At 37.8% G+C, this 144,179-nt stretch overlaps 3 protein-coding genes across 3 annotated transcripts; all 3 read left to right on the forward strand.

Moving 5' to 3' along the window:
* Positions 1 to 5,603: 5,603 nt before the first annotated feature.
* lman1 (lectin, mannose-binding, 1) lies at positions 5,604 to 49,590 on the forward strand. The gene is made up of 13 exons (XM_028802494.2): positions 5,604 to 5,839; positions 9,013 to 9,167; positions 9,258 to 9,365; positions 10,842 to 10,903; positions 11,302 to 11,401; positions 11,628 to 11,751; positions 15,810 to 15,868; positions 20,656 to 20,788; positions 26,695 to 26,885; positions 28,390 to 28,460; positions 41,591 to 41,744; positions 48,121 to 48,242; positions 48,384 to 49,590. The coding sequence occupies exons 1-13, from the start codon at positions 5,647 to 5,649 to the stop codon at positions 48,418 to 48,420; spliced, it is 1,509 nt and encodes a 502-aa protein (XP_028658327.1). The 5' UTR covers positions 5,604 to 5,646; the 3' UTR covers positions 48,421 to 49,590.
* A 9,046-nt stretch (positions 49,591 to 58,636) lies between these two features.
* cplx4a (complexin 4a) lies at positions 58,637 to 113,266 on the forward strand. Its single transcript, XM_028802495.2, has 3 exons — positions 58,637 to 59,042; positions 93,657 to 93,744; positions 111,904 to 113,266. Exons 1-3 carry the CDS (start codon positions 58,876 to 58,878, stop codon positions 112,129 to 112,131), a joined length of 483 nt encoding a protein of 160 aa, XP_028658328.1. The 5' UTR covers positions 58,637 to 58,875; the 3' UTR covers positions 112,132 to 113,266.
* Positions 113,267 to 138,726: 25,460 nt separating this feature from the next.
* Positions 138,727 to 143,224, forward strand: rx3 (retinal homeobox gene 3). Its single transcript, XM_051927378.1, has 3 exons — positions 138,727 to 139,117; positions 139,880 to 140,115; positions 141,878 to 143,224. The coding sequence occupies exons 1-3, from the start codon at positions 138,877 to 138,879 to the stop codon at positions 142,322 to 142,324; spliced, it is 924 nt and encodes a 307-aa protein (XP_051783338.1). The 5' UTR covers positions 138,727 to 138,876; the 3' UTR covers positions 142,325 to 143,224.
* Positions 143,225 to 144,179: the final 955 nt, after the last annotated feature.

A 144,179-nucleotide genomic window follows, 5' to 3' on the forward strand; every position in this document is an offset into this window, starting at 1 on the left:
CAAGAGTGACCTCATGAGACATATTATATAAGCTCAGTAATGCCCTCTGCTATGCCAAGTTGTGTTTCCATGTGTTTTTTGTCCCGAGTTGATTATACAGTAGCCCTAACACTGTCATCAAGATTGAAAACATATTTGCTCATGCAGTTAATCACTCCCTTGAGTCTTTTTACTTTAGGCACTCTTTTTTTGCTAGAAGTTCCTTTATTCATTTTATCTTCTATGGAATGGTACAGTATGTCTATTTAAACTCTCATTTTTTTCTGTTCAGTTTCAGATAGGCTTGCTCCATCTTCTAGAGGACACTTTGTAGCCATTCGTCATCTCTATTATGTGTGTGCCAAAGTTTACCATCTTCCATAGCATTTGTCTCAGAAAATGATGATGGATATAAGATGAACTCCTCATAAAACTTTAGGTGGGCAATCCTTCTCGTAAGGAGGAAAAAGTAAATTAACTGCAGAAAAATCAACATTCAGCTTTTCCACCATTAAATACATTTACATTAAAATTGAATTATTATTTATAGTATATAGTGGTGTGGTGATTAACTGTTTAATCACAGCTTTAGGTTGCACTAGAGAGAATTTTGCATTTTATGCACATGCTGCATTTGGAGTGCTGCATAGTACTGAAGAGACTTGTAAAAAATAGTGTGTTCTGGCATTTATTCTTTCTAGAAAGTTCTGAATGATATGCAATAATTGATTTGATTGATTTAAATGGCAAATAATTTTGACTCCTGCATCACTGTACCACATGCACTGTACCAGTGCATGCTCCTCAACCTGACCTGACCTGATCACTGTGCCACAGTGCAGTAAAAGAATGAGAGTGTGACAGAGAGAGAGGAGGGGGATAGACATACATGGATCACTGAATACGCCTGTTTGGCCTAGGCCCAGGTATTCAAAAGACAGGGTGGCTCTCATGAAAACTAAATAATTTTTGTAATTAATTAAATAATTTTCTGAATAAATTAAATCATTCTTGGAAATAATTTTTGGACTCTGAACCCAGGTGCCGTGGTAAGAATTTTGGGCCCCTAAAAATATAGATAGATAGATAGATAGATAGATAGATAGATAGATAGATAGATAGATAGATAGATAGATAGATAGATAGATAGATAGATAGATAGATAGATAGATAGATACTTTATTAATCCCAATAGGAAATTCACATACTCCAGCAGCAGCATACTGATACAAAAAACAATATTACATTAAAGGAGTAATAAAAATGCAGTTAAAAACAGACAATAACTTTGAATAATGTTTAACGTTTACACACCCTGGGTGGAATTGAAGAGTCATATAGTTTGGGGGAGGAACGATCTCCTCAGTCTGTCAGTGGAGCAGGACATTGACAGCAGTCTGTCACTTAAGTTGCTCCTCTGTCTGGAGATGACACTGTTTAGTGGAAGCAGTGGATTCTCCATGATTGACAGGAGCCTGCTCAGCGCCCGTCGCTCTGCCACAGATATCAAACTGTCCAGCTCCATGCCTACAATAGAGCCTGCTTTCCTCACAAGTTTGTCCAGGCGTGAGGCATCCTTCTTCTTAATGCTGCCTCTCCAGCACACAACCGCGTAGAAGAGGGTGCTCGCCACAACCGTTTGACAGAACATCTGCAGCATCTTATTGCAGATGTTGAAGGACACCAGTCTTCTAAGGAAGTATAGACGGCTCTGTCCTCTTTTGCACAGAGAATCAGTTTTGGCAGTCCAGTCCAATTTATTATCCAGCTGCACTCCCAGTTATTTATAGGTCTGCACCCTCTGCACACAGTCACCTCTGATGATTACGGGGTCCATGAGGGGCCTGGGCGTCCTAAAATCCACCACCAGCTCCTTGGTTTTGCTGGTGTTCAGGTGTAGGTGGTTTGAGTCACACCATTTAACAAAGTCCTTGATGAGGTTCCTATACTCCTCCTCCTGCCCACTCCTGATGCAGCCCACAATAGCAGTGTCGTCAGCGAACTTTTGCACGTGGCAGGACTCCGAGTTGTATTGGAAGTCCGATGTATATAGGCTGAACAGGACCGGAGAAAGTACAGTCCCCTGCAGCGCTCCTGTGTTGCTGAGCGCAATGTCAGACCTGCAGTTCCCAAGACGCACATACTGAGGTCTGTTTGTAAGATAGTCCACGATCCATGCCACTAGGTATGAATCTCCTCCCATCTCTGTCAGCTTGTCCCTAAAGAGCAGAGGATGGATGGTGTTGAAGGCACTAGAGAAGTCTAGAAACATAATTCTTACAGCACCACTGCCTCTGTCCAAGTGGGAGAGTGATCGGTGTAGCATATAGATGATGGCATCCTCCGCTCCCACCTTCTTCTGGTATGCGAGGGTTGAGGGCATGTTGTACCTGTGGCCTCAGGTGGTGAAGCAGCAGCCTCTCCATGGTCTTCATCACATGTGATGTCAGAGCGACAGGCCGGAAGTCATTCAGCTCACTAGGACATGATGCCTTTGGGACTGGGGTGATGCAAGGTGTTTTCCAAAGCCTCGGGACTCTCCCCTGTTCCAGGCTCAGGTTGAAGATGCGCTGTAGAGGACTCCCCAGCTCCGACACACAGACCTTCAGCAGTCGTGGTGATACTCCATCTGGTCCCGCTGCTTTGCTGGCACGAAGTCTCCTCAGCTCTCTGCTCACCTGCACTGCTGTAATTGTGGGTGGGGATGTCTCTCCTATGCTGGTATCAGCAGAAGGATGGGTGGAGGGTGCAGTACTCCGAGGTGAGAGTGGGTTAGGGTGGTCAAACCTGTTAAAGAAGTTGTTCATTTGGTTTGCACTCTCCACATCTCTCTCGATGGTGGCACCCCGCTTCGAGCTGCAGCCAGTGATGATCTTCATCCCATCCCACACTTCCTTCATGCTGTTATTCTGCAACTTCTGCTCCAGCTTTCTCCTGTACTGCTCCTTCGCCGCCCTGAGCTGGACTCTGAGTTCCTTCTGCACGTGCTTGAGCTCATGCTGCTCACCGCCTTTAAAAGCCCTTTTCTTCTAGTTCAAAAGGCCCTTGATGTCACTTGTAATCCATGGCTTGTTGTTAGCATAGCAGCACAAAATAACTTTTGTGGTAATATTGCTATTTCAGGGATGTTTCAGGGCCTTTGTACATTGTGGGCACTGAACTGTACAGGGTGTTTCCTTCTTCATAATGGTACTGGCTGAACAAAAAAGGTCTCTAGACTCACCACTCCTCACCTCCCAGTTTCCTTCCATTTGAATTTGCTGGTCATGGCATTTAAGTGAAGAACACAAAATTAGTAAAACTCATGAGGCATTATAAAAAATATATGTAAATGTATAAAATTATGAGAAGGCTATTGTTTTTTATTTATGATATATTGCTAAACAGCTGATAGACATAAAAGTACAAAGGAATGGCCATCCATCCATCCATCTATTTTCAAACCCACTTATCCTGACCTATGTCACAGGGAAGCTGGAGTCTACCCTAGCAACCATCTGACACAAGCAAGGAAATATCCCTGGATGAGGCACCAGTTCATCGCAAAGTAAACACACACACACACACACACACACACACCAACACACACAGAGGGACCAATTTAGTAATGCCAGTTCACAAAACCTTTGTCTCGTGGCTTTGAACTGTGGGAGAAGACCAGAGAACCCAGGGAAACTCACATGGACCCACAGGGAGAACATGCAAACTCCACACAGGGAGCACCCAGGTCTCCTTGTTGCAAGGACGCTGTGCCACCACTGTGCTACTTTACCACCTAAGGAATGGCCAATGAAAATGATTTGTGATTTTGTGTTAGTAACATTCAGTCCCTCCTTAAACATCCCAATGTGTCCCACATGTCCAGCATTGCTGTATTCTATGAGCCTCTGGGATTAAAGCTGTAAAAACATCAAGCTAAAAAAGAAAAATAACGAAAAATTATGGAAAAGGTGCGGACAGCATGTTCAAGTGGGCTTGACCTTGGGGGGGTTTTGGCATTGTCTTGTCAGGCCCCAGTGTTTGTAAACTTTAAATTGTTTATAGATCAATATTGCATTTATTTGTATCTTTAAATTAGCCCAAGCGTGAGGAAATGTGTCTAATAATATGCTAGCCTGGCTTTACTGCCACATCCATTACTGATAATTGGGGGCTCTACAGTTTAATTGAACAATATGATAAGCATTGCTTATTCACATTTATTTTTACTCAGCAGACCAGTTTTTAGTGCTGCAGCCACAAAACTTCAGGTAACGGATCTCAAATGTGGTTTCTATCAAAATATCCTATCTTTCATACTGCACTGCTAATGATTACTGTGCATGTTTAGAAATAAACCTATAAAAGTGAGCTGCTGGAGTTTATAACAGAGTGTTTGACCATTTGCTTGGAGTATTTGCTTTATATGGAGCCTTTTTATCTTATTTTTATGCTACCCTTTGATTTATATCCTAGAGCATCTCAGAATTGGCCATAGGTGCTGCCATATATGGCAGCTTGGCAACATGTCTGTATAAGGCATTTTACACTATCGAGCTGAGCTGCCCTTTTACTTATATCCTACAGTGTGTCAGAATTGGCCTTAGGTGCAAGTTCAACCATATATTTGTGCCAAACTGGAAGCATGTTTCAATAAGACATTTTACACTATCAAGATAAGCTACCCATTGTATTATGCTCATTTATGTCTGTATTAGCCTTAAATGCTGTGGCATGATTCTGGCACACAGGTAGCCCATCTCCATAGAACATTTTACACTTTTGTACTGAGCTATCCTTTGATTTATATCCAGCAGTGTTTCAGGTTTGGCCTTAGGTGGAACCACATATTTTCACCGGCCTGGCAGCATGCCTCAATAAAACATTTTACATTATTGAGATAAGCTTCCCTTTGATTATATCCTACAGTGTATCAGATTTTCATTAAATTCTGCTAACATGTTTCTGGCAGCCTGGCATCTTATCTTAATAAGGCATTTTACACTGTTGAGCTATAGGCTTACTACCTATCACTCTGTTTATGGATCACTTGTGAGCAAGACGTTTATTAAAATTTACTTGAACGCATTTCCTGATAACGGAAACAATTCTGTTAATGTCTGCTAGTTTAAAGTTTATAGATTTGTTAGATGAATTCATGATAATAGAAATTATTTATTTGTAAGTATTTCAGGTAAAATAAAAAAGATCCTCTATCTCTTTTACCTATCAATGTTGCCGAAAGTGCTTCAGGTAGTATTGCTTGATAAGATACAAACAGACATAACTATGGATTTGTAAAATTGGATAATGCGGCACGAATCGGACAATCTGTATCCAGCCGCGAATGCTCATTTCAATCTCATCATCTAGTGTGTTGTCCGCACGTTCTACCTGTGTGCATACGCTTGTTTTTCTGGCTGTGTCCCAAAGACTTTAAAATAAAATACTCCCATGAACGAGTATGCATTGCGACAGACTGATAGCCCGTTCCAAGTCAGACTGATTATTGTAGCTATTAAAGGCAACGGAATGCACGATTAACGGTGCCTCTCCACTCCAAACCCCGCCTCCGCCGATGCCGCTACTACTTGATAGCGGAGGTCCAATCAGAAAGCGCCCTGTTGGCTGTCCTGGAACTCCCGTCATTCCCTCAGCTCAGGGCTACGTCAGCAGTGGAACAGAAAGATGGCGGCATTCATAGACAAGTTCGTGGCTACCGGCTTATTAATAATTCTATCAGTATGTAGTCAAATTTGTGCAGACGCTGTATCATCCTCGAGTGACACTCCACACCGCCGCTTTGAGTACAAATACAGCTTCAAAGGACCCCACCTTTCGCAAAGCGATGGTTCAATACCCTTTTGGATTCACACTGGAAGTAAGTTTGAAGTCAACATTGGCATTGCCTTACCTGCAGTATCACTAAGTCGAGGACAGACATTCACCTGGAATCGCAGTCGCGACAACGCCTGTCTTTCGTGTTTGACCTGCGTAGTAACATATCTTTCATGTCAAAAGTTGTAGCTGCAGGCTACTTATTTCTCTCATACAAAGTAACGGATTACGACTAGATTAGAAGCCACCTCATTATTTCACTCAAACACATTCATAAGACTTGAAGCATGCACAGAATTAACTTTATTAAAAGCTTTCACGTTTATTTTGATGGTACCTTGTTTTAATCCAGTTTAACCGAAAGTTTAAAGACTTTCCAAGCTCTCATTAACATGTCATTTTAAATGTGAGTTCATCTAGAAACTTTATAGAAACTTCACTTGGCAGTCGTTGATGTTTTCGGATTTCCATGTCTTGTAGTGTACTTTCGCTTACAACCGTATGCAGTGCAGATAAGGAACCAATACGTTTTGCTTTAGGTTTGTATCTATTGTAAAACATGGAATAGTCCTTGATGATAAACGTGGTGTCCGCCTGGGATCAGTGTTTGGCCAGCTGCTTTTTTTTTTTTTAATATACATAAACGATCTACACAAGAATATAATCAATGAGCCGGTTACATTTGCACATGATCCCACGCAAAGTTGAAGGGCAGATAATGTAGAATTTGCTAAATTGTCACAGAGTGACTTGGATAGAAACAGGCATGGGTAGATTTGTAGCAGAGGTAATTAAAGTATTATATATAGGAAGTAAAAACGGCAGATTTGAATACAAAATAGAATGTCTGAAACTTGGAAAAATACTTAATGAGAAGAACTTGGGAGTCATAGTGGACTCCTCATTGTCCAGATAAGGTACAGAAGCAATCAAGAAAGCTAATAAGATATTCATAAGCACTAGTGGGAACCTTCCTGGAGTTTCTATGTGCAATTTGTTTGTCTTTGTATTACAACAAAGACATAGCAACACTAGAGGAGGTTCAGCGAAAAGTGACTTGGCTGATTCCTGGACAAAGAAGTATGAGCTGTGAGATATGAGGATTGACTATAGGATTTGAACTTTTCAGTTTATGAAGGTGGAAACTAAGGGGGTATGAATGAGGTGTTAAAAATTATGAAAGGAATCGGTATGGTGCATCCCTGTTGTTACTTAAAATGAACTGCATCAAGAACATAAGGTCACAGATGGTAATTGTTAAGAGCAGATTTTGCATAAATGCAAAGAACCACAGAGACCTGGAATAAATTACCAAGTAGTGTGACTTTAGGGACCTTCAGATCTCAACTTGATGCTCTTTTAGTCAATCTATGTGAATAGGATAAACAAGCTTTTTGGACTGATTGCCCCATTCTCATCATAATTTTTGTAACATTTGTGCAATTTCAGTCATATTAAAGTGCAGTGCAGTGGTTACTGTTGCCACTTCTTAGATCCTGCAGTTGAGGTTTCAAGCCTGTTTCTGGTTGCTCTGGTTGTTATCTGTGTGCAGTTTGTGTGTTCTCACCAGCAGATTTACAGGTAAGGTTAAATAGTGATTGTAAAAAGGCCCTGTCCTGTCATGAGTGTAAATGCAGATAGGACCATGGACAATCAGCTCAGGATCTATCTAGGGTTATACAGTATCTTTCCTTTTGTCCAGTGGTGCTGGAATATGTTCTGGGCCCCCTTTGCCCTGTGTAGGGTTGAGCAAATCTAAGAATCTTGTCAAGTTGTATTCAACTTAACCTTACTCTCATAACCTCATGTTTCTTTTTTTTTTTTTTTTTTTTCTTTTTCTTTTGCCAGTAGACTCTATAAGGGTCAATGATTTGGTACAGACCAGGCCACAGGAACAGAACTTCCTATGAATATATTTTTACCCACCTATCAGAGTGTGTAATGATTAAATTCATTTGTAGACAGTTTAGTAAATATTGTACACATTTCCAGGAACTTATTTTTAAAGTTTATTCTGTAACAATGGCATGGATGACAAACTCACTTGACCTTTCACATTATGTAGTTCATGTGGACTGAGGCCTAAAGAATTGGACCATCTGCTTTATGACTGAGACTTTCAATTCTGTCGCTACTTCCTTATCTCACAGAGCAAATTGTTTAGTTTTTGTGTGCTGAAACTAGAACAAAAATTTTGAACTTCAATAAGTATTTTAGATGTATTATATATTTTATGGTAAACAAGTATTTACTAACAAGCCACTGATGGCCCGCTTAGTCATTTTTTTGCTGTTGCAGTTAGTCAGGTACAATAAAACATCTGAACCAGCATAAATTCTTTGGTTGCTTTTTTAATCTGTCTTTTATTGCTTTGATTTATTTTCTTTGTGAAGAGATTTGTTATGATGCACTTTTCGAAGGATTTTAGATGAAAATAAAGTTTTATTGATATTAAGAATTAGCTTTTAAGGAGGACAGTATAAACATTAGTGATTGCATTTCAGGAACATGTGGAATAACAGATTGGGACAATACTGGAATAACACAGTGGTGTCTTAAGATGCTTTGCGCTTTTGTCTCTTCATGCATCTCCAAATTCCAACATTTTATTACGAAGCCTACTTGATAATAAGAGATCAAATATATACATACAGCACATCTCTATCTATAAAGCATGGTTTTTGTTTCTGTTCTGGTTTCGTATTTTTTTGAATAACTTAGTTTTTTAAGCCACAGAATTAAAATATGGCACACAAGTACTTAAACCACAAGTCAGGTTTTTGACATGTAGGTTTAGCCTTGCCGAAATTCTATAATGTGATCTTGTCAAGGGAATAACAATACCATGGTTTTAATGTGGCCTATAATTACACATCTTAATTGTTTCTGTAAAGTTGGAAATTGATGGTATTTCATACTGAATGGGATTTTTAAATTTTATTTTTTTTTTATGTTGTCATATTATAAAACTTATTCTGTGATGCATAGATTTGGAACAAATAAAAGTAAGTAAAAAAATACTGAAGTGTAGCTCACCTCCCTCTCGAGCTGGATTCCATTCCCACCCATGACAAACTTTTCTTTAATTAAGTACTGTTGCGAGTCACTTTGGGTTATGGGACAATATTGTCTCCTGAGTTAGTTATTGCAAGTTGTGATCAGAAGTATAATATCTGACCATTACAATCATATTAATGAATATTTTGTCTATTTTAGATGCTATTCCAAGTGCTGATCAGATTCGAATCACTCCATCTTTAAGAAGTCAAAAAGGATCAGTGTGGACAAAAAATAAAGCCAAGTTTGAAAACTGGGAAATGGAAGTTACCTTTCGTATCACTGGAAGAGGTCGAGTCGGAGCTGATGGACTTGTAAATACTAGTTACATTAATAAAAGATTTAATGAGCTAAAAGTTTTTTTTTTTATCAATTATTTTACTAGCTTTTTTGATTTAATCCAGGCAGTATGGTACACATCTGACCAGGGCCTGGATGGTCCAGTGTTTGGAGCAGTGGACTCCTGGAATGGTCTTGGAGTTTTCTTTGACTCATTTGACAATGATGGAAAGGTTAGTTGACTAAGGTTTAAATTAAATGTTAAATGTTTAGAACATCCTTAATCCAAATGACCATGTATATGCACATACAAATGTATATGCAGAAAATTATAACACTTTTGATACCCTAATTTTTTCCATTTTTTTGTATTTATTTTTTTGACTACACCTTGCCTGAAGAAAAGGCCTTAGCATCCTCAAAAGCATGTATGTTGTAATCTATTCAGTTAGCCAATAAAAGGTGTAATTTTGCTTCATTTCTCATTGCATTCAGTTTTTATTGAAATTTAATCAGTTCAAGTAATTCAGAGTTATACAAAAAACCTTCTTTTAAGGAACAAGTAATAGGTTTCTTCAGCAATTGCAGCTAGTTAAGCCTTGAAAGTGCACACAACTCCTTCAGATAACCTAACTTTAGTTGGTTATTTACAAACCATCTGGCTGTACAAAAGCAGTGTTGGTAATAATTGTGTTGCTAAGCCCTCTAAAGTGTTATTTGGTAAATATTGATATCATAATGATGATAAAAGTGCCATTAATAAAGGAAGATAGGCAGGCTTTAATACCGTTAAAAGTGTAGGTTTTTCCTTTTTAGAAATTGCAAAGAAGGATGAGGAGTCTGTTAATACAGATTCCTACACCATCATAAACAGACTTGGAAACTTTGACAGGTACCGATGTGGCAGACCCAAAGCCACAATAGCATCAGAAAGCAAGTTTCTGAGTCAGCGGCTTGTGCGATAGGCACCTCAAAGGACAGATGCTTCAAGCATGGCTTATCAGTGGTTGAAGTAAGCAAGTCTCACTTTCAGCTGTGAAGAGAAGCATTCCAGCAGCTGGTTTGACAAGTCAAGTGGTATTAAGGAACCTTTTGCTAGGAAGCGTCCCCACTGCCCACTGCTATCAGGCAATTCAATTCTTCCACCCGATGTACTGTACAAGTTTATTTTTACTTATTTATACATTTGAATTTCCCCATGGGGTTAATAAAGTTGTATTTCATCTAATCTAAAATGGTCAAAAGTTTTAGAAAACATTTTTCAGATATTTTTAAGAATTATATAATTTGATGTGTCAAAGCACTGAAAGTTTCTTTATTTTATCTGTACTTTGTCTCTATTAGTGTTAAATTGTGCTGGAAGTAATAAATTGAGTTGAATGATGCAAATTATTAAAATGCCTAGTTTGGTTAAGGCAACATTTTTATGGCTTGCTAATTGGTTAAATTGCTATTTCACAAGCATCCATCATTGTGTGCTGAATTTTAAAAGATCGCTTTTATTGACTTTTTGTTTAATTCATATATTATTTAATTCACATGCAGATACTTCTTAGTACTTCTCAGTAGACTTTAAAAATGTAAATTTTTGAAATAAATCATTAGAACTATTTGTATTAAACAAAATGATAATTTAAGAAGAATACAGTTGTATTTCCTTATTTTTCCTAATGATTTTGTTTGTAAAATACATATATTTGGTTTTTCAGAAAAACAACCCAGCAATTGTAGTTGTTGGAAATAATGGAAAACTTGTATATGATCATGAAAAGTAAGTTCATTTTATGTTTGAAATGTCAAGCAGTATCTTCATTTTTTTAAATCTTATTTTTACAATAAAAAATGGTCATTTTCAGTAATAAGGGGAAAAAGTATTTTTCCTAAAGGGGCTTTTGGCTTTACTGGTATCTTTGAAAGAAAACCATAAGGTGTTACTGTAGTTTCAGGAGGAGTATAAGCAGTAGAATTTCAAAATTATGTTATACATTACTAAACATTTGCATCATTAAACTGTTTTGTTTAAAAACACTATCCATGCTCCATAGTATTTCCACAAATTTTTAAAAATGCCTTTTTATAGGCGATTTTGTGTGGAACATATGCATACTAACAATTAATCTGACCATTAACCTTAGATTTTCTGATATGTTTTGCATGATTTAATTACAGTGATGGTTCAACTCAAGCACTTGGTTCATGCCTGAGGGATTTCAGAAATAAACCTTATCCTGTCAGAGCGAAAATTACATATTATCAAAAGACTTTAACGGTATGTTTTATGAAGTTCTATTAGTACCTTTAAGTCTGAGAAATCTTGTATGTAGTGTTTTTGCTGCCTCTATAATTAGTTCTTTGTTGTTACATTTCATAAGATATTTTAAGTTTTTTTTTTTCCATGTATGGGTAATAATTATTTTTAAAATAGAATTTTCATTAGCATATAATGTGAAAGTGATATATCTTTAAATAGTATTATTATATTGAATGTTGTATAGGTTTTAATAAACAATGGCTTTACACCAGACAAAGAGGATTATGAATTTTGTGTTAAAGTGGACAATATGATTCTTCCACTAGAAGGCTTTTTTGGCATTTCTGCAGCTACAGGTGGGCTTGCAGGTAAGTTAATCAAGTTTTAAACTAATACAGTACCCATGATTTTCTGTCATGTTAAATGTATGTACAAATCCACTTCCATCACTGTTTTGTAATTGAACAAATTGAATACACTATACAAAACTTAAAAGAACACCCCGTTGAATGCAAAACATGGCTGGCTGTCTGTCTGTGTGTGTGTGTGTGTTGTATAATTATAAATATTTTATATATAATAGGCCTGGGACAGTTAATGCATTAATATTTGTGATTAATATGGCCTGTTAAAAAATAAGTGCTTTGGTCAGGGTGGCATTTTCATGTAATTTTTTTACACCTTACAAAACTATAATACAAAAAAAGTTAAGTGTGAATCTAAAGAATCACAAACATTCAGAACATCCTATATTGCACACTTGGGTAGCTCTCATTACGCACCAATTAAAAAAAATGTGTTTAGAATATAATTGTAAAGTCATTGATAGTGATGAACAATTGAGCATGGCATTTGGAGTTTTAACACAAGTTTTGATGTATGCCCATTTAGAGATGCATATTTCAATTAACACTAGAATTACCAGAGCCTACGAAAAAACCCGTAGATCCGGCCCACCTTAAATTGCTTCTTAAAACCGTTCTCACCTCTCCGCCAGCGTCTTTTGTCATCTAAATGTACTGATAAACACAAGCTGCAAACAGCCGGCTATTCCATCCCCCCAACGACTTAGAATGTAAACGAGCTTTTCCCAGCTCATGCCTTGATTGATTATCTGGGAGTGAAGTGGAGTTTTAGAGTAGAAATAATAGATTGTTATTTGGAACACACACATTTCATATGTGTTGCATTTCTACAGCAATCTGTGTAAACGCATTGTTAAAACAGAAACGTTTTATATATTCTAGTAGCAAATGACAAAATGTAGGCATAAACTATATAATGTATGAAGCCTGAAGTCCAAATATCAAAGAAACACTTTCACAAACGGTACAAAAAAAAAGCCACCGCCAAAAAAAGCCGCCTTAGTGTGTGACATTGACACGCATTAGCTATCACTGCTTCCGTGGCGCAACAGTATCAGTCGCTGACTGGGAATCAGAAGGTCATGAGTTTGAACCTGCACAACTCCCTTTTGAGAAGTGTTCTTATTTTCACTATTTTAGAATAAAAAGATACATTTGATTTCAGTCTGTAACAGCTGGTGTAATTTATGATATTTGTAAAGGTTAGCTTTATTTTTTTTTTTTAAATTCACTTTTCGTTGTCTCAGTCGCGTTCAGGATCCTTTCCTACCCCATCTGACACTGCTGTTTTCACATAAAGACTCGCTATAGTTCTGCAGTGTATCACGATACATACGACAGTGTGTTTTTTCCCCCAATATTGCCAGTCCCCATGTGTTGCTGTATGCTGTTTCTTTTGTACTCCAGGACATGCAGAGGAAAGCATAGTAAAGAGCAGTAACTTCAGCGCTATATGCAATCATCAGACACTCCCCATCTGATACTGCTGTTTTCACATAAAGACGCACTAAAGCTCTGCAGTGTACTTCTGGCTGCATTGTCGTACCAATGCTTGCGAACTGAAGTGTCTGCAAGCACTTTTCGTGGCATTACACGTGTATTTTTTTTGAGTATGCCCATGTAGCTCAAACACAGGAACATATGTCGATGTAAAAGTATAACAAAACAAGTGCACATTTATTCAAGACTATAACCGAAGAAAACAGAAAGCAAGTTACAGTAGGCGGTTGATATGACAGCTTGCGTGGTGGAATGCTAAGAACTGCTGATTTCCATTCCGTGCTATATAACTGTTAACATTTGAATCTGATGATTGCATATAGTGCTGTCTTATTCAGTGTGCGCAAGAACATGCAGGTGGCCAGTTGCTGAGTGCTACAACGCACATTTTAAAAAAAGAAAGACAAATATATGTGATGTTTTGAAGAAATCATTTTATGACGCGAATAGTACCAATCAGAAAATATCGTCGAAGTAATGCAATATTATTTGAAAACGAACAGCGTCAGATCGGGTGTGAAGTTATACTGGCGCTGTTTGAGTCAGATCAGAAGCTGAATAAGCTGAAAAAGCTCCTGTTCTGACTCTAAGTAAAAAAGCATGAATTAATCAACAGTGCATTCAAAGTCTGCAGTTGTTTCGATCATATAATTTTACTTTGACATGTTTGCAGACACGGGGAGAACATGCACACTCCACGCAGGGAGGACCAGGGAGGCAAATGCAGGTCTACTAACTGCGAGGCAGCAGCGCTACCCACTGCACCACCATGCCGCTGTTTGGTTAATCGGATATACGATTTTAAAAGCTTTTTTTTCTTTGGAATTGTTTCAGTTTCATTAGGTGCACTTTTTACTTTAAAGGATTATTAAAAACAATATATGGAATTACCTTTTCTTCAAGATCGCATTGAATTGTAAATCTGTTTTTGGAAATACATTGTGACAACGCAACGTATAATCACCCGTGAGTGAATATTGTTTCTGTTTCTCTCATAAATAATCCGACGTTTTCTAATGGTTGTCCCTTTGATTTGTTAATTGTCATAGCAAAAGCTATTCTCACTGTAAACATTTTAATACGAATGGCATATCACGATCTCCTTTGGTGTCTAATGTTATTCACGGAATATATACATCACCTTACTTGTCGCCTGTTAAAGTTTGCATCGCTTCTCCGTCATCATAAATATACACCTGATCGAATTGTGTATTCTTTGAAATGAAACTTGTCGTTGCTTTAACTGTTGTGGGACGACCTTGCTTTGTCCTGCTATTTTTTCAATTACACCTGGCTCTGATGATTAATCACCTTTTGTTTGCGCTAATGAGATCTTTACTATCTTTTTTTTTTTTTTTTTTTTTTTTTTTGATACTGTAGCGACTGACGTAATAAAGTGTCACATATGTTTTACTTGAACAATCGCCGACTTCGTAACCCCAAACACAACTGTCTAGCACCCTCTCTCACCCCTCCTCCCCCGGGTCTCGCCTCCCCCTTACCGCATCAATCAGTACCCCGCTATCCGTCTTCCATGCTGTACTCCGCCCCCCTCAATCGGACCTATCAGTCACTTAAAACAAAAAAGGCTTCAACCTACTGGCGAGCTGCCTGTTCTGCTTGTTGCATGTCGTTGTTTTAAGAGCCGGGAGCACATTGTGCGTATCTGCCAAAAGCAATCCAACAACTGCTTAGTTAGAGGTCTGTGGATTTTTCTCGTGTGAGATAAAAAAAAAATTATAAAAACAATAATTGTCCTTTATTTCTGGCCCGGGCGTGGTTAAATTGCTTTCTTGCAGGACGTATAACGCTGCTCCCATTTATGAAGTTCTAATCTTTTAATTCTGAGCCCTATTGGACGTGCTTTGTTTTCAATTTTACTTGTTCTGGGCTGATTATCACTTTCCTTATTTTCTAAATTTGCACCTAGATTATTGTTTTTCTTTTTAGCATTTTTTTCTCTCCACCGCATTTGGGTCTCTTTTCTCTGCGCTTTTCTTTCGTTTTTGTTTAGTTGTCGACGTTTCATTTCTACCTTGTTCATTTCATTTCTACCGTATTGACCTTATACACTTTATATGCACTGAGAGCCATGGAGCTGTGTGTGCTGCATGACTGCCTTTATACTACTGATTTTGTTTTTCTGCCCGTGGTCTTATCTTGTAAGTAGGGCGTGTCTTGCAACGTGACAAGTGGTTTTGGTCTCGCGGGTCTTTAAAATTGTCTTCCAAGAGGATCACTTATCGTAGCCTTGCATTTGCTTTCCATTCCAGGATTTTCTTTTATATATAGAGATATTTATGTCTACTGCTGGCTGGAGCATGTTTGTGCTCTCACGTGCTATTTGTTGAACAATGCATTGAATGTCATACTTTGCCTAATCATTATACATGTACATGATTTAAATTGTCTAAAAACCTCCATTGTCTAACCTAATTAGACATTATTATTTTGTATTTTATTTTCTAAGTAATGTTAATTTGGAAAATTCTACAAAAAAAATGATTTTGTAGATCTATTACTTAGTCTTTCTTTAACTCTGCTTAATGCTTTGTTTACAGATGACCACGATGTCTTATCGTTTTTGACATTTAGGCTGACAGAGCCAGGCCATCAAGAGGTGTGTGTGTTTTTTCTTCACTTTTTATATAGTTATTTTTTAGTCCAATTTGATTGTAATGTTATGTAAAAACTCAGTGCGCATATATAAAATATTTTGCAAAATGTAAAAATATTAAACTAGTCAAATACATACTGTAACTTTATCAGATTAGTGTGACTATAGTGATGTGAAAAAGAAAATACACCTCATTGAAATTGTTGATCTTTTTTTCAACATATTCAAACAAGTAAACAGTAGTAGTAGAGAGGTTGGGATCATGCGCTGATGGTGCGTTGCCACACCCGTCACACGACAAACCACCTGTAGTAGTAGATCTTCATGCAAACAGTTCCTCCAGATAAAGTTGATATACCTTTTCAATCATTTATTAACCAATATATCAATAGACTTAATGGTCTACTGAGAAAAATTTAAGCCCACTGTTGGCCACAGAAAGCTGATATTGTTCACTTTACCAGAAATTACTACTTGTAATTTTCTTGCATGCTACCTGTTTCAAACCTGTCCCCCACACAAAATCATTTCAATGGGATTCAAAGCAGGTCTTTCACTATGCCAGTTCATAACTCTCCTTATATATTTTTTTTTTTTAGCCAGGCCTTGGTGAATTTTGTTAGCATGATTTGGATCATTATCACATTGAAAGGCCCATTTCTGGCTTAGCTTCTACTTTCAGATAGATGGCTTCAAAATTCTCCTCAAGCACACTTTGACATGATGTCCAGGCCCTGGGACAGCAAAGCATCCCCAAACCATAACATACAAGGTTCTTCTCCTGAAATGCTATGTTTGATTTGCACCTTGTTTACTGTTACTGTGCCCAATGAACTCTGTTTTTGATTAAATTGTGCAGAGTACATAGTTCTTGAAGGCTTGGTCTTTGCCAATATATTCAATGGCAAACTATGGTCAGTTCAATTAATTTTAGTTCAGTTCAGTTTTATTTTCCCAAGAGGGAAATTTGATATGTCAGCAGATTTTACAAAGCTACCACGAGGTAAGCATATTTAGTCTAATGTTCAATTTGGGCAACAAAGGCTTTTTCCTGGCATGCAGGTCAAATTTGTGCAGTCTCTTTCTGATAGTAGATACATGCACTTTGACACCAACTTTTGCAAGAGTTACCTGCAGATATCACAATTTAATGATTGGGGTTCTTTGAGACTTATTTTAATGTAAAATGGTTGGCTACTGAGGTGAATATGCTGAGCCGGCCAGTCCTGGAGAAATCAGCAGTCACTTCAGTGGAATGATTGATTTCAGATAATATAGTGATTTTTTTTAAATCCCTGGCCAGACTCATAGGCTTCCATAGCTTTCTTCTTTTTGAGGGCCTTAGAGTGCTCTTTTGATATTGCCAAGATAACACCACCTGCATCAATAGCAAATGGAACACTAGACCCTAGATATCTACATTTTTAAATGATTTTATTTCATTTGACTACTCTGTCTGTTTGTTTGTCTGGATCATATCTTGCAACTAATTTTAAACCCACTTTTGGTGAAGCAAATTTCTTCAATTTTCCAAATGTGTTCAGTATCGATGACAGTATAATAATCGGTCAAAACCGATGCAATTAAATAACAAATTTCGCCGTAATTAATGGTTATGCGATTCCAATTAACACACACACAACAATGACGGAGAGAGAATAAAGTGAGAGACACATCGGATTGCCCCCACTTGCCTCTTCCAGTGAGTGGAGTGGGTAAATATGCGTGCCCACTTTATTTATTAACTCTTGCGAAGGAATAGCCTTGTTGATCACGGTGAGGAAGTATTGCCGTAAGCTTGCCGTTCTGTTTTTGATTTTTTTTTTTTTATAGCAGTGACCGAGTGCTAATCCCATAAGAGCCTGAACAGAAAAGTAGAGACCAAAATATAATTCTTCTTTTGTATTCAAATAATTCTGCAAATAACATATATATTACGTAATACTTTTAAAGAAGCTTCCCATTCATGAAAAATCATTTGCAAAATACTCAAAGTAAAAAAAAAAAAATTTTTTTTTTCTTTTTAAGTAAAACGGTTTCATTCACTTTAGTTATAAATGTACTAAAATGCAAAAAATAATTTTTTTTTAAACCACAGTTTTCGTGGTTATGTGTGACTAAATAAAATCTTGGGCGCACGTAAATTAATGAATTCAGTCAATTAATAGAATAGCTACTTTCATCATAAAATATTAAAAAAACTCAACATTGTAATTCCCCACCATGCTAAATGTGTTTCAAAAATTGATTGAATCAATTAAGTTATGTGATTTTATTTAGTTGCATATACAGTAACCACGAAAATTGTGGCTAAAGCTAAATAAATTTTTTGCTTTGTAGTGCATTTATAACTAAAGTAAATAAAATTGTTTTACTTAATTTTTTTTTTTAATATTATTAATAAGATATGTTCCACATGCATTCATCCCTAAAGAAGTTTTAATCCTTTGCAAATAATCTGGAACACCTGATTCAATTTTATGTATTTGAAGTAGTGATAAATGTAGGGATGTAGTTAATTTTTTCGTGTCCCAGATCTGCATTTTTATTAATCTAGATTATGAGAATGAATACACCATAACAATTTTATTGGTCATTTGTTCAAGTATATTACCTTTGTCTGTAGGTACTGTATTCATGAAGATATATTTTTCTGTTCAAATATGTTGAAAAAGTCAACCATTTCCATGGGGTGTACTTACTTACTTAAATTTCACATGACTGTACATCAGATGGTGTTTTATACTGTATGTTCTGAGCTGCACTAATTCATTTTTACATTACTGTTCTATTTTTAATAGAAAACATTTTTAAAAGGTAAGCTGTATACTTTTCAAGTTTTTTTCACAGTCATGGTATAAATTTACCTTAGGAAATGGTATTCTTAAGTGAAGAGTTTATTTATTTAATTTTAATCATGTGGTTTAAAATGGGTTATATGGGGTATAAATGCAAAGAAAAAAAGCGGATGCTTTAAGAAAGGGGTTACTAACATTGGTCCTAGAGTGTCCCAGTGGCAGCAAGTTTTTGTTCCAACCCACCTGCTTAATTAGAAAACAATCCTTACCAATAAGAGGTCTTATTTAATATCAGTACTTGTTAGTGTTTAAACTCTTCAATGTCAGGTCATTCTTAAATTGTAGATTTTTTTTTTCCTTTCTAATGATATAATCCAAATGATTGAAGCCTGTGAGTAATTTTCAGTTCTTCAGTTTCTCTTCAGTTTCCTTCTGAGTACTGTATTAAACCAAATAATGCATGATGAATGCACACAGGTGTAAATGGAAACAGACTATATTTAGAACTGCTGGTTCCTTTGTCATTTGCATCTTACTGCTAATAAAGAGCAATTAAAAAAGGTGAATGTAGCTGTTTTAAGACTAAAATAAGCAATAAAGAGTTCATCTAAGACAAAGCAGAAAAATGTCACTTGAGCTTCATCAGCAATACTGTAAATAGCTTCTTATGAGGCAGTTGGGTTGGAACAAGAACCTGCAGCCACTGTGGCCCTACAGGACCGACATTGCTCACCCCCACTGTAAAACATACCAAACATGCCCATTTTCAAACCAGGAATGTTCTCAAGTAGTAATCCCTATCTTGAAATTACACACACATTGTAAAAGAGTGAATCCATCTGTTTCCTCTAGTCTGTTAAGTTTGTACTCTCAGGCTTCTTTATTGTGAATCAATGCCCCTTTAACTTTTTGTGGAGCCAACTCTACTATCAAGACAGCATGATTGCCATAATGGCATCAATGTAAACTGGAAATACTTGTTTTCATTTCCTGGAAATGTGCATTTGGAAGTATTTTAGTAGAATGGGATTGTGGCGGCAAACAGTTATGGACGTGTACAGTTTTACGCTGTTTTACTTCCTTATTTACGTGAAAATTCCACCCACAGTTGTCACTGGTACCTATCTTTTGCAAATTAATGTATGTTACGGTTGTGGAAAAATTAGTTTGACTTGAAAAATACTGAACTTCTCCACTAAGGGTGAAATGGCAGCACTTTGGTTAACATTGCTGCCTCTCAGTTCAAGGAAACTCGGTTTGAGAACCTTCCTGTCCTGTTCTTTAGGGAGTTTCTTTATACTCCTGATTTCTGTATGGATCACCCCCCACTAGATCCAAATATCTTTAGATTAACTGTAAGTGGGCCAGAATGAGTAACTGTGGGTAAGTATAAATGTATGACTGTGTGTGTCCTTTGATGGACTTTCACCCCATCCAGGGGTGGTATCTGGCCTGAACCAAATGTTGTCAAAACAACAGGTTCTGGCCCTTTGTAATCCAAAAATTGTATTTAATGGGTTTAATTGATGGGTGGATGTGAATGTGTAATTACTTTGAATGTGCCACTGAAATCTTTAGTGGCCCCATTCACAAATAGTGTATCTTAGTAAATATAACACACTGAGTTTTTATTCTGTAGATTGCACCACCAAGCTATTGCTTTTAATTTTCATTCATTAGCTTGTCCTGCTAGATTCATTATGTTCATCAACCTAATACATGAAAAAAGTTTTTGACAATAATTCCCATTAAAGCAATCAGTGGTCTTGCAGAAATTACTTTTAAAGCAAGTTCTAGGCTCTCCCTATAAGGTGTGTAGGTTCATAGTACATTTAAAAGAAATGACAATACATCCATCCAATTTCTGAGGCCACTTTCTTCATTACATGGTCATGAATACCATGGTATATTATTAAAAAAAATATTTGTGAATAGTTCTTTGACGACTTTGATTGAGATACTTCAGATTTAATTAATTTTGTATGTATGCAGGCAGTTCCTGAAACAGAAATACCACAAGAAGAAAAGGAAAAATACCAGGAGGAATTTGAACATTTTCAACAGGAACTTGATAAAAGGAAAGAAGAATATCAAAAGGATCATCCCAGTGTTCATGGAGAACCAAGTTAGTAAACTATGCAATCTGCTAAACATGTTTTTTTGTACTTTAAAGTTCATTATTAGTCACTTACTGACTGTCTTGTCATTTTTTCCTTTTTTTTTCTTCAAAAAGATTACATTTTATTGTTCAGTGTAGAAAGAAAGTATTCTGTCTTTCATGATGCTGAAAAATAATAGAATACTAACAAAAATTTCAGAATAGTTGTTTTTATTTTTTATTAGGTAGTGTCACAAACTATCGGACAAACCCTGATAATTTTAATAAATTGTTAGGTTAGATTTCCAAAACTGTTGAATATACTGTATTTTGAACATAACTTGATTTATAATGTGCTAGATAAATTTTATCTTAGATAAATATTGTCTTTAATACAGTGTGCAGTTGTCACTTTTTTAAACGAACAAAAAACACAACAGAACTAGAAGCTCTTCAGAGTGTTATTAATTAAGTGCATTGCTTTACTGAAATGAATGACCATGTTTCACGGACATAAGGTGGAGCTTTATTTCTTGGACAAAAGTATACAGAGATCTGTTCTAATTCTACATAAACTCTAAGAGAATTCATTGATGAAGCTAATCCAACAGATTTATTTTATTTAAATAGTGAATTAGGTAGTTAAGGATACTGGTTAAAATCAAGTAACTAAATTCCATAAATTAGCATTAGTAAACTTACTGATTTACAGCAGTGAAGATATCTAAAAAATATTTTCATGAGTTACTTGGACATCTTAGCTATTAATTACCCAAACATTCACAGAATTTTTTATAAGAATTTATGACTGGGATATTGTCATGTTTGGAGTAGCTTGGAAATTCCTTAGAAAGCTGGTGTCCTTCAACATCTGCAATAAGATGCTGCAGATGTTCTATCAGACGGTTGTGGTGATTGCCCTCTTCTACGTGGAGGTGTGCTGGGGAGGCAGCATAAAAAAGAGGGACACCTCACACCTGGACAAACTGGCTCTATTGTAGGCACAGAGCTGGATAGTTTGACATCTGTGGCAGAGCAACGGGCACTGAGCAGGCTCCTGTCAATCATGGAGAATCCACTGAACAGTGTCATCTCCAGACAGAGGAGCAGCTTCAGCGACAGACTGCTGTCACCATCCTGCTCCACTGACAGACTGAGGAGATTGTTTCTCCCCCACACTATGCGACGCTTCAATTCCACCCGGGGGGGGGGGTAAACGTTAACACTACACAAGATTATTGTCTATTATACCTGACTTAAACTGTCCACTTTGCATTTTTTTAAACTTGCACTGTATTTTTATCACTCTTTAATTAATATTGTTTTTCAGTATGCTGCTGCTAGAGTATGTGAATTTCCCCTTGGGGATTAATAAAGTCTCTCTCTCTGCTGTCTTATTTTTTTATTTGATTGAAATATTAAAATAGATATGCTATAGATTTAATAAGTGTTTAAAAACCGTTCAGACATATTTTTGTGAACTTGTGGCAGGAACTAACCACCTAGTATTTGTGCGGTTTTGTTTTTTTTTTCTCCAGCTTAAAGATATGATAGAATTACATGGTTAAATTGAAGTTGATGTCTTGCCTGTACTTGGTCAGCTTTTCTTTAGAGAGTACTGAAGATTCTGCGGTTTTTGCTAAGCATTATCAGATAAGGCTGTTTTTTTTTTTTTTTTGGCAAACAAGCATTTATTAATTACTAATTTTAATACCAACAGACAAAGAAGCATAAACATACATGCTGTTGTCCCAAAGCACCTGGGACCAAAGTTGATTTTTGGATCTCCTCTTTAGCTTTTACATGTGCCTTTTGATATATTTTCTCACATTGTTTAACATTTAGTAAAGGGTCTAGAACTAACTACTTATTTTTGTTTTTATTATGTCTGCGCATTTGTCAGTGTCAGGAGAAATGCAGGTGTCCTGATTTTTCCTCTGCTTGCATTAACTGGATATAGAGTCCTGGGGCCAACTTTTTTTCCCCACAGAGAATTTATTTAGTGACTGGAACTGCACTTTATTTTACCAGGGCAGCAGGCAGCATGAGGTATCCCTGCTTTTGTGTAGTATAAAATTAGTTTTTCTTTTGTAATTTTCCTTTGTATGGCAGCACTACAAAAATAGACTATGTATTCTTATTTCTCAGACCTTAGATAAAGATGATGATGGTTGTGATACCAGGCTGTCTCAAATGAGCAACATTTCTGTTTCTGTGATTATGTTCAGGTTAATTTTGTATTGTGCCTCCTCTGAGTACAGGCTCAGAGCAGTTGCACATATATACAGTATAATGTGATTAGTGGCAAATTACAAACCATGCAACATTTACAAACATAAATACATTAATTACAGTACATTAAACACTTAAGTAAAACTGAAGCAATAGTTAACAAAAACAGATCATGACAACAATGTAATGTCTATTAACTAGGAATCTGTTTGTGGTGAAAACAAATCGTGGATGTCCACAATTGGTTATTGCAGACTAAGTCTATCATAAGTACAAGCTAATCTAATAGTCTAATATGAAGCACATTGAATGCATTTATCATTAAGTTATGAAGCTTTCAATATCTCTAATGCATTTTCTATGGGCTAGAGTATTATACTATTAATGGTGTAGTGGCACCAAATGCCACAGTAGGATACTGAGAAGATAACATAATAGAGAAAGAATAGATGTAGTTCATGAGGATCGCCAAAGTTTTATTTTTGAGCATATGATAAATAAAGAGTTGACAAATGAGAGATTGCAAGTGTCTCTGTATCTTTTAAAACACAATTTCTGTTTACATTTCAAGCCACAAACTTGAAATTTGACCTTCTGGGTACTTTTCACCATAAACACAATTTCAGCCTTACACAGGTGGGTGATGGAGGCGACTGGAATCAGGGGTGAGTGGCATCAACTCTGTAGTTTGATCTGTTGAGTAAGAAACTGCACAATTGCCTTTAAAGCATGAAAATTGGATTTCAGTCATGTACCTTACATTAAACATTGTTTTTTTAATGTAGTACTTCCTTCAGTATGGCCCCATGCCTCCTGGGGTGTGGTCCTATTTTCTACAGAGATACTTACAGCAACTTGAGATCTTGAGGATAGTCACTTATCATTGCACCACCATTGCAACTTGCTTGTCACTGTTTTTCTGTTGTATTTAAGACTGCATTATTCTAGTCACTAATCACGATGTCATAACTGAATCAAATGTTACAAAGTATTGGGACCACACATTGTATTTAGCTGAAATGCAGTTTTTCCCCCACTTACATTTAGAGCATTTTTAAATTACCGTATTTTTCGCTCCATAAGATGCACTTTTTTTCCCCCAAAAGAAGGATGGAAATGTCTGTGCGGCTTATGGAGCAAATATTGCATCACAGACCATGACGTGTATTACCTGACAAAAGTTGACATCCAGGGGTAGAGGGCGACAATCAGCAGTTAATGGCGACAAAACTCACTGTTACGTTCCTCTCTGCTTGAAGGAATTTTAGACTCATTGAGTTGGTATCTAATCCTTGCATGTGCGTGAGTTACGAAATGTAAACAAAGGCAAGATGGCATCGACATCTCACGAGGGAGCAAAGTGAGTGCAGAAAACAAAATACTCCGCAGACGATGTTTTGCGCATTATTATCGGTGAGTCGGACTCTGATTTTTCAGAATCTGATTTTGTTGAGAGTGATCAGGAGATCGAGCAAGAGAGAGGGGAACTGGCATCAGCTGATCGGACACCATCCGATGCCGCCCCAGCTGAGCGCATTCGCGCAGCCGATGCACCTACGGCAAGGTTCATGTGAGAGGAATACCCAGACATTGATCCTTGGGAGCCAAACTGGCTACCGGATTTCACAAGACAGCATGGCTTGCTGTTGGACTCGACAGATTACCAGCCACTGGACTACTTCAGGCTGTTCTTTCCTGGGGCTGCCTTTCAGCTACTGTCAGATGAGACAAACGGGTGTGCAGAGCATTGTTTTGAATTGCGGGGTGCGCTTGCACCGCGTTCTCGTTTTTCAAAGTGGAAACCCATAACAAAAGACAAGATGAAGGGCTTTGTGGCATTATAAATAGAGATGGGACTAGACTGGTGATATACCTTCAGGGAGCATTGGTCCATATGTGCTTTGTCCCCTGGTGGCTTTGGACGGGTTATGCTGCCTTATTGTTATGTGCTCCTGCAAAGTGATTGTGAGCAACTGAGCTTCATAAATTCTGACACTAATGATGAGGAGTTCTTGGGGTTTCCAGAAAACTAGAAGAGTGCTTGAACCTTAGTCTCTCCTCATTTGTTAATGACAGTGATGATTGTTCTTAATATCGCTGTTGACTTTACATGGTTGAAATATTCTGCTATATTTTATTAAATATATTAGTACACCATTTGATTCAGAATATTTTTTTTTTCTTGTTTTCTTCCTCTAAACCTAGGTGCGTCTAATGGTCATGAGCGAAAAATACAGTATTTAAGAAAATAACATTGCGTGCAATCAAGTCAAACTTGTACAACAAATAACTTCTTAGTCAAACTAGAAAAAGAAGAAAGAATTAAAAAAAACAAGCAGAAACTGAAAAGACAAAACAGAATTCAACCTCCACTGGTGAGAAGAACCAAAAAAAACAAAGGGAAAATGTCCTTTTCTCCAATCTAAATACTTATTCTAAAATTTTATTAATTAAATCCTGCCATATTTTAAAAATCTGTTTTGAACAGATTTTCTAAGTGAGAATTTGATTTTTTTTTCAAATTTCAAATACTATAAAACATCAGTTACTCACTGACTTATAAAAAGGTGGGTTTTACAGCAAACTTTTGAAGAAATACTTTTTTGCGAAACACAGCTATATTTACATAATAAGGCAGACTTTGTATCTGTATGTATGTATGTTTTGTTTCCACATCACTCAAAAAATCACTTTACAGATTTTTTTTTTAATAATATAGTCCAACTCACAATATTCGCTATTTGGCACCTTGATGCATTGTCAGGTTTATGCTGTTGATCAGTAATCTTCCTCATTTTCAATGTCAGAGGCTGTCCTTAAAGCGATAAGGGCCACTCGGGGCAGAACAATTGGCTAAGATCTTAATAAGATATGATGAAGAGAACCTGCATTTATACCACAGATTCCACTAATTTTGTCAGATTACCCATTATTGTCAAGCAATTGTAATTCCATGTGTCTCCAGCCAACTGTTTTTCTCAGGGGTTTTTCCATATCAGTTGCAAAAATTTACAGTAACATTTTGAAATAATGCCTAGGAAATATCAGCAGTCACACAGCTAGTTTTATATACTAATTAGTGACTGTCATCTGTCTGATGCAACTAGTAGTAGTCATCTATTATAAATGAGGCTGCAGACCATAAAATGTACCTATAACTGTCAACCAGGTATGGAGGAGCAGGGACTAACAGCTAACCCATTGCTGCTAGAGTTTGTCTTGCTGTATTCTATATGTTATGCTCAATTATGTGGCAGTGCTGAAGTAGATAAAGGTCTACTGCATTTCTGAAGAAAAATAAACTGCTTGCAAAACATTTTACAAAAAGAAAAATTTGAATTGCTTGAAAGATTGCATGTACAGATAGATCAGTGAAAACCAATAACATAAGCCCATTTTTCAAGGAAATACTGTATATTATAAACAGTGGGAGCTGTTTTTTTCAAGTACCTTTAATTTCACATGCTGGTTTGTCACATTTAAATGAACCAAATTATTTGTTATAAGTACTTTATGTGTAGTGCTTTTGTATCATTTGAATAATTTCCTGCAATGTGTGACCCATCTAAATTTTCCTTTTGTGTTCTGTTATCCGGTTAAAAAGGACTTTTTTGAGACCAACATGAATAGATTTGATTGCTGTAAAAGGTTATAAATATAACACTCAAAAATTAATGATTATGCTTTACTTTGTTCCCCAGCGGAAGATGTTTATGAATCGGTTAATGACAGAGAAATTCGGCAGGTTTTTGAAGGACAAAATAGAATTCACTTGGAGATAAAACAGTTAAACAGACAACTGGACATGATCTTAGATGAACAAAGGCGCTATGTATCTGTAGTAACAGATGAAATTGCCAAGAGATCTGCACCTCAAGGTCAACCAGTACAGGTAGAGTATTTTCTAAAGCTTTTATAAGTGAAATTAAAGTTATAGTTTTCTTTTCTCCTTGTGATTTTTGTAAATTGAAATAAATTTATTACCACATTAGTTTCAGTTCAACATTTTCTTCTGTTATTAACACTTGGAAGTATATGATATTCTCATGAATTGTATGGATATATAGGTAGTTTTGAAATACCTAATTCTGCTCTTACAACCTTTAAAAAGCAATGACTGTATTTGCTAATGGTTTGTATGATAACATTAACACTAGGAAAGAAAACGCACAAATTACCTGGAAGCACATATATTTAAAATCTTCATGATACTAAAACATTTCAGTCAGCATGGGCCAGCATATGGGAGAGTTGAATGATTAGGTTAGTCAAGGATTGTTTAAACTAGTAGTGGGTGAGCAAGGATTTTAGGACAGGCCAGTTTATTAGAACTTCACATAAAGGATCAGACAGTTGCATTAATACAGATACAAAAGTTAATTTTGAAAATTCTGTCCCACAGTTAGTAAGCTAAGATTGAAATGTGTATTGGGTTAAAATTTGTTTCTCTTAATACTAGGAGTATCAAGAATAAAGTTTTGGGACTGCTTAATGCTCTTTTTGTGGGCAGGTGGATGTGTTACATCACCTAATGGACAGAGATTTTGAGCCTGTATAGATAGATCCAGACATTAATACATTTTTGTTGTACTTTGCTTATTTATTACATTGATTTCTTCTGTTTGTGGTTTTTTTTTTTTTTTTTTTAACTTTAGTACATTTTTCCTCTTGTGTTATATATTGCCTTCTCTGGTATAATGCCACTGTTCTTGGTTATAGCTGGTAAATATTTTGTTTGTTTTTTAATTGTAACAAAAACAGTTTTGTCTTGCGTGTGTTGATGTGTTTTTTTGGCAGGAATACTTGTTCTATAAATGGACAAAAAAGTCTTTGTGATTTACATTGTAAATATTTGAAAATTAATTGCTAGTTTTGAAAGTCACCAGTCTGTGTTGCTAGATGGTATGTAACATTGGCAGAGTCCTCTCATATTCTCTCTTCAATTTAAAGAAGAGCTTATTTACTGTATATCTTTGGTCGCATATTTGTTGTCATCAGTGAAATCAACAGCTGTTAATTGAATTATTAAACAACCTCAGTTTCAACTGTATCTGTGTCTGCTTCCAGTATCTAAAAGCTTGGTTATAGGCATGCATGAACACTGACTCCCAATGTGCTCAAGCTGGCTTGCACTAGTTTTATCCTTACAAAATAACGTAAAACCAGTATTAATAGGAATTCAGTTTCTTGTTTAAATAAAATTAAGTGTTTTTTTTATGTACTTATTAATAATAAGCACAAAACTTTCATTGCTAGTGTTGTATACTTTAGAAAGGATTTTCAATGTAGCCCTCAAAATTATATATCTCATTGTTCATTTTTTGGTGTTACTTGCAAATGCCAGTATCTCAGTATATTCATATCAACATAGATAATAAAAAATGCTTCCTTTTCAGGTGCCTATCCAAGAGCTTGATAATATTGTAAGAATCCAACAGGAAGTTCTTAAAAGTATCAATGATGTGAGGTAAAAATTTCCTTTACTCTCCTTCCAACAGTAAAATGTTGTGTGTGTGTTTTTTTTTTTTTTTTTTTTTTTTTTTTTTATTTTATTAGGAAGGGTTACTGATTATTTTGTTATGTTTCTAAGTGTATGCTTTGAAATGTTTTATTTCATAAGTAGGTAATTGCTCTTCTTCATGTGCTTCTTGACATATTTAAAATACACTGTTGACAGATGTTTCAAATGTTCCTAATTTTTTTTTTCATGCATCAGTTTTTTTCCATAGTTTCTTTTCCTTCCAAGAATATAACATAAAGTACTTATGAAGTGCTTGCTTCATAAATTGTTTTTCTTTAGCTTACGATATAATTCTTTATGTGGTGGGAAAAATTCTTTTACAATTCTAGTTTTCTAAAAAAAAAAAAAAGTATCCACCTGAACATTTTAGCCAGTTACACTGGTTTCAATGCATTTGTAAATGTCTCACTTTTACTCTGTGTCATATTCAGGGTCATTATTTAGTTAGTTATTTTGGACTATTGTCTCCTTTTCCATAATAGAACTTTATTCCAGGTGCTGAAATCTGGTAACACAAGCTCAGAGTGGGAGAAAAAAAAACATACACACAGAGTATGTTTTTGTTATTTTCTAGTTGGAATGTTGTAAGTGAGGCAGTTGTAATGCTGCAGCAGTAAGCGGATACAGTTCCTTTTATAGCTATGTTGTGAAGATAAGACCGCTCAATTGAGTATATTTTTATTTTTATTTTTCCAACAGCAAAGCTAAATAAAAACAAACCGGGTCTCTGACTTTCTTCCTTGAGGATAAAAATAAATGAACTTAGAATGGCTTATTGTGGCCCTATATGTTAAAAACATTTTGTGAAAAAATATGTGTTGTTGTCATTTCTCCATTCCCTTACACTAGTAAGGAGAAAATTGGGACCTGATTTACTTATTTAGGTTCAGTTTAGGCCGTACATTTTTACAGTTGACATTGTAGTCAGGTTTTTAATAGACCCCGCTGGTTGTGGTTTTTAAACTGTAGGTCATGGAACAGAGTTTTAAAAACTGTTGGATTCTTGTTTCAAAATGTTAGTTTAAGAAGTTTAATCCAATTGTAACATCTTTTATCTGGAATGCAAAATAGCCAAACATTAAAAAGGTGACTCTAAATAGAACTTACAGTTAGTGCTATGCTTCCTTCAGCTTTAGATATATTACTCAGTTGTAAAGATTTGTACATAAAATATTAGAAATTGGTAGAAGTCCACAAAACTAAACCTGCTTGGTTGGAAATTATTTATTGCTCCAAATTGTATTTGTATGCTTTGCTACAGCTGATTTGCCAGAAACCCAGAAATGTGTTTTTGTTTTTAACTTTGGGTAGCAAAAAAAAATGGTACAATAGGTAGCTTTTCCACCTCATATATCCAGTGTCTTGTGTTTTAATCCCATGCCGAGTCTTTGTCGAATTTGCACTTTCTCTTTGTGTCTTTCTGTGTTTTCCTTTAGTTACTTCAAAAATCCCCAAAGATATAAAGGTTGATTAGCAATTACAGTTTTTCTTATTGAATATGTTTGTGTGTAAGTGAGTGGGCCTTTGTTGCACTGGCAACATTTTTAGAAATATCTCCTGCCTTTCCCCAGTTGCTCCTAGGGTAGGCTTCAGTCCAATTCCACTGATCCTAAATTTGATTTAAATGGGTTTAAGAGTGTGATATAATTAATAAGGTTGTATTTTACCAGATACTCTTCATACAACTTAAAATCTTTGCTATGCTCTTGTCTTACTATAAGTGGTTTTGTACTATCTTTGTTTAGTTTGTTATGAAGCTAATAATTAATGATAAAAGAGACTAAGATCTGATTGCTTCAGTGCATTATATCTGACATGAAGACAGGAATTAGTCTGCCTAATATTTCTTCTCCAAGCTCTGGTGGAATTTTGGGAATTCACATTAATTACACAAAGCGTGCTTTATTTGGATGTTCCAGCACCTGTTTGTGTCAAGTGGTTTAGATTTTTTTTTTTTCTTCAAAAAAAACCAAAAGTAAGTCAAGAGGGTTTATCACCTGCTGCTGTGGACTCATTTATAGCCTTCAGGTCTACATTTCATTGCAAATATTTTGCTTGCTTTCATTTTGCAATATTTTGTGTATGCATAATTCAGTAATAAACAAAACCTCACTTGCCTTGCTTTTGTCCTTTTCTAAATGCAGAACTTTTCTAATTTGCAGTTGTTTCCTTTGTGGTACAGTATTTGATTCCTCAAAGGTAAAATTGTCTCTTCCTTAGTGGATAACAAATGCATCACTGTGAGAAGCCATTAGTACATGGATGATATGAATACATTGGTGACTTGCCTTTTGTATCTCTTTTTAATGGACTTTTCATATTTACCATGTAATATAACATTTAACCTTTCTGTTCGTGTCCTTATTTACACATGAAATTTTTTATTTTTTTTTTAAGTTGAATGGGAAATGGAGTGTTTGTGTTGCTTTATTACAGAGCTTGCAAATTGCAGAGAAAAAAGCTCAGATATTGAATGATCTCTTATTTATTTCAGTAACGGCTTTAAAAATGTTCTTGTTTAAAGGAAATACTTGATATGCATGTTATTAAAAATAGTAACAAAGTAGAGTTTCATATACTGTAGTTTGCCAACTTGTGTCAATATTACCTTTGGATTCCATGCCATTAGTATGTATATAGAATATAAAGAAACTGAGGTACCCAAGTAAACCATGAAGAGAGAACATGGAGTCTCCGCGCATAATGACAACTATCAGTGCTAAGCAATCTTTTACCATGCCACATGATCTGAAACTAATATTTCCATTTCAATTTCTTGGCAGCTAGAATATTCCCTGATTCAAAGTATGTTGAACTATGTTGAGCTCGGACCCAGCTGGGTACTCTAAACGGCAAGAGCACTTGTACAGATAATAGAAGAGCAACTGGCAAGATGTGTTGAAGCATAAAGCAGGTTGTATTACATCAGGAAGTTTCAGGACAAGGTGACCCCACAGATGTTAAGGACACCTTATGCTTGCCATAGTGAGAGAGGCAGTGGGGTTTTTAATTAGATTGTTTAATGCAATCTTGGAAAGTGAGAGGATGCCTAAGGAGTGGAGAAAAAGTGTACTGCTACTGATTTTTAAGAATAAGGGGGATGTGCTGAACTGTAGTAACTACAGAGGAATAGAATAAAATTAATGAACCACAGCATAAAGTTATGGGAAAGAGTAGTGAAAGCTAGGTTAAGAAGAGAGGTTATGATTAGTGAGCAGCAGTATAGTTTCATACTGGGAAAGACCACTACAGATGTGATGTTTGCATTGAGGTTGTTGATGAAGTATAGAGAAGTCCAGAAGGAATTGTATTTTGTCTTTGTGGACTTTGAGAAGGTATATGACAGAGTGCCTAGAGAGGAGTTGTGGTATTCTATGAGGAATTTGGGAGTGGCAGAGAAATATGTAAGAGTGGTACAGGATATGTACGAGGGAAGTGTGACAGTGGTGAGGTCTTCGTAGGAGTGATGGATGCTTTCCAGGTAGAGGTGGTATTACATCAGGGTTCAGCTCTGAGCCCTTTCATATTTGCAGTGGTGATAGACAGGTTGACAGACGAGATTAGACAGGAGTCCTCGTGGACTATGATATTTGCGGATGACATTGTCATCTGTAGCAATAGCAGGGAGCAGTTCGAGAAGACCCTGGAGAGGTGGAGATATGCTCTAGAGAGGAGAGGAATGAAGGTCAGTAGGAACAAGACAGAGTACATGTGTGTGAATGAGAGTGGGATCAGAGGAATGGTGAGGATGCAGGGAGTAGAGTTGGTGAATGTGGATGAGTTTAAATAGTTGGGATCAACAGTACAAAGTTAAGGAGAGTGTGGAACAGAGGTGAAGAAGAAAGTGCAGGCAGGGTGGAGTGGATGGAGAAGAATGTCAGGAGTGATTTGTGACAGATGGGTACCAGCAAGAGTGAAAGGGAAGGTCTACAATACGGTAGTGAGACCAGCCATGTTATATGGGTTGGAGACGGTGGCACTGACCAAAAAACTGGAGACAGAGCTGGAGGTAGCAGAGTTAAAGATGTTAAAATTTGCATTGGTTGTGACAAGGATGGACAGAAGTAGAAGTGAGTGCATTAGAGGTTTAGCTCCAGTTGGAAGGTTTGAAGACAAAATCAGAGAGGTGAGATTGTGTTGGTTTGGACATGTGCAGAGGAGAGGTGCTGGGTGTATTGGGAGAAGGATGTTAAGGATGGAGCTGCCAGGTAAGAGAAAAAGAGGCCTATAAGAAGGTTTATGGATGTGGTGAGAGAGAACATGAAGGTGATGGGTGTAATGGAGCAAGATGCAGACAACTTAGAAGATATGGAAAAAGATGATCTGCTGTAGCTAACCCTAACGGGAGCAGCTGAAAGCAGAAGACTGTATATATGTATACTGTATGTATGTATACACTTATTAATGTAGTTATAATTTTACTCTTGTAGAAATCTGTTTTCAGTTTGTACACTTTGAACAGTTCAAAACAGACTAATATTTCAGTGATTTTTTTATCAGAAAACAACTGAATACTTAATAGTAAGTAAAGTAAATTTAGTTGTTTACTTGAAATTTTAGCTGCAGTATATTTCTGTGTGTGTATGGTATGTATGTACTGTGTGTGCATGTGTATGCATCTCACATGCACAGTACATGTGTATAGTAGAACACTGACTGATTAATCAAATTCTACTTGACTCTGCCCAGCAATGCCCAAACATTTGTAGAAACTCTAACTGAACATGATACCAGCTTCTAGTGTAGAATATTTACTCTATATTGCAATAGCAAGAACATTATCGGACTCTTCTGTGTAGTTGTAAATGCATTCACAATGAAATAAACATCATATTGAAGTTTAGAGTTTACCTGTCTTTCAAAGTTCATTGCAATAAACATGTGCACTCACCTTAATTTTGCTCACTTTCGGTTTAAACAATTTGATTGGGTATCTTTCCAATTACAAATCATAGTAGGTAAAGCCTATGATAAAATCAAACTATTCTTTAATGAATAGTGGGCATTATTCTCTTACCTTTTTACATATGCAGTTTTTTGATTGAGCAAGAGTAAATAAAATTTTCTTTTACTTTTTTCATAAAACATTTATCCCATAAAGATTAAATGTTTAAGAACATAAACATCACAGCTCTCATGATGAAAATTAACTAATTAGTAATAATTTAATTATGAACTTGGATCACTGGCATTGCTTAATATGCAGTATGTTAAACAACTGCAAAGTTTGTCTTCAGCAGCACATTCTAAATGTTTGAAAAAGTGACCTGATTGTTAAGGGTATGGACTACCTGTTACTTATTTATTCCAAATAAAGGCTCACTATTGAAATATTTTATGAGAAAATAAATGCTGTGTATTTGTGAACAGATAAATAAAAATGTTCAGCAGTTTGGCCTTAGTATTATTTCTGACTAGTGTTATTTTTAATTGGAGCCTGAAGATTCTGACTGTATCAAGTTTTGTTGTTTCTTTTTCTAATTACCTAATGTTCCATTCAGGTGAATTTCTGTCTTGCAACTATTGCTGCTATGATGCCTTGATTTATAAATGAAAGAGAAAATCTAAATGCTTAACACCAAAACATGAAGTGTGCAAATCATAGTAGTTTCTGTGTAAGGAGTATAACATTGTAATTTTAAACTATGATGTCAACATTTTGATTATTTAGTATTTAAGTTTATATTTAAATTTTTCATGCACTTATTTATCTCTAAGGATTAAACTGCAAATGCTATTTTCCTATTTGTTTGAATTGATTTTAGTTTTAGTAATCACTATTCGGTCTGTCCTTTCATATTTCAAGAAAACAAATTAGGTTTTGGTCTTATATACATAATGCAGCAGTGTGCCTTTTTTTGTTTTGTTTTTTTTTTTTAAAGTAAGGGAATCTGCTTCATGAGAAAGGTCACATCTTACTCTGTCTTTAAGGGATTAAAGATTTGCGTTCTGTTATAAAAAAAGAAAAATAAGTTGAACGAGGCATGATTACTTTATTTCATCCATCCCCAAAGGAGGTGCTTTTATTTTCTTCAATCAATTTCCATTGTTAGACTTCTTATAATTTTAATCATCTTACTCATGAAAAAGACTGTTTCTGACAGCAATAATTTAGTATAAGAAATTGTAATTTTATCAGAAACATGATCTTAATTTTAAGATGTTCTCTTTATTAAGAAGCTTACATTTTCTCATTTCAATACTATGCTTCAACTAAATCTGCTTTTTGATTTGTAGTTTCATGGTTTGATTGTTTAAAGAAACTGTAATATTTTCATTATTTATTGTTTTGAAGTTGTTATGATTGTATGACAATTGGTCACCAAGTAAGTGGGTTTAAAGCCACGGTCAACATAAAATGAAAAAAGCAATAAACAGACAGACTTTTCAAAATACTTTTTATGCATCCTTCAAATAAAAAGCATGGTTGGCAGTTGGAGCATTTTTATAAATTACGGTATATACAACATTCTTAAATGTTAAGTTTAATTTAGTATCCTCATTTATTTTACAGTGTCATCTTGTTATTTTTATTTATATAAATTAATGTTATAGCAATAATCTGTTATTTGAAAGCAGTTAAAAAAGCAACATGTTTAGTGTTTATTTCAAGATTAAGTGCAAAACAAATTTGGATAGGTGGTGGATTTAATTTTAGCCATGTAAAACAATTTATTTATTAGCAGTTGGTGTAATTCTTACTTAAAGGAAAAGGTACAGAGGTGTGCGTTCTAAGATAATCAAAAAAAAAAGTCAAATTGAAGAAAAGCTTCAAGCAGTAGTTCAAAGCAGCAGAAAAACCTTGTTTCACAAAATGAATATAGGAAAAGTATAAGCAGTTTCATGTTCCTTTATACAAGGTAAGGGAATTCTAGCATGACAACAATTTAGGTAATCATAACTTTACTTTTATTGTCATTACCATGTGTTGACTTTACTTTTTGTTGTTTTTTTTTTTTTAAATCACAATACAATAATTGAGATACAAATCAATCAGGGATACAATGAATACTAATCTTGCACAATAATGTGTGTTTGTTTATTTATTTGCACTTACATCTGTGGTATTAAAGTACATAAACCCTCAACCCAGTGATAAAATTATATTAGACCATGTCATGCCCTTCCACTGTCTTAGGTCTTACAAACTGTCACTATTTCAGTCTTGAAACCTGAAATTCCACAGGACTGCCCATTATCAAAAATTAAACTCCTAGCTGTTTGTCTCTTTAAATGGCCACAGATTTGGGGATAGTTTTTAAGAGAATGACTGGAGAAAAAAGTTTCTATGTACAATAGCAATGTGATGTACATTACTGATAAATTATTCATCAGTGCTACACACAATAAATATACTAGAGGAGTTCTGTAACATTGCTGCTTTCAGGGTTAATTTGAATAAAAGCATATTGTTCTTGATGTATAGTTTTGTATATGAGATTAAACTTTGGTCAGTAAATTGCAGCCTGATTGAAAGTTTCAGGTTAATAGGTTGGACAAATGAATACTGTTAAAATTAATAATAATCTTTTTTTTTTTGTCTTTTTTGTGAGAAATTCTTGATTAAAAACACTCTGACTACAAAACATGCCCTCAAAGCAAGTTTTTGGCTTTCCCTTTTGGCTGTGTTCTTGCGTACAATTAATTTATGGTTCTCTACATTTGCTTGCAAATAATCACAATTCAGCTGCATGAGGTGAGATAAAAGAGTGAGATCGTAAGAAATCATAGAGTAGGTATAAGCTAGCAAGTTTAATAATATGCTTTCTGTTTAAAATGGTTTTCCCACAGCAGCCAATTAGGACCAAGTCTCATATGAGGTAAATGATAACTTCATTAATTTTGCTTCTAGGAAAGATAAAATGTTATTTTAAAAGACCAGCAAAGTGATTATCATAAATTGAGTTCTTAGGCATAATGATTATCAAAAGGGATACTAATTCTCTTTGTTAGTCTTACCAAAATATTAGAATTACTGAAACATACTCATTCTTGTTAGGACTAATGTGTGCTGTGAAGCTGTCACTCAAAGATAAGTATTTTGCTGTAGTCAAGTGAAAGATATGAAGTTCTTTCCTGCAGAAAAATCACATAAATTGGAGTCAGTCAAGCTGACTCAAGATTTTATTCAGAATTTTAAGTGGGAAAGTCTTCACGCAAATATGTCTGTAGGTATGTGATTCTTTGTATGAGAGAATTAGGTGTTTTCAAGGCCACAGCAGAACACCACCACAAAGAGCTTTAGATGATGACTGCAAGCAATATCCTTACATTTTTTACATGTTAATTATTTCCATTTGTTGATCTGCAGGTGCTTTATTGACATTGCCATTGACACTGAATGGACCCCATACACCTATGGGCCTGTCAAACTACTGTCGGTGATTCAGTCATTCTCAAATATTAACCCATTCAACTGGCAATATTTGCACATGCTAAATTTCCTTTACTACTTTCAGTAAAGGTTTAAAATTTATAGGCATTTCATTCAATCTAATGTTTCTTGAATGCATATATGCAGTTTTCAAAGACTAAAACTAATGTTCACATGAGTTTGGGACAACTGTATTTTTTGCCTTGTAAATTGGGTTATTACAAGGGAGAAAAATTCAAATAACTGGCTGGCTGTCCAGGATGGAAAATGGACTAGACAGGGTATGGGACAGCTCCATGAGCACAAGGAAAAATCACAGATTTACAGGGAAATCTTGCCAAATTCCATGATTTAGCCATCCAAGAGAGACTACAGAACTTTCCCCATTGTGACAGGCTAGAAAGGAAGGAGCGCCTGCTGTCATTTAAATGTTTGAATGTTTTCCAGACAACACCTACTTGTGCTCTGGTGAGATGAGACAAAGGTTAAGTTGTTTAGCCACATTACCAGTCCTCATGTTTGATAAAAACCAAAAGAACCTATTACCAACTTTAAAGTATTCAAGTGACAACATTATGATTTAAGGCTACTTTTCTGATTCAGGACCTTGCCAGTTTTGCTTCATAGAGTCAACCATGTCAAAAGCTGAAGCTAAACCAAATAACGTTTGTTACAAGGCAACGTCCAATAACACTGAAGAAATTCTGCATAAGATAAAGGAGAAACAGAGGTCAAACTAATGGCCAAGTGAAAACCCAAATCTTAACCTCACAGAAATGTTGCAGTATGAGATGGCTTGAAGCACACATTAAATGCATAAAGTCTGAAAGATCACACAGTCAAATAATTTAGGCATGAAGAAATGGGAAAAAATCTCCAAGTTAGGAGATGTAAGACAGTTAACACTAGAATCCCTGAAGCCTTTGAAAAAAGTTGTAGTGCCGGGCTGCCTTAAATTCCTTCGTACCTCTTCATCAGCATCTTTGTTTTGCAAATGTGTCAATCAGTGCAAGCAGCCTGCTATCCTGTCCCCCACCGTCGCAGCTGAAGTTCCCCCAGCTCAAGTCTGTTTATCCGGGTGTGAGATGCCCGGAGTTGTAGAGGGTAAATAATACAGTATATTGTTATCTGGAATACATGCATTTCATGTGTGTTCCGTGTCTGCAACAATCTGGGTAAATGTAGGATGACAGGAAATGCGAGGCAAGAAATGTTGAACACATAGCTGAAACAAATTTTTTTTCATGTTGTAATAACAAAATGCAGATGTGAAGTGTATAACGTGTGAAGACTGCAGTCCAAAAATCAAATAAAAACTTTCCAAAAATGTATGACAAAACAAGTGCGCCTTTATTTAAGAATATAACCAATGAAAAAGAAATTATTCCGTTTACATGTTGCTGCCAATATGTAAAAACCAAAGCTTAAATACCAGTTGGACTGCCTGTGCTGATTGACACATTTGCAAAACAGACGCTGGAAGAGCAGTGATTTTGTGGCAAATATGTCCTTCAGGGAGTCATGGTTTTGAGGTCAGTGTGTTTATACCTTTAACTTGAGATAGTACCACAACAAGAAATTGCCCTGAGCGAGATCAGGCGAACGTGTAGGCCACCCAACATTGCCGCTCAGGGAGGTCACCTTTCCCGGAAACATCTCCCACAAAACTTGCATGGATCTCTGCACTGTATGAGCTGTTGCTCCATCCTTTGAAAGCAGGCATCCACTACGTCTGTTTCTTCTAGTTGGGGCCACAAAAAGTTCTCTAGCATTTTAATGTAACGCTCTGAAGTGACTCTGACCATTGCTCCCCCTTCTTTAAAAAAGTAAGGGCCTACAATGCCAAATTCTGCAGTGGCACTCCAAACTGTAACATGCTCACTGTGCAGGGATGGTTTCAGTCTAGTATCAAAAGTTTTACTTATTTACACAACCATTCAAATGGAAATGTGCTTCATCGCTGTACATGATGATGACGTCTCAATGAGTAGTTTGCAGAATGTTAACGCACAACTCTACGGCTCACCCAGTCTCTTTCAGCAAGTTCCTAAATTACCATCATTTTGTATGACTGCAAACTATCGCCTATCAAAAGACCCTCACCCCAACCCACTTGGCTGCCTCTACCACATGCAATGACCTTGACAAATGTGATACTTCATTGTGGCTCACGCTGTACTATAGAAATTATTTAAGTACTTTGTTTACCTGGAGATTTGATCATTTTTGTTTATTCAAATATTTGATATATTAGTTGTAATTTGTGTTTGTTTTTTTTTTTCCTCACCAGTTGCTACTGTTGACTCACATTAACAATTTTAAGTATCAGTTTGTTAATCAATGACAACAGGTCCTTTTTCACATTGCTCCATAGATAGATAAATTAATTAATTAATTTAATTGTTAAAGATACAATTAACATTATGCAATTCGTTCATGAGCGTGGATTTTAGTCCCCACCATTTTCACTCCTCCTTTAATGACATCTCTGCAGATACTAGAGTTTCAAGGAGTTACATTTTAAATGTGTAGTACTAGGGTGCATCAGTGTACAATTTCAAACGGAACAACAAAAAAGGTTAAAGATCATTTTTCCACACTGAAAATTTTTGAAAAGAAGATTAGAAATGCAACATTCTGTTTGTATAGCCTTCTTTTTGTTCTGCATCATCTCTCTATTTTCATGTATAGCCATGTTGACTCATGCCTACATGCTAATGTTTTATTGCTTAAAAATTAACCTATAAAGTGAGAAAGTTTAATGCTTCCTATTGTATAAATCATTAATTTACTTTTTTAGTTCTTGACTTAAAATGTTTAGAGTTTATTTCTGAAAAGAAACATCCTTTATTTTTGGCGTCACATTTTCTTTGGCTGTTTTTCCTTCTTTGCTAGATTTAATGGCAAAATTAACTGGTAAATAAATTAGTATACTTTCAACAATGTTTAATCCATTCTATACTCGCAATAATGAGCTCTTGTTGTTTTCTGTACATCTCAAGGATATTTTTTTTCAGATGTAGATCCAGATAAATGTTTACTTAAGAATACAAAATAAAAGACAGCAAGATGTTGGCTCAGGAGTTTAGACAGTGTAAACTAAACTCAAATTTTGTACAGATTAAAAAAGACAGTAGTTCACTGATCAAAATCATGATTGTGCCTTTACATTATTAGTGGGGCCAGGATTAAAAGCCACATGAGAAATGTCTCTCTGTAATCCTCTTTAAAACTGGAAAGAGACATCACACAGTAAAGACTTATTAAAAATATTTACAGAAAGAGCATGTGTCCTGAGAAAAGATTAATTTAATAGCCATGCCCATTTTACCACAGAGTAAGCTAACATTTTTATTCTCTGTGATGTGTAAAGAATGCTTGATCCGTAGTCAAGTCATTCTGCTCAGAGAGTACAATGATCAAAAGGAGATTAAAGAACTGTAATTTGAAATTCTGAAAGGTGGCAAATTGATGCCAAAATGGAACTAAATTCTTATTTTATGAAGACATTGAAATCCTTTATTAGCATCAAATGAAGGTGTTCTAACACTGAATTTCACAATTCAACCTATATTGCTTTATTTTTGGTAAATGATAAACTAGTTATAACACTGAAGATGAATACAACATTGTTAAATACTTTGTAGTGAAAATGGACAGTATTTGGGTGGTTTTGTGCAGTTGTCATTAAAGTTTTCTTATGTTTGAACAGTATATATTTGACAATAAAAAATGTCATGTAATTAACCATGAGGTTTGCAAGCACATTTTAACAGAGCTATACTGTCTTTTCTGTTACAATACCAAGTTTAGCATTAGTCTACGTTTGATTTAAATCTCCATTTCAATTATTACCACTCTTTGTGGTTAACATTACACTCGTACAGTTTGGATTTGGTCTACTCTGTAACCTGAACTGGAAAAACAATTTAAATTCGATCCGGGTTATAACTGTTACATTTATGTTTTGTGTGATTAATGGTGGTTCTTGTCCCAACATGTACAGTATTATAATTTGTACTTATATTGACTTTGTTAAAATCAGAGTATAAAATTACATCTATAGTAATGCTGAGAGCAGTCTTCTCTAATGATAAATATAACACAAATGTTTGAAACAAAAGTTTTTGGATAGAAGCCATAGCTCCAGTATCAACACACTTAATGTTCAAAACCTATTTTTCAAAAGTGAGTATTTTAAGCAATTGTGTAAGTCAAATAGTTACTAAAACAAAAGTTAACCAAACATGAAATAAGACTGGATAAACCCAAAAACGGACTGGTTCCTCACTTCTGACAAGTTCGTCTGGAGCCTGGCATTGTATCAAGGAGTGCTATGTGGGGTGGGAGGAAATTAGCTGTTTCTGGCACATTCACTTTATATGAGTTGCATTTCCTATTAACACAAAAACATTAAAAATATTAAAAAATGTTTTAAGTATATTACTACATTTGTAAAATATTGTTGCCCAATGAACTCTGTTAAATGTCCCTTTAAAAATTGATAAAGCAAGTTTTATTCCACACAACACATTATAATAAATGGTGTTTTTTTGTTTATTTTCAGAAATACTTTTGTGCATTTTTAATTTACTTTTTGGATAAATTCTAGTGGGATTTTATTGCAAATAAAATCATTAAAAAAAATCAGTTCATTGTAGATCATATATACATATTTATTGTACATATAAATTTATTTTAGGAACAGTTTGTCAGAGTCCCTAAGGCAAGTAGGTGCAATTCATAACCAAGCTAATCCTGCTGGGACGTATGAAACCATGCAGCACTTCAGTGACCTAAAAGAACATCTTCATATGGTGAAGAGGAGTGTGGACCATTTAGTACAGCAAAGTGTGGTAAGCGATTTTAGTTTTTAGCATGTTTTATAGCTCAAAGCAGCTTTAATACAGATGCTGTTTTATGTATTATTGTATATGTATGTATATGTATGTGTGTGTATATATATATATATATATATATATATATATATATATATATATATATATATATATATAGTGTCAAGGAGTCCATATACTCCTGTATTTGAATGTAGGCCTATTTAAAAATGAGAATTGTAATTATGGGTATGTGTTGGAGATAAAACTACAGGTAAAGTGGGTCAAGTCAATTCCAGGAACAGTCAAAAAATGTGTTGTAGATCAGCACTTCAAACAAGCCTTCTTTTTTAGGTTAAGCTGCCATTTGATTATAGACTTGGCCCATCTTCACATCCTTCCTCTATAACACTATTAATTTTTGTCCACAATTTGGAATTAAAAACATGAATTTGCACAAATACTGCTTCGTTCTTCCCAGCATGTGTTGTCTTAACTCTTATTCTGTTTAAGTTCTTGATGTATCCTTTTAATCACATAACTAATCACAATTCCTAAACATCTGTTTGATTACAACAGTGAAACAGAAGAAGTATTCAATCCCAGTTTTACTCTCAAGCATCTTTTGCAGTATGTTCCAATTCTTCCTTAACTAAATCTTGATGATTCTTTTTAGAATACTACTTTGTCTGTCATTCTTCTGTTGGCTTCCCAGTTTCAGATATACCGGATTTATTTTAAATATTTTCAGTTATCTTCTTAATTATTCAGAATTAACAGTCTAATTAAGGATTTTATTAGTTTTTAATATCTGCCATGATTGCACTTACTGTGTATCACATTTCACTTTTGTATTGCTGTCATTAATGGGCTTGAATTATCTCCAGTATATTATATACTGAACAGTTTTACTGCAGTACTGCCCAAATTTCAAAATTTACACAGAACCGGTTCTTATGTTGTGCTGCTCAGTGCATTTTTGGTTAAGCTGCAACTGCAGCTTTATTTATAAATATGCTGGGTTTACAGCTGTGTATAAATAAAACATTTGCATTCACATAATACTCAGACTTAAGGTGTTTTTTTTATTTTTATTTTCTTTAAAAAGGTGACGCAGGATCTTTTTGGGTATGCATCAAGTGCCACATAGCTAGAGCAGCGTTCTGTCTTTCTTAATCATGGATACTTTTACTTTTATCTGTCTGATTCCAGTGTTCAGCTGTAAAGAAATATGTATAGACCCAATTTGAACCAGCATACTAAATTGTTACTTTTGTATTAGAAACCTTCGTATATACGGTATATCTATATATAAAAATACACACACAGAGTATAAAAGCATAAAGAACCACATGTCTCTTACACTTTAAATATTAATGACTCGTCCGTTAAGTTTTACTCTTTGGTAATTAGCTGGGTAAAAATATCACTAATCTTAAAAGAGCAAATGTTACAAACCTAACAGATGGGTTGTTTCAAAAACAGATTTAAAGAGTGTTGTTTAAATGGAACTATGCTGAATTATCTTGTCATTCACTAATTTAGCAATACTTGTATAATAATGTTTGAATTTTTATGTTTAGTAATTGTTTTCAGCAGTATTTTTCAGTTACTGCAGAGAAGATGTCAGAGAATACATTTAGAATGTGAACCTATTAATATAAATCAAGTAGTTCATTATGAATCATTCTTTATAATTCCTATGCTGAAATCTCCTAAGATTATTATCCCCCATTTTTGTTAGACTGGAGCGGATCATTGTATTACAAAAAAAGCAAAATATTGTTCACTTCAGTAATGGAGGTGCTTTAATAAAAAACCATTGAATGGAATTTCTGTTTTCCCTGTGGTATCAAAAGGTTGTTAACAAAAGCAAAAATTTTACATTTATGTCCAATTTTAACATCATTTTTAAAACTTTCCAAAGTAATATATTCAACAATGTAAAAACCTCCAACAGGGACATTTTTTAGTTAAAAACCAACTACTATATTGCACCTTTATTGAACATTTGGGTGGTCAAAAGTATTAGCCCCATTTGAATTTGCCATGAAGCTTTTGTAGTCAAATTAAATGTTTTGGTGTCAAAACACACCTGAACGCCATATGACTTGATTGGCTCAATCAACTAGCACCACACTGTAATAAATGGACTGAAATGAGCAGGGCTAGTGATACTTAAAGACAAGACTGAGAGGTATCACGCTTAACATTCTTTATATAAAGTAATTTCATCATGACCAGAAAACAACAAAATAACTATGGACCTCGGAGAAAAAGCAGTGAATTGCTCATCTTTAAGCGGGATGGCTATATGGCCGTTTCCAAGCTTTTTCTGTGTGTATAACAGCTGTACATTACATTGTTGCAAAATACAAAGTGTCCCATTCTGTCAAAAACAAACTTGGGCGTGGTCGCAAGCAGAAGATTTCAAAGACTTTGGACAGGAAAATATTCAGAGATGCCTACAAGAACCCCTGGATCACTACAAAGGCCATTGTCTCTGAATTGGCCTCTTCTGGACTTGAAAACGCTATGCCATTTAAACTTGAGTTGTCATTTGAACATGGGTTTTTTTTTTTCTCTCCAATCTTTCCTGTACTCCATGGTATAGCAGTTTTCTAATAGTGATGTTTTCATGTATGAATGTGTGCATGCATGCACGAGATAGGCAGAGACAGATTTGATCTCTTTCAAGTGGTTACTGGAATATAAAATAAACACTTTCGCAAAGGTATAAAGAAACAAGTGTGCTTTTATTCAAGAATAAAACTAAATAACAAAAAATTTAAGTAAAAACAAGATAGCAAGATGATAAGACTTGATTCACCAGTGTTTGTCTGTCTGCTTATACCCCTTCAGCGATGTCTTTTACAGGTAGCAAAACTTTTCACCGGCTGTTACAGACTGAAATCAAAGGCTTCTTCTTTTTGTGCGAGTACATCATCAGCATGACACTGCCATAGCATGGTGAATTGCTCGCACACTGAAGTGACTTTAGCTGCAGGTAGAAGTCCCATTTTACTTCTGGTGCCAAGCAGAGTTGCGTTGCGGTGCAGCAGTCTATTAGCCAGCGAAAGTGCTGTGAAAAAGCTGTCTGTTGTTACAGTCCTGCCTTTGTCCAGTCTGATAGTAGTCACGGGACATCATATCTTTGATTGCTGGTACAACAAATAGTTCTGAGCAGGTATCAGCCACAGCACCCACTGTGGTCATCGCTGCTCTTGTGAAAAGAATGGAGATGAATGCCATCAGCTCAGGAAGGGAGAGGCAAGTTCGTTGTACCACGTGAACATCACTGAGAGAATAAAACTGAAGGGGAAAAAAAAGTGCTTTTTACAAGTAGCCAAAATTTACACCGGGTGTTAGACTCAAGTCAAACGTATGTTTTTATTATATTATAGTAATAATACTGTAATAATAATAGCAGCAGCTCACTGCTCAAAACACGGAGTTCCCGGTCTCGAACCCAGGACCTTTGGTTTATAAGGCAGCGGTTCTTACCTCTGCACCATTCAAGAATGCATATAAACTCCCGTCGATTGACATTTGAGCTTGGGTTTTTAACTCATTGACAGCAACATGTAAATCAAATGCTTTTTTTCCTTTGGTTATTTTCTTGAATAAAAGTGCATGTGTGTTTTTGATATTCGGACTAAAGTCTTCACACATCATACACTTCACATCATTAGTATAACATGGAAAAAGTTTCTGCTTTAGGTATGTGTTCAGCATTTCTTGCCTCACATTTCCTTTCATCCCACAATTACCCAGATCAGTGTAGACACGGAACACACATGAAATGCATGTATTCCAAATAACGATATACTGTATTATTTACCCTATACAACTCCAGGAACCTCACACGCAGAGAAGGAGCCTTGGCTTGAGCTGAGAGAACTTTTTGCTCGAGTTGAGCTCCATCAAGGCAGGGGATGGGACAGCAGGCTGCTTGCTACTTGTGCTGATTGACACATTTACAGAACAAAATACGTTAATGGAGAGGTTCGAAGGGATTTAAAGTGGGCCTGGATTATGAGTTTTTTCGTAGGCTTTAGGGATTCTAGTATTAACAAAAGGTCTTATATGAGGGGAAATTGTTAGGAGAATGTCGATATTTTGTCAATTCTCAAAACTCCAAATATCTTTACCTATAATCCCATATGTTAAATATTGAGTACTTTAGGAATGATGGAAGTAAATATAGTATTTTAAGAATGCAATTTTAATAACGACTCAGCATTCAAATGTTGTGTTAGTGAGTGTTCCATAACCAGACTTCAGCTTCATTGGTGATAATAATGCTAATTGGTGTGAAAAGCAAGGACATTTAGGGAGCAATTAATGCTAAATTTTCAGTCCAAGGCTAAATAAGCATGTGCACGTTAATTTCTGTTCTTTTGCTTCGACAGTTCTAGAGTACGTAAATTTGTAATCCCAAAGTAGAACTAAAATTTGTGTTGTGCCATACTACTCTTTTCTCTCTCTTTTTTTTTTTAATTTTTTTTTTTGCCACGGCCTCTCTTTATTCTTTATTCATGAGCATTACAGAACTTTGTAAAGGGTTTATTCATATATATTGGAATGTACCAAGAAGAAACAATTTTGAGAAGATATTTGTTTTAATAGTAATAGTTCTCCAAGCAAATATGAGATGAAGACATGGCTCTTCGAGAAGGTAGTTTAACATAGCTAAGGGTAAATTTATTGTTGTGTAACTGACCAAAATGCCTGGCATTGCCTGGTTATAAATAAATGGAGGGAAAAACTGCCTTTTTGAAATTCGACATGGTAAATGACATACTGTAATCCTGTGAGAGAATGAAATTGTTATCTGTATTGATTGAGAAGAAAATGCTGTGCATAACTGTGCTCTTAGATTTGATTCCTCTTTGGATGATTCAGAAATTTGTGCGAACTGATAATACCTTGCCTCATCCCCTACTCCTGCTGCCTGACGGTAATTGTATCCCCCGCAATGGTGATGTGTTTTGAGATGTCCACACCTCCTGTTATAACCCTTTTTCCCAATATGACATGTAGTCTGTATTTTAAGTTGGACCAATTGCAAAATTTTGGTTTTTTTTTTTTAAGATAAAAAAGGATAAAATTTAAGATGTTCAAAGTTGTTCAGAAAAATAGCATGATCCCATCTAAATTAATCAAGAAAGTACTTACTTTACAGATCTCTGGATCTATTATTGTAGTTTGTGTATTTCGTTACAAGTGGTGAAATATTTTTAAAAGAATAACCTTTTTTTTTTTTTTTTAATTGAGGGAATCTGAATTTATACGCCTACATAGTTAGGCCTGTTGGCTAGAATAAATATATTGGGTCCAAACATAACTGTATAATGCAGTGGATAAGAAAACCTATTTGACTGGAATCCAAATAAGAATTAAGGATGCTCTTTTGTCTCTTTTGCTGATGGAAGGGGGTATTTTATCTTGCATCTGTATCCAAGATTTGATAGTAATTGTAAATCTTTAACACACCCAGTTTTATCTTGTAAAATAAATCAAAGAATCACTTTGTCCGTCATATACACAAGAATACTGGACAGAATCTTAATTGTGTTTACTAGGGAAATGGATTTTTGCAACCATTTGGAGACCTAAGACAAGGCAGAGTGACGCATTGTTATTGTTGAAGAGTGTGGTGACTAAACACAGCTGTTCACTATGCTTAGCTAGAGCCAGTTAATCCATGTAGCTCAGGTCTCTAGCTACTGTGGCATTGGACTTGTCAAGGTATGCATCTGGTCCTTTGAGGTCTGCCTCTGTTCTCATGCCTTTGAATCTGGATCTAGTTGATTGGTATTTGTTTGAGAGGTCATAAGTGCTCTGCACCAAAGAAGAATTTTCTGCAAATATTTAAATAATAAAAATGTTTCAAGAGAAGTTGCCTCAATATCAACCATCTTTGTCAAAATATTAGCAGCATCATTTACATCCATACATTAGAAATGTGCATATAATCACATATCTGAGACAGTTCTACTTCACACACTGAAGCAGTTTAGACTTAAACAAAGGTTTATACCATACACTATACAGACCTTTTTTAAATAAATAATTACAGGAACATATATGCATTCTTGGATTCATGTATGTCAATAGTTCCGGATTTCCAAAGGATTTCGAAAACTTAATAGACATGAAATAGTACTCGCATTTCTCCTTTTGTCATGTTACTATTGCGAGTCTTAAAATACATATTTTTGCACTTAAATTGAATTTAAATTAAGATTGCTGTATTTGTTTATTTACATTTTGATATTTGTTTAGGTCTACACTAATTTTAGCATGTTTTTGTAGTAAGAAGGAAAATCCCTATGCAACTCAAATAAATGTTTTTCTCCTTGGCAGTTTTAAATATGTTGCATTCTCTTCTTAGGGGCCAAGTGAAAAGGCCAGATGTCCTGAACTGCCTCCTTTTCCATCATGTTTGTCGACAACGCATTTCTTTATTTTTGTAGCTGTTCAGACTGTATTATTTATCGGATATATGATGTACAGGTAAGCAGTTATGTTTTTATGAGTAAATACCTAAAGTCAAGGCTACACTTATAAAAGTCAGAAACAATTTTTTACATTTATCATTTGGTGCTAGCTACCAGAAACTGTGTTTCATAGAACTTTGTGTTTATGTATCCACAGGAGTCAACAAGAAGCAGCTGCTAAAAAGTTCTTTTGATGAAAACCATCTTGTTTATGACCAATGACAATTGCAAAGAAAAACTATGTAAATGAGGGAATTTTTAAGTGTTAATTTTTTTTGAAACCTAAATTATTACAAATGAGTCTGCAGTATTTTGTTAAGTATCCATCAGAGTTTACTTTTTTCATTGGATGACTGATAAAAGTTCGATTATTATAGAGTACCTTGCTTATATCTTGTGTTATCAGTGTAATTGGGCTCTCCAACAGTCCAAAGTGAACAGTTAATGAAAGTACTTACTCAGCCTAATTCAGCTCCATTCTTGTTACTTCAAAAATTGCAATGTATTTTGTCAAATTATTCAGAAACTCATATTTTTAATCTGTTTGTGTGAGGGAAAAAGAATCGCATGTATGACACAGTAGTCTGTATTGCATTACATCCCTTAATTTTGATTTTTTTTTAAAACAGATTTATGATTTTCATTTGCAAAACAGGTGACTGTAAACCCACATAGCCAACCTTTATATTTAAACCACAATGGTAATTTAAAACATAATGTTAATTGTTTGACCCTAAAGCTATAAATATTTATGTAAAAAAATATAAGTTGCATTTTGGCAAAAACGTTTATTTTCTGTTTTGTATAAGGAATTGAAATGCCAAAATATCTTTGTTTATGGTCACGCCTGTTGTTTGATTTTAATTATTTTTTTTGTAATGATCCAAAATGATTGGAATATTAATAGAATGTTAAATTAATTTCTGTTCAGATGTGTGATCTCAAATATGAAAATACTTCATAGTTTTTAATTATTTTGTCTTTTGTTATTTACAAGAAGCAATATTTTGAGACATGTGCTTTGTTTTTTTTAATTTGGACTCTTTCCAGACTATGCTTTATTTCTTTTTTTTTTTTTTTTCTTGCTGACGGTTCAGTCCTGTGAATTTTTTTTTTTTTTTTTTTTATCCTATTATTTCTCTTATAGCATAGTTTGAATCTGTAATAAACATTTTCCCTTCCTTAGTTTGTTAGTTGAACTCATAGCTGCCATAAACTCAATTTTTTAAGGACTGGAATGGACTGAAGTTCAAAATCTCCATGGTACTGAACAACTGACAAAAATGTAACAAGACATTTCTTTGTCGATATTTCAATTTCACCAATGGAATAAAATAATTTTATACTGTAAAGAACTACATAAATTTACTTGTGTTTTATTTGCATGAAAAAATAACTTTTGTGGTAAAGAATCAGCTGGGAAAGAGACAATATCAAAATATGACATCCTCTCCCTACACATTGCAAGCCATCTTGCTACACGGTGACATTGTTTCACCTGAAGCACCGCATCGAATTACACACCCAAGGCAGGTATGGAATTATTTGTATTACAAATCCTTGTCTGAGCACTCAAGCAAAACTTGAGTGCTGCTTTTTCATACGTACCGGACACATGCGTGTATAGTTTTAACATTGAAACTAATGGCAGTAAATGTTAAGGAAATGTTTATCCGTTATGTGCAGCTTAAGATATATGCCACTATCCAATGTCTCAATGAGTGTTATTTTTATGCTTTGGAAACTACATTACTAATTATGTACATCTTTGTTTTCCCATAATGCAGCCCTATTATAATGTTTACATTGCATCTGATGGATGATTAAAGCCAGAAAGTAATTTTTACTCAGCCTTGTTTCTGGGCCGTCAGTTCAACACTTATGGCCAGTGTACAAGTTTAAAAGTACATGACTTTAGGTTTGAGACAGATGGCAGAGGTTCAGTTAATGAAGGCAGATGCAGTTAGAAGCTTCTTAGAAGAATTGGAAATTAGTGTGACAGAACTATAGGCATATACATTTTGACCACATTTCATTATCAATAGTGGCTTCCCCTTTGATTAATCACTGTCATTAAAAAGAGATGCTGCTTAATATGTCAGAAAATAATGCAGGGAAAAAGTCCTGTTAAAGGTTTTATTTGTGTTTTGCATGTAAGTGTTTGTAATTTTGAGTAAAAATGTGTCTCAAACTTTCATTACGTTATGAGTGTTATATTGTGCTGGGAGTTAGTTGTGTGGCAGCCTGTTAACTGTGAAGCTAGCAGCTAGGAACAGCCTCTCCGGTAGCATTGGTGTAATGGTGATGATTGGGTAACCTCAGTAACCAGGCGGTGTGTGATAGGTGGACACTGCTGTATAGAAAGGGCCATCACAGCCAGGTCAGCTGCTGGCTAACTGGACTTTCTGTGCAAGTATTTAACTCAGTGGTAGAAGTGGTGGCTGTGAGTCCAGTGAATCTCGGCTTTGCCTGAGTGATTCCTTAACAGACTGCATCTCTCCACGTTTAGGATCAAGTTAAATTTGTCATTGACTGGAAGTTGTAGTGTATAAGCAAAACATGCTTTTGTATCCCCGATCATGGTTTTTGATGAATTAGTGGTCAGTATTCTAAGCATTATCGTGAACTCATGTAACCACTTTGCCTGCAACTTCCCATTAGTTTCCTGCTGAGCAATGCTGTAGGCTGTATGTCTGACTGAAGCATCGTTCCTCAGGAGTGTCACAGATTTCCAGAAAAGAACCCTTCAGCCACTGTGGTCGTCCAGCACTGCACATCAACTCCTGCATTAAACATTACATGACCGTGCCTTTCTTTGCGCGGCCCTGTCTAGGAGTGTTCACTTTCCTTATTTCAATAATCATCTGCATGTGTGATAGGGTAGTAATTTACCAGAATCGTTTTATCTTTGGTCTTCAAACAACTATTGGAAGCTTATTTGTGTTGTATGTTCACTGCATCAATATGGACAAGTTGCTCATCTGTTTACCTAAACGTTTTTATTGTGTTTTTAACCCAGAGTGCCTGTCCATGTAAAATACTTCACTGGAATGCAGCAAATGATAAAAGTAATAATGACAGGTGATCACAAGAGACAAAGACGTGGCAATATGAAAACCTTTAAAGAGAAGTAGTGGAGGATTTGGAACATTAGAGATACAAAGAGGCATGAAGCGCATGTCCTACAGTGGTAAGTTATAGAAAACCTCACTCATGGGCATACCTGTAACTGGATAAAACAGTAAATTTTCAATTAAATTTTTACAGAAGCCCAAGAAACCGTATAATAAACCACAGCAGCTCTCCTCAAATGCACATAAACAAAAAAAGAAGTCAGAAGAAAATTCTGTCTTCGCTAACAATGTTTATTTCTGTATATACTGCATAAAGCAGCCCCAGTAGCATTTCTTGACACACTGTTGAATCATTCGTTGACTGAAAGTCCTCAGTGTTAGTGTGTCAGAGAAGAGGATGTGCATCTTTGTTCATAAAGGCACTCAATTTTGTCTGCATTCTCTCCTTCGGTACTACCTACAACAGATTGAGAGTGAATCCCATAACTGAGCCTTCCTTGTTAATCATCTTGTTTATTTGGTGGGCCTCTCATAAAGTGATGTTACTGGCCCAGCGCACCATAGTGTGGAAAATCGCACTGACCCATCAGAGTTGTAGAATACAGTGGATTCAAGAAGTGTTCAGTCCCGTTGAGTTTTTCACATTTTGTTATGCTGCTGCCTTATGCTTAAAACATTTAAATGAATTTTTCCCTACATCAAACAATACTCCAGAATAACACAGAAATTTTGAAACTTAAAGTATCATGTTGAAGCATGCTTGGAAGCGATTTCAGCCTTTAGTCTTCTTGAGTATGATGTGACAAGTTTTCCACACGGTGGCGCAGTGGGTAGCGCTGCTGCCTCGCAGTTGGGAGATCTGGGGACTTGGGTTCGATTCCTGGGTCCTCCCTGTGTGGAGTTTGCATGTTCTCCCTGTGTCTGTGTGGGTTTCCTCCGGGCGCTCCGGTTTCCTCCCACAGTCCAAAGACATGCAGGTTAGGTGGATTGGCGATTCTAAATTGGCCCTAGTGTGTGCTTGATGTGTGGGTGTGTTTGTGTGTGTCCTGCGGTGGGTTGGCACCCTGCCCAGGATTGTTTCCTGCCTTGTGCCCTGTGTTGGCTGGGATTGGCTCCAGCAGACCCCCGTGACCCTGTGTTCAGATTCAGCGGGTTGGAAAATGGATGGAAGTTTTCCACATCTGGATTTGTAGATTTTATGCCATTCTGTGCAGAACCTCTCAAGCTCTGTCAGGTTGGATGAAGACCATCAGCGGATGACTATTTAAAGGTCTCTCCTTAGATGTTCAATTGGGTTCAAGTCTGGGCTCTGGCTGAGCTAACGAAGAGCATTTTCAGACTTGACCTTTGGCCACACCTGTGTTGTCTTTGTGCTTGAGGTCATTGTTCTGTTGGAAGGCTCTGTTGAGCTTTCCCTCAATCTTGTCAAGTCTCCCAGTTCCTGCCACTAAAAAAACATTAAACAAAGCATGATGCTGCCACCACCATGCTTCACTGTTAAAATAGTATTGCACAAGTGATGAGCAGTGCTTGGTTTCCTTCAGACATACATGGTCTCGTCAGACCATGACAATCTTATTTCTCACTATCTGAGGGGCCTTTAGGTACCATTTATCAAACTCCAAACAGGTTTTCATGTGTTTTTTTTTATTTTATTTTTTTTTATATATATATACACAGAGGAGAGGCTGTCTGGCTGCTGTCATAAAGCCCAGATTGAGGGAGTGTTGCAGTCATTGTTGTCCTCCAGGAGGTTTCCCCAATTATCTACACCGGTTCTCTAGAGCTCAGCCAGAATGACCATTGTTTTCTTGGTTACAACTCTTACCATTGCCCTTGTCCTATGATTGCTCAGTTTAGCTGGGTGACTAGCGTTAGAAAGATTTGTGGTTGTTCCAAACTTACTCCATTTAAGAATTCTGAAAATTATGAATGCTTTGCTGTTGGGAAACTTCAAAGCTGTAGGACTTTTTGCTCTGATGCATTTTGTTAGCTGTGGGACCTTCTATAGACAGTTGTGTGCCTTCCCTGGTCATGTGCAATCAAATGAATTGACCCCATGTGGAATACCAAATAAGGTGTAGAAACATCTCACCGATCAACAGAATGGGATATATGAGCAAAATTTCAAGTGTCATAGCAAAGGGTCTGAATATATGTGTTGGCATGATATTTCAGTTTTTTATTTTTGACTATTTTATTCTGGAGTAGTTGAATATTGCTTGATGTGGAAAGAAAATAAATTTAGTCTATTTTACCACAAGGCTGTAACATAATAACTTGGGGGGGAAAAAGTGAAGGGATCTGAATGCTTTCTGAATCCACTTTATGTAAAGGATGTCACTACCCACTGTAAAGTAACGTGGTCTCCTAAGAAAGAAGCGTCTGCTCTGCCCTTTGTTCTATTGTTTCTCTGTGTTAAGAGATCAGGCCAGCCTGTCATTGATGTGGACCTCCAAATACAATTAGCAATGGACCACCTCCACATCACTCTCTAAATAGTGGCCAGTTGTAGAGGCTCTTTGGTGTGGTGACAGTCAGTAACTAGTTCCTTGATTTTGCTGATGTTAAGTTGCAGAGAATTTCTTCTGCAACAAGAAACAAAGTTCTCCACTTGAATCAAAAAGTCTGCCTCATCCTCCTTTCAAGAACAACAGTAAAGCTATACACTTAGTTCATAGATTATAAAAATTGAAATGGTTCTTTTGTTACATGTAAATTTAGGAATAAAAGAAAACAAAAGGTTTTTCATCTAATCATATGTCTCTTACCGTAAAGCACAGCTAACAGTATTGTTTCTCATTTTTCCCATTAATAAAATGAAAGCCAGTTGACTCTTGGACAATTAATCCTGGATTGATAGACCTCTTTGCATTTATTATGGAAAGAGGATTAAACCGAAAAAGCAACAGAGATGCACAGGCATCTGTCGTCCAGACCTCTACTCCTCTAATGTGCTTAAAGAGTGAATTTGGAGCCCAGTAGTGCACAAAAAAAAAGTAAGCCATTTTTATTTCCACTTAGCAGCCATAACAGTTGTACCATTATCTAATCTTTTGGAAGTCATAATTTATAGTTTTTACAGCTTTTTCAAAATGCATTATGCAGTTATTATCCAGTGGATTTTTTTATTTTTTTTTTGCATTGTACTTTTGTGTATTGCTTCCTTTAACATGAAGCACCCCATTTTCCATGCTGATTTGTTGACCTCCATTGCTAGAAGATTTCCTTTAAAGTCTGTAACCTAAAATGCCCCTGTGTGACAAAGCCATGCAAGTGTTTCCATCTCCCAGATATTTCGAGCTTATTTTTTGCTTTTGCTAAAGCTTATTAGATTTAATACTGACATACTACTATAGGAATTATTTTCTGAGGTGATTCTTTCAGATTTTTAAGATGAAAAGACTTGATGCCTCCATTTTGCTGTAATATGTTGAAGTTTTATTATTTTAGCAGCTGATTTGTGTATTTAGGTGGAAGGTGTGACCTGTAACCTGCACTTGAACGCTGTCTTTGTATAGTAGGAGCCTATGCACTTCCTCTCTTTATTCCACAGTAATTCTTGCATCCTAACGATTACGGATTATTTCACAAACCTAATCTTGCCTTAACACTTTGGTTGCCATTCCACCTGCTACAAGACCATTATAATCTTTTCTGTGTGCCTTAAGCTTGTCTAATCAGCCCAGTGGTTGGCTCGGTCTCCCCAATAATTGTGAAATCTTCCTTTGTGGTGTGAGTTAACCCCAGGTGAGTGAAAGGATAAGGATTCTCCTCGAAACATCCTTAATATTTAGAACATGCTGTTAGGTTGACATTTAGTTTGATCATTAGAACAACTACAACAAGAGTAGGTAGTTTACATCAATGGATAGAATACTCAGACTATAAAATGCACTTGTGAAAAAAGTATTGTGTTTAGTTCTGGTCACCATGCTGCAAAAAGACATAGCAACACTTGAAGCTGTGCAGGGGAGCTTCAGGAATTCCGGGACGTGTCATACTCTGACAGATGTTAGTCCTATTTGAACGGGATTGGTTGTACACCAGAAGGTGAGGTAAACTCAGTGCTTTAAGTGGGCTAGTATACGCCGGTATCCTGTGCCCATAGATAATATACTGTATGTGTACCATTGCCTTCAATCAGTTTGGACCACATTAGCAACCCATATTTATATAACAGTATGTCAGTTTACACTTTCAAGGGTGACACTACCTCTGCCACCCACATTTCAATATAAATTTTATACATTTGCAGGCCTCACAAGGGGCGTATCACAGAGAGTTTTCTTTTTGTACTTCAGACACTGCTACTGACATGAGCGATTTGGATGGGACTAAAATTACAGATCTAGCTGAATTCTTTCAGCTTAATGGTGAATCATGTACTCGAGAACCCCAATGGAAATTAATGCAAAGTGAATTTAGGACTGAAGCCACGGAGCACTTCTTTATGCAAAGAGGAATCTGGAACAAATTCCTGAGACATGAAGTTGAAGCAGGAACCTTGACAACCTATAAGAAGAATCTGGACAAGATATTTGGACAGCTTAGCTATTAGCTTAACAAATGGGCTTGATGGTCTAAATCGTCTTGTCTTTTTGTCATAATTCCTGTGTTCTTATGTTTAACCTAGCAAGCATGTCAGTGTCTATTCAAAACAACTCTTGCAAAATGTTGGCCATCGATGGTCCCCACAGTACTACTTGCCTACCATGCTTCCTGATAAATTTATCTTCAAGTATTTTATTTGAAAGTCTCTGAAGTTTCCAACCCTGACTTCCTTTCCAACTAGTCAGGCCTGTAGCACATATAAAGATGCTGATTCTAGAGTCGCATATTGCAGAGGTGTCAGTTAATTCTAAAGAATTACCCCGGGCAGGGGCTGCAGACATGAAGTAGTGGAGGTGTTATTTTTGGAAAAACTCTTCTTTTCCATAATTTATTGTTGTGGTGCGATTACTACTGACTACTGATTGTCTGTTGCAAGCTTTGCTTATTGACAACAGGAGCCAAGTTAACTTAAGGCAAATTAATTTTTCTGTTTTGATGTTCACTTCAGTGCACATGCATATATGATATAATACATTTGCCCATGCAGTGATCACTCTACACCAGTGTTTCTTAAACACGTCGTGACCCATTTTGGGCCATGTGATGTCTGAAATTTGGTTGCATCGCGTCGTGAATTACAACTGTGCTGAATGAGAAAGGGTTGAACGGTCTGTAGAAAACCTTGCGATGGGTTGCTTCTTGCAAGGGGGTAATAAACTCCCTGATGACAGTTGGCGGTGACGGTCTAAGTTGGACACCAGAATGGAGATTGGCAGTAATTCTTCCAGGGGGACACATCAACCACCACCCCTCAGGACAAGGGGAAGAAAAAGTTTAAGAACCACTGCTGTAAACAGATACATATGTTGAAGTTTGATGCAAGATGCAGAGTGAATAATGCACTCCAAGCAGTAGTAATCTAACACGTAGAATGTACCGTATATACTTGCATTTAAGTTCTCCCGCAGGTAAGTTGGGGCTTGATTTTACCGTACAATTTCTGGCATTTTATAATGCCGATCATATAAGTCGAATGCGGAAAACTCACGCTATTGGTCCAAGAGATTATGACATGTTAGCGCCCACCTGAGAGAGTAACCATGGAGCACACTGCCTTTATTTCTATGTATTGTACCTACGTGACCACACGGTAATACGCAAACTATTCTGAAGTGACGTTTGCACTGTTTAGTGTTTTTTGTATCTCACCCCCTCATACACGTTTATCGTAAGAGCATCCCTTATTTACAAAGGAGCTTTCGATCAGAAGAAAATATGAAGGTGGTTTTAAATTAAAAGTCATTGAAGTGGCGAAAGAAATTGGTAACTGCACTGCTGCAACAAAATTCGATGTGTCTAAGAAACTGGAGCGAGATTGGAGGAGGCAAGAAGATGTACAAAAAAAAAATATTAAGTGTCACATTTTTGAACGGGTTTATAAGTCAGGGTCTGATTTTATGATCGATTTTTCGGGTTTTAAGTCCCGACTTATATGTGTGTTTATATGGTATGTAGTATCTGATTGGTACAGAGGTACCAGATATTCTTACTTGATGACCCGGTAAAACTCTTGCATGAAGGATTACATTTTTCTTTTTGCTTATTTTTACCTTACAGGCAACAATGTTTGACTCGGTAGCACCCACTACAAACCACAACTAATATGTTGCATCTGACTGTGCTGGAGGTGACAGACATACATACTTACCCACCCAGTAAAATTATTGCATAAAGAGACAGATGAATCGTAAATTTTTGCACATACCTTGACTGCATTTTTCTAGTTTTATGTTTAAGTTTAATGGAAAGTTAGGGACACACTCATTCAGTGCCCTGTTGTTGTGTGAAGTTTGTATGCTCTTCCTGTTTCTGTGTTTATTACAATACCCAAGGATATGCAGGTTGGACAGGTTTGAATGTGCCTAGCGTAAGGGGTGGGGGTGTGTGTGTGAATGGTCCTGCGATAAATTGGCACCATTCAGAGCTGTTCTTGCCATGTCCCTGATGAGCCCGGTGTGGATTACGTGAGTTCAAGAATGTTTGTTTATTTCTGTATTGTGTTATTAACACAGTGTTCATTTGCCATCGTTTTATTGCTGCTCCCACCACACACCGAACCACCTGGATTGGGACTCGAGTGCAGCGGGTGACACCTCAGCACCACACTGGTCCAGTGTGAGTTTTTTTTTTTTTTTTTTTTTTTTTTTTTTTTATGGTGCCACCAACTCGCAAGTTTTCCCTGTAAATTGGAAGACCTGCTTGTAGGGCTGGAAGCAGGTTAACGTCATACCCAGGACGAAGCAATAGCAGTTTAAGGGCCTTTCTCAATATTTTATCTGAAGTAAAATATACATTTTATTACAATAAACTGTGTTCATGTATCAAATTACCAATAGTGTTTTTTTGTTTTGTTTTTTTTTGTAAAGAACGACTGAAAGAGTGTCTGGCTCTGCAGGGATCAACTTCCATAGATAATCCTCTGCTTCACTTTATGGAGCAGCCCTATAAATATAAATCTCTTCAGACTTTTCTTGAAGGCACATGGCTGGCCGTTCTTAAGTACCTGATTAAACTTAATTTAGCACAGACAATTGTGTAACTCAAAACATGTGAAGATTGTTTTTTTTTTCTTCTTCAACGATTTACAAGCCCATCAAAATTGATGACCAGAGGCATTAACAATTAGCTTAGAGCATTAATATGAAAAGTAGGCAGTTGCAAATAATGATTTTTGTTTTCAGGGTAATCTAAACCATCTGCCTCTCGAAGCAGGCAGAAGAGTTCCACGTTTAATCCAGATTACCAGCAACAAAACAAGGCTTTTTTTGGCGTCTATGCACCACTGCCACTGTTGCCCTTGACAAGACAGCTAGGCTTTGGGCTCTGTGCAAGGATTCCTGCTGGATTCCTGGATTAACCTTTAATAGACAGCGCCAACAGAAAAGAGATTCGACAGAGCACCTTTGGAATATTTAATTTGCTTTTTCTTCAATTAATAGTTAAAAGTCTCCATAAAGCAACATGTCTTTCCTTTTGAAAAGCATGGTGAGCAGTCAGGTGAAAAATCTGGGACTTGGAGGGGGTGAAGAAGTGAAAAAAGAAGATGGGGCTGCCACAGATCCTGCTGCAGCTGCTGGCATGACCAGAGAGGAGTATGAGGAATATCAGAGGCAGGTGGTGGAAGAAAAGTAAGTCCAAATCATGCTGTTTTAACAATAATAAAAAGGCATTGTAGAATTAAAGCATTGGGTACTAAGGGATATTGCCTGAGAATGACTTTTAATATTTTTTACCTAGAAATCGTGCATGTTACTACATATATTAAGGCACATCTTCTTTGGAGTAAACTGTTGAGGACCACAACAATGACAGCAAATGAATCCTTAAATGCTGAGCAACTCATTTTAATATTTTGATGTGTCATTCTTTAGTTTGAGAAACACTGATTACTGTTGAAATGCTCCAGGTTTTGTTTGTCTAGCATTTTGTGCCTGGTGTTTTGTAAAAGAGACCAGATAAGCTGTCCATCCTATTTGAGTGATGCCACTGGGCATGCACTGCTCAGCTTCCCATAGACACTTGTCTCTTTGAGGTGTTCCAACAAAGGTATGTTATTTTGTAAAAATAAATAAGTAAAAGAGATCTTTGCCAATTTAGATTGATAGTTTTTGAAAGCACCTACTGCAATAGCCACATATGTCTTGTCTGTCTATCTGTCTATCCACGTGGAATAACCTGGCTCCCAGTGTACCAATTTTGTTGAAACTTGACACACTTATTCTTCAAGGAAATTTGTCAGGATAGGTCCATTTTTTTTTTTTTTTTTTTTTTAAGATATCTTGAACACAGCACACGGTGCATATTTTCGAAATTTTAAAGTTTCCCATTAAGAAACATTGGCAGATTTGCAAACTTGTGTGTTGTGGAACAGCAAATATTCTGTGCGACTTTAATTACGAATTAGTCTACTATTTCAGTTTAACTTTGAGAGCAATTATTTGAAATTGTGTGTGTGTGTGTGTATACATATATATATATATAATATATTGTGGCGAGCGGCTGCAGGTGGCACCTCCTCCACACCACAAGGGGGCGACCGCCCTGGTGACTATGGGGACCACGGGAAAGGAGCTTGGAAGCTCAACCCTATAGGGGCCCGTGGTCCCCGCCAGGGGGTGCCCAAATGCCAGAGGAGCCCTGGCCCTCAGCACTTCAGCCACACCCGGAAGTGCTGGGGGAAAGAAGACCAGGGACACCCAGAGTGTTTCCGGGTGCACAGCCGGCACTTCCGCCTCACCAGAGAGTGCCGGCAGGCGCTCATTGGGAGGCACCTGGATGACATCCGGGTGGGTATAAAAGGGGCCACCTCCCTCCATTCGATGGCTGGAGTCGGGAGGAAGAAGGCAAGAGCTCGGGAGGAGAGGAGTGGAGGCGGACCTAGAGAGAAAGGCATTATTGAGAGACCTGGACTTTGGGGGAGTATTGGGTTGTGTGTGCACTTTATTGTAAATAGTATTGTGTAAATAAGCATGTGTGGTGCTTTTAACGATGTCTACCTGTCTGTGTCCGGGTCATACTCCACTATATATATATATATATATATATATATATATATATATATATAATATAACATTTTTACATTTTAATCATTCTTTAGTTTTCCTGATGGTAAAACAGCCACAGTTGTGCACGCCAAAGCAAATACCCCACGGAATGTGGCAGGGTCCGATGCAGGTAGGTTTGAATAACTGAGTATTGCCATGTAAGGAAGGAATGACGTTTGATGTGTATTTAGTTAATTTGGTAATAATAATATATATTATTTATTTATTAAGTACGGTAGACAGTTACTGAACCAGAATGCAGGGGAAGGTCTTGTTATATCCTTGACAATCTGATCTCTGCCTCCACCCCATCACATTTTTGTCTCTACGGCTAGCAGGTAAGTGACATGAAGTTCATGTCTGTAAAATCATAAAGAGAAGGAGCTTAACTACTGCAGATATATAAAAAAAATATGGTTCACTGACACTTTGCTACTGTGACTAAAAGTGAACTCAGTATTTCCGTTACATCAAACACAAACTCATAACTGCATTATCTAAAGATTTAATGATTCAATATTTCCTCGACACTGTAATTTATTGGCAAAGCACCACTGTGACCTGCTATCTATCATGTCAGGATGCAGCTTTATCATGAGATTTCAACAGAGATTTTAAATCTTTGTTCGGTGTTTCATTGAAAAGTGTTGAACTAAACTTAGCCAGAGGCCCTCCTCATTAAACAGCTGCTAACAACGGCACATGAATGTTTTCATCATTTGAGCTGGAATCTACTGTGTATGAAAGAAAATTCAGCCACATGATATTCTAAAATGGTGTGAAAAACATTTTATAAACACTACTAGTACAGTGGAACCTCTAGATACGAGTTTAATTCGTTCCAGAACTGAGCTTGTATAGCGAATTTCTCGTATCTAGAACAAACTTCCCCATTGAAAATAATGGAAATCCAGTTAATCCGTTCTGCACCCCAAATATATTAACATAAAAATCAATTTTCCTAATAAATAACACTGATAAATTATATATACTGTAGTCTACCTTTAATAAATAACACTGGTAAATAATATAACTGATTATTAAAAGAATCAAAACAGGTGTCCAAAGTGCAGTAGAGCATTCAATAAATCTTTAAATAAATAATCCTTAAAACAGTTGTGAAGTGGAGGTTTAAAATACACAAGAATAACAATCCTTTAACACGAGGTTAAAACGTCAACAAGAAGCAGTCTTTAAAAAACAGATGACAATCCCCGGTGCTTCTTCTCTGTTAGCGTCTCACCTATTTCTCCCATGCGGGCTCTAAAACAGGCGAGACACTCTTAATGCAGCTGACCTTCTCTACACCGTCCTGCTTCAGCTGTTTGGCTCGCCTGTTCAGCTACACGCGAGCCTGCACTTGCCTGCCTGCCCTCTCTCTCTCTCTCTCTCTCTCTCTCTCTCTCTCTCTCTCTCTCTCTCTCTCTCTCTCTCTCTCTCTCTTTTACTTTTTCTCCCCCTTAACCTGCTCGCGCTTCTCTATATATGCGGGGAGGACATGGCAGCTGCAGCCCATCAGCCACAGGAACAATCATGGATGTGGGCAGTTTCCCACCTGTGCACTTAAGTGAGAAACGCAGACACCGCAGATCGCGGCTCGCAACTGCTACCACGCCCCCCTTGCTAAGCCGCGAGCTATACCCACAGCCTGGCTCGTTACGCGAACCAATGCTCGTATTTAGAGCTGAATTTTTCGCTCATACTTTCCTCGTATTTTGAATTTCTCGTATACAGAGGTGCTCGTATCTCGAGGTTCCACTGTACATATAATTACATACTTTTATAATTTTTTAATATGACTCAGTGTTACACATATGTAATAAACAAAATTGTGATAACAATCTTTGATGAAGTGACTAGAAAGTGTAGAAATGCTCCAATTTTAAAACTAACAGCTAACCAACTCTATAAATGTACCTGAATATTACACCAATTTCCTACTTCATATTTATTTTATTTCTTGTCACTAAAAAAATGACTTTTCAAGTACATTTTCTATTATAATAAACCGCATATGCAGCAGTAAGTCATTTTAGCAAACAAACAGGTAAAATTACTAATTTCGATTAGGTAGTTTACTGTATATAGTGCGCCATTCCAAAACATTTTGTAGTGTACTGTAACAACAAAATTGATTTACATACTCTACATACATATACTGTATATACTCATGGATAAGACGGGACTTGATTTTACCGTATTTTATAATGTCGGTCGTATAAGTTGAATCCAAGATTGGATCAATTGGTCCAAGAGATTATGCTATGCTAGCGCCCACCTGAGAGTGTAACCATGGAGCACACTGCCTTTTTTTTCTATGTATTGTGCCTACATCACCACATGGTAATACCCGAACTGTTCCGAAGCAATGTTTGCCCTGATTTGTGTTTTTTGTATCACACCCCCTCCTACACCTTTATCGTAAGATCATCCCTTATCTACAATGAGCGTTCGATCAGAAGAAAATATGAACCTGGTTTTAAATGAAACATCATTGAAGTACGAAAGAAATTGATAACTGCACTGCTGCAACAAAATTCGATGTGCCTGAGAAACTGATGCGAGATTTGAGGAGGCAAGAAGATGTAAAAAAAAACAAAAAACTTAAGTGTTGCATTTTTGAATGGGTGTATAAGTCGGGGTCTGATTTTATGATCGATTTTTCGGGTTTCAAGACACAACTTACACATGAGTATATACGGCATATACCATATACCTGTACTTTAGAAAAAGTATCTTGCCAGAATAAGGGGCCTAAGTTGCCTCAAAAACTCGCATATTGTTATCTTTTTAGTTAGCCAATAAAAGGGGTCATTTTGCTTGACTTCTCACTACATTCATAATGACTAATACGGTACAACACCCTAGTACTAAAGAAAAAAATTACAAAGCTAAACAATTAAAAGCAAAAAATAAATATAAATAAAAAATTAGTGTTACAAATGCCATATTAATATATTTTAGATCATAAACAGGTAAACTGACTTTTTAATTAAGTTGCCTATAGTTTATATAGGTAGCCCTGGTGGAGTCCCACACCCAAGTGTTTCCTCTGCTTAACAAGAACCGAATAGCCTGCAACAGCTGGCCCAGTACCCCATACTCATAAAGCACCCCCATGCAGGCAGAGCAGTTTAAGTTGTCTCAGGATCTTGTTCACGAGTAAAGGACAAAGGGAGTGGGGGGATCTACAGGTGGATTGGAGGGGCTGCAAACGTTGCACCGGTCAGTCATGGTGAAGAGAAAACCGAGATGCAAGGCGACGCTCTCGATTTAGCAGTTGATTTACATTCCTGCGCTCACCTGTGGTTACAAGCTTTGGGTAAATCGTGGATACAAGCAGCGGAAATGAGTTTCCTTCACAGGTTGGCTGAGCTCAGCCTTAGAGTGAGGGTGAGAAGTGCAGACATTCGGGAGGAGCTTGAAATAAAGCTGGTGCTTCTCCTCATTGAAAGGAGCCAGTTGAAGTGCTTTGGACATCTGATTAGGATGTCTCCTGGACATCTCCCTTGGGCAGTGTTTCAGGCATATCCAACTGGAAGGAGACCTTGGGGGAGACCCAGGACACACTAGACAGATTATATCTCTCGACTGGCCTGGGAACACCTGGCTATGCCTCTGGAGCAGTTGGAGGAGGTGGTGGAGAAAAGGGATCTGGGCGTCATTGCTTAGGCTACTAACCCCCCCCCCCACCTGGACCCAGATAAGTGGCCGAAAACAGATAGCTGAATGGATAGTTTATATGGCACTTTTCATGCTGAGCACTATCCCAAAACATTTTATAATATAATTTTATTTAAATGAAAGTAATAAAAGACATTTTATCAGTTGAATTAATTGATATTTCATCCAGTCCGTTGGCCCCCCAGTTCAGTCCTGTGGCCTGTGTCTGCAGATTTTGATTTCTCAATCTGTTTACAGTGATTTGTATTCATGCTTTGAATATCATATTAAGACATGTATCTTTGTATTTATAAAGCAAACTTTCACATGTCGGAAGAAAAGCTTTCCTTGTAATCTTCCATGTACCAGAGAATAGCTAAGGTTTTGTACTAAGAGAATACCAGATCAGAACCAGTATGCACAAAGATCTAGGGACAACTACATCCATCCATCCATTGTCCAACCCGCTGAATCCGAACACAGGGTCACGGGGGTCTGCTGGAGCCAATCCCAGCCAACACAGGGCACAGAGCAGGGAACCAATCCTGGACAGGGTGCCAACCCACCGCAGGACACACACAAACTCACCCACACACCAAGCACACACTAGGGCCAATTTAGAAGGTCAACTACATGAAAGAACAAAAAACAAGTTTGACATAGCTCAGGGGCTACAGTGGTAAGCGGAGTCAGTAGAAGTTTCAAAGACATACGGCGTGCCAGAACAAGTTTGGTATATGAGGTCTGAACACGACAGGGGAGTTGGCACTACACTTGGACATCCAATTCATCCAAGAGTTGCATTAGGGAAACATAAGACCGGCTTAAATTCAGAGGGCTTAGAGAAGGCCAAGGGTCTCTGTCTCCTGCCCCATTATTCCATCCAGAGACAGTGCTGGTTCAGGAGACCAATCGGCTTACTATGAAGAACCTCCTGACACTCTAAGTACATTGGATGCCTAGATTTCTACCATCCAGGTTGAATTTGGTATCATTTGTTGCATTCATTTTACTTTGCTTCTGTTTTTGGCATGTTAGGAACCTTAAGTTAATCAATAAGTAATGAATAAAAGTGTGAAGTGTAGTTTGGTGCTCTGTTCTACTGGCTGTCATCTGAAGGTGACCATAGGTGGAGCTACAGATTATAGCTGCACCTTTGTGATAGGCTGGTAAGAGCAAACATACGAAGGTTATGGTGATTCAGGCGATTTTGTTCAGGTCTGAAAGTGAGAATAGGGTCACCATAGAACCCTTCCACTATAAAGCAGTAACTGCTGCCAGGGACTTTCTCTTTATTAAATAATCAGTCCAAGGTCTCGATGTTTTGAAGGTTACTTTATTTATATGGTTGCCTAACACAGTTACCTCAAGCAGGTTTGGAAATGCATGAGTATTTATGTTTCTTGGATATCTTATGGCACTCAGGTTAATCAGTGTATAACTTACAACAAAGAAGCACTCTTAACTATCAGTCTGTCCTGAGCAAATAATTCTCTTAATCTTGCTGAATTCCAGAGTGTGACCTTTGTACTGGAGAGTCTAAACTTTAGCTTAAAGATAAGTAGAACATTGCTAAAAAAAATTCTCCTTCAAGTCCCCCCTATTGTACTCTGAGCAATCACTTTCTAAATTATATCAGTATTCATGTTAGGCAATTACAAACATTTCTCCTTCACTGTTCCCCTTTAACATTCAGTGTTGTTTGTTGTTGTGTCTGCATTGCTCACTTGTGATTATCAGCATTTGGATACGATGAAGGGAGCAAACTCTACAGAAAAGGGTAAGTTGAAATGAAAATGGCAAAAGAAACATAAACATGTAAAGCTGTACAACAAATATAAAAATACAAGCTAAAAGTAAGAATGACATAATAATTGTGAAATTACTGGGAATATAAAATGCAGCCATGAAGGCCCCTGGAAACCACTGATGATGTAGGTTAATGTTATTTTTTCAGGTGAGCACCATCCAAAAGTGCTTTGTTTTTATTGTATAATAAAATAAATACAATTTTAACGAAATCTGGCAGCCAGGCACATAACTAGGTTGAACTACACAATCAGTATTTTATAGTGTTTTTTCAGGTGAGCGCCAGCCATTTCTTTTTATAGTCTAATATTTAACATTTACTTTTTAATGACACTTGGCAATCAGATAAAGTGACTATATTAGATTTAATTAATGAATATTATATTTATCAAATTATGGTCTGATCCTAAGTGCTGTACAGTGTGACTTTATTTATATATCTTTAATATGTAAAAGGGTGTGATTAAGGTGCTTTACTGGCGCCGACCCGACACAGACTGACACCAGAGGCACGAGTAAAACAAACAAAAAGTCTTTATTTTCTTCTTCAGCCGTGGGACACGTCTCCCCAGTGGACCTAACACAGTCCCAGAATAATTAAAAGTAAATCACACTCTTCTCTTCTTCCACTCCTCCCAGGGCAGCTTCCTCCTCCTCCCGACTCTGGTGCCTCTAATGGTGGCTGCTGGCCCATTTTATAGTTCACCCAGAAGTGTTCCAGGTGCTTGATTGCCAAGTTCCGGCTGCACTTCCGGGTGTGGTGAAAACACTGCCCACAAGGGCTCAGGAGTTCCAGCTGCAGTCCCCCTTGGCAGTGCCTGTAGGACCCAACAGGGCTGCCCCCAACTCCAATTCCCATGGAGCCCTGCGGGAAACTGAGGCACCGCTCCAACCCAGGGGGGCAGCCATCTAGCGTCCAGGGGGTGGTATTGCACTGTCCATGGCTGCTCACCGAGTATAACGAAGGGGCATCCAGGCCAGTCATGGAAAAAAGAAAATGGCAAAAGAAACATAAGCATGTAAACTGGCAGGCAGTGTGGTGTAGTGGTTAAGGCTTTGGACTTCAAGCCATGAGGATGTGGGATCAAATCTTGCTACTGCCACCATGTGACCTTTAGCATGTCACTTGACCCGCCTGTGCTCCAGCTGTGTCATAAATGTTGTAAGTTGCCTTGGATAAACGCGTCAGCCAAATAACATAAGTGTAACATTAGGGCGGAGTGGTGGCTCTGAGGCTGAGGATCTGTGCTGGTATCCAGAAGGTTGCCGGTTCGAATCCCCGTCACTGCCAAAAGAGATCCTACTCTGCTGGGCCCTTGAGCAAGGCCCTTAACCTTCAATTGCTCCAGGGGTGCTGTACAATGGCTGACCCTGCGCTCTGACCCCAAGGGGTATGCGAAAACATAAATTCCTAATACAAGAAATTGTATAAGGCGAAATAAAGAACAACAAAAAAAAATAAATCTCCACCTTGGCCCTATGTGACAAGTTGAATGAGAAGGTATAGAAAACAGATGCACAGATTTTGCATAGTTTTAATATATTTAGGTAAACAGGCAGATAACGTGAATAATTAAAGACAGAACGAATAATTAATTTCTTTGAAGCCCGGTTCCTATTGAGTGTTATCCCAAATAAATTATAAACTACTGAAAAAAATTAAAGGAACACTTTAAATACACATCAGATCTCAATGGGAAAAAAAATCCTGCTGGCTATCTCTACTGATATGGACTGGGTAATGTGTTAGGAATGAAAGGATGCCACATCATTTGATGGAAATGAAAATTATCAACCTACAGAGGGCTGAATTCAAAGACACCACGAAAATCAAAGTGAAAAAATGATGCGGCAGGCTAGTCCATTTTGCCGAAATTTCATTGCAGTAACTCCATATCGTACTCAGTAGTTTGTATGGCCCCCACGTGCATGTGTGCATGCCTGAAAATGTCAGTGGGGGGCATGCTCCTAATGAGACAACTGATGGTGTCCTGGGGGATCTCCTCCCAGATCTGGACCAGGGCATCACTGAGCTCCTGGACAGTCTGAGGTGCAACCTGACGGTGTCAGATGGACCGAAACATAATGTCCCCAAGGTGTTCCATTGAATTTAGGTCAGGCGAGTGAGCATGGGGGCCAGTCAATGGTATCAATTCCTTCATCCTCCAGGAGCTGCCTGCATACTCTCACCACATGAGGCTGGGCATTGTCGTGCACCAGGAATAACCCAGGATCCACTGCACCAACACAAGGTCTGACAATGGGTCCAAGGATTTCATTCCGATACCTAATGGCAGCCAAGGCGCTATTCTCTAGCCTGTAGGGGTCTGTGCGTTCCTCCATGGATATGCCATCACTGACCCACCACCAAACCGGTCATGCTGAACGATGTTACAGGCAGCATAACGTTCTCCATGGCTTCTCCAGACTCTTTCACGTCTGTCACATGTGCTCAGGGTGAACCTGCTTTCATCTTTGAAAAGCACTTGCTGTGGTGGACCTGCCAATTCTGGTATTCTATGGCAAATATCAATCGAGCTCCATGGTGCTACGTGGGCAGTGAGCACAGGGCCCACTAGAGGACGTCGGGCCCTTAGGCCACCCTCATGAAGTCTGTTTTTGATTGTTTGGTCAGAGACATTTACACCAGTGGCCTGCTGGCGGTCATTTTGCTCCCAAAGGAGCAGATAAAGGTCAGACCTGCTGATGGGTTAAAGACCTTCTACAGCCCTGTCCAGCTCTCCTAGAGTAACTGCCTGTCTCCTGGAATCTTCTCCATGCTCTTGAGACTGTGCTGGGAGACACAGCAAACCTTCTGTCAATGGCACGAAGTTGGACTACCTGTGCAACCTCTGTAGGGTCCAGGTATCACCTCATGCTACCAGTAGTGACACTGACCATAGCTAAATGCAAAATGAGTGAAAAACAGTCAGAGAGGATGAGGAGGGAAAAATGTCAGAGGCCTCCCTCCACCTGTTAATCCATTCCTGTTTTGGGGGTCGTCTCATTGTCGCCCCTCTAGTGCACCTGCTGTTAATGTCATTAACACCAAAGCAGCTGAAACTGATTAACAACCCAACTGACCAGATCAATAGCCCAGAGGTTTCATTGACTTGATGCTATACTCTGATTAAAAAGTGTTCCTTTACTTTTTTTCTGCAGTATATAATATTCTGAAATCTGATTAAACCAAACCAAGTGCACAGGAGGCAGGAGCCAATGCTGACAGTAACAGTTTGCATGGCAGGAGGACAAAGGGCCCAAATTCAGGTGCAGGATCTACTTACACTTACATACACACACATTCACGCTGGGCCAGCATAACATATTCTGTACATCTTTGAGAATTTTGGGAGAAAATGCCACACAGACCCTTGGAGAATGTGCAAACTGGACATGGACGATGACAGGAGAATGGGTTTGAAGCCAGGATGATGAATCTGTAAGGGAGCAGTGCAAAACTCTGTGCCATCCCCAAGTAAATATAGTCGTTTAATATTGTCCTTCATTTTACATTAGACTACACAGAGCAGTGAACAGTGTCTGCCAGATCAGAGTTCCTTGAATACAAATACATTTAGCAAATATTAGTTTGAATTTTTACTGGTTACTATAGAAGTGTGTCAGACTAAAATTCCTTCACCCTTTACAATTTCCAGTTATTCTTGTGGAATTTCTAGGTCATTTGCGTAATTAACCATTAGTTTTTTGGGGGTCTGCCCTGAGTTTCTTCAGACTAAAAATGTTTTCACACTTAAAGTCCATTTTCTTTGTGCCAAACCAGAAAATGATTAATTACTTTGCTTCAGCCTCCAGTTAGTTCAGTTGTGTTTCAAGCAGCAGACTTTCAGCCAAGCCAGAATATAACAACCCTGCCAAGAAATGGACAGGTGATTTATTTATTAAGAGAAATGCAAAAAATGAAACTCAAACAAATAAAAAATAAAACAACTACCAACTCCTAACAAGTGAGAAGAATCAAAGTTGAAAAAACAGACAAAGAGGACAAACCAAACGAAACTTGCGAGAAGCACAATAACGAAAAATGTCTTTTAAGCATTTTTTTTTTTTATTTGGAGATTTGCATCTGCAGGTTGGATAACAAAAGGAACCCCCAACTGACCTGTTAACCCATCGCTGCAATTACCCGAGGGTCATGACCCTAGAAGCCACACCCCACCACAGCAGCACCAAAGTCGCCTCTTGAAACGGCAGTGACAGAAGGGACCTAAAACTAGCATTCAAGATGTTGGGAAATAACAAATGACCTAATGTGACAGCTAATCATGACAGTGACAATAAACACCTTCAGTCGTCACAAGTTGTGAATTTCTTTCATTGGGCAGAAATTATTTTTTTTCCTGTGAAAAATCATTATGAATGGTTGACAATAGCTAGGTTTATGCACTGGTACATGATAATCATCATTTACCAAACCCAGCTCTATGGGCAGAATGCCCATTATTTGATAACTAGAAGACTGCATGAAAATAACGTGCTACTTTACATGCTACAGAAAGAACGTGTTTCATCAGTGTGACTCTACAGAAGATGGCAAGCTCTGCTGTGGGCATCCCATGATGTGCTTCAATTTCATTTAGACAGTAGAAGTTAGATGAGCGATCGCATTCAACGGACAGCCCACTCGTGTACATTACTTGTGCAGTGTAAGATTCTGAGCGTCAGTCACACAGTGCATTACTATTCGTTTCTCACCACCTCTGAGTGAAAAACAAGTGAATTTACACCTTTTTAAATAATCTGAACACAAGAAAGGTAGAGAAACTCTACGCCTGAATCAAGTGCTAAGCTTGCTCTGGTCGAATGGTGCTCGTTCAAGCTATTCTACATGAATTGTGTTACATTGGTTTACATATATGTATTTATTTTTATCCTAATATTGCCTAATTACTGACAGTAATGGTGTAGCACACATATTACCCATGATGCACAGCATTTCCTATAGTTTTGATCTATTAGATCACATTCATACATCATGTATACTGCTCCATACTTCACTTGGAGGTCTTGATCCTGTTGTTTTAGCCCACAGAGTCTAATTGATGTATTTGATGAACAGGACTAGTGGGGGAAATCGCTTATAAATTCGAAACAACTACTCCAAACCAACTACTGTAGGTGTGAAAAACCCTTAACTGGTACAACTTCTGATAGAATGCTCCCCAGAGCCATTCTCACAAATCACTTAAGAGGTCATCTCTCAGTCTGGAGTAGCTGCTCCAATCTAACCTCCTACTGGATCTCCTGGTCTCTCAGGTTGTCTTGAACGGTGAGCCCTTCAACTCTGCGTGTGGACATCTATTGGTTGCTTGTTCACTCCATCTCATTCTTTCAATCAGTGCCTAAAGCTTGTGACTGTAAGTGAGGTCGTGATTTAAATTGAGCTTTTTCCCCATTGTCCCACATAATGCCTACAGCACTGTCTTTGCTATACCCATCTGGTGTTCAGTCCCAAGAACCTCCTCATCTACTACCCAGTTTCTCAAGGAAGGGCTCCCACTAATTTGTGGCAAACATGCCTGAAGACATTCAATGATCTGTGTTCACAACAATACACTTGAGTATTTAAACTCCATTACCTGGAGTCCCATCTTCTCCTTTTCCTTCAGAGAGCCATATCTGCATGTTTCTGTCAAACGATATCTGAAAATAAAGAAAAGTGAAGGTCTCAGGAATGCTGATCTGCTCAGGTCCACAACACATTTTTCCAATGCTCTTAAAAAAGAGAAAATCGCAATTTCAGAAATGTCTGCTATCGCACAATGAGAGCAGCAACAAGCCATGGAATTAAAGAACGGGTTTAATTAACAACAAGTATTGGTACCTCATTAAGCAACTGGTTGGAGTGAAATTGAGGCCCTGACTTAGTTGGTCTTCTGTTGGCTCACTCACTTCACATTTCATTTCTATTTGGGTGCCATTTAAGGAAAGAAATGAAGCAATTCAGAGGAACAAATCTTAAAAAAACAAGCAGCAAAAACAGGTCACTAATTAAGAAAAGGGTTACAATGAAAACCTTGTAGCCATTGTTGTCCTCCAGGACCGGAGTTGGGGTCCCCTGTTCTATACAACTACAGTGCATCCAGAAAGTATTCACAGTGCATCACTTTTTCCACATTTTGTTATGTTACAGCCTTATTCCAAAATGGATTAAATTAATTTTTTTCCTCAGAATTCTACACACAACACCCCATAATGACAACATGAAAAAAGTTTACTTGAGGCTTTTGCAAATTTATTAAAAATAAAGAAATTGAGAAAGCACATGTACATAAGTATTCACAGCCTTTGCCATGAAGCTCAAAATTGAGCTCAGGTGCATCCTGTTTCCCCTGATCATCTTTGAGATGTTTCTGCAGCTTAATTGGAGTCCACCTGTGGTAAATTCAGTTGATTTGGAAAGGCACACACCTGTCTATATAAGGTCCAACAGTTGGCAGTTCATGTCAGAGCACAAACCAAGCATGAAGTCAAAGGAATTGTCTGTAGACCTCTGAGACAGGATTGTCTCAAGGCACATATCTGGGGAAGGTTACAGAAAAATTTCTGCTGCTTTGAAGGCCCCAATGACCACAGTGGTCTCCATCATCCGTAAGTGGAAGAAGTTCGAAACCACCAGGACTGTTCCTAGAGCTGGCCGGCCATCTAAACCGAGCGATCGGGGGAGAAGGGCCTTAGACAGGGAGGTGACCAAGAACCCGATGGTCACTCTGTCAGAGCTCCAGAGGTCCGCTGTGGAGAGAGGAGAACCTTCCAGAAGGACAACCATCTCTGCAGCAATCCACCAATCAGGCCTGTATGGTAGAGAGGCCAGACGGAAGCCACTCCTTAGTAAAAGGCACATGGCAGCCCGCCTGGAGTTTGCCAGAAGGCACCTGTAGGACTCCTAGACCATGAGAAAGAAAATTCTCTGGTCTGATGAGACAAAGATTGAACTCTTTGGTGTGAATGCCAGGCGTCACGTTTGGAGGAAACCTGGCACCATCCCTACAGTGAAGCATGGTGGTGTCAGCATCATGCTGTGGGGATGTTTTTCAGCGGCAGGAACTGGGAGACTAGTCAGGATAAAGGGAAAGATGACTGCAGCAATGTACAGAGACATCCTGGATGAAAACCTGCTCCAGAGCGCTCTTGACCTCAGACTGGGGTGACGGTTCATCTTTCAGCAGGACAACGACCCTAAGCACACAACAAAGATATCAAAGGAGTGGCTTCAGGACAACTCTGTGAATGTCCTTGAGTGGCCCAGACTTGAATCCGATTGAACATCTCTGGAGAGATCTTAAAATGGCTGTGCACCGACGCTTCCCATCCAACCTAATGGAGCTTGAGAGGTGCTGCAAAGAGGAATCGGTGAAACTGGCCAAGGATAGGTGTGCCAAGCTTGTGGCATCATATTCAAAAAGACTTGAGGCTGTAATTGCTGCCAAAGGTGCATCGACAAAGTATTGAGCAAAGGCTGTGAATACTTATGTACATGGGATTTCTCAGTTTTTTTATTTTTAATAAATTTGCAAAAACCTCAAGTAAACGTTTTTCACATTGTCATTATGGGGTGTTGTGTGTAGAATTCTGAGGAAAAAAATGAATTTAATCCATTTTGGAATAAGGCTGTAACATAACAAAATGTGGTAAAAGTGATGAGCTGTGAATACTTTCTGGATGCACTGCATGTCCTAAATATGACTGCTATAATATAACTGACATTGCTGTGTACCAAAAATTAAGGTGCCCTGAAATGGGGGGACCATGTAGAAAAAGTGCTGCCATTTCTGAAATGTATGCAAATACCGTTAGATGAAAGTCTGCAATGTGCACTTTAATCATGTGTGAATTATTTGATTTGTAAGTTTAAACTGTAGAGCAGAGGGGTGCATCACGGAAGAATGTGTCTTTGTCGCAAACATTATGGAGAGCACTGTAAGCATGCTGTTTCTTCTCCTACAGTTTTAAAGTAGTAACCTGCCTTTCATAAATGGGTAACTCTGCTGGTTTATAATAAATGTATGTGTTTGTGTGTAGTGGAGAGTCCTGTTCATCAATGTTTTTAAATTAACTTATGTATGGGAAGAAAAATGAACAGAATGCTTTGAAAAGAATATAAACCTTCACTTTGGTGCCTTTAGACATCAGCTCTGCCCAATTCCAACCAGAGGTACTTACATTCTAACAGGACCATGACCGTTTATTTCATGTGCTCAGGATTTGGAGTTTTGTGGCAGCTTTGAAAATGACCTTAGAAAAATTAAATCCTATTATATTTTGCATGCAAAAGTCCTGTTACACGTCATGGATTTTTGCAGGATATGGGCAGCTGCTTAATAAGCAGAGAATAAAGTAAGAGCTCTGCACGTCAATGTGACCCATTGAGAGGGATTTAACCGAGACAAAAAGGCAAGCTGAGCGGAAGGGCTGCATTCCAGAGAACAGCTGACACTATAACATCAAAAAATGTTACTTTTTTCATTTTTTATTAATCTAAAATCCTATTAAAATACTGTGGTCATTTACGTTCAAGCTGAAATGCAAGTGTGATTCTCTCTGGTGAAGAATTTTACCGTGAAGTTGTCACTTGTGCTAATCACTGGATTGTTTCAGAAGTGGTCTTCATCTCTGTGGCCGCCCTCCCTCATTAACTGTTTTGCATTTTAAGAATCTTTACTGCAACAACAAAGCGGCACAATCATTAATTCTACTGTGTTATAGCTGAAGGGGATGGGGTTTAAATAATTCCACTATCTTTGTGGGATTTGCATATGCTTCTAGTGTCAATATGGATTTTTCTCTCGGTTTCTTCCCACACATTTGTAGGTTAGGTTGACTGGAAGGTCTAAATTTCCCCCAGTGTAGGTGAGCGTCCTATGTGCCACTGGAGTGGATCTTCTACCCAAAACTGTAGGGATGCCCTATAATTGGATTGAGCAGGTTTGAAATGAGTGGATGAATAATCATCACTGAACACACAACACAATCACTAAAGCTGATGTCACATTACACGACTTGTAGTCGTTGGGAATGTCAGACTTGCAGACAGCAGTTGCTGCTCTCGTTCATGGATCGTGTTAATATAAATGACAGAAAGTCACTGGGCCACGTTAGCGATGGTGTGATGACCTTCCAGCACAGGCAAGTTTGCATCTTTTTTTCTGACACCTGTACAAGATGTTAAGTTAAGTCCGCTGCAAACTGCCATTTTTTATTATTTCCATTCTGTTGTGGTACATGAAACATGAGACATCAGACAGATGGGTGTTTCTTGTTTGTGAGGTCCAAAACACCCACGTTCCTCGTTGCTGCATTCTATTCATTGCATTTCTGGATGAGCATTCGTTTGTTGTCAGCCTTCATGTGTACAGTGCCCACCCTGCAATTAAAGGCGGTGTTAAGTCGTGGACTGTTTGGAGTGAGTTGCTGGGCATGTCAGACTAGATGACTGACCTTCATGGGAACACACTGTCACACTCCTCCATCTCACAATGATTATGTAAATCAGGGGTGTCCAACTCCGGTCCTGGTGGGCTGCAGTGGCTGCAGGTTTTCATTCTAACCATCTTCTTATTGAGCCGTTTTTGCTGCTGATTAACTTGTTTTGCCTTAGTTTTAACTGACGTGACTCAGACCCCTTAGTTGTTTCTTTTCCCTTAATGAGCAGCCAAACAATAATGAGACACAAAACAAGCAACCACATGACCAGCTAACCTGAAAATAAAGAAGAGTGAAGGTCTCAGTCATGTTGGTCTGCTCAAGTCACCAAAACATCTTGATGGTGGTCTTAGAAAAAACAGAAAACAGTCTGCTGTGGCAGAATGAGAGCAGCAACAAATCATGATATTCAATAACGGCTTTAATTAACAGTGAGAGTTGGCTTCTCATTAAGAAACTGGTTGGAGTGAAATTCTCTGGAGTTTGACTTCCAGTTTAGCTGGTCATCTGTTGGCTCATTTCACATCTTTTTCTGTTTGGCTGCCATTTTATGAAGAAACTAATCAATTCAGAGGACTGAATCCGTAAAAACAGGGCTATTAAAATGAAGGGAAAAGGATTTAATTAGCAGTGAAAACTGTTCACTGATTAGAAAAAGGGTTAGAATGAAAACCTGCAGGCACTTCAGACCACCAGGACCGGAGTTGAACACCCCTGATGTAAATGAAGGCTATGACTGAAAATCATTGGAAAAGTCACCTAATATGACATGGCCTTGTATAGGCTGGAAAGCATTGGGCCACCTGACATCGGTAGTTATTAATCTTAAACAAAGAAACCTTAAGAAAATAAGAAACAGGAATAGCAAATTTTAATTTACTTTCCCCATTACGTTCATGAAGCACATGTTACCAAGATGAAATGGAACAGAGAGCCGACTCTGGACTTTCTATCACATCAGAACAACTAACATTTGACAAACTACAGTAGAGGAAGTGTGTGGATTGCATACAATTCTTCCACTTGACAAAACAGCAACAATAGGATCATCAAGGTCCTTTAAAAGGACGCATCCTAATCATTCTCTTGGCACAGGACAGGCACTTGTGTGTGCCAGAGATCTTCAGAACCAACTAGTGAAGGACCTTCTGGAAAAAATTTGGACGTGAGTGTTGGCTTTGCACCCAGGGAACAAACTTACCCAAACTATTCTATAACATTTCAGTAATTATTTACCACTCTGATGCTGATTTTTCTGATTATAAAATAGGTCAGTACGAAAGCAATTGACGAGGAGAATTTATAATTAATTGCAGAATTAGAGTATTTGAGGGTTCCTCTAGAGTGCCTCTTTCTCATGCACGATTTAGCTCAAAAACTAATCAGCACATCATCATCTCATAACAGGCGTAAGTTTCGAGTTTGGTATTTTTCCATCCAGCCATTTTAGCTCTAGACCAGTGGTTCCCAAACTCGGTCCTGGAGACCCCCTGTGGCTGCAGATTTTTGTTCCAACCAACTTCTGTTTTTCATTGGACTCGTAGTCTAATTAAGTGAGTCATTATTTCCCAGTTTCTGTGTTTTGGAGTCAATGTAGAAATTACAAACTAAGTTTGGTAGATTTTTATTAAAATGTAATAAGCAGTTATATGGAGAATAGGAAGTGTGTTTTTTTTATTTAAGTCGTTAACAGTATTTTCAACCTAATTTTCATTCTGCTTTTCCAGATGTTCTGGTTATTGAACTGATTATTTACTAATTAGCGGGTCTGACACTGAAGACGTTGCTGCCTTCATCATCCTGGGGGTCTGCCATGCTGGCTGTTAATGGTCACTATTGGAGATAAATGAAGGGGAGCAAACCACACGGGAAAAAGGGAAAATAGGAAAACAACAAAATAGAGTTAAGCATTTATAGCTTTAGAAAAATATTTCTAGATGTTTTAAATGTAAAAAAATACTGTTTTTTCTATATGCAGAATAAGAAAAGAGTAAAAAGACCATCTAATTAAATGAGATCAGTTGTTATAGATTATTATCACTGATTGTGAATCTGGTTGAAACAAAAGCCTGCAGCCACAGTGGGTCCCCTGGACCAACATAGGAAACACTGCTCTAGACCGTCATCAAGAAACTGTGACAGACAGACACACATCCATCATCAAGACATCGATGTTTTCGGTACTGGGGACCCTAAAACGTTGAAAACCAGAGATCGAAATTTTTGATGAATCTTAAGCTTTTGCTTCTCCCCGACAGATGATAAGTTATGGTTGTGGAGTGCGCAAACCAATAAAAAGCCAAATACAATGTTCAGTTATATACAGTAGTAGAATATTGTTGAGTATAAATGAAGGAAAGTTACACTCAGACCGTATAATGTGCTAGTCAGACTGCATCTGTGGAGTGTTGTGTGCAGTTCTGGGTACCATGTTACAAAAAAGAGACATACAGGTAGAAGTACTCAAAGCTGTGCCGATGAGAGCAAAGAGTGTGTCCTAGACATAGGGGCCCACAATGTTTCTGATGTCTATGTATGTTTCTGTTTTGCTATCAAAACAGGGGCCCCAGTGCACTATTTTGCCCAGGGACCTATGATGCTGTTAAGACAGCCCTGCAAAGAACCTGATACAGTATGTGGGCTTCTTGCAGGATCATTACTGACCTATTTGGTGCCCCAGGCAAGAAAATCTGTGCCCCCCCCTGTACACCACCATACACAGACACACATATACAGTACACAATATGCTACTAACACAGGTTAATCACCTATTTAATTAAAAATAAATACATGTAAATAGAATAATCTATATATATAAAATTCTTTTCACGTTTGAAACGGAAATTACGTATGACCACGCGATATGGAAATTACGTATGAAACGGAAATTAACGACTGCTGCGGAAACTGCCATATTGTAACTTTTTTTTAGTTGGCAGTACAGTGATCCCTCGCTATATCGCGCTTCGCCTTTCGCGGGTTCACTCCATCGCGGATTTTATATGTAAGCATATTTAAATAGATATCGCGGATTTTTCGCTACTTCGCGGGTTTCTGCGGACAATGGGTCTTTTAATTTCTGGTACATGCTTCCTCAGTTGGTTTGCCCAGTTGATTTCATACAAGGGACGCTATTGGCAGATGGCTGAGAAGCTACCCAACTTACTTTTCTTTCTCTCTCTCTTGCGCTGACTATCTGTGATCCTGATGTAGGGGGTGTGAGCAGGGGGGCTGTTCGCACACCTAGACGATACGGACGCTCGTCTAAAAATGCTGAAAGATTATCTTCACGTTGCTACCTTCTGTGTGCAGCTTTTAAGTATGCTGCACGGTGCTTCGCATACTTAAAAGCTCAAAGGGCACGTATTGATTTTTGACTTTGTTTCTCTCTCTCTCTCTCTCTCTCTCTCTCTCTCTCTCTCTCTGCTCCTGACGAAGGGGGTGTGAGCTGCCGCCTTCAACAGCTTTGTACCGGCGGTGCTTCGCATACTTAAGAGCCAAACAGCCCTATTGATTTGTTTGCTTTACTCTCTGTTTCCTTTGAAGAGGAAGATATGTTTGTATTCTTTTAATTGTGAGACAGAACTGTCATCTCTGTCTTGTCATGGAGCACAGTTTAAACTTTTGAAAAAGAGACAAATGTTTGTTTGCAGTGTTTGAATAACGTTCCTGTCTCTCTACAACCTCCTGTGTTTCTGCGCAAATCTGTGACCCAAGCATGACAATATAAAAATAACCATATAAACATATGGTTTCTACTTCGCGGATTTTCTTATTTCGCGGGTGGCTCTGGAACGCAACCCCCGCGATGGAGGAGGGATTACTGTACTTGATAGTAGAAGTAATGAGGAAAACGGCTTTGTATCTTTCTACTTTTTAACTGCGCAGAGCTATAAACAATGTGAAGACGAGACCGCCTTCAGCAGCGAGGGGTCGTGAGAACAAAGTGGACACTGGGAGGTGCGGAATGTCAGGCTGCTCTGCCGGGTCGAGAGCTTCGCAGTTTCGGGCAGCGTCCTCTCTTCTCGCACTGTTTGTGACACTTCAAGTCCCCTGTCGGCTCCTGGGAGAGTGGAAATCTTTGTGAATAAGTGTAATCGGCGCCATCGAAGCAGGACTCTGTTTGTAAATTGCCCTGCACGACTACTTACTGCCCCTTAAGGTGAGTTCGGGTCACTAAAACCCCGCAACATTCAAGGTTGCTTTTGTAATCAATTATTTTAAGAAGATGGAGAGTTTACATCTAAGAAGATGTACAGACCTCTTCATGTAAAGTGTTGGACTTGGGAATTGTTTGGACCTTCTGCCCGTTAAGCACGGAAGGGCAGCGGCCACATTTATCAGAATTATTTTTCTCTTAAATCACAGGCACATAGTGCAAGGTTGTCAGGCAGAAATTTGGACGATCACATAGAAAATGTAATTTCTATACCACAGCAGTCGTGTAGCGCCTTTCAAAAGGGATCTACTACCGAGAGATGATCCAAATACATTTTAGCTGCTGTTAGTACTACTTACCTGTTGTGTTATACCGCCTTTAAAATGTAGTTTACCCGAAACCACTCCAGTAGTGCTCAATGAATCTTTACTTCTTAAATGTTAATATTTTACTGTTTAATAACTTATAGACTACATTTTATTTTTTTCCCTTCCACTCAGTGAGTGAAGCCACTGGGTATTCAGCTAGTAAAATAATAATATAATCATAGAACTCTTTTGTATGTAAATTGTCAGTCAGTCAGTCATTATCCAACCCACCATATCCTAACTACAGGGTCACGGGGGTCTGTTGGAGCCAATCCCAGCCAGCACAGGGCGCAAGGTAGGAACAAACCCCGAGCAGGGCGCCGGCCCACCACAGGGCACACACAGACACACACCAAGCACTCACTAGGGACAATTTAGAATCACCAATGCACCAAACCTGCATGTCTTTGGACTGTGGGAGGAAACCCATGCAGACACGGGGAGAACATGCAAACCCAAGTCTCCTTACTGTGAGGCAGCAGCACTAGCACTGTGCCACCATGCTGCCTGTAAATTGTGTATGTACCAAAATATACAAAAATATATAAAAAAAAACTTATATAGAACAATAAAATAACAAAATAGAACCATTTTACATGTAAGTAACTCATTTAACAGAGTCTACAAACTTTACACAGGAAAAGGAACAAATAAATATTATTAGAAACATGTCACTGGTAAATGGAGGGACTTAACATTGCAAATAAAAGTCTTTTTAAAATCAGACACACTCACACTTTATTGCAGCAAAATGATTTATAACATCATTACATCTTGCCTGAAGAAGGGGCCTGAGTTGCCTTGAAAGCTTGCATATTATAATCTTTCTAGTTAGCCAATAAAAGGGGTCATTTTACTTAACTTCTCACAACATCATCACATAATAGATCCCTAGTACCTCCCGACCTGAGAAATAAGCCACATGGGGTGGCAGCGATGACAGGAGGAGCTGCCTTGGCTCAGTCACTCGCTGGAGTCTGGGCTGCACCCAGGTCGGCCATCACTCGCCCTGCGGTACCACGCTTGAAGAGGAGGAGGGGACTGGGACCCAGCTGTGTGTCCATCTGGCAGGCTGCGTGTCACGTGGGAAGAGCCCAGGGGGTGAGTCCTGACTCCTGGTCCTGGCGCCAGCTAACTGCTGAAGTCGAAGCTGCTCTGCCTCACTGTCACATGTACAGGGCACACAGGTAGCAAGGAGGCCGTGCATTGCAGAGGTGCCTGGCATGCTGCCTGCACTAGTTTATGAAACAGCACATAGATTGTGCCGTGCATAGTGCAGAAAGTGCAGGCACTGTTGAGGTACACAGCATAAACGCGTCTTTCTGTTCCAGTCCAGTCCAGACAAATTTTTCTAAACAAAATATAGATAACAAACTACTGTAACAAACTACCAAGACACATAGTTGAATTGAGTGTGAGAAATGCCCAAATGTAAACGGTCCAGTGTGGGCTGCAAACTGAAATCTTGCCCTGGTACTATGGCATATATAATAAATTATCAAAGGAGTATGCAATCCCTATGAATATGACTGTGTTTTGTAGACAAATCACATTGTACATGGTTATGTAATCCACAAACAAAAGCCATGCCACCTTGTTCTTCTGGCAAGTAGAATGGCTACTTTTGTGATATAAGCATACTTAGATGTAGTATGTGGAAAAACTGCTGCAGCAGCCCCATATGAATGAACTTGTTTGAGTGCTACCTTCGTTTTCCAGAGATTATTTATTTAATAACTAGCCATCCCCTGCGGCTTCGCCCACATTGAAGTGAAACAGGAGAGGACCGCGAGGAGGGCCCTGCCCGGCTCCCTACTCCTGACGTCACGCTTCCCCCTCCCCTCAACCCACAGCCTCTGTCTCGGATTGGTGCAACTATATCACTCCAGCAAGCGAACTATGATTCTTAGTGCGATGAGGGAAGTCGCAAAATCAACGGGAATGTTTAAGCAAATTACAGAAAAAAAAAGATCTAAATCCGTTAAGTAGTTCTCTCGTTCGCTAGCTAAGCGGATGTAAGATATGCCCTGAGGCTGGCGCATGAGTGAGGAGGGCCCAACAACCCACCCCCACCCCCCAACCTGCTGCGTGTCTCTTGGATTTACGCAAATAAATTGGTACTGTAAGCAAACTATGATACTTAGCGCGATGAGAGAAGTTGCAAAATCAACCAATCAATCAAGCAAATTATAGAAAAAAACCCAATCTAAATCCGTTAAGTAGTTCTCTTGTGAAAGCGGACAGACACACAGACAGACAGACATTGGATGTTATATATATATAGAGATATTTTAAAAATAAAAATTGCATGCATTTTGCAGGCTGTGAGCATACGACTTGACAAGTGGATTATGTGACGTAAGATTTTTTTCATGGATATTTTTGACATTGTTTGCTGTTGTCCGGCTCCCATTCCATCAGAAACTTTGTTATCTCCATTCTCCATGAAAATATAAGATTAAAATTTTTTCTCCGCCATCCCTACAAACCACATTGGGGTTAGTAACATATAAAAAGCATTTTTGGATGGAGTATTTCTTTAAGTCTGTTTTTCTAAAGGTAGTTATGCTTTCTGAAAGATATACAGTACATACACCATACTGTTTTCTTATTGCAATATAAACATTTGGAGAACCAGTTTAAGTATAGCTCTTATTTAAATGTCATTTATTTTGGACATTGTGCATTTTATTCATATCATGGGCTCTTTACCTAAGGAGGTAGCTGAAGTTTATTGAGGGAGTTGATTAGCACTCGCCCCACCATCAATTCCATCGGCGCACAGGGTTGAGCACTAATCAGCTCCCTCAAAAACTGCCTCTACAACTAAATCATCTTCTAAGTTTTCAAAGCACTTTGAGCATTGAGGAGGAAGGTGGTGAGAAGCAGGACGGTGCAACAGGGATGGAAGCTTTAATGCAGGGATGGGCAATGTCATTGCTGGAGGGCCGCAGGGGCTGCAGGCTTTCGTTCCAAACCCATTACTTTATTAGAAACCAATCCTTTCCAATCTCAGACCTTATTTAATTGTATGGCTTGTTAGTCTGCAATGTCATTAGATATATAAATGTCTACACGTGGAAGTGTGTGTTTGTCTGTCTGGAAATGCGAGGCTACAGCGTGACGCTCAAAGAAAGCGACTCTGACACCAAAGTGAAACTTGCTTAGCCGCTAATACACAAGCGAGGTGAGCACATCGGCAAAACGAAACCTCCAAGGAGAGAGAAACTCGCTTAGCCGCTGATAGACAAAGGAGACGAGCACGTCGGCAAAACGAAACCGCTGAGGAAAGAGAACCTCACTTAGCCGCTAATGCACAACCGATACGATTGATTGATTGAAGTGCCAGAATCCATGGTTTTTAGGAGCCTGGGCTTTTTACAGCACGGGCTTACACAGCTAGTGTTCTTATATCGTAGATTTTTTCCTTTCCAAGGATATCATCCAAATGATTTGAAACCTAAAACTCTTAAATGTTTTATTAAACCAAATAGTGTATATGATGAATCCACATAGGTATAAATGGAAACAAGTTAGATGGAGAACTTCTGGCTCCTTTTGTCATTTGCATTTTATTGCTAATAAGGAGCCACTAAAACACTGTCGAACTCCGGGTCTGGAGGGCCGCAGTGGCTGCAAGTTTTCATTCTAACCCTTTGCCTAATCAGTGCCCAGTTTTCACTGCTAATTAACTCCTTTTCCATTCATTAAATGGCAGCCAAACAGAAATGAGACATGAAACGAGCCAACAGATGACCAGCTAAACTGGGATTTCAAACTCCAACCAATTTCACTCCAAACAGTCTCTTAATGAGAAGCTGATTCTTGCCGTTAATTAAACTCGTTATTTAATTCAATGGCTTGTTGCTGCTCTCATTCTGCCACAGCAGACATTTCCAAATCTGTTGATTTTTCTGTTTTTTCTAAGAACATCGTCATAATGTTTTGGTGACCTGAGAGATCAACCTTACTGAGACCTTCACCTTTATTTATTTTCAGGTATTGTGTGATGGGCACAGGTGAGCTGGTCATATGGTGGCTTGTTTGATGTCTCATTATTGTTTGGCTACTAATTAAGGAAAAAGAGACAACTAAGGGGCCAGAGTCAAGTTAACTAAAACTAAGGCAAAAGAAGTTAATTAGCAGTAAAAACGGCTCACTAATGAAGAAGATGGTTAGAATGAAAACATGCAGCCACTGCGGCCCTCGAGGACCAGAGTTCGACACCTGTGGCGTAGAGCATCAGGTTTTGGTGGGGGGCTAGTGAAGAGTCCTGATGCTGGGGGGAGCCAATGTTCAGATCTGCTGACCTATTTATATGCAGTAGAAAAGGCAGGGTAATTAACCAGAATGGTTGGTCCTGGTGAAAAAACAGAAGGGCTAGAGCTGTGTGTTGGCTGGTGGTTATGTGATATGTGGGCTTAAGATGGCGATTACTGTGGATCAAGTAGTTGAGTCTTTCCTGAAAGGATGAGAAGGCCATCAGAATCGTAATTGTTGCTGTGTGCATTGCTCTGCCGGGGTGTGTGCCTGTGACACATGGAATTACACTGAACTTTAGTTAGGATCTTCTGTGTTGTGTCTGTCTTGAGTACTGCTTGTGTGTGTGTGTATTAATCTACAAACAATATGTATAATCTCATCCAGAGGTATTTATTTACTGACGTTTTGCACCTTGTACTCTTCTCTTCAATAAAAATATACCAGCAACTGTCTAAATCTCTTCACTTGCTACTGGTTCATCCTTAGTCAACAAACTACAAGATGCCCCAGCAAGAGACAATGCCTTGGGCTACTGGCACGGGGTCATCACATCACCTGACTAACGTTAACTTATACCGCGACAAGTGAAACCACAAATGATTAGTCTAAGTGCTCCTCTGGGTGCACTGCAATTACCCAGTTCCAGGTCTGCTTCTAGACTTAAGAGGTTTACTCTACAAAGGTTAAGCATGTCACATTATTAGTACTTAAATCTCCATGACCCTTCCATCCAATCATTTCCACTTATTCAAATACAAAGTGGTAAATAAACACATCTTATACAGCAAACACTTAACAGTTAATGTGCCAAACAGAGGATAATTGTTTCACGTGGTGATCAGCTCTTATTTGCTCTGTTGCTAGAATTGTAATACGTATTTGGTGTTTCAACATCAATAAAAATATCACAATGAATAACGCATTGCAAAAAAATATAAATGGGGATTCTAAGCATATAACAATAGGAAAGAGAAACCAATGCAGCTTACAGTACATCAAAGTGCAACCCCAGTGAGAAAAAGTGTGAAATTTGGCAGAAGTGTTTTAAGTGGTGTTCCCGTTATTCATGTGTAAAGCCCAGTTTTGAACTTTCTGAAGTTCACATTGAAGCTTTTTGAAGTATCATGTACATTTACATTTATTTGCTTGGCAGGTGCTTTAATCCAAAGTGACTTATTACAACAGAGGTAAACATAATGGAGTAACATTAGGTTGGGGCCTGTTTGTTCAGCAAGCGTAGTAGGACAGGTAACAAAAGTTCATTGCTACAAGTGAAAAGCTGTAATAACTAATAAATTTACAATCATCGATTAACAATTGATAAAGCAATTAAACTTAATATAGCAGCAAATCAACCAACAATATGAAAGATTTTTTTTCCAGTCTTCAATGGGTCTTCAATTGCTTCTTAAATACATTAAGGGAGTCAGCAGTACAGATGAAGGTGGGCAGGTTGTTCCACCAGCTAGGAGCTGCACAGGACAAGAGTCTGGATTGAGACTTGATACCACACAGAGGTGGCATCACCAACACTGTTCCCTGGCAGATCTGAGTGGGCAAGAAGGAGCATAGCACTTCACTAGTGTCACCATATACTCAGGTGCTGGCCCACTGAGTAGTCTGTAGGTCAGCATCAGTAATATGAACTTAATGCGTTATGCTACAGGGAGCCAATGTAGTGACCTGATGACAGGAGTGACATTTCCCCATCTCGGCTGGTTAAATACAAGACAGGGCACTGCGTTCTTCACCTTCTGTAGCAACTTGATAGCACATGCGGGTACTGCTGCCAGAAGCGAGTTGCATTAGTCCAGGTGCAACAAGACCAAAGTCTGGAACAGAAGTTGTGCAGCATACTCTGTCAGATAAGATCTGATCTTGCAGATGTTGTACAGAGTGAACCTGCATCAACGTGAAACAGTAGATATTTGGTTGGAAAAAGATAGCCGCTCGTCAATCACCACCCCAAAGTTGATTTCTGACCTGGCAGGTGTTAGCAACACTGCGCCAAGCTGTACAGAGATGGGGAGTTGAGCAGACTGGCTGACCGGAATCACAAGAAGTTCGTTTTTTGCCAGGGTGAGCTGTTGATATGGTGGTCCTTTATCTAGGTTGAGATATCAGTAAGACGTGCAAACACTCTAGCTGATACTGTGTTATCTTCAAGAGGGAATGACAGCTACAGCTGTGTATCATTGGCATAGCACTGATAAGAGAACCCATGGGATTGGATGATGGAGCCCAGCAAGGTGGTGTTGAGAGAAAAAAAGTAGAGGACCCAGCACCAATCCTTGTGGCACCCCTGTGCATGTCTGGTGTGCCTTTGACAACTCTCCTCACCGGGACACACTGTAGGATCTGCCCAGGACGTAGGGACTCAAACCATCATTTCCAGTGATGCCAGCGCCAGAGGGGCTGGTAAGAAGGATGTCGTGGTTGACCGTGCCAATAACAGAAGAGAGATCTTGAAGGATCAGGACCAATGACAAGTTGGTATTCAATCTTCAACCTTAATTTCAACAACACCAGCTCAATTCTATTTCTCTTTAGGAGGCTACATTTAAAGGTGTTAAAAAGGACAAATTTGGACAAGTGAAATACTTATTTCTTTTAGTTTTATCATGATAACTCTGATCTTCAAAAAATAAAAACGTTCTTTACAGATTTGAATGAGTATGTTCAGCATTAATCAGACTTAATCTAAGATACTTCTGAATTTAACTTTCAGATAAGGTATAACACATTTGAAAACAGCAAACAGAATACTGGAGACTATATGCACAACTATGGTCTGAAAAGTTTACTTAGTTCAAAAATGTAATTGAGGGTGTAGCAGTTCCTTCCAAACATGGAAGTTTCTGTTAATTTTTTTTGCTTGACAATGACGAATATATGGTGAACTTCTCCATTAAGTGTCTCCTTTGTAATGTCAGAGACTAACTTTAAAACTGATTGATTGCTGTTAATGACTCCCAGTGACTCGCTCCAACTTGTCTGTGACTTGATCCGATAAAATTAACCAGGTATGATTTTGTCTTTAGTCGTAGGGACGGCCTTTTCTATGTTTCTTTGTTTATGTTTAATACCTACCGCAGTCAGATGGCCCATTGCTTTTAAGCCTGTACAAGGCCTTGTCACATTAGATGATTTTTTTAACAATTTTCAGTCATAACTTTCATTTACATAATCATCGTGAGATGGAGGAAGCTGGTAGCATGTTGGCCTCCCATGAGGCCAGCCATCTAGTCTAACATAAACAGACTCAGTCCAAACAGTCTACAACTTACACCGACAAGATCAAGTAGGTTTGTCTTTAGTCTTATGGGTGGGCTTTGTGTGCACAAGAGCAGGCAAGCAATGAATGCTCATCTGGATGTACCAAGTATATAATGCAGCAACGAGGAATAAGAAATGCGGATATTCAGGACCTCATAAACTGAAGAGAAGTATATCTGTCTGATGTCTTGTATTTAGTTTACCACAACAGAATGGAGAAAAGAAAAAGGGCAAAGATTGTGGAGGAACTCTACGTACCTGTTAAACAATCACATACAGTACCGGCTCCGTCAGCTAGTGCGTTATTGGCTGTCAGAAAAAGGGGCGTGCACAACTGTGCTGGAAAGTCATCACATAGCCGCTAAATATGACATGCCCAGTGATTTTTTAGTTAGGTAAATTGCCATGGTCTGGTGATGAGATCAGAAATGGCAGTCTACAAGTCTGGCCTACTCCCTGACTAGAAGTCACCTATTGTGACATTCAGTAACTGCACTTGAAAAGTCTGACATACCCTATGGGTACAAGTCGCTTAATGTGACATCGGCTTACATGAGTTGGTAACCAGTAGATTTCACCAAAGACTTTTCTTTCAATAATTGCTTTACGTAGCAACTTTGTCATTGGTAACACTGTGCCAGTGCACTGTATATGTGGAGCATGCATGTTCTCCACAGGTCTGCATGGATTTTCACTGGGTTGTACAGTTCTGCCTCTCACATACTAAATATGTGCATGTTAGATACCTGGCATAAGTGAGTGCGTTATGTGGTAGACTGTTATTCTGTCTGGGGCTCATCTCTACGTTCTTTCTCATACAGGCAAGGTAAGCTCCAGCCTTTCATTCCTTGAATTTTATGAAGCTGTTTCAGAACATTGATGGATGGATGACTTGCTTTAGAAGATATTCACTGCCCTGGCATAATATAGCAGAGCATATTGCAAGAGGTGTATGAGGAAATCTAGTTCAAAGCAGCAAAATACCTTGGAACTGAAGGTGACTGTGACAGTAGGTGGCATTATGCCAGCGCTTATCCCGACACAAACAGACTCAGGAGGCACACTAATAAAACACAAATGTTTTCTTTTCTTTTCTTCACCTGTGGGCAACGCCTTCCCCGTTTCCTACAGACACAACACAGACCCAATAAACAGAACATTGCACAATACTTTCCTTCTCTATTTTCTTTCTCTTTTGTCTTTCTCCTCCACTCCTCCTCGGCCAGCTTTGTCTCCCTCCTCCAGACTCTGGCTCTCCGAGTAGTGGCTGCAGGCTCCTTTTATAAGGCACCCAGAATTAGGTCAACACGCATCTGGAGCACATCCAGGTGTGGCTGAAGAACTGCTCTCCAAGGCTCAGCAGCAGCTGTAGCACCCCCGGGTGGCACCCGCAGATCCCAACAGGGCTGTATCCAACTCCATCCCTCATGAAGCCCTGCGGGAGTCCAAGGCACTGCTGCCACCCAGGGGGGCTGCCGTCTAGTGTTCCAGGGAAGGAATTGTTCTGCCCATGCTTGCTCCGCCAGTCCTCTCAGTGAAGAGGCGTCCCAGTTGGACAAGAACCCCGGCCATCTGTGACAGTGACATACAGCAGTCATAAATATTTTGTTAAAAACACATGAGGTGGCCTTGAAGAGTCTTTTTGACCAAATCATATTTTAATATTTTCAGTTACTGATACTGCTAATGAACAAAACACTCATACCATCATAAGACTCCAGACCATGGTATAAATAGGCCATTAACCTGAAAAATTGTACAATGGATGACTCTGTGCTCTGACCCCCAAAGGTCATGTGAAAAGACAGTTCCCCTTCTGGGATTAATAAAGTATATCAAATAAAAATCTATCTATCTATTGTCACACATGTGCGCATGGGAGGCAGCTAAAGGGCTTGAATGAGGGCAATTCTGAATCAGACCAGGATGTGGCAGAGTGCACCGATTCTTTTTCTCACTTCCTTGCAGACCATTCATGGGAAATGCCGCCTGGTCATGGTGACGTCACTTCCGGGTGTGAACCTATAGATGAAGACCTTTGAGGTTCCCGGCCCCCTTAATGGCATGTCCAGGCCCGAGCCTATGGTTGAAGACCCTTCGGATCTTGGCCCCTTTGACGTCACTTCCTATCCTGACCTTTAAAAGCCTCCACCTTTTCCCTACTCAAATTGTTTGCAATTTTGCATCCAGGAAAATAATATACGGGTAGCTGCCCCAAGCCTTGCTATGGCTCGTGATCAAGTTTGTGACAATGACTATCTATCTATCTATCTATCTATCTATCTATCTATCTATCTATCTATCTATCTATCTATCTATCTATCTATCTATCTATCTATCTATCTATCTATCTATCTATCTATTATATGGTGCCTTTTAATCTATCTATCTATCTATCTATCTATCTATCTATCTATCTATCTATCTATCTATCTATCTACCTAAAATACATAAGGGTATGTGGTACATTATTGGCTAGAATTAACATAAACAATAATGACTGTTTTTTAATTTAAGTGAACAAAACACACACGATAACACACAGTTTAGTCAAAGATGCACTGCACTTGTTTAATCAATACAAGAATAGTCACTGTGTTCCAAAATAAAAAAATAAAAAAAACTATTAAGCTAAAAAAACACACAAAAAGCTTCCTCCCGCAGACCACATCAGAGAGCCACATTTCAAAATAAAGCCAAATGCGGTTCCTCATACAGCAGCAAAGGTCAAGCAGAGACCACATAACCTGTTTTGCAATAATGTTAATCATTCCTCTGAGACAGAATTCCTCTTTTTTCCTATTAAAACTAATACAATACATTACTTTCCCCACTGTGTTATAAGAGATGAACAAGGATTCATACAAAATCAATCAAAATACAGTAAGTGTTTGTACAAGTAATGCATTTTAGTATGCTGCAATAAATTTTTTCCTTACATACCATTGTCCCTTCTGGTGTCACTCCACTGTGATGGGGTTGGGAGTGATTTTAGAGTGCAGGCTGTCTAAGAGGTATGCAAAAATATTAAAATGAAAATGGTCTAAGTGTAGATCAATCCCAGAAAATTTGACCTAGTGAGGCAGGCAGTGTGGTGTAGTAGTTAAGACTTTGGACAGCAAACCCTGAGGTTGTGCGTTCAAATCCCACTGCTGACACAAATGTGTTCAAACTAGAAAAACAAAAGAAATGTAACCACCTTTGTAAGTTGCCTTGGATAAAGGTGTCAGACAAGTAAAAATAAGCAGCATCTGTTCATATAAGAACACAGAACGTAAAATGTTTGACAAACAAGGGGAGATCATTTAGCCCATCAAGCCCGTTTATTTAGCTAATAACTAAGTTGTCCCAACATCTCATGAAGATTCATCTTAAAGGTCGTCCAGGTTTCTGTTTCAACTACATGTCTCAGAAAGTTTGGATCTTGTCTAGAATACACTTTAGGTAGTTTATGTGACATACAATGGGGTGGCATGGAGGCGCTGCTGCCTCGTAGTAAGTAAGGTTCACTTCCCGGGTCCTCCCTGTGTGGAGTTTGCATGTTCTCCCCGTAGCTGCGTGGATTTCCTTCGGGTGCTCCAGTTTCCTCCCACAGTCCAAAGACATGCAGGTTAGGTGTATTGGCGATTCTAAATTGTCCCTAGTGTGTGCTTGGTGTGTGGGTGTGTGTGTGTCCTGCGGTGGGTTGGCGCCCTGTCCAGGATTGGTTCCCTTCCTTGCAGCTTGTGTTGGATGGGATTGGCTCCAGCAGACCCCCGTGACCCTGTGTTCAGATTCAGCGGGTTGGAAAATGGATGGATGTATATAATGTAAATTTGCAATGTACATTTTTAGCTGGATTATACTGTGCATCAGTGTTGTGCATGAACTAGTTCAAAAGCGTGCGTTCATTGAACAAGCTAATTTTTCTAAGAACGGTGAACTTAACGTAACATCTTAATGCAAGTGAAGAACTTGAATGTGAGCTAGTTCAGTTTTATGTGATATTCTGGATCTGGTTTAGGAACAGATTAAACATTTTGCCTTACCCTGTAATGAAGGGGTGGAGCTGAATCCAAATACGGTATTCGGGTAAGCGCAAATAGTGGATTTTTACAAAATTTTATTTTGTATGATTTTTTTATTTGTATTCAGAAAAAATAACATAAACTCAAATAGGCAGTGTCTGTGTCTGCCTGCTTGTGCTTAAGCTGCACCTCCGCTGACACAAACACTCGGTGAAGCTCCACTTTACTTTAAGGAAGATGTTTTACTTTCCGAGGCCACTTTAGATTCTTCCCCGTTGGACATGCAATATGTGATGAGAATTTTGACCGGCAGCATAATAGGTTAGTTCAGTTACATGCTGGTTCCACAGTCACCATTTGTGTCATACAGTTGGAAATAGAGCAGTAATTTATATCTACACTTGCATCTATTTAATTTCTTTTTTGACTGGAAGGATATTAGCATATGTGGTTATACAGTATGTGTTTGTTGCTGGGTATAACTCAATAAAGTGTATTTAAATAAAAGAGTCTTCATAATTATTCCATTTTATTCAAGAACACTGTAATAGCCTAACATAAGGCATGCAAAATAGAAAAACGCATGTCTCATTTATTGTCACTCCTTAAAAAATGCAAAAATGAACTGAGCATGAGCTAGTTCAAAATTGAAATGGTGAACTATGAACGAGAATTTATTCCTTTTATTCTGTGTGAACTGAACTTTGAGTGAGTTCTTGTGAGATGTGAACTTGCACAGCACTGCTGTGCATTGCACAATCTGTAGAGGAATGCAGAAGAATGTATTTTAAGAGAAGCTGAAATTCTGAAATTGTAAATGAAAAAAAAAATTCCCATCATTCTCATCATTTCTTGAAATCTACTATATAATTAAACACTAAGGTCTGTGTGTCCAGTCCCTCTGAGCAGTCTGATTGGTTAGTTTGACATTTTTATCGTGATTGGTCATTTTGGCTTTAGCGGTAAGGATTTTGATATGCAGCGCGAATTGTGCTATACACAGGTGTGTGAATTTCAAAATGATGTCCCATCAGTTAAGTTTGAACTCCAGTCAGGTTCTTGATACATCTCAAGGATAATTAAAGCAAACAGGATGCACCTGAGCATAGTTTGGAATGTCACAACAAAGGGTCTGAATACTTATACTTATAAGTGGGGGATTTCAGTTTTTGATTTTTTAATAAATCTTCAAACCTTTCTGAAAACATATTTTCACTTTGTCATTATGGGTTATTGAGTGTACGTTGAAGGGTAAAAATGGCAAACGTAGCCATTTAAAATCATGTCTACAATACAATGAAGATTTGCAGAAAGTGAAGGGGTGTGAATACATTATGAATCCACTGTACATGGAAAAAAAGATACCTGGAGAAAAAACCTCTGCAGATATGAAACAAGCACTCAGGTTCCATACAGACACTGACCACTCAGTAAGTGTACCCCTGGAGCGGGACAGTGGACAGTACTGCTAGCCACTGCATCACCATTTCACTCAGTTTTAAAAATACTGTTTTGTACACACAAATTGTTAGTTTCCTTGTGAGATTTACCTTCTTTGCCTCTCCACTATTGAATTGCAATACAATAATGACAAAACGGTCTTACTTATTGTTAATTTGGGAATTCAATAACGCATATAGGGATGGATTTCTCTAAATTACATTGAGAGATTGGCTATTTTTTCAATTCCTTGCTTGTGAATATCATAGGCATCCATCCTTAAATATGTTTGTGTCTTCGGCTTTTGTTGTGCCTAAGGTCCTTGAAAATAATTAATTTCTGATGAAGTACTGGTCAAAGCTGAAAAGAGTCACTTAAGTAGTTAGACAATTATGACCTTGACTTTTCAATTCTTCATCAGATAGTCGCATTGATTAAGGTATGTTATCAAATTCTAAAGGCCTCCTATTGCCAAGCTTTCTGCTCTGTAATTAAACATAAAACGCATATTGGGGACATGAGTCATTGTACTAACTCTGGGAATAACTGCTAAATAATTTTTCTGCATTCTACTTTGCGTCCCGTTAATGCAGTACAACTATAGCAATGTTTTTGTATTTAAGTGAGCTATTGAAATTCATGAGCACATTGTTGTACACCATAATGGGGTGTTAACAAACTATTAACAGTTTGTGGACTCAGCAAGGTCAGAGTTGTAGAAAAAAGAACCATTAAAGACTCTTTTGTTCTGTTTTTTCACTTGCTGCAGAATGGAAAGAGATGCAACGTTTGCCCACAAGAAAGCAGAACGAGCAAGTCTTAGGGTGCACTTACGACAAAAGTACAGACTGCCAAAGGTAAATCACTTCATTCTATTTTGGAAACCTTTTAAAATTTTTCTTCAATTACTCTCGTTCGGCAAAGACAGGCACTTGGGTGATCTTGTTAAGAACATGGGTCAAAATGTGAATGTCAAGCATTCCATCAGGTGTACATCTGCTAATTTTATCATGTTTCTTTTTACACAGTTTAAAAGACCAACAAAAATTCCAACAAATAACATTTAATGACTAAGTTGAAGTCCCAGCATTTGTTAATCTAGTGGAAACTAACATCTGTACAGTATACAATTTCATATCAGTATGCCGATTATTTTTCCTTCAGTCTGTATTTCTTTGATGAATGTTTAATTTCATGTTTAAGGTTTAATTTGCACCATAATAACATTTATTCAAAATACCAGAGGGAGAATAGAGAGGCCTTACATGCTGTGGATGAGAAAAGAGAGTTTGTGACAGAATTAAACCCTAAAATTGTAACTGATGAGTGTTTCAGGGCAAGATTTTAAATTGATTATATCACACATTTTAATTAAAATGTTATACAGTAATCCAACACATTGTATGTTATTGGAAAGTTTACATTTAAAGAAGGAAACTTTACGTGGGTATGATTATTTTACAATGAAGGGGTGATGCTGCCAGGAGAGTGATGAGTAGTATTGATCGGTGAAGTTCATCAAAGTGTTTTTTACATGGAATATGCTGTGTTTGTCTGTGACCTTATTTGCCAATTATTTTCTGGATATTCACTGTGTGGCTGGCATAGACAAACTTTTATTTTCCATGAAACTTTGCAAGGCCAGTGTGACATCAGAGCTGTAGCAGTCAATGTTGGTTGGATGGGACAACCTCCCAAGTGTCTAACACTGATTCTAACAGTGGGTTAAAAATTAAGGAAAAACTTATGAATACATTTAAACAGAAAATGTACCCGCAGAAGGAAATTGGAAATGTGTCGGTGCATTTGTGTATTAAAGTAAATATTGTTTTGTTAGTACTGTATGTAACCTTTGTGTAGGAATTGAGCCTAACACTTTAATAGTATTACCCAGAGTGCTGTGCATTTGATGCAAGCAGGATGGAGTGAAGAATCCATGTGCTTTAGTGTTGCTCATATTTAATAGCGGTGGCAGTGAATGAGCAGAAGTGTCAGGGAAAAAAATGTACTTTTTCAGTTCAAAAGAGGTGAGTACCTGTAATTGAATCTGTAGGGGGCAAACTTTAGTGAATTCGGGATTCCTGCCTGCAAGCAATTGATATGGTTCTGATATTTAATTCCATTAGATAGATAGATAGATAGATAGATAGATAGATAGATAGATAGATAGATAGATAGATAGATAGATAGATAGATAGATAGATAGATACCATTAATTTTATCTCACACAATGGCACAGGGATTAGCCATAATGTTGGCCACAATAATCAGCATAGTTAGCAGCCATTTTCTTAGCCATTGTGCTATTATAATCCACTCAACAGTAGTTCACTTTCTTCCTTACCAATTGACTTCAGTGCAGTCCACTGAGTTTGGGGAAGTTCCTGATCATTTTCTGCAATATTGTCAAACACAAAGAGTTGAAAATTCAACAGGGTTCGCTGAACATTAGTGATAAGCAGCTTTTGCTTTTTCTCCAACACTTTCTCATTTTTATTCAGTGTTTTGAAAAAAATCCCTAAATGTACAAGTAAAAGACAAAATTTGGTACTCAGCATAGCAATAATCTTTCCATGCTATATATGAATAGCTTATATTCAACCATTTTCCATCACACAATGATTAAAGGAATGGACCTGTATCTATTTGTTTTCTAAAATTATTTTTTCCAGTACTGGAAGCAAAAGCCTATCACAAATTGGTTATGTTCAAGACATGAATTAACTCTGGATTAGCCAGCACCATCCTAAGGAAGAGAAGGGAAGAGAAGACAAGGACTGTGTCATAGTATAGTGGTGAGAGCTTCTGTCTTACAGCTCCAGAGGCATTTTTTGAGATCCTAGAACAGAAACTATCTGTATAGATTTTGTATTTCTCTCTCCTGGATTATCTTGATTTTCTTCACAGTCCAAAATGATTGAATTCGTTCAATCAGTTACTTATAATTTGACCACATACTCTTACATAAAATTTTTGCATTTTCATATTTTTTTAACTTTGCTGTTTATTAAATTGTAATTTTCTTTGCTTTCTTTCCTATCAAAGTTGCCAACTATATATAAAGCTGCATGTCCGTGGCTTACTCATTGACTGGCAGAGAAGAAATTCTTGGCTATTTGCAGACAACCTAAGCAAACATGGTTTTCATGAGTGGATTCACCTCAAGACCCTAAGCCTCCAAAAAATGCAACATCACCAAAAAATTAATTTAATCAGGGTAAAAGTGCCATGGTGTTTTGTATTTAATTGTTGGAAACCACCCTTTTAGTTTCTTTTTTTAATTAAAATTTTATTTGCCCCAAATCTGTGCATTATGGAAAAAGTTATATATTGTTTTATTAAACACTAGCCGTGCCCCACGGTTCCACCTGCGTATTTGTTATAAAGGACAGTGAGGAGAGCCCTGCCAGGCTCCCCACTCCTGATGTCATGCTTCCCCCTCCCCTCGGCCCAAAGCCTCTGCCTCGGATTAGTGCAAATGTATCGCTCCTGAAAGCGAACTATGATTCTTAGCGTGATGAGAGAAGTTGCAAAATCGGAATGTTCAAGCAAATTATAGAAAAAAACCTGATCAAAATCTGTTAAAGCGGACAGACATAGAGACAGATGTTGGATTTTATATATATAGAGATATGTTTCAATAAAACAAACCTAGAAAATTTAAATAAGTCATGCAATTTATTCAATCACAGAAAAAGTATCTTACTTGCACCTCATGCACACCTCACATGGAACAGACAGCTAATTAGTAGTAAAAATAACACCCACTGTGTTATACAACCTCTTACAAATTTAAAACAAGCCTAGCATAGTTTCACGCAAGGAAAATGTGATTATTTCTAGTTTCAGATAATATATAATCTGCCATTGTGTTCTTCTAATTAACCAGAATTAGTCATAATGCTAACAAGGTAGTGAAAGAAATAATGGACAATTTATCACCATATTGTCTAAACTCATCTGTAATAACTTCAACGACTGCTGTAAGAGGGATTGCTATGATAGTACATTCTATATTACCTGATAGATAGAGAAAAAAATCTTTTTCTAAAAGGGCTTTAGTTTAGAATAGTGCCAAAACTTATGCCCGAGGTATGTTTGATCTACCTGGCAATTTTCACAATTAGGGTCCAATCCCTAATATATTTTATATAATTTTAATTTGAAGAGGTGTGTCTTCAGCTCAATTACAGTGTGTTTTTAAAATGGAGAATGAATGAATGTTGTGATATCAGCTGCCACTCCTTAAGTGAGACATTGTTGAAGCTATCTCTTTCCCAGCATTGATATCTGATAAAGTCTGGAAATGCTTCCAATATTCATCTCTTCATTAGGTTCAAATATATTTAAGTATGAAAATTGAAAGTGGATTAGGGATTTTAAGTAAATTCTTTTTTACAAAGTCCCTAATTTGTAGTAGAAAAATAAGCATGTTAAATGAATTCCATATTTACAACAGAGCTGATAAAAAGGTGAAAACACATTATAAATATACGGATCTTTCAAGTCAGAGATGTTGAACTTTTTTCAAAGGATTTATTGTTAATTATAGGAATACTCTGAAACAAGAATAAATACTCATCAATACTAATACTAATCATTTTAACTATATTAACTTTGCCCACTAGCAAGAGGTTTGCATTCAGAGGTATTTTTATACCATTTCTTCATTTATTATTCCCTCTGTTTCTGAGTTTTATAAAAGACAAATGGCCAGGGGTTAAAAAGCAATTGGAAAAAACTATGGAGATAGAGGACAACCTGCTTAATTTCCAACTTCTAATTTGAATTAGTCATAGTTTATATTGTTTACCCACACTGAGGTTTATGTACTTTAATTCAAGTGACAATATGTGTATCAAAACAAATGTATGCTAAACAGTAAAGAAATATCCCCTTTCCACAAGACTCAAAGCTTTTTCTGCATCTGAAGATAATAAAACCTCAGGTACCTTGATTTCTGAGGGAGTGCACAGTGCATCCAACTAGTGGTAATTGTCTGATGGTAGTTGCCAAACTTTAATGAATCCGTTTGATTTTGTGATACTATTAAAGGGAGTACTTACTCAGTTCCTTTTACTAGAACTTTGACTTGCACGTTCACATTGCAATTTACCAATAAAACTGGTCTATATAATGCATGTTGCAAGACAGTGACCAATTGAGTATGATTGTCTTTTGCTTCTTCAAACATAACCTGCATTAACTGAGTGATTTTAGCTGACATCCTTTTGTAAAATTCTGATGTTTAAGTATCTGGGCCTTACGTTTTTCCACTATTTGAGGAATTTCAGTAAGTTTGTGTGATTTGTCCAGCTCCTCAACAAGCTGTGTGCAAAATTGTGGATTAATTGCATAGAAATTAGTTGTGGATTTAATGTATCAGGAAGGGTATTGACACGACCTTCTACTTTATTGAACTCTGCTGTGTGTAAAGATTTACAATGTTCCTTAAATATATTAGTTATTTCTGTACGCTCACTAAAGTTTGTCCTGTTTTCATTGTTAATATCTGTTATTCTATTATGCAATTCTATTTTATATATTTGTTGAGCTATAATATTGTTAGCTTATTCTTCTGCTTGTAACAACCTTTTTATATACTGTGCCATTGGGAGCGCATACAAAAAAGTTCTTGGTCAGCTTTGGAAATCTTAATAATTACCTTTTAGTTTTCAGTTTATTTTTAACAGATACAAATTATATCATTTGTCCCCTCAGATATGCTCTTAGCAAGTCTAAAACTATTCTGCTGATAACTCTTGATTTGCATTAGTCTCTGAAAAAGTCAATGTTGAGAGCTGATAAATTTAAGGAAATTGCCATCCTTTAGAATTGAAAGGCTCAGTCAACAACTACCGTATGCTGTATGTTGTATCAGGAGAGCCTATTGATTTAAATTCCAAAATAAGGGGAACATGATCATAGACAAAGATTACATAATTTTTTACAAGATTTTAGGGTGGGCAAAGGTTGTTATCTTTAGAATAAATGTGATGTACTATAGAAAAGAATGAATATTGCCATGAGAATGGGTAGAGAAACCTACCATTATGATCCTTCATAAAGTTTGACATTGTTGCATCAGTTTTGGATAATACAGTGGCAGGTTCAGTTTAAGAATTTAAAACAGGGTCTAGCACACAATTAAAATACCCCACCATTATGAGTTTATACAAGCTGAATTTAAGAACTGCTACTAAAGCTTTGACCATAAATTCTTTGTCATCTAAGTTTGGTGTGTGTATGTTGAGCAAACCTACTTTAGATTTATTTAATTTACCCACCATCATCCGCCACCTTATTTCTGGTCTATGATGGATGCAGTAGACTCCAGCTGATAGTCAACAAGTTTCTGGTTCATGCATTGCCTGTACTTTTTTAAAAAATCTTGATCCTATTTACATGTATGTTTTGTATGTAAAAATGCAGTCACCCCTCGATCTTTGTGCATTAAATTGAATTAAGTATATAACATGTTTCCTCATTCCACTGGACTTCGGAAAGCATCTGCAACTATGTGACGCACAGCACCCCAGAAGACTGCTGTATGAATTTGTACTACACAAGACAATAGTTAAAAATTGTGATTGTTATTCAGTAATGTTAAAGGTGATTAATAATCATTCAAAGTTTATTTGTACTTGTATGAATCACAACTATGTATTGGCATAAGAGCCTATAAGTATAATTACCTCATCTTGTTATGGACTTTAATTAATTTATAACAATAAGAAACAGTAAAAATTGTTAATTAGTTTTACTCATTCTTTTATTTCTATCATATTCTCAACAACAGTGGCTTAGTTCTATAATCTGCATTTTTTTAAGAAGGTTCCTGCTGCAAACCGCCACATTTCAATATTTTTTCTTATAGCACTTGCACACTCCATCACACATTAAGGGCATAATGTCAAGTGTTGTTTGGTATTGCAAGTTTAGTAACTATATGCTGGTGGTCAGTGGTGTTGGCCCTTTAAAAACTACAATGCAACTCTACAACAAAGCAATTGTTACTGGCATGATTGAATAACACGCTTCCACTCTCCAACACTCTCCAAAGGTTATTTATAATATAACAAAACAGAGTTCAATAAGTCAAATGTAGCCTGGCCCAGCCCTGGTGACCCCCTTTCCATGGTCCATGACCTATTCCTGTTATTCATTGAGTCTTAATGAATAACATATATTTACACATATTTACATTTTACTTTTATTAGGAAAGATGTTTGGTAAGTATGTCTGCAGAGGTGAAAGGAAATGCTAAACATTGCACCAGTGGGAATATACTATTACATCTGGTATGTTGGTTAGGTTTTATGGAACTATTCATTTCACGGTAAAACAAAATGACTTGCATTATGTCTTAATTATTTCTAGTATCTAAATAATAAAGTGCTTTACAATGTGTCATTATTCAATAGAAATCTAATCTGTTCATGCTGCTGTTTTTATATTTACATAATTATTGTTTGCCTGACATATTTCTGCTTTTTTAAACAAAATAGTACAATGAGTTGAAGTGTAGCCATTCAGCCAGTGTTAACTATGTAAGCTACTAATAGTGGTGTAATGTGCATGTTGTGTTCTTAGGGCATTAATTTGATCTCTTAACATGAATAGGGCAATATTTGAACACCACAGGGTTTTTGATTGGGTACATTCTTTCACAGTAGCTCTATACGTACATCAGAAAATGAATCATTTCATAACATTGAATTCATCTTCATGGAGCAACCACCACTGTCAAACAAGTCTGAATTCACTCATACTTATGGGATTAGATAGAATAAGATGTTCAGAACATATATTCAGCACCAGCTAACTTGCAACAACTATTGGGGTACATTGCAGTTGTTATAATAGTAATAACAATAATAGTATTTTTTAAACAAAGGTTTTTTCCTGATCTCATGGTAGTTTTTCCAGTATACATGAAAATATTGTTCTGTTGTAAAGGGTTGAATTAGTTTAACTCTATATTGTTTTATTTTTCTTTTTTCTTTTTTTGTTTTTTTGCACAACAACATATTTGATTTTGATTTTCCCGGCCAATTTTCCATTTAGTGGTACCAACATCAAGATATGGGACTTGTCTGCTAATACTCAAAAGTCATGTGTAACATCATCAGTGCAACATTATTTAACCTGGCAACTGTTGTGCAATCCTTCCACCCCAAAGCACAAAATGTTAAACAGGCTTACAATTAATTAATTAATTAATTTTAAAAAATACACAAAAAGTTATCAAATTCTATATTCAAGTCTGTACCTATTAGATTGGTCTTACCCCAGACAGCCTGACCCCAAACTCCAACAGGCCTAACAAAGTTGAACAGGTTCAAAAATATTCACAAAGACAAAGGAAAGCGTGAAACTTCTCATCCAACTCCAAATATGCGATGTTAATTATATTTTAAAGTTTAAAAGAAATGTTAATTATATTTAAAACTTTTTTGTTTTTAGAACAAGGACAAACATGGCAGGAAGAAAAACGCACAAAAATTAGGTTTTGTTGGCAAATCTAAAGCAACCAAATCTGAATCAGAATCAGTAGACAGTACTTTAATATGAAATACAAGAACCAAAAGTCAGATAATCCAAACAAGAAAAAAATAAAAAAGCAAGAATCAAAACAAACCACTAACTTTTATTCAAAATGTCGTGAACATTGGCTTAAGAATTTCTGAGGCTTATTAATACTGAAATTTCGAATTGTTGTTTGCGTTGTTTTACAGCACCAATAAAAAGTGGTCATCCCCTTGGATGTTTTCTCATTTAATTTGGCATTATAGAAAATAGATGTCCACAAAATGATCTAAACTAATTACAAATATAAAACACTAAACAACTGATTGCCAAAGTATTCACATCTAAGTCATCATTGGTGCAGCCAAACAGTTTTAGAAGTCCCATAATTAGTTCAACGGAGATCATCGGTCTGTAGTTGAGGAGTTTCAACTCTGTGCAGTATACATGTACATTTTCTGCAAGAAACAACCTGTGGTGAGTCAGTAACATGGCTTGACCTTCAAAAATCATGACAAAAGAACACTCTAAGCACATCTCTGACAAAGCTCAAGCCAAGGGATGGAGACAAGAAAATGTCCAAGTCACTGAATATTACTTGAAGTCCAGTTAAATCAAATCATTAAGAAATAAGAAGAGTATGGCCCAGCTGTAAATCTGCCTCCAGCAGGCCATCCACAATACCTGAGTCTAGATGAAGACCAGTGATGAAAACCATCACCTGTGACAACTCTGAAGGCGTTACAAGCTACACTGGGTGAGATTAGAGAGACTGTATGGACAACAACTGTTGCCTTGGTGCTTCACTAATCACAGCTTTATGGGAGACTGGCAAAGAGAAAGCCATTGTTAAAAATGCACATATAAAGGCAAATGGGAGAATCTAAATCAGCCAGAAAGATGTTCCACAGTCTGATGAGACTAAAATTTAGTTTTTTTTTTTGGCCATCAGCCTAAACACTATATTTGGCATAAGCTAAACAGTACACATTACCAAAAACAGACCATTCCCTCCATGAAGCATGGCGACCGCAGTATCATGCTGTTGGGATGCGTCCCCACAGCAGGACCTGGAAGGCATGCAAGGGTAAAAGGAATGCAGCAAAATACAAGGAAGTCCTGGAGGAAAACTTGAGGCAGTCTGCAAGAAACCTGCGCCTTGGGAGAAGATTTGTGTTCCAGCAAAACTACGAGCCGAAAGCAACTCGGGAATGGCATCAAAACAAGAATATTAGGAGTTGTCGAGCCAGACATTAAGGAGTTGTTTTCTGTTGATCAATGTTAAAAAAGTTGAATAAATCCACTGTGAGTCAATGCTGTACACAATAAAATGTGAAAACTTCCAAAGAGCTGAATAATTTTTATCGGAACTGCATATCTTTATATATAATCTTCATTTGGATCTTGATCTTTTTGTTTGTCCGCGAATTCCACGCATGCGTAGACCACCTTCCAGTTTAGTACGTTGTTGTTACTCACGGATGTCAACAATGTGCCGGAATAACGAAGGGGTGGTGGACAGTGTTACGCTGGTTAGCTCCTGAGGCCTGGTTAGAGAATGAGATTGCCGAAAATAAAAGGTACATGCCTACGTAACATATGAATGAAAGAAAGACAGTGGGTAAAATGAATGACAACGTAACAGCACGTTCCGGAAATTATTATTGTTACATTGTAGCCGGCGAGTGCTGCGCGTCTCACAGTTGTACCCTGGTTTGCTCACATGTCAGTGAAGTGATCCCTATTTATGCTTTAAAGAGCCTGGATACCTATGTGTTCCCCTTTTATAACCATTGCTCCGTGTATATTGCCTTACTCTTTGGATTGCCACAAAGCAACCTGTGAGATTGGAGAAAGGTTGAGAAGAGATCGTGAGAGGAAACGACAGCATCGTGAAAATGAGACGGACTGTGAACGGAGAGAAGCAGAAATGCTTCTCCACCACCACATAATTACTATTCGGACAGTGATTCCGAGTAGGCCGTTCCTATCGAATCAATGTCCAAGGGTTTTGTTTTGTAATTTTGTTTCCCTTATAAAAAATCATAATGCTGTGCGACAAAGGGCCCAGTTCACGACTGGCAGCTGCATTTAAACAGGGAGCCCTTCACAGACAACTTTAACACGCGCAACGTAGTTGGGCGCACATGGCTAGTTTATTTTATAGTTTGCCTTAGGTAAAGCATAAAATAAGGCATGGTCTAGGCTTAAATACTTATAATGTGCAATTCATAAAAGTATAACACGAAAATAATATTAGTAATAAAATTATTTTAATGTGATACATTGCCATTTTAACCAATACATATCTAATGGCTCCTGAACCCACAAGTGGGTTTAGGTCTAAGGGTACTATTTAATTACAGCACAAGCCAGAACACACTTTATCTCCTGAGATGTGGTCTGAAGTATGGAAAGCCACCACAGATTGTACCCCCTTTAATGAGATAAGCCTGTCTGACTGTGTGCCTTCTGTGATCTAATGCCAGTTTTTACAAATGTTTTTAAGTAGTTCCACAAGTGTGGTGGTAGTTTCTGTACTCGGGAGCTCAGGGCAGTAGGCACAGGTGAATGGCGAACCAAATTATCATCCTTAATTGATTTACAAATAAATACCTTAACTGCATTTAAACACATCCCGAATGCATCATTTGGCTTGTTTCTTTAACTGTTGACTGTAATAGCTAAACCAAAACTAATGGTGAGCAGTCATTATAGTACATTGTAATGTTATTTATTATAATTTCGCTCTGTAATTAAAACAAAAGCTACAAAATATTCTTTCAAGGAAGCATTTAAAGAGATAAATCACTGCTTCCATAAAACAGAATGGAATAACCTCTAAATTATAAATGTAATGAAACCAAAATGGGGCCTTTTTTGTTTTCAAAAGGAAGAACCATTAATAAAATGTAAAATAATTTCAGAATTTCTGTCAATAGGTGAATAGGCAAATAGGATGAAAAAGCAGTTATAAAATACGTACAAAACAGAAGCAGCCATAGGTTACCAAATCTACGATCAGTTGTAAAGAAAAAAAAATAGAAAGGCTCAAGGGCAAGTAGAATAGTAATGCAAATAAAATAATGTACAAATTCAACCCCTAAAAAGCTTTTGTTCAGTGCTTTTGTGGTAGTTTAGTTGTAAGACAGCAGATAACAAAGGGACTGACAATGCTAAGCAGTCTAAAGGGTAAAAATACAATAATGTGTTAATGTTAAAGATGCAAATATCTTTAATGGAGTGTTAGGAATATTTCTTTTAAGAGCTATTTAGTGTGGCTGTCACAAATGAGAGATGATGTAGCTTATGCTAAGGCACTCATAAAGTAATATTACAAATCACATTAGGAGTAGAATTACATATCTTAGTGATATATTTAAAAAAACCCATTAAACTAGGGATTCATTTATGAAAAACTGCAATTAGGTGCAGAATTGTCAGGTTTCTGTCTTGCGTATTCTTTGTATATAAATTATAGAAGTTTTCTCTATTACAATAAAAGCTAATCTTTTAGGCATCATTGAGTCCAAAGTTTTGTAAAAATGATTGTAATAACCATCCATCCATTATCCAACCCGCTACATCCTAACTACAGGGTCACGGGGGTCTGCTGGAGCCAATCCCAGACAACACAGGGCAGGAAACAAACCCCAGGCAGAGCGCCAGCCCACCGCAGGGCACGTACACACACACGGGACAATTTAGAATCGCCAGTGTACCTAATCTGCATGTCTTTGGACTGTGGGAGGAAACTCACGCAGACACGGGGAGAACATGCAAACTCCACGCAGGGAGGACCCGGGAAGCGAACTCGGGTCTCCTAACTGTGAGGCAGCAGCGCTACCACTGCGCCACCGTATTGTAATAACTAAGATGTGAATCCATATCAAAAAAAGGAATATAAGTAGACAGCTGTGGGAAACGTGTGATGTAAACTAAACTAAGGGGAATCAAAGGTCTTTCAAATTAGAAAAGTCATTTTTAAAAGTCATCATTTTTACTTTGCTTATTCTGATGAAGGTCAAAGTAGTAACATTTCTTTGTTTTAAAATGTGTGTAGCAATCAGAATTTATTTTGAGTGTGTTTAACATCAGGATAATTGCAGGAGACAACTGATTCCAAAAGGTGGATAAAAAATGAAGAGAAAGACCATCAGAATATAGCAATCTACCTTTACCCATAGAGACTCCCTAAGTTCAGTCATTGAAAGAGTGGAGGCTGTTAGTGAAGTTTATTCTTCACTTGCCATAGGGAGGAGTGTCCATTCATCCATTTTCTCAAACCACTTCATCCGGATTAGGGTCATGGGGCGCTGGAAGCTAACCCAGCAAACACAGGGCACAAGGCAGGAACAATCCTTGGTTAGGGTGCCAGTCCATCGCAAAGCTAGCACAAGGACACACACAAACACACTACAAACACAAAGACCAATTTAGCATTGCCAGTCCACTTAAGCTGCATGTCTTTGTGACTATAGGGGGAAACTGGAGTAACCGATGCAGACACAGGGAGAACATGCAAATTCCATGGAGGAACAACCTGGGACGTGAACTCTTCTCTCTTAAATATTTGGCAGCAGCACTACCACTGCACCAGCCCAGGGAGAAGTAGATATTCTAAAAATGAGCCTGACTTGTTGTTAAAAAGACAACTAAGATGTGACATTATATCAAAATATAAATGTGAGTTGGCAACTCCCAAATAGTGTAAAGTAAACTAAGCCAAGAAGAATTAAAGGTGGTTCAGATTAGAAAAGTCATCATCATTATTTTTGCTCTGACAATTCTAGTCAGAGTCATGGCAGTTACACTTTTTGCTGGGCTGACCAGGCCACCTTATCCTCAGCAAGATCTCCAACCCATCCTTCAGAATTTCCAAATATTCACAGACTAAAGGAGAGATATCATTTCTTAGATGTATCAAAGGTTTGCCCCTTGGTCTTCTCTCAGTGAGCCATGTCTTGTACATCTCCCATGCAGGGCTTAAAGTGGGCCTTGAAACTACATGCCCAAGCCCCATCAGATGACTCCTTTCAATCATAGAATCAGCGATCCTACAGTATTGCTGGGCTCCTCATCTTATCACAGAGAGTGAGCTCAGCAAATCGATTCAGGAAACTCTGTCACTACCCAGATCTTGTTCGCAGAGATGAGGATGTAGTGTGATGTACACTTACTGTACATATGTCATAAAAGCTGCTGCCACTACACTGATTAATTGGCTTTAACCTTACACCACTTGGAGAGAGAGGAAGAGTACACAAACAAGCAAAATGAGTTACAAAGTTCTTCTAACAGTCATAAATCATTGTTACCAGTAAGAAAGCATCCTGTAACTCAGCCTCAGCCTGAAGTTATACATCAAAATGCCACCAAAACCTGACAATCTGATGGGTCCTATCAGCCTCTGGTAGCAGACCTCGAATGTCTAGCTAGCTAAGTAGCCATTGCAGACAATAACAAGGCACGTTTGTCAGTTACAAAATAAGAATGAAAATAGTCTTTCTTAAAGACGAACTGCTCAATATGACACCTTTGTTGTGTTATTCTACAGTCCTTCTAAAAAAATCTGTAAATGTTCTCGTTGTGACTGTTCACATATTTTTGCCATGTCTTCCACAGTTGTAGTAGCCCAAATCGCTGCTTTTTCCTCCACTTTTCACAACAAGCCAAAGGATCGTTTAGGTCCTAATGGGAGAGTCGTACTAAATCCTGAAGCATCATGGGAAAAAATGAACTGGCTGAACTTTTTTTTTTTTTAATACATGGTCGCTATGACCAATCAAGAAAAAGGAGGAGGGGCTTGTACCACTGTAACCACCCAACCCGTTACAGAGATTACTGGAATTAACCAGCCCTTATCATCAGGACCTGATAACTTTTAGGTGAATATGCACCATTGTTCTGTGTCTATTTAAAATGGCAGCTCACAGTTTCTGGCACCCTAGCTGAAGGGTTAAATTTACAAGTAGATTTTTTTTTATACATTTTTTACAGTTTTATTTTTTTTTTCTTAAACAATATGGTACATTTAAAAGTTTTGAAGGTTGCCAAATATTGTTTTGATAAAACTTTTATTTAAATACGTAAACATTTTTTGAAGATCTTTCCTTGACTCCATTTTGTTTTCCAAGGGTGCCACAATATTGGTCTTCGTTTGTGTACTGTTGCTAGTCACGTTGCTATGCAGGACAATCGGAGGTCACGACCTATGATGTCACAGGTTAGAGAGTATAAAGGTCAGCTCAAAGACTTCCTGGTCATTAAAGTTCTGGATAAAAATCTATAGTGGCCAATTTATTTTGTTTAATGATCTTCTGGTTACATATTTGGTCGTGTTTTCTTTCAATTTTCATTTGCAAGACTACGTGTCCTTTTTCAGTCTCATTAAAAACCTGTGTTTTTTCTGTGGTGGAGCAGATATTTACTAAAAATATGCAGTTAAAAACTTTGGTTAGGCCAATTCTGTTCTTAGTTTGTTACAGTAATTATTACTACATACAGATATTCTTAACCTCCAGATTTCCTGACCAGGCCTGTATTTTTTAACTGAGTTTTTCTCTGACTATTTTGCTTTTTCATCCCACAGGTTTAAAATTCAACGATATTCTTGAACACTTTGTTTTTCAAGGCATTTTCACAACAATGGCATATTTGAAACTTGAAAGTATACTTTTTGAGTAGAGTCTAAGACTGATAGTTTAATTTATGTTAATTTGCGTCTACTTTGTTTTTGATGTATTTGAACAAATCTGTATCCTCATATGTGTTTCAGTGAGTTGTATAATCTATTCTTGCATCTTGCCATGTAGTTTTTATTGTATTTCTGAGGTGCCATGATAGATTGAACATCTAGCTCTGAAAAGAGGATTATTTGTGTTGTGTTTTGTGTGTTGTCTCTCTCTGAATTGCCTTTCCTAAGATTTTTTCCCTTACAAGAGTCTTTTTTAGGAGTTTTTTCTAGTCTTCTTAGAGTGTCACATCTTGGGGACTGTCAAAAGTCACCACCTGTTAAAGGCCATTGAGGCATTCCTTATGTGGTTTTAGGCTATACATGAAATAAATTGTGGTTGATAGTAGACTCTAAAGTTTGTACATCTAGAGAATGTTCAGAAGTGAATATGAAGGCTAATAGGATGTTAGATTTTATACTGTGATGTGTTGAGTACAAATCAGAGGAGGTTATACTGTATGTTAGAGATTTATAACAATCCGGAGAAAAGTGATTAGAGTAATTCCAGAACTGCCTGGTATGAACTAAAAGGAAGGGCTGAAGGAGCTGAATCTTTTCACTTTAAGAAAGCATATTATAAAATGGAGAAAGTGAGAAGAGTGCTCAAAATTATGAAGGAGATTAGCAGGGTGTTAGTTTAAAATGAGTTCTTCAGCAAGAACACAGGGACACAAATGGAAATATGTGCTGGGTAAGGACTGAAAGTCAATCGTTGTCTTTCTGACATGCTGTATTCATGCACAGCGTCTCCTCAGGACTGTTCTTCCACCTATTTTGTATGTTCCCAGTGCTAATGGTTGTCACAGCAAATCTGAAAACGTATGTAAGGCTTCTGAATGGGATTGAAATGAGTCACAGTCCAGCTGAAGACAGTTCTGTTAACTGGTGTGATCAGTCTTTTCTACACATAAACATTGCAAAAACCGAGGAACTTATAATCAATTTTAGAAGAAACCCCATTCTTCCACAAGAAAAAACTCATTAATAACCAGGCAGTGGAAATTGTTGACAGTTCTAAATGTCTGGGATCATTCATAGACCTCAAAACTGACTTTTAAGGAAAATACAGAAGCTGTCTGCAGTAAGGGACAGCGGCACCTCTGTTTAAGGATGCCTTTTCAGTCTGATTCCTACTATAATAGTGGCAGACCGTGCATTTCACACCTAGGCCTTCAGTAATGCTCCGTCTGAATCAACCCGCCCCTGAAAAACTAATTTATGGTTATAAAAATATCATCTTAATATGCAGAAATACAGTATAAAGAGCCGTTGCATCACAGATAGATAACTCCTGTAGCCACAATAAATGCCTTTATTGAATAGACAAACCAGGGGTGAACAAGTTCCTTTTTACTGCAGCTACAGCCCACGACACACATAAAAAACATCAATAATAACTCATAAACTTGCAATATTATTTAGGAAAATTGCAACATTTTACTCACCAAAAATTCGGATTATTGGTAAACAAAATCCATCCTCCTCTCTTTCCTCAAAAACCGTTCAATTACTCTGTCGTACAGATTATCTCTGCGCTTCAGTTCCATCACGAAGTCCCTTTCTATCGCCATCGAAGGTAATGCTGAAAGTTAAACCTGCCCTGTCGTATTTCTGGCATAAGTTTTAATTCGCTTTAGGGCTGAAAATGTCCACACGACAGAAGCAGTGGACACGGGAATGCTCACCGCCAAACATACCAATGTGTACAGCTGCCCCATGATGCTCTCATTCAGATTTTTATATTACATCATCCTATCCAATCAATGGGCCTGAATACGGTGACGTTGCCGTACGCCTGCTAGAGGGCCCTAGTGAAACCAACTCAAAATCTGATTGGTTGAAGCAACAGTTTAATCGACATTTATTTTGTGTTAGAGGGCCTGCAGAACGGATTGTGAAGGCCTCCTGGCAGACTTCTTTGACTTTGACCCTGCCTGGCAACAAATGATGGCTGAAATGTGATTGGTTAAATGCTTTAATATGAAAATAAATGTCTGGAAGCAGCACAACCATCGGAAAAGCTATGAAAGGAAGCGGACAGACTATTTGGAATTATTTAATAAGTATTCATGGACAAAATATAATTAACATCAGTTTGTGATTCAGATATTTTTTTAGGCCAGCAGAGAAGGCCTTGCAGGCCCTGACGGCCTGCCACTTCTACTATTACATCAGTCCTTTATAAACCTTGTATTGAATCTGTCTTATGTTCTGCAGGCCTGGCTTGGAAATCGTAATGTCAGCAATAAAAACAGAACAAATCAATTTGTAAAACAGAGCAGAAATATAACAAGGTCTCAACAGTCAAACCCTCATATTATGGAAAGCAGAGTGAATTCTCTCAGACAGGACTTGCCCACTATATTCTCAATTCCAATTGTTGCCATCAGGTCACTGGTTCAAGGTTCCCTGGATAAAAAGCAATCAGTACAAATTCTTGTTTATCCCAGTTTCTATTAATTTTCAGAATCAGTTCAGCTTTAATAAACATCCAGTAGCTTACAACATGGGATGAATGGTTAGCATTTGTATCAATCATTAGGCACACCTAACATTAGTTTAATTTTTTAAGTGTAACATGTTTAATCAAACGTGCTCACTGCTATATTATATGTACTGTGTTTAATCTAAGTTTATGTTTGATGGCTATGTTTTCTTGTAATGTGTTATATCATGTTCTGTCTGGAAAACCTTCTGATGAACCAGATTTCCCTCTTGGGACAATAAAATTGAATTAAATTGTACTGAAACCTTGCAAAACTTTCCTCACACAGAGAAGCAGAGAGAAGGACTTAAGGGACAAACAAATATCAATTTGACTTTAATTTGGAGTAATTAGTTGAACAGGACTGATGAGATTGATTTGTTTGAATAGTTTATTGATGTCAAATATTCTACTGAAGACTTCCTCCTCTTCTATAATACGCTACCGTGGCTGTTCGTTTGTCTGTCTGTCCAGGATTTTAAATCACCTGTAGCTTGCAAAACATTTGACCTATTGACCTGACATTTGGTACACATATACAAGATGACCTCTACTGTCCGCTTTCGGGGTGATGATTTTTATTACTTTTTTTATTTCATTTTATTGTAGAATCCACTCTCAGCAACGGACAGCAGGGTGGCACATGCGTACGAGCACCCTTCTCATCCCTACCACCTTCGCCGTCACTTCCTCTACCTCTTCATATCTTAAATCATTCTTGAGGCAGATTGAACACTTACGTGCCAGCTTAAGTGAAAAATTAAGAAAATCATACTAAGTAATTACAACACAAACTGACGTAATCCGTTTTAATGCAAAATTTTGCAGACGGAAGAAGACAAGAAGTGGGCCGCTAGGGTGGAGAAAAGAAGAGCTGCTCAGGAAGCAGCAAGCACATCAACCTCTAAGCACACAAATGATAAACATACAGAGAAAGAGCATGAAAACTATGAATACTCAAATCAAGTTATTGTGTAGTCTGCCGTTACTAGTGAGAATATAATTCTTGTATTGAAAATCCACTAAGCATTCTGGATAGGAGAAATTTGGAAACAGGCCTAGTGGTACAGTATATTGTAACTACTTTTAAAAATAAGTGATTGGATGAGATATAATGACTTAGTTATCAAATAAGATTAACTAGATAACCTTTAAGGTCTATGCCTTTCTGTTTTCTGTGCTGTGTTTGAGAATTGAGAAACTGTAGAGTGCTTGTGTTCTTATAAATTAGTACATGAGCAACATTTTCTCTTTTTATTTACTCAGAGTGAGCAAGATGAAAATGCAATCCAGATGGCTGGAGATGACATCGATGTACCGGAGGAGCTGAGAAAGATGGTGGATAGAGATGCAGTAGAGGAAGAGGAGAAAGATTCCATTCTTGGACAGATTCAAAACATCCAGAACATGGACATGGATACAATTAAGGAAAAAGCCCAGGCCACATTTTCAGAAATGAAGCAGGCGGCAGAGCAGAAATGCTTACTGATGTGAAGATGATATTTAGTAACAGAACATTGCTTAAGAACTTTCTTTTTGAAGTGATAATGTTTTCACTTAAACAGTCTAAAGGTATCATGGAAATAGATTTCCCTTTTTTTCTATTATTTCCATTTTAAATATCCTATTAAATCTGTTGTTAGCAATGGTGCTCCTGAAAGCTGGGTTAGAATTCTGGCCCAGTTTCTGTCTGTATGGTGTCTTGGTGTTCTTCCCATGTTGGATGTGGTAAGGTAAATTGGCGGCTCCAACTGGCCTCAGAGAAGGAAATAGAGCATGTGCATGGATTGTAATGGACTGGTATCCCATCTGACACTGGTTTCTGCCATGTTTCTTACACTCCTGAGAACAGCTTCAGCATGTGCAAAAACAGATTTGATAAAATAAGCAAGTATGTGAAATGAGTGAATGAATTAATTAATTTGATGTTCTATATACGGGATCTCTGTTGGATCTATTACGTACAGTAGCTTAATATGGGGATAAGGCAGTTCTCCTCCTCCTTGTCATAATATTTTTGCCATATATGTAGCCTCCTTTGCATTATATTTACCCAGGAAAAATGAGTCAAAAATAGTGATTTTTTTTTTCAAAAAAAGGCAATGTTATGCATTACAAAAACATATAAATACCAAAATGGCAACATAAATACAGTAAGAAAGGTATTTCTAGGGTCCACTACTGTAGTGATGCAGATCTAGTACATGTTCTTCATGTTGTTTAAACAGTCACTGACAAGTAGCTCGATGTTACAATCGGGACAGTAGAAGGTGTTTCTTTGTGCACTTTTATTTTTTCTGTTGCTTGCACATAAGATAATAGTATGTCAGTACCTGATCCACATGATTGACCAGCCCATTATGTTATTGTAGGCTACCACAGTGCAAGGCTTAGTGACTTTCATGTTTCCCCTGACAAGAACATTGGCAGTTGCTGCATTGTGAACAGTGATTAGAAGGCTAACATCTTTCTTGTCCTTCCAGTCGATCATAATCATTTTGCTTTTTTTCATCACAGCTACTGTCACACCGTGGTGAAGCTGCACACAACCAAATTCACCAAGCATATCATGACAGTTCGCTTCTACACTGTTGTATCATGCATCCATATCACTATCTGTATCAATGTTGGATGAACCCGGGTTCGCTTCCCGGGTCCTCCCTGCGTGGAGTTTGCATGTTCTCCCCGTGTCTGCGTGGGTTTCCTCCGGGCGCTCCGGTTTCCTCCCACAGTCCAAAGACATGCTGGTTAGGTGGATTGGCGATTCTAAATTGGCCCTAGTGTATGCATGGTGTGTGGGTGTGTTTGTGTGTGTCCTGCGGTGGGTTGGCACCCTGCCCGGGATTTGTTCCTGCCTTGTGCCCTGTGTTGGCTGGGATTGGCTCCAGCAGACCCCCGTGATCCTGTGTTCGGATTCAGCGGGTTGGAAAATGGATGGATGGATGGATGTTGGATGACAATTCCCATTGTCATCTTTATCTCTTGAATCAACTAATGATTTAGCTTCAGTTTGTTCTAAAACTGGATTTACAGCTTCTCATTTTACACACCATTGTGTTTTGTTTGATGGCTCTGCTCAACTCATGAGTATTGATGAGTTGTCTTAAAGTGGCAAAACTTTCAGAAATATTTGCAGCATAATGTAATTTTATCCACTAGATGGACGGAATACTGTCCCGAGTGTTTTTCGAGCTTAATGCTCTACATTGGATTATGACAGCTAAATCTCTAGAGACATTCGGGGTTAATCATATTTACGTAGAATTCCACACTTGAAAGACTCTCAAGGTTAACACCAAGAAGGTTAAAATAATTTGATATTTTTGTATATATAGGCTTGGTTAACAAGAGGTTGATTAGCTGCAGTAATTAACAGCAGTCATTCAGAAATGAATAAGAAAGAAAGAAAGAAAGAAAGAGAAAGAGAAAGAAAGAAAGAAAGAAAGAAAGAAAGAAAGAAAGAAAGAAAGAAAGAAAGAGAAAGAAAAAGAAAATTTTTTTCTGCTACTGAAATGTTTTTCTATGACTATATGTAGGTAGGGCACCACAGTTTCAGTCTGAAGACCCTGGATTACAGTCTCGGTTAATCAGTGCTGAGTCTGGACATTCTACTCAAGTCTTTCTGTTTTTTCTTTATGCATTCACACCCAAAAAAACAGTTTGCTTTTGCGCTGATCCTAAACTGACCCATCCTGAGGGAGGGTGCATTAGTGTTCTTCTATAGAATGATAGTCCATTAAATATGGCTGGAAAAAGGCACTAGCTCCATGAGAACATCTAATGAGGAAACTGAGGAAGGAATACATGGAGGATGATGTGCTTTTATATACAATGATGTTCATGATTTTTGCTTAATCACAATTTATTAATAAGCTTTTATGTCATCTTTCATTCGTGCTAATCAGCTTAACATAGAGTACAAATACTGTAAAATTGTTTGAATGGATGATATACAGTAGAATTAAATGAAGTTAAAATGTATTAATATTTTGTGCGTTCTATTTTTTCATATATACAAAATAATATGTTGAAAGAGATATACAACTTCTCATATTCAGAAAAAGTAAACTGTGCCACATGGTACACTTAATTTATGTGTCTCTTAATAATTTTAAAGCCTCTCTTTGTGGTAAAATAAACAATTTTGACTGTTAAAAAAATAAATAAGTTTATAAAAGATTGAAGACAAGCAGCAGAGACTGTTAAGAGTCTGCCTTATGGTAATTTGCCATGCGATAGGTCAAGTGATAAAGATACATATATGGGGATGACTTGTATTTCTTTTTATGGGTAGTACAGCGTCATGGTAGTTAACACTGCTGTCCCACAACTCCCTTGCCCAGCCACTATCAGGTTGCACATTCTGTCAGCATAGTTGTCCTCCAGGCATTCTGGTTTTCCAAAACATGAAGTTGTGTGAGGAGCAGGAATGAGACATGGCTGTGTACGTTGGAGTATGAAGTACTAGGGTGTTGTACCGTGTTAGCCATTATGAATGTAGAGAAAAGCCAAGCAAAATGACACCTTTTATTGGCTAACTAAAAAGATTACAATATGCAAGCTTTCGAGGCAACTCAGGCCCCTTCTTCAGGCATTACATCTTGCCTGAGATTACATATTGCCTGAAGAAGGGGCCTGAGTTGCCTCGAAAGCTTGCATATTGTAATCTTTTTAGTTAGCCAATAAAAGGTGTCACTTTGGAGTATGAAGTAAAGCTGGAAAGAACAAAGGTGAATATAGATGAAAATGGTCAGGTGGATCTACAGAGTATCATGAAGTGAGAGGAAGATGAATATGGACTTGAGAGAAAGACTTGGTGTGCAGGCAGTATGTGTTGTGCTGAGGAAAAAAATTACTAATATTGTGTGAAAGGTGATGGGTGACTGGGTGAAAAGTGCACCAAAATGGGATGAGGCAAAAAGGGAGGCTAAAAAAGACACGGCTGGAGGTGTTGGCTGATGACATAAGAAAAGCCAGTCTCATCCCAAAGGACGCCCAGATCTGAGGAAACAGATTTACGGAGCAAAAGGCCAACCTGAGTAAATGGGGAAATGACCATTAAACCACTGATCATGATAAAGATGATGATGATGAGCCTTGAGTTTTTTGTAGCAGTACAAGTAACTGTGTGTGAACGAGTTTGTGTGTTACTGTCTATGCGCTAGAGTTACATTCAGGGATGTTATGTATCTTATGCTTTGTAATACTTGAATAGGCACTAGATTTGCACTCTATGTGAAAAGTGTTTACAGGAAAAAGATGAATGTTATTAATACATTCAAAAAAGCTCCAAAAGAACGATTCTAGATTGTAGCTTTTGTAGTGGAATTGACAGTGTCCGCTATTTGGGGGGCTAAGTGTGTATTCAGGGCTAATGTGGCAGTGCCCTGCTCTCTCTCAGCAGATGGCACAGTTCTGCAAAAATTAAATAAACAGGAAACTTGCCTCCATAATTCAATGTTTTATGAAAATGTTTATTGCAGGATAGTCAGGATTTTTCACGATGCACTCAATGCAATTTCTTGTGAGAAAGATCTTTCTTTTTGGAGTATGTGAAATTGTCTTTGTGCCTCGTGCCACTCGCCTGTTTCCAGCTTCGAGAGGTTCTTTGACCCTGTAGTGTCCTTGGCATACAGTACTTTTGCTCTGTGCGTATGTGCAGACTGAACTTTTCAGTTTCGACTTAGAGTTCTTTTTAAGCAATCCACTGGTTGATTTATTAGTGACGCAATTTAAAGGCTGTGAGAATTTGTATATCTTCTTGTTTTGAAGTCCTTATCATAAATCATTTTAAGTACTGCATGTTGTGGACCACCCATGCTGGCACTGCCACCTGAACCCGACACAGACAAGCATGGGACACAAGTTCAAAACACACATGTTTTATTTTTAATTTTATTTCCCCATTTCCCACCGACACAACACAGCCCAAAGCGCAGCACATACACAATATTTTCGTTTCTCTTTCTCTTCTCCTTTCCACTACTGCGGTCAAGCTTCATCCTCCTCCTCCCGACTCTGGCTTCTGGAGTAGTGGCTGCTGGCTCCTTTTATAATGCGCTCTGAAGTGCTCCAGGTGCTTGACGACCTATTTCCGGCAACACTTCTGGGTGTGGTGGAAGAGCTGCTCTGTAGGTACGAGCAACAGCTACAGCACCCATTGACGGAATCCACGGTTCCCAACAGGACTGCACCAAACTCCAAATCCCATGAAGCCCTGCGAGAGTCCCAGGCATCGCTGCAACACAGGGGGGCTGCCATCTAGCATTCTGGGGAAGGTACTGTCCTGACCAGGCTTGTTCCCCCCGGTCCATACAACAGAGAGGAGTCTTGGCCTTCGGCTACAATGTACAAAACATTTTGGTACTTTATCCATTGAATTAAACTTAGAAATTTATGAATATTCATTGTTTTTGTTGTTGAGTATTTGATGTTGAGACATCTTTTAATACTGTTCTTTGGCTGTACAATATGACAGTTCTTGATTTGTGCAGTTTTTATGGCATTATTTGCCTGACATTTTCTAATCACTGGTACTGGTAACTTAATACGTTGTAAAACACAAAGTTTCTCTCTTGCTCCCTTCCTCCACTGCCATCCAGCACTGCTGCTGCCTCTTCAATCTTCCATGGCTGCTTCCAGGCAGCTGTAGTAATCTTTCTTTCTGCCATGTCCACTGCCAGCACATTCACACCACCAGTTCTGCCTCACACTCCTCACTGATGGTTAACACAATTTGCACTTACTTGCCTCAACTCTTTGAACTGATCCAAACCAGGATCTTATCTTAAGATTACTGGAAGCCATGTTGCCAGGGCACTAGATTTAATTGGAGGAGCAGGTTGCATAAATTCTACTCTTTAAGTGTTTGATCAACTGAGGATGACTCTTTCAGGTCCATGTGCAGGGGTGGATCTACTATGAAATGAGTGAAGCTTAAGCTTCAGGGCCTCTAATCCCAGAGGGGCACCAGAAGTGACTTTAGTAGCTTAAATATTTGGGTGCCCACCCTATGAGACAGGGTTTTTCAAAAACAATAATATAGTGTTATTCAATACAAACTAATAGTTAAAATAAAAATTTAAAAGGTTGCCAAAAAATTTTAAAAAATTAATTATGGTGACCTGTCATGGAACAGCCCCATTCAAAAAGATAGCAGTGGTTACCCAGACCATTTTGCTGGTTGCGAATGGGCCCCCATAACAGTTCAAGTTTCATGGCCCCAAAAATGTAGGTCTCCCACAGTCCATGTGGCCGCACCAAAATTGTAATACCAAATATGCTTCTGTTTAGGTGGCATAGACTGAATATCAGTGAATTATTTCAATGGATTTTGACCTAATCAAAGCCAGCTCACCTCTGTGAGTGAGCATTCTGGTTTCTGTTATTTTGGATTCTTAGAAACACAGCATAAGTAATGAAACAATTGGGTTCAAAATGTTCCATCAATATTTGTTAATTTTTCATAATATACTAATGTTACTACAGGGCTACAGGGGATGAATTATGAGGAAACATGAAAAGAGCTGAGCCTTTTCAGTTTAAGCAGAAGAAGATTAAGAGGTGACATGACTGAAGTGTTTAAAATTATGAAGGAAATTAATCCAGTGGATCGAGACTGTTATTTTAAAATGAGTTCAGCAAGAACACGGGGACACAGTTGGAACTTGTTAAGGGTAAATTTCCCATAAATATTATGGAGGTTTTTCTTTAATAAAGAGAACCACAGACACATGTAGTAAGTTACCAACTAGTGTAGTAGACAGTAGGACTTTAGGGACTTTCAAAATTCAACTTGATATTACTTTTGAAGAATTAAGTGGATTGGACTGGTGAGCTTTGTTGGGCTAAATGCCCTATCCTAGTCTAGATTGTTCTAATGTTCTAAATTGTAATACACTTCACAGTCCTCATTGGTAGTGATTAATCGAGTTGAAATAAAAATATTGCATTTTTATTGAACACATATCATCAGTACTGTGATAGATAAGATAGCATCCACCTCACTGAATTTAGGTATCGAGTTGATTGTCAACTGAGTGCCTTCGGTATGGAGTTTGCCTAATCTACCCATATCACTTTTTTCACATCATGTATGGTTAATTTGATTATTCTAAATGATCTTGTTGTGTGCGCATCTGCATTTCATCCCAGGATGGTTCCTGTGCCTTTGGAATCATGTAATGGGCAAACTCTATATGCACTGAACAAAACGCACACTCTAAAAATGTTCATAAATGATAATTAAAATTCACAATCTGACAGAGGAAATAAATGTCAGGTTATTCTTTAATTCCATTCTTTTCCACACTACAAGGAGTCAGATATTTTTCACAACTGATGACACACTGTTAGACCTGGTATACAGACTGTGTTAGGCACACATCTCACGTGCAGCCCACCCTGGGAAACTATTCAAAAACTGATGTGAGAACAAAGCTGTAAATGTAATGGACGAAACACATAAAATGTCACACAAACAGTTTTGCATAGGTTGTGGAGTCAATGACGAGAATGCACCCATCTCATGACTCTCCGATCTTGAATTTAGAAAATTTTTTAGGTGTTTTCATAAATAATTTGAATTGTGTGTTTGCTTGGAGTTAGTTATGTATTATATATCTGTAAATGGATCAGCTCTAAAACTAACAAGCTGCTCTTTATCCAAACTGGATTAGTACAAGATACAGAGATGTGCTAGCAAATTAGAAAGCTACTTACTGTGCGTGGGGTTTTAAGAAAAAGGGCTCACATTCTGAACAGTCTGAAAACTGTACGGATGTTGATGTGGATTGTTTACTCCTTTTATGCATCTTCAGGGATTTTGCGTGCAGAACACATGCGAGATGAGCAGCCCTGGTCAATTCATTATAAAGACGAACGTGAAATCCTGAATTCCTGGTATAGTCCCAAGTTCTTTGTGCGAATGTTTCTTTACAGTAGCTTTACTAGATATATTTTACATAATATTCATTTTAAACTGTGTAATTCAATTTAGTAGCAGCATATATTATATTTTTCCAATTATACATATTTAAAGGAAATAATAATATAGAAAAGCATAAAATCCAGTATATACTTACTAATTACTATATTTTAGGTAAAACCTGTTTGTGGATTAAGCCAGAGTAACAGATATGTTCAAAATGAGTTATCTTACTGAGCTTGATGCTGCTTATTTTGAAATTGTATGTAATTTTATGTAAAGAAATAAAACTGTTAAACACATAAGGTCTGTTTATTAAAGAGATAAATTAATAAAGAACTCTATGGAAGTAGTGCACATTGTTGAAACACTAAAGTTAATTCAGTTTTTACAAATTTAAGTGTAGAAAGAATGTGTAAACCTGAATAAGGAAATTATAATATAATGCTTCCATTTTTTACATATTTGTGTGTTCTTCGGGTTTCTTTTATTTTAAAATAAATTGATCTACATTTCTTTTTCTGTAATGATTTTCTTTTTCAGTTCTCTGAGATGAAAGCTAAATGATTTCTGGGAAACCAGCACTTCTTCCTTTTTAGTAGACAAATGCATTTGACATAATGACAAAGACTGTCATTTTCACAATGAATCCTACAGTTTATTTTATTTGGTAAAATATCTCAAAAGAATATGAAAACAAAAGTGTTTAACAGTGTCAGCTAAATAATTATTGGAGTATGTGCAGGAATTTGTAGCCACCCGCTGAAGAAGCACTGATAAATATGTTCTTGTCAGCCTTGAAGACTGGAGTTTTATCTTGGTAGAGTCCTCTTTTATTCTACTTTCCCCTATTGTATTTTTTATTGTGCAGACTAACTGCTTCAAATCCCCTAAACTTACCACTGTTTATAAGATGTTGTTCTTGATAACTTCTCCTCACCTTCCCTTCTACATCTATAATCTCAGGCAATTAGGCTGAGTAAAAGGGCAAGCAGGAGTTAAGTTACACATTCTAATAATGTATTATTGATAATATTCATAAAATAATAATAATGAAGCACAGTACTGTACGTATGAATATTGGCAACCATACAACCTGATAAATGTTAGATGTGTAGTTTCAGGCAGCACACAGACTTGCAGTTACGGAAATGTCTCTGGTCAAGTCATCATTTCTAGTCAACTTTCTTCAGGACAGGCCACATGCCTGTCTTAGTATGGCTGCTGAGTTGTGTTCCTCATTGTGTTCTCTTCCTGGCCATGGTGCAAGAGAGAGAGAGATGGAGAGAGGGATGGGTAAAGACACCAACTGTATACAATCCTGTTCAAATCCTAAGGCCAGCAGGGCATTGTGGTACAGAATGATCTGTGATTCAAAACCATACTTCAGACCAATGGGTGCACACAGTGTTTTTTCACACCAGCCCTCAAGTGCTGGACACCATTTGTTTAGCTGAAGCTTGCCATGTACTGTAGGTAGTTTTATGGCCTTCCTGCTGGGGGGTGTCTCATAAGTCCAAACACAATCACCTAACACAAACACATAAAGCAGAATATACTGTAGCAGTAAAAATAAATAAAAATAAATAATTTTCTTGGGAAGGCATAGATCACAAAATAAATTTCAAAAATGATTCCTTCAGTATAAAAGCCCACAAACACTGTATAAAGTGGCCCAAACATTCAAAGGTGATGCTAGAAAAATTAAATAATGAAAGCAATCATAACAACAGGAAGCAAGAAAAGCTTAAATCATAATGAAATTAAAAAATAGCCAAATAAATTCTGCAAGAAAACCATTATTCACAACAGGCCAAGAGTCTGATTATCTGTCTCACTTTGCCACGTCTTCTGTAGATTGTGGCTTTTACTTTATAACTTTGCTCAGTTGTTTTTTTTTGTGTGTTTCCAAATAAAAATGACACAATTTCTAATTAAATAAACTTTCTTCTCTGTTTCTCTCATTGTCTCTACAGTACTGTTGTTTACCGTCAGACATGGTTTTATCTCATACAGCATATAACTTCAGTTAACACATTCTTTTCTACAACAACCTAAGCTTTGTTATGTACTGTACATGTGATATATATGAGGCACATATGCATGTGATGGTAATTACCTGGCGAAAAAGAGGTTGGCACTGCAGTCTAATGCCTCCCTCTGCGGAAATGAAGACTGACAGCCAATCCACCGCTGATGTCACTTCTGTTGTTTGGGCTCCTGGACCCACCTCTTCCTGTCGAGTGACTATATAACCCAGGAACCTGCCATCAGTTCTGTTCTGAACTTGTGTCTGGAAAGATGTCTCCGCAAATTATTGTGTGCTGCATTTTTGTGCATTCTTTCCAATTATACGCTGATAAATGTACATATTGCATTTCTGCTAGTCATTAGCACTAAAACATAAGTATATGATACTAATAATTTGTTACTAATCCTCACCTACTCTGTTTCTCTTCTCGGAACTCAAATGTGTTGCTTGGTGCTACTGCCCACCTGCCTAAGGAAAAGTCATCTCTGATGGAGGATCACTGGAATTGTCGGGTAAAGGGGTCCTTTCCATTGGATGGGCTGTCTCAGCCGTGGAATGGCCAATAGGGGTAGGCAGCTTGATGGCCAAGGTCTCCAGTACTCTGAACAAATCCAAACTATATTATGTCATATCATCTACTGTTGAAGTCTGCTCCGTAATTGTAATATTTCCATTGCACTATTCTATTGTATTGAGGATTACTTTTGTTCTGTTCTGTGTATTGTATTGTATTTACCCCCCTTTTTTGACACTCACTACACACCCAGCCTACCTGAAAAGGGGTCTCTCTTTGAACTGCCTTTCCTAAGGTTTCTTCCATTTTTTCCCTACAAGAGTCTTTTTTGGGAGTTTTTAGAGAGTCAAGGCTGGGGAGCTGGCGAAAGGCAGGGCCTGTTAAAGCCCATTGCAGCACTCCTTGTCTGATTTTGGGCTATACAAAAATAAATTGTATTGTATTTTATTATATGGGACACCAAGGTGATGCTTTGATTATTTGACTTTGTTTATTTTGTACAAAATACATATGTTAAATACAGTGTCAGATGATATGAAAAGAATGGGGCACTGTCCAGAGGGTGCCCAGGACCACAGAGAGGGAAGAAAAAAGCTTTGAGGGTCAGCTGAATAACCAGGGTAAACATGGAAAATGTCATTAAACTGGTAATGATGACATAAATAAATAGAGTATGTACATCTCTTGTCTCGCACATGCACTACAGGAGCATGTTGGACACTCTGCTCATGAGATAAACAGAGGGACAGCTTTGGATGAGACACACTTTCTAACTTCTCTCCCTGTTCCAGCCCCAGAGTAGAGGAAAAAACCTCTGATGAGCCAAGACAATGCTTCTGGTCTATCCCGGAAACCCCGACCTTTATGGTCATATTGCTATATAGGAAACAGTGCTATCGGAAGTCAGCATTTATTCATTGGACCAGTCAGACCAGTCAAAACCAGGTCACAATTCTTTTATCATTAATTTGTTTTGTTTCCCTTCAGTTTATTAGGATTGCTGCTATTAAATGGAGATTTCACTGGGAATGCCAACTCTTTATTTTTTCATGCTAAACTGTACATAAAGAAATCTGAAGCAGAAATTACATTAATTTTCTACAGTCACTGTAAGAAATTTTTAATTGAAATGAAAGCACCAACATGTTTGGTGCTGATTATTGCTTTGAGATTCCAACAACCTCCTTCTTGGTGCCACTGCACAGCATGATGTTAAATGTAACATCACTGCTACTGCATGTACTACTGGTACTCACTACTACAACTAGTGCATGCCTTCTAGAGCAGTAACTATCGACACTGTGCTTGTAGTTTTGAATATTAGACAGTATTACAATCAGATGGAGATTAATACATTTACTTGCACTTGTTTCTGTCCACAGTCTGCCAAGTTAAAAGTCTTAATTTGTTTGATTTACCTTTTGAAGACACACAAGAAGGTACAATACACAAGTTTTCTACTACTTCTCCTGATTTTGCTCTGTATTTTATCTAAGTACATTATAAGGCAGATGTAAAAACCCAAGTGAAACTGGCAGCTAATGAACTGCTCTACACTTTTTATATTCATATGTGTCCTAATCTTCTTTAATTTTCAATATTTGTGAATGTAGGAGGGCAGTCTTCACACTCAGGATAATAAAAATGCGTACAAAATGTACTGCATATGAAATAAATTAGTGAACCTCTGTGCAAAAAGTTGTACATTTCTTACAAAAATGATTCATACGCCACTGACTTTAAAAACATCAGAAAAAATGCATTCCATTAAATAATGTTTGTTAAAGGTATTGGCCATCAAGTTACAAAAATGCCAGGCATTCTCCTGAGTTCAAGGTTGAGAAATAATGTGACAAACTGTAATAAAAATTGCCAAACATGTAGAAATTAACATTATAAAGGAGTAAAACTTGACCAGTAAAATTAAAAAAATAGATAAAGATAATGTTTGATACCTCATTGGGTTTTCTTAAATACAAATTGAATGACTTGTGCCATGGACATTCCTTTGGCCAACATCAGGACTATTTCAAGCCTTGTTGGGGTCCTCTCATGTTCACTTAGAGCACTTATGGCAGGAAACAGCCTTTCCATACCCATCACTGCACTCTCATGTCACGTCTCTCTCCCTCACTCCACATTTCTGCCTGTAGTGTCCAACAGACATTTTGGATACATTTGGATGATCTTCATCCAGGGTAAGATAACGATTAAGTACAGTTGTATGCATACATCTGGAGCACAGGCAGAATAACTAATTTACTCAGGGTCTCGTGGTGTGCTTGAGGCACGAATTAAACATAGCAAATAAGCTTATATAACTTAAAGTGTATCCTTTGACGTTCATGTGTAAAGTTATGTTCTGTAATTATAGAGGCCACATTTTAGCACCAGATGCTTATAACTGATTCTGTAATGGCTTTCCACAGTCATACAAATGCAGGAGCAGAAGTTTGTGTTCTGGCTATTCTGGCTTCCTGCTGCCATCTAGGGGCTAAGTGATAGTCGAATGCATATCACATCAATTAGAATGGTGTTCCCAGAGAATGTCCTTCTGGAAACGTAACTGTATATTGTAGTAGTAGCAGTAGTAGTAGTAGTAGTAGTAGGAGGAGGAATACTAGAGTTGCTGCCCCCCTTCTTGTTCCTGGAAGCATCATCATTCCTTTACCCACTTAGTATCCATTAAGCCTTTGCCAAGTACTTTACAGCTAAGTATCTGGTCAGTAGCTTGTACTCTTTTTCTATACACATATACATTTGTAAAGGGACAGTAAGAAACAGAGTGCCTAGCTGACAAAAATGTGACAAGAGGTATAAAGGTGTATCACTAGGCTAGGACAGAGGAGTGTAAAGTCTCACACAAATCAGAAACAGACACTATGCCTGAGAGAGAACAACTGTACATACTAATGCTGGTACACCTTGTAATGAAAGGAAAATGGTGAAGGAAACCAGAGTGAAAGAAACAAACTGCATACTGATAAAGAGAAAGTTCTATCAATATACAAGAGGGTAAATGATCCAAACAATGCACTTTACAGTATATCTGAAACTGTACTTGGGTGTGTGGGTCACAGAGCTCTGGCATGAAGCCACAAGATCTGCGAACCTACAATTGGTGGAGAAACTACCATTAAAAGTAATGTCAAGGAGGACTAGCAGGAGGCCAGATCTTTCAAACCCCAAAACTAGAAAGTGAGACATGGCCTGGCCCAGCCTTTAAATAAGTGGACCACAGGTCCCACCATCCATCCATCCATTATCCAACTCCCTGAATCCGAACACAGGGTTACGGGTGTCTGCTGGAGCCAATCCCAGCCAACACAGGGCTCAAGGCAAGAACCAATCCCAGGCAGGGTGCCAACCCACCGCAGGAAAAACACAAACACACCCACACACCAAGCACACACTAGGGCCAATTTAGAATCACCAATCCACCTAACCTGCATGTCTTTGGCAGGTCCCACCACAGAATTTGAAATTTGGGAGGTGCTAGGGTGACCTATACATTCTACTGAGAGCTCAGGGAGCTGAGTCACCAGGGTCCACTACACAGAGCGCCAGCCTCTTGTCTCCTTAGCCAAAGAACCACAGATGTGAGCCTAGGAGAGATTTAAAGACGTCTCAGGCCAATGAACAGACTGGAGTGAAGGCTCAGTTACAGTAGGGGTAAGATGGGGTCATGAGAGAGACAGACACCTGCAAAAATGAAGGAAAGGGATCCTGCAGGTCTTGCAATATCCCTCATGTGACGTTTGGGGCAACAGATTACCTACTGATCAGAAATATTATAAAGATGATTAAAAATATTTCAAAGATTACATAAAATTACCTCCAATTAGAACTGATGATGTGTGGAGACTCCTCTTTTACTACTTTAATGAAATAATAAATATATTTGTTTAGCTGCCAATCACAACCCTCTTACATCATAGCACAGAAGCATTAACATATTCTGAATGTAGAAAAATGACTACTCACAAGAAACATATTACAGATTGTTTTATAAATCGATTTGATCCTTTCATGCATTTATTATCAAATCGGCTTAATCGACTCCAGGGTTGGGGCTCAGGTCTGTCTTGGCAGTATTGTGCATGAGGCAGGAATTTACTACTGCCCTGGAGACAACGACAACAACAACAACAATAATATTTATTTATATAGCACATTTTCATAGAAATGATGTAGCTCAAAGTGCTTTACAGGATGAAGAAAGAAAAAAGACAAAATTAAAAAATAAAATTAGACAATACTAATTAACATAGAATAAAAATAAGGTCCAATGGCCAGGGAGATCAGAAAAAAAAAAAAAACCCAGAAGGCTGGAGAAAAAAAAACAAACAAAATCTGCAGGGGTCCCAGGCCAAGAGACCACCCAGCCTCCTCAAGTTAAGATCAAAAGACAATGAAAACAACAACAATGACTAAATTGATCCTACAGATCAAAGGCATTTGACCACTGTAAGAGGAAGACAAAGATTCTGCCAGTGTGTTGAGGTGCCAAGGTGGCAACCACGTTTAATGGGAGTAGTTTTCTGAGGAAAAAAAATAAGATTTGTCAAAACAGAATAAGGAGGACTATTAGTCCTGTGAGGTGATTTAATCATCAAAAATCTTTTGTTCTGTAGTCAGTGAGATCAGAGTCCAAAATGAATGCTGACTTTTGCTAGCTCTTCATTTTATATAGGATGTTAACCTGAAGAGTGCATAGCAGAAGTGACATCCCTGTCTTCTTCTACTCTAGGGGGGGAAAGGTAATAGCAGTTAAAGACTGTGCTTCACCCTCATCTTTCGCATTCATTTTATCTGACCAAAACCAGTACAGGCTGCTTCTATATCCTGCGTGCTTGACAGCCACCTTGGCAGAAGCAAGCAACAGATCAAGTATCATTACATCAAACTGAGAATAAGGCAAGATGCTAGCACACCTGGGATCATCTGGGGCTGTTTGATGTCAGTTTCATCTTATTTTTTTACCACCCTGCAGAAATATTTCTTATAGTAATTCCAGCACAGAGCTCTTGTCAGTCATGTTTCATGTATCAAAACTTTTCTTATTTCTGATGCACATGAAAGTTGTGCTCAACATGTACATCTACTGTATGAACGGATCTGTTATCCACTTGTTTTAGTGATCTGCTCTTGGGGAGAAAATTTTAAACAATTTAAAAAAAAAAGATTCAATATTCAATATTTCTTTTTAGATGATCAGTAATTAAGTTGTACTTTTAGAGAATCTTCCTTCTGCACGTCTGTATAAAAGATGACAATGTAAATCAGTTATATGCACATAATTCATGAGAGCAACTAATGGCATGATGCGAGGGCATTTCTGCAACGCATTCTTGTTATTGTTAACAACATGTAATTACTCACAGATTTTCTTTATGGCAATAGTAGACTTTATTTAAAACATCTTCCTGGACAAAGATGGGAGTGTTATAGTTGTTATAGTTTGGTTCTTAGGCCAGCCACATCATCTGAGAGACATGGAAAATATCTGTTAACATTATCAATGTTATTATTTATTTATGTGTGCATTTATTTATTTTACACATGATTGCTTCTCTGTATTACTCCCCGTGTACTGGGATACGAGGAAGTGTTCCACCAGTTGATACTGTCACTGAGCACATTATTACCAACACCTGTACAACTGCTTATCCAAGTAATTATATCTGATCAGCCAATCATGTGGCAGCTGCACAATGCATTACATTATACAGATAGAAGTTGGGATCTTCAGTTAATGTTCACTTCAAACACCAAAATGGGGAAAAATATGATCTCGATGATTTTGACTGTGCCATGATTGTTGGTGCCAAATGGGTTGGTTTGAGTATTTTTGTAACTGCTAATCTCCTGGGATTTTCACACACAACAGTCTCTAGAGCTTACTCAGAATGATGCGAAAAACAAAAACCATCCAGTGAGCATCAGTTCTGTGGGCAGAAACACCTTGTTGATGAGAGAGGTCAGAGGAGAATGGCCAGACTGCTTTGAATTAACAGAAAAGCTGAGGTAACTCAGATAACCAATCTGTACAACTGTGGTACATGTTGAACCTTGAGCTTGATGGGTGTCGTACATGGCTGGGGGTCAGACCCGGCTGGGACGCCTGGAAGGACTAGGTGGTGGCATATTTGTCCTCTGGGCCACGAGGGGGCAACCGCCCTGGAGCAGAAGAGGCCCACGGAAGGTGAGCAGGGAGGCTCAAGACCGTTGGGGCCTCTGGTCACTGCCAGGGGGTGCCCTGAGCCTCATGGAGCCCGGGACTTATTTACTTCCGCCACACCAATGGAGGATGATCCTTCCAGGGTCACCCAGAGTGCTTCCGGGTGCTCTACTGATGCTTCCGCCACACCAGGACGTGACGTCATGGAGAGCAGCTGGAGCTCATCCGGGTGAGGATAAGAGGGGCCGCCTCCCTCCAATCAATGAGCTGGAGTCGGGAGCAGGACGAAGCTCCTGGAGAGAGTGTACAGGTGGCCCAGGGACAAGGCGAGAGAAGGCCCAGGAGAAGGGAGACTGGGGCTAGAAGCACTGTGGGAGTTGTGCGGGACTGACTTGTGTGTGTTGAGAAGAGAGAATAAAGGTCTTGTGGATAAAGATGTGGTCTCCGACTGGTGGTGTCCGGGCAATTATCACATGGGTTACAACAGCAAAAGAACAGGTCAGCCAAGAGCAGAAAGCTGAAGCTCACCAAAACTGGATAGCTGAAGACAGGAGAAACATACAGTAGCCTATTCTGATGAATTTCAATTTCTGTTGAGCACACAGATGGTAAGATAAGAATTTATGGCCAACATCTTAAATCCATGCACCCAATGTGCCTTGTGTCAACAGTGCAGGCTGATGGCAAAGGATTAATGGTGTGGGGAATGTTTTGTTGGCACACTTTTGGCCTGGTAATACCAATCAGTCATTGCTTGAATACCGTGGCCTCTTTGAGTATTGTTGCTGAACATGGGTATCCCTTCATGGCCACAATTTACCCTTTGTCACACACGTGCGCATGGGAGGCAGCTAAAGGGCCTGAATGAGAATAATCCCATGCCATACCGGTGGGTGGCAGAGTGCACTGTCGCTTTATCTCACTTCTCTGCAGAAAAGTTATGAGAAATTCCGCCTGCCCCCAATGATGTCACTTCTGGTTCCGGAGCCAATAACATCACTTCCGTTTCCACCCCCTACTGATGATGTCACTTCCGGTCCCAGCCCCAAATACACCACTTCTGGCTCCGGGCCCAAAGATGACGTCACTTCCATCCCTGTTCCCAATGATGACGTCACTTCCTCCACTCTACTTTAAAGCTGCCATCTTTGTGCCAGCAAATCAGTTCTGTTGTGGACTCTAACCTGTACTACCACCAGTTTTGCAGCCAGGAAAACAATATACAGATGGCTGATCCAAACCTTTTTGTATCTTTTAGTTAAGTTTGTGACACCATCTTCTAATAACTACTTCTAGCATGATAATGCACCATGTCACAAGGTCTCAAACTGGCTTCATGAACATCACAATGAGTTCAGTGTTGTTCAGTGGCCTTCCCAGTCATTGGATGGAAAGTGGTAGAATGGGAGGTTCACAACATGAAAGTGCAGCTAACAGATCAGCAGAAATTTATTGATGTAGTTATATCAAAATGGGCCAAAATCTCAAATGAATGTTTCCAAAATCTTGTGGAATCCATGCTATGAATAACTGAGGCTGTTTTGAGAGCAAAAGGGGGCCCTATCCAGTATTAGTATAGTGTCCTAATAATTTCCTCAGTGAGCATATGCAGTGTAGGACGTTCCCGGGGCAAGGGCACCAGAAGGTTAGCACCACAAACTGTGCTGTCCCAAGATAGACAAGAATGAGAGACAAGAATTAACTGTCAAAAAAACACCTCTGCATACCATGGTCAAAAGGCAGAGACCACTAGAAGTACACAGACAAGTGTGTTTATAGTACAGTGAGAGAGAAACAGAAAGAGACACAGAGGAAGGTGAAAAATCCTAAAATTGCTTGAACCAGAGTCTGAGCCCATGGAGGGAAAGCAAGAAGAGTTAAGTATACAAGGCAGTCAATGAAGAACACTTGTCCCTAAATATGCTCCATCTTGCTGGATAATGAGGTGGAGGATTGACACTAGAGTCTACAATTCCCTCTACCTGAGGTGGATTGAAAGGCTGGCAGCTCAGAGGTTCTACTTGGAGCTAAGGAGACCAGAGACACAAGGTGCCACTATAGCAAAAGGGGCTACCCTTTCAAGTGAAAGTGATTTCAGGGTTTGGTCCAGAAAGATCCAGTAATGAGGTTGAAATCAGAGGACCTTGAATCTGGAGTCAAGAGAAGTGAGCATAAGAGATGTGTGGGAAGATGTGGGAGCATATATGCTTAGATGGTAATCATTTAATACAAATTCGTACTCTAAATGCTTAAAACCAATGAGTTACATAAATATCAGAAATGTCTAAAAGGCATATGAATACCAGATAACCAAACAAGAGAAAAAGTTCCCAGATGGCAAAAGTAAAAACCTCTTCATCATTGAATAATGAGTGAATTTTGACATCTGTGGCGGGCTGGCACCCTGCCCTGGATGTGTTCCTGTCTTGCACCCTGTGTTGGCTGGGATTGGCTCCAGCAGACCCCCGTGACCCTGCAGTTAGGATATAGTGGGTTGGAACATGGATTGATGGATGGATGAATTTTGATACAGCACCACTCGTCTTCTTACAGCATTGAAGCAAATCACTTTGCTAAAAACATAACTTGCACCCTTCACATTGTTTTGCTCAAACATTTCATTGGTAATTCCAACTGTACGAGAAACGTTAACCTTTAATTTGTGAAAAACAGTACAATTAGACGGATATTTTGTATTGTAACTTTATTATTCATTTAAAAAATTGTCCAAGAGTAACCTCTGGATACTGTGCAAAAACCCTCCAACGTATCTGAAGATAAGACCGTAAAAAATCCCGGTTTCATGCTTTGCCATTTTCATGTGTTCAAGATATGTAGGATTTAAAGTTTAAAAGATTAAATGCTAATAGGATCACTTTGGCTAGGGCTGTCATCTCATCAGGTTAAACATCTTTGGCAGGCACTCTTAAGTAATTTGGATTCAATTAGGCTAATTGGAAAACAAGAGAAGGATTGCATTAATGTAGCTTTACTTCATGAAACTTGCCCGCATGGGAAATCTGATAATATAATGCTTGCTCCTGAACAGCTAAGTCCAATTACATTTAATTACAGAAGAAAGGTCACGCAACGAAACGCAAACTGCATCTACAGACTGCTGTTGTCTTCACAGTGATCTCTTCTTTAGCCTACCTGTTTTAAACAACTTAAAAATCGTATTTGTTTCCTGAAAGTGTTTGGGTTGTCAGGCTTCTGTTCAGAGGTGCCTGAGGACAAATGAGAAGAAGAGTACAAGGTAGTGAAAGGGCCCAGGAGGAGTTATGTTCAAGGTGGAGCCACAAAGGGCAAAGGGGAAGCCTCGGAGAAGCCAGTGTGGGAAATGTAGGATCGCTAATGGCAGGAAACCTTGTATGTGCAATATGTAAGGTAAAAATAATTTTTAGACTAACAGTAGTTAGACAGGGTCGGCATCAAGAGAAGACTGAGCTCTCCACCTCATGCCATTCAGTGAATCAGCAGACAGTCCTATACTTCACATGTCATGCATAAATCACAAGCTTTAATGATAATAATGATGAAAAATCAGGCTTGATCTTTTTGAAGTTTTATTTTTCCCATTTGCATTTGTAGATGGATCTAACATATTGGGAACAGAAATACACGACTCTCTGTGGACAAGATCCATCCATCCATTTTCCAACCCGCTGAATCCGAACACAGGGTCACGGGGGTCTGCTGGAACCAATCCCAGCCAACACAGGGCACAAGGCAGGAACCAATCCTGGGCAGGGTGCCAACCAACCGCAGGACACACACAAACACACCCACACACCAAGCACACACTACGGCCAATTTAGAATCGCCAATCCACCTATATCAAGAGTTATTCAATCACTGCACTAGGGTTACTTTTTATTGAGTTTAGCTTCATTTTTAAAGGATACTCCACACAATAATGACAAACTCCACTACTTGTAGGGTCAAACTCTGGGCTTGAAATAATGTTTACCGTATATACTCATATTTAAGTTCTCCCGCGGATAAGTCAGGGCTTGATTTTATCGTATGATTTCTGGTATTTTATAATGTCGGTTGTATAAGTCGAATGCGGAAAACTCACGCTATTGGTCCAAGAGATTATGATATGCTAACACCCACCTGAGAGAGTAACCATGGAGCACACAGCCTTTTATTTCTATGTATTGTGCCTACTGTACGTGACCACACGGTAATGCTCAAACTATTCTGAATCAACGTTTGCATTATTTTGTGTTTTTTGTATCTCACACTCTCATACACCTTTATCGAAAGAACATCCCTTATCTATGATGGAGTGTTCGATCAGAAGAAAATATGAAGCTGGTTTTAAATTAAAAGTCATTGAAGTAGAAATTGGTAACTGCGATGCTGCAACAAAATTCAATGCATCTAAGAAACTGGTGCGAGATTGAAAGAAGTGAGAAAACTGCAGTGTCGTATTTTTGAACGGGCGTCTGATTTTATGATCGATTTTTTGGGTTTCAATACCCAACTTATACGCGAGTATATACGGTAGTTACTATTTTAATTATAATTACTTTTTTGTCATAGCAATAAAGCATTGCTTTGTTAAAACTTATTTAGGAAATTCACTCTTAAAAATAAAGGCGCCATGGGAGTTCTTCAGAGTGATGCATAGGGGAACTATTTTAGGTTCCCAAAAGACCCATCCACTTGAAGGTTCCAGAAAGAACGTTTATTTATTTATTCAGTAACTAACCACAAATAGATGGTAACAGATTAGTGAAACACCAGAGGGTCATGATTTATGTAGGACTCTCGCTGCACTCAATCACACAGGCTAAGTCCAGGTTTTCTTAACTTGTTACTGTCCTTCTATAGCCAACCATACATTCAAAATTTCTGATTTTTTTTTTCTTTCTATGTATTAGAAGGTTTTTCAAAGCACAAAGAACCAACTTCATATGTGAAACACGCATCCCAGAATGAAATGGTGCTTTGTCAAGCAAAGGTTCAACAAAGAACCCAGTAAACAAAAACATAAAGTGCCATTAAAGAGCCATTCTTTTTAACAGTGTTATTCACTTAACTCGGCTTCTTCTTCATTTTCAGTGCAGAGTGAACTGACATTTTCATCTGATAAAATGCTAAACTTACCACATACCGTCCAGCACATGGGAGAGCAGTGATGTGAAGAATCCTGCTTTAAAATGATAATTAAAATAAAATCACTTTCTAGAGATTATTAAATTTGCAAAACTGAAATGTTTCTTAAAATATAATGAATGCTTACTGGGGTGGGTTTCAGTTTCCTTGTGTCCCGGTCCTGGATAAGAAGGTTTGGAAGGTGTATTGATGGATGGATCAGTAAAAATCTTTTCTGATATAATATATATATTTCAGTTCTTTGCAAACAATGGTAAAACATGCGTTAATTCAGTCTGCTTGCTTGCCTTTATATTTCTCTTGAGTGTATTGTGTTTTAATTTCACTGATTATCATTCTGTTTAATTGGGGATTATTAACTGCTAAGGAGATCCTATAAAGTAAAGCAAAAAAAGAAGCAAACGAGAAGACAGTTGGATGAGCACAGAAATAGATGATGGATGTGTGTTTAGAGGAAACGATTACTGTACTTCTACAGAGAGTTTTGGGGAAATGGTGACAATACAACAATATGAAAATACAGAACTGAATAAAAGATGAGCATAAGAAGAGTAACTGTCACTGGTGCACATTCTACTATATGTTAGTTTATTTTTTACTCATATTGGTTTCTGGAAATAGGACCCCCTTGCAAAGATATGTGGTGGTGGGATATCGACTGTTAGGATTTATTTTGTGCTATACAAAAAATGAAATTTCCACTCCTCATTTGAGTTCCATTTGAAAACACTCTGAAAAATGAAGGTGCAAGAGTGGGTCTTCACAGTGAGGAGGCCTTTGATTCCAACAAGAACCATCCATGTGAAAGTTCCAGAGAGAACCTTTATTTATTTATCAGTAACAAGTTCCTCAAATATCCATAAATAGATGATATTAGAATTGTGAAATGCTGAATGAATGAATTGTGAAAAAGGACTCTTGCTGCATACAATAACACAGGTAAAGTTCAGTTTTTCTTGACCTGTTAGTATTTTAAAGGTAACCTACTATACATTAAAGATTTCTCTTTTGTTCACATATTTGGGACCTTTTCAAAACCAAAACAAATGGTTTTACATAGTAAGAGAAATAAATGGATCTTTGTTGAGCAAAGGTTCTAAGAGGAACCATACAATCAAGTAAAGTGCCATCTTAGAACCATCACTTTTAAAAGTGTATGAAATCGCAGTTAAAATTGATTTAATTGAACGCACAACTAAATAATATTGTGAAAAATACATTGGATTCTTTTAGAAAACTGTTAATTCAATCAGTTACATTTCTGAATTTAAAATGTATACCTCAATTTTTGACTTGTGGCTGGTAGGCATTAGAAATGATCTTCATACTTCAAGCAGTTTCTTCATTTAGAGAAGAAGGAATTGGGGAAGTCCCTGCACACTGTTAGCGTGGGCGAGGACGAGAAACTGCAGAACTTTAAAATGAAAAAAGGGGGGGTATCTGCAACAGAGCTGCCTGAGAGTAAGATAAGAAAGATTTGATTTTAATATACACTTTATTACTTAGTAACAATCATTACAAAAAAAAAATCTTTACAGTCATAAATTGTAAAAAAAAGATATTTCAAAAAACACATAAACAGACAATTGGCATTGGAGTCACAAACGAAAAAAGAGTTCTTTATTCCTGATTGTACAAAAGTCTCATGTATACACCACTGGTTAATAAAGGTTTGAAAGAGAAAGAAAGAAAGAAAGAAAGAAAGAAAGAAAGAAAGAAAGAAAGAAAGCATTTTTGAATTTTGAATTGAACTTTATTAATCAATAATCAACAAATCGTTTACAATATAGTTAGTAAAGCAAACAAAGAAAACCCCAACTTACCCCAAAAAGAAAACAATACTCATATGTCAAATAAGAAAAATCAACTCATTATCTTCAAATTTACAAATTGCCTCATAAACAGACAACTTTTCTTCAAATAAAATCACCTTTGCAGTCATTCTGTAGAATTTATATTCCAAATACACTCTGGCTTTTACAAGTCCAGGAAATATTCTGATCATTTCATGTTGTTTATTTGACTTCACTTGTTATTTTCTTGATTTATAAAAGCCAGCTTGGCCGGTCCAGTGAGAAAGTTTCCAATAACATTCATCTCAAATTATCCTTATTTCCATTAACGCCATAATTGAATGCACAATTAAAGAAAGAAAGAAAGAAAGAAAGAAAGAAAGAAAGAAAGAAAGAAAGAAAGAAAGAAAGAAAGATTCCAGAATATAGAGCTTGCAGGTTAAATGGTTAAATAACTGGATCTGCGACATACTGCAATAAGAGTTTATTTAAGAATAATCTCATTGATTTACATCTAGAATACTTAACAAAACAGTGGATTTCTGAATGTTAAAATGCAACATAACATACGAACTATGACGGAGTTGCGAAGTTTGAGCTCGGTCGTGTCGGATGAAATGCAAGCACTTACCACAGTTATAAAGTGCAAGAAGCGCATGACCAGAGCGTCGTTTAGGGTTTTTCACATTGACATTCCATAAGCCTAAATGAAATGGGAAGTACACAATCCATATATATATATATATATATATATATATATATATATATATATATATATATATATATATATATATATATATAAACAATACTAATTATATATATATATATATAGCAAATTGAACTTATACCAAATCCGTTTTGCCGTTCCGTTTCTGTGGGGTAGTAAGGGTTGTTTTGCATTTTAAACTCGCCGCACCGCCCCTTTTATACAAAATAAGGATTCATTTTTTTTTGTACATTTCAAAAGTATATTTGTTTTATTTCTTGTTAGTAACCATTGTAGTGGATATGGGTAATTATGTATGTATTTATTTGTCTTTAGAGTAAAATCCATTAATAATCCATGTGCAGATTCTTTTGGGAGGAAAAAAATGGAAAACCATTTAAAAAACAGAATCATCCGGGATGCTTCAAACTCCATTCAGACGCCTAAAATGAACGGAATGTTTAATAGATACAGATTAAAACATGACAATGCAAACGGAATGAAGACTTAAATCTCCCATACAATACAATTGTTTTGTGCTGGAGGCACACAAAAGCAACAAGACCATCGTGTTTTTCATACACACCCTCGCACCATTTATTTTAACAACAACGTATTGTCCAAGTGCGGGCTTATTTAATGGAGACTTTGCAGTAAATTATAAACAGAGGATAACATCACCTCCAGTAATTAGGAAAAGCTAAGAAGTTTTAAAAGAATTAACTTTGGGAAAAAAACTAAGCCCTTATAGCAGCGTGTGGGCAAGAGATTAACAAACTGCTCCCAATCTTTGTTTAGCGCTAATTACACATATCTCTTTAATATCAGAAAATCGGAAAATCATTCTAACTAATTGCACCTGTTACGTTAATTGCATAATAAAGTTTAATTAGTCAATAATCATATGTCTTTTAATAGCATTAACTGTAAGAGGAAACAATTGATACTGTAGTAGTAGTGGTGGTGGTGGTGGTGGTGGTGGTAGTAGTAATGATAATAATCTGTTCGTCACCATTCCATACAGTCCTCGGATTTTTCCTTAAATTCTGAACTTTTTATTCCAACAGTTCTGCGTACTACGCTTCGATTTCTTTTTTGTTTGTCACATGACGTTATTTGTATATTTCAAAGACCATTATCTAAATCCTGACAGAGAGAAATACGTTTTCATCTATAATCATCATCATATCCTGAATTCACTTCAGTGCTTTTAGATAGGTGGAGAACCGCAGCTCATCTCGGCCAAATTGAGCGCAGAGCAGGAGCCAACCATGAAATGTCACCAATTAATGTGACAAGGATGTTGTAAGGAAACCGGGAATGCCAGGAGAAAACCTGTAAAAAGGAAAAACTCGCAGTGAATTTACGGACAGGGACCTGTCCAAGATTTAAAATGACAATGACGACGCTGAGGGTGATATTTGGTATTTAAGAAGATTATTGTAGTTCATTACACTGTATCTGTCAAAAAAAGTTTAAAGTAGTGCGTGTCCTTACTAAAAGGCACCTTAATAAAACTCGAAACTCTTCTTTGTGTATCGTCATCCCGAAAGGAAAATACCAGCACTTTCTTTTTCCATGACGTTCATCTGACAAAGAGCGCTTTAAACTCTTCCAAAATCGTATTGTCCTGTTGGCTGAGGTGACGAAAATTGAAAAACAAAAATAGAATAATTACAGCTAATATTCGAAAAAAACACATAAAAGCAATGATACACTACATTCAGATGGTCTACTTTACATTAACAACTATTAAACCTTTTAGACAGTCGCGATACTTTGACATGCGAGTTTCACGACGCGTGATTTCACTCACGCGAATCAATTTTGCAGGGCAAGAATGCGGGACCCAACCTCGGATGGGATGCTAGGCTATCACTGGGCAGATTAATTTTTTTGGAAATGAACGCATGATCACAAACACTAATCGTGGCAAAGCGTGTTGGTACGTTTGTTTGATTTATTTATTTATTGATTTATTTAGTCATTTAGCGGAAAATGTTTTCGCCATATAATTAAAAGTTACTAATTGTTCGCAATGTCAAAAAGCAAAATTGCGTCTCCAGCACTCTTCGTTACGATTGCCGGACAGTGCAACTTTCCATCTGACATGCTTTCACAATATGGCCATTGGCCGAACCCGAAATAATCAGGGAGTAAGGAATTCTCCACACCGCCCCCGTTTCTACCAAGCACATTGCTGGACTTCAATGTTGTTTTCCTCTTCTGCGAACGAAGTTATTAGAAATGTAATATAGAAGCTGGAACACAGTCTGATCATAATGCCAAATGTTAATCTGCTTTCGCATCTTAAGATCTGTGCGCTGATTATGATTCAGTAATTATTATTCGATTCTACCTTAAGCTTTAATCTCCAGACGCCCCTTCTTTTCAGACCATCATCAACGTGACATCTGGAAGAGGTAAAGATGGTTTTAAGATTTATGTAAGACGGTTTATATGAGGCTGCTGGCCTGTTGCAGTGGCGCTAAGAAACTCGTGGGAGGAGCTTCTTTTGCACTCGTCATCGCTCTGGGAACTTAAACTCAGAAGACGACAAAGTCGACCTGACGTTCTTTGCATTTCGCATCAGTTGGGGCAGCTACTGGCACAAAAAAAGCAAGTGAGCACGAGGAGGGGGTGGGCACCTTCTTTTAAAACCGATCGGAAAGACCGAGGCTGACAGTTTTCCTCCCAGCGGACTGACTTCTTAAAACTTTAATGTAAACTTCACCCGCACTAAGGGACGAATTTGAGATACCGTGAGGACAATTTTGATTTTGCAAGAGTTCATTTGCTTCACTTGCCTGGATCGACTTAACTTTCAAATGCATTTTTTTGGAAAATATAATTGTAAATGATGACGATTTAAGTCATTTGATAAAAACAGCATCGGAAGATATCTAAAGACCTAATTTTTGTGTTTTTTTTAATACACGGTAATTCTAACAGATCATTCCATGCGTTTTCTCAGCGTGTCCGCTAGCACGATGGATGAAAGTCTGTCCCCATCGGGTCGTTTAGTAAGAGGCCCTGGAAACCCTTCGAGGATCCACAGTATAGAAGCAATTTTGGGATTTACTAAGGACGAGCATCTTCTGCATCCCTCATTCCCTAATAATGTCAGTACAAGGCAGGTAAAAGATCCCTGCAAGACCTCTCCTCTGAAAAAAGAAGATCAAGATGCGGATTGTTTTGATAGTGCGTGGTAACTGTTTTTATCACATATATTTCAACTACATGTTGTACGATTTCCCCATGCCGCATAACGGTAGGCAAACCCTCTTACTTTACGGGTTCTGCGCCTTGGGTTCGAACCCTCAGCCCGGCCTGTTGTCCATGTGCAGTTTTCCGACGTTTAGTTTGACTTTCCCCTCCAAGTGTTCCAAAACACCTGCAGTGTAGGTTAGGTCTCTAAATTGACCCAGTGTTAGCGTGGCTGTGTGTAAGAGGGCGTGCGGGGTACTGGCGCCCTATATTAACTTTTTCTTACGTTGTGTCCAGTGCTGTCCGGATAGGTTCAGGACCCCCGCGACTGTGATCTGGATTAAGAGCGCTTTAAAATGGCACGTTATGGCGTAGTTTGTTAAATCCTCATGCTTTGTCATTTGTAAAGTGACTGTACATCTATTCATTTTCATGAAACCGTGTAGGCTAACTCGGGGTAGCGGTTAGTGCAACTTTGAGAATAACACTAAACTTCTACTTGTAATTGCCACATAAACAATAAGAAATCATGACAAATGTTCAGGACTGTTTAAAAAACAATCTAAAAACAAAGTCAGAATCACCTGGAAGATTAAGATCGGAGGTCATTCTAGTAACATTTTTACGTAATCATGCAACTTTATGTTCTCACGTTTTTCTTTAAGATCATTTTGATAGTGCGCGCTGCGCTTTGGGATCGCTATGCAAAATAAAAGACTGATGGCATTTTTATGTTGTACGAATTACTTTTAACAGGTGTCTACAACACGTCAAGGGCATCCGTCAGTCCTGATTTACCAGAAGCAAGAGAAAATGAGAATAAAATGATAGACGAAGATCATCCCAAAAAGAAACACCGGCGGAACCGGACAACTTTCACGACATTCCAGCTGCATGAACTAGAAAGAGCCTTTGAGAAATCTCATTACCCCGACGTGTACAGCAGAGAAGAACTGGCCATGAAAGTGAACCTGCCAGAGGTCAGAGTCCAGGTAAGCCTCAGAAGCGAGCGCTTTCCGATTTTTTGAGTTCTGTATTCAGTATTGTATTTTGATTTATATTTAGTCTTTCGCTTGATGTTTTCATTTTGATTTCAGTATTGCACTCTATAATATGGTGTATTTTGAATCTGTATATCTATCTTAGTTACATACATTTTATAATTTAATGCTTTGGTATACTCACTTGATACATTTGTCTAATTTACATTAACTTTCGTTTCCAAAATGTTACATTTAATACATGGAAGGAATAAATTTTATGCCAAATGCTTAAAAATTAACAACAAAATTTATTTCTGTAGCACGTTGTCATACAAAGGATGTAGCTCAGCATGCTTTTAATGTGCATTTAATTGCGTTGTATGGTTCCTCATTGAACAATTACTTCACAATGAACCATTTCATTCTCGGACGCGTTCTTTGCATATGAAATTGATTCTTTGGGCTTTGAAAAGGTTCCTAATCAATGGGATAAAACGGAAATCATTATTGAATAGTAGTCTACCTTCTTGGATACTGACAGATCCAGAAAACCTGAATATACTATATTTGTTACTCCACTTTTAAAATCATGAGCCCATTTGAATTTTACAAATCTTGTATCATCTATTCATGATTATTTATGGATCCTGGTGGATCTAAAGGTTCTTTTTGGAGAATTCATTATTCACGTGAGTTCCCCAATGGCATCGTTCTGAAGAACCACTCTGGCACCGTTATTTTGAAAAGTGCACCTGCATTGCCAATAATTCTTGAAGGGCGCCTTTTCTAATGTTCACTTAATTCATTACAAATATTTAGTTCAACTTAGAGTTGGTCGAAAAAGTAATTACACTGAAGGGTTGTAAAAGGCTGCGGTGGGCTGGTGCCCTGCCCGGGGTTTGTTTCCTGCCTTGCGCCCTGTGTTGGCTGGGATTGGCTCCAGCAGACCCCGTGACCCTGTAGTTAGGATATAGCGGGTTGGATAATGGATGGATGGGTTGCAAAGAGGTATCATGACCTGCATTGGACACCAGTCCATTGTGGCATGGTTAACAAGTAAGTTTTGGAAAAGTATTACTATTATAATAAAAAAAGTGTGTGCATTTTTACATTATTAAGAGATCATACATGTATTTTTGACAATACCCAGTATTTCTATACCAATCTACTCTAGTGGATGGTCTTGAGGTATTGGAATTGGTTCTGCCATCATCTGACACACAGCATGAACTCACACTGCATGAAATGTTTGCCCATCCAAGGATATACTCACTCACACAACTCTCCTCATTCCCCTGGGTACATTTAGAATCACTGATTGTCCTAACTTACATTTACTTGTGATGGGAGAAGAGAAAAAAAACGATGTACACAGGGAGAGTATGAAGATTTCACATAGATAGTGCTGGGCACAATCTGTGGAACTGTGAAGATGCAGAATTAACCATTCTTGACACCCATTACTGGTGCTGGTTTTATTCAAACACAAATTGAAAATTACATGGTTAAAATAGAATTTTTATAAAAAAAAATTTCACTATTTAACGTTTTTTATTTATTGTGATATATTTTGCATTTTTGGGAATAAGGATAAACCAATTGACAATGACAGTAGAATAATTTCAATTTTCTTGTAAATAAAAAAAAATCTAATTATAAATTTTTTGCATTTGTAAATTAAATTAAATAAACGATAATTTAAACATTCTTGGGTCTTTGCTAACTATCGCATTTATAGTCCATGAACTTGACCAAAATATGTATTTTTCAGGTTTGGTTTCAAAACAGGAGAGCCAAATGGAGGCGACAGGAAAAACTGGAGGTGAGCTCAATGAAGCTTCAGGACTCTCCAATGCTCACGTTTAACAGATCTCCTCAACCGCCATCAATGGGAAATCTCAGCAACAACTTACCTTTGGAACCTTGGCTCACGCCTCCAATGTCTGGCGCTACATCTCTCCAGAGCCTTCCTGGTTTTATACCCACTCCTCAAGGTCTTCCAGCAAGCTACACGCCACCACCCTTCCTAAACGCATCTCCAGTAGGACATAATTTGCCACACATTGCAGCCCTGGGACCCCCGCCACCTTATCAATGTGGAAATTCTCCTTTTATTGACAAATTTCCCATGGAGGAAAGTGACCCCAGAAACTCTAGCATTGCTTCATTAAGAATGAAAGCCAAGGAGCACATTCAGTCTATTGGAAAGAGTTGGTAGACGCCTACAATGGACGTCCATTTGTCCCTGTCTCTGCATACTGACCCGAGTTACTGTAATTGTAAAGAATACTGTACAGATATCAGAAATGATTTCATAATCAAAACCCGTCTTAGACAAAAGTAGCTTCATTACTTTCTCACTCAGTGTATTGTTCAAAGGTGAAATGTGAAAGAACTCGAGCCCGCACTTGCTTTTATATTTTTAACACAGTGAAAAGAATGTTGCACGTCCACTCATCCTGAGTCAGTCTGAAGCAACACTGGGTTATCTTTAAAAACTTTAATATTTTATTAAAAAGTGAAATTATTCAGTAGTAGTGTTAAATGTATTACAAAACTCATGTAAATTAATCAAATTGGCATTTATAAAATCAGTTTATGCATTTGAATGAACTTTGCATTGGTATTCCTTAGCAAGCTTAATAAGAATCAAATACATGAATGACATGAAAGCCTACTTTTTTAAAGAAAGCAACTTTACTTTACAACACACTAATGACTTGGAAGCTCAATTTCCCAAATGTTTATTCTTTCTACCATATGCCCTTTACTCCCAATGCTGTCCTTTAAGACCATTAAATTACACCTGCAGCTTGTCATACCAGTTCATGTTTTTTAACATTAAGTATTTTATGGGCATTGGAAGTAGAAAAAGTGCAAACTTAAATATTCCAGATAGAACATTCTCCCACTATACTTTTCAACGTGCTGTGTGGATGAATGCCTGTAACAAAGTTTTCACACTTATAATTTGCCATTTTGATGCTTTTTGTTTTCAGATTGCAGTTGTGCATAAATCAGTTTCTAGGCTGACTACTCGTTGTGAAGGCATTTTTGTATACTAATAATTGAATGAAAATAATCAAATGTGAAATGAAGCCTTTCTGAAGAAACGGAATGCATTCGAGCCTGATATTTTGTTTATTTTCTGTTTGTTCACAGCATATTGATATGATTACCATTTTATCAGCTGCTTCTTTTTGTGCAGTTAGATCATTAAAAACTTACAAGGCTGCCATTTGAGTAAGGGCTCGCAGATCAGAATGGGGTTTGGTGTTTCCAAAAAGCCACAAATTAACAATTCCCATTTGACTTCGTATTTGAAAAGATTAGTCTCATTTACAGTAGCCAAAAAAGCAACAGCGTGCATGCACTTATATTTTAATGTATATTTCTTTTCCAGGTTTATTCCTAAGAACGGGATCGATCGTACATTTCACCTCTCTTTACAATTCGTTATTATTCGTGAAATTAAAAAATAATAATAATAACAACATGTAAAATAATTTACGCGCGCTCACATGTCGAGTGGAAGTAGCTGAAATGTTTATCGTTTTACTTATTTATTTAGCGTGCAGATAAACTTTTTACATTTCCGTTCTTGCACGCTCAAACCCGTTAATCCAGACCAGGGTCACAGGGAGCCGGCGGACATCCGGACAGAATCAGGAGCGACGCAGAAACCAACCGATGGCACAGCCCACACACTCGGTCCCTCGGGACCCATCCATCCATCCATTATCCGACCCGCTATATCCTAACTACAGGGTCACGAGGGTCTGCTGGAGCCAATCCCAGCCAACACAGGGCGCAAGGCAGGAAACAAACCCCGGGCACCCCAGCACTCGGGACCCGTTTAGGTTAATAGACGAATGTCACCTGCTGCCACACAAGCAGAATTGCGTGGACCTGAAGGTCTGTAACGTGCGCCGCGCGTTTTTGACGCTCTTTATATCCAGACAGTAAAACTGCCCATGTGACAGCAGCTTTCATCGTGTTCAAAAAGCCCTTAAAAGTGTGCAAACGTTATTGAACACTAACGATTTACTGAGATTCGGGTTCGTCACTGCGCA

This window comes from Erpetoichthys calabaricus, chromosome 5 (genome assembly GCF_900747795.2).
Source record: "Erpetoichthys calabaricus chromosome 5, fErpCal1.3, whole genome shotgun sequence".
Lineage (NCBI taxonomy): Eukaryota > Metazoa > Chordata > Cladistia > Polypteriformes > Polypteridae > Erpetoichthys > Erpetoichthys calabaricus.

What these genes read in the sequence shown, in the direction of transcription:
- cplx4a (XM_028802495.2), top strand. Translation starts at nt 58,876, where the DNA reads ATGTCTTTCCTTTTGAAAAGCATGGTGAGCAGTCAGGTGAAAAATCTG. An exon ending in AGGCAGGTGGTGGAAGAAAA is followed by an intron (nt 59,043 to 93,656) that starts GTAAGTCCAAAT and finishes CACTTGCTGCAG; the next exon opens with AATGGAAAGAGATGCAACGT. An exon ending in AAAAGTACAGACTGCCAAAG is followed by an intron (nt 93,745 to 111,903) that starts GTAAATCACTTC and finishes TTATTTACTCAG; the next exon opens with AGTGAGCAAGATGAAAATGC.
- lman1 (XM_028802494.2), top strand. Translation starts at nt 5,647, where the DNA reads ATGGCGGCATTCATAGACAAGTTCGTGGCTACCGGCTTATTAATAATT. An exon ending in CAGTGTTCATGGAGAACCAA is followed by an intron (nt 20,789 to 26,694) that starts GTTAGTAAACTA and finishes TTTGTTCCCCAG; the next exon opens with CGGAAGATGTTTATGAATCG. An exon ending in AAAAGTATCAATGATGTGAG is followed by an intron (nt 28,461 to 41,590) that starts GTAAAAATTTCC and finishes AATTTATTTTAG; the next exon opens with GAACAGTTTGTCAGAGTCCC.
- rx3 (XM_051927378.1), top strand. Translation starts at nt 138,877, where the DNA reads ATGCGTTTTCTCAGCGTGTCCGCTAGCACGATGGATGAAAGTCTGTCC. An exon ending in AGATGCGGATTGTTTTGATA is followed by an intron (nt 139,118 to 139,879) that starts GTGCGTGGTAAC and finishes TACTTTTAACAG; the next exon opens with GTGTCTACAACACGTCAAGG. An exon ending in TGCCAGAGGTCAGAGTCCAG is followed by an intron (nt 140,116 to 141,877) that starts GTAAGCCTCAGA and finishes TGTATTTTTCAG; the next exon opens with GTTTGGTTTCAAAACAGGAG.